The sequence below is a fragment of the Rhinoderma darwinii genome, chromosome 1, assembly GCF_050947455.1.
Source record: "Rhinoderma darwinii isolate aRhiDar2 chromosome 1, aRhiDar2.hap1, whole genome shotgun sequence".
Taxonomy (NCBI): domain Eukaryota; kingdom Metazoa; phylum Chordata; class Amphibia; order Anura; family Rhinodermatidae; genus Rhinoderma; species Rhinoderma darwinii.
The window spans coordinates 193,645,455-193,789,633 of record NC_134687.1 but is presented as its reverse complement, the minus strand read 5'-3'; the positions used below and the strand labels follow the sequence as shown (position 1 = coordinate 193,789,633).

The window sequence follows — 144,179 nt, the reverse complement described above, 5'->3', positions numbered from 1 at the left end:
AAACAAAGTAAAATTTAATTTATTGCGCACGGTGAACGCCGTAAGAAATAAAGAATTTAACCGGTTAAGGACTAGGCTGTTTTACAGCTAAATGACCAGAGCAAATTTCACAATTTTGCTATGCGCTTCTTTAGATGACTATAACTCTGCAGGTGAATAAAGATCGTCTTTGAATTTTACACTCTTTTTAAAGGACAGATAGGGCTTTGTTTTAGTGGCATTGGTCAGTATATATCATTTTTATTTTTTTCTCTAAAGTGGGCAAAATATGAAAAAAATGCAAGAATTTAGCAATTGCGTCAGTTTATGCTAGCATTTTTCCCACACAGTATGGACCACGGACAAAATTAATCTCCTTTCACATTCTTACACTTCTCCCGTGCATGGGGATACCAAATATGTGTGCCTTATTCACTGTGCGGGCATGTGCCAGGGCTTGGCATAAAAGGAGGCTTTTTGGCCTTTTCGGTCCAGGAATTTTGCATTTGATTTTATAGCCGCATACTGTTTTCTGGGGGACCTAATGCTGCTGAAAGATTAGAATCATCCCATAAATGACTTCATTCACACAAGTAGACCCCACAAGATTTCCTTCAAGGGGTTTATCATATTTTTAGCAAGTCCAGTTTTCTTCTGAAAGTTTCTTGAATAAGATGGAACAAAATAAAATTGGCTTTTTTTAGCAAATGTGTCAGTTTATGCTAGCATTTTTCCCACACAGTATGGACCACGGACAAAATTAATCTCCTTTCACATTCTTACACTTCTCCCGTGCATGGGGATACCAAATATGTGTGCCTTATTCACTGTGCGGGCATGTGCCAGGGCTTGGCATAAAAGGAGGCTTTTTGGCCTTTTCGGTCCAGGAATTTTGCATTTGATTTTATAGCCGCATACTGTTTTCTGGGGGACCTAATGCTGCTGAAAGATTAGAATCATCCCATAAATGACTTCATTCACACAAGTAGACCCCACAAGATTTCCTTCAAGGGGTTTATCATATTTTTAGCAAGTCCAGTTTTCTTCTGAAAGTTTCTTGAATAAGATGGAACAAAATAAAATTGGCTTTTTTTAGCAAATGTGTCAGTTTATGCTAGCATTTTTCACACACGGTATAGACCACGAACAAAATTCATCTCCTTTCACATTCTTCCACTTCTCCCGTGAATGGGGATACCAAATATGTGTGCCTTATTCACTGTGCAGGCATGTGCCAGGGCTTGGCATAAAAGGAGGCTTTTTGGCCTTTTCGGTCCAGGAATTTTGCATTTGATTTTATAGCCGCATACTGTTTTCTGGGGGGCCTAATGCTGCTGAAAGATTAGAATCATCCCATAAATGACTTCATTCACACAAGTAGACCCCACAAGATTTCCTTCAAGGGGTTTATCATATTTTTAGCAAGTCCAGTTTTCTTCTGAAAGTTTCTTGAATAAGATGGAACAAAATAAAATTAGCTTTTTTTTTAACAAATGCGTCAGTTTATGCTAGCTTTTTCACACACAGAATGGACCACGGACAAGATTCATCCCATTTCCCATTCTTCCACTTCTCCCGTGCATGGGGATACCAAATATGTGTGCTTTCTTCACGGGCATGTGCCAGGGCTTGGCATAAAATAAGGCTTTTTGGCCTTTTCGGTCCAGGAATTCTGCACTTGATTTTATAGCAGCATACTGTTTTCTGGGGGGCCTAATGCTGCTGAAAGATTAGAATCACCCCATAAATTACTTCATTCACGCAAGTAGACCCCACAAGGTTTTCATCAAGGGTTTTATCATTTTTAGACAGTCCAGTTTTCTTCTGAAAGTTTCTTGAATAAGATGGATCAAAATAAAAATTTTTAGCAAATGCGTCAGTTTATACCAGCATTTTTCACACATAGTATAGACCACGGCCAAAATTCATCTCCTTTTCATTCTGCCACTTCTCCTGTGCATGGGGATACCAAATATGTGGGCCTTATTATCACATAGAGATGTAGGAGGGCGGACGATAGAAGAAGCTTATTTCACAAATCGCTTTTTTTCAAAGCTGGTTTTACAAAACTCAACAGAGTTTCTATAACACTTCTAAAATATCTGCTCTTGAAGCAGAGATCCCAAAATATTCATCTAGGGGTATATTGGGAATTTATTTTTTGGGGTTTTCTAAAATAAGAAATTGCAGGTTTATGCAAATGGAGCTATTTAGCAGATGAACTTTAGAAAACATGCAAACATGACATCCACCCCCCACACATCCCCTCCCTGAGGAAGCACCTTGTCAGCGAAACGCGCGTTGGGGCTTATGTGCTGGAGCGAGCACTGACCATCATTATTTTGCAGCTATGGGTAAGCTGCTGCCATCTCTTCCATATACTATATGTATGCATTTGCACTTTACTAGAACCTCAGGCTTCCCTTTGCCTCTTTACCTTACTATTGACTGTCTATACTGTTCAATGGTTCTTTAATTTACTAAACAGGGGAGCCTCTCTGACGTGAATGTGTATATGGTTAGATATTTGGTAACACAGATACCTTATTATTTTGTATTACAAGTGTCAGCAATCGCTCCTATTTTTATACTAGGGTCTTGTCCTTTCATTTACTTTTAAACCTTGTTTGTTATATATGTTAATAAAAATTCTATTTTTTATATGTAATATTGGCTACAAGCTCTTTTCTTCTTTGTGGTTGTTATAGTAACTATTATGTGTGGAAAAGATGGGGGGTTTCTAACATATCGGCAGACCCCGGTCCGAAATCGCGGGATTTGCCGATAGTATGGCAAACGGAAGCCAAACAATGGCTTCCGTGTCTGCCATGGACGGAAGCCCATCAGGACCAACCTTCGGCTGGTCCTGATAGGCTTCCTGTCAGAGTGACAGGAAGTCAATGTGTCGTTCCCGATGCACACTATCAGCGACAAGGTGTGCATCGGGAACTTGGAGATCAGCTGTCCCCGACAGCTGACACTCCAGTGTTGCCGATCAGCGGCTCATCGCCGCTGATTTCGGCAATTAACCCGTTACACGCGGGGCTCGATTGCGATCTCCGCATGTAGGGGGTTTGTAGCACATCAGCAGCCTCCATGCAATTGTGGGGGCTGCTGATGCTTGTGATGGCACCTGGGGGCCAGACAACGGCCTCCGGGAATGCCATGTATGGAAGCCTATGAGGATCAGCCTCTGCTGATCCTCATAGGCTAACTGTCAGAGTGACTGTGACGTCACACTGACAGTTGGAATACGTTACACTTTCTAGCAGCGATCCAAGCTGCAGGTCAAAAAAATAAAGTGTAAAAAGTAAAATAAAAGTTAATAAACAAAAAAAATAAAGTGTAAAAAGTAAAAAAAGTTCATAAAAGTGTAAAAATAAAAGTTTTTGTTTTTCTATAAGTCATTTATTATAGGGAAAAAATGAAAACGTTAAAAAAAAGTACACATATTTGGTATCACCGGCTTCGTAACAACCCAAACTATGAAACTATAATGTTAATTTTTCCGCACGGTAAACGCCGCAAACAAAATAAACAGAAAACTATGTCAGCATCGCTATTTTTTGGTCAACACCGCTCCCAAGATATAGAATAAAAAGTGATCATAAAGTCGCATTTACCCCAAAATTGTACCAATAAAAACCACAACCCGTCCCGCAAAAAACAAGACCTCCCACAGCTATTTTGACGAAAAAATAAAAAAGTTACGGCTCAGAATAGCGTGTCTCAGAAAATAAATTATTTTTTAGAAACGTAATTTTATTGTGCAAACGCTGCAAAACTTAAAAAAAACTATACACATATGGTATCGGCGTAATCGTACCGACCCGCAGAATAAAGTAAAACGTAATTTATTGCGCACGGTAAACGCTGTAAGAAATAAAGAATTGAAAGCGCCAAAATCGCTGTTTTTTGGTCACCTTAGCTCTAAAAAAGATCCTGTGGGGTCAAAATGCTCACTATACCCCTATTCCTTGAGGGGTGTAGTTTCCAAAATAGGGTCACTTTTGGGGGGTTTCCACTGTTTTGGTCCCTCCGGGGCGTTGCAAACCCAACATGGCACTGAAAACCAATCGAGCAAAATCTGCGCTCCGAAATCCAAAAGGCGCTCCTTCCCTCCTGAGCCCTGCTATGGGTCCAAACATCAGTTTATGACCACATATAGGGTATTGCCGTAATTGGGAGAAATTGCTTTACAAATGTTAGGGTGCTTTTTCTCCTTTATGCCTTTTAAAAATGAAAAAATTCTATGTTTCCACAGAAAAATAGTTGATTTTCATCTTCACAGACTAATTCCACTAAATTCTGCAAAAAAATTGTGGGGTCAAAATGCTAACTATACCCCTATAAAAATGCCTTGAGGGGTGTTGTTTCCAAAATGGGGTCACTTTTGGGGGGTTTCGACTGTTTAGGTACCACAAGACCTCTTCAAACCTGACATATGCCTAATATATATTCCTAAAAAAAGGAGGCCCCAAAATCCATTGAGTGCTCCTTTGCTTCTAAGGCCTGTGCTTCAGTCCATTAGGACACTAGGGCCACATGTTGGATATTTCTAAAATCTGCAGAATCTGGGCAATAAATATTGAGTTGCATTTCTCTGGTAAAACCTTCTGTGTTACAGATTGTTTTTTATTACAAATGAATTTCGGCAAAAAAAATGAAATTTGTATTTGCCTTAATTCCTGTGAAACGCCTAAAGGGTTAAAATACTTTCTGAATGTGGTTTTGAATACCTTGAGGGGTGCAGTTTTCAGAATGGGGTGATTTATGGGGACTTTCTAATATAGAAGGCCCTCAAAGCCACTTCAGAACTGAACTGGTCCCTGAAAAAATGGCCTATTGAAATTTTCTTGAAAATATGAGAAATTGCTGCTAAAGTTCTAAGCCTTGTAACGACATACGGGGGATGTTAACTAGTAACTATTTTGGGTGGTATTACTATCTGTTTTACAAGCAAATACATTTAAATTTAGAAAAATTTTAATTTTTGCAAATTTTTGCTAAAATGTGAAGTTTTTCACAAATAAATATTGAATTTATCGACCAAATTTTTTCACCAACATAAAGTACAATATGTCATGAGAAAACAATCTCAGAATCGTTTGGATAGGTAAAAGCGCTCCGGAGTTAATACAACATAAATTGACACATGTCAGATTTTAAAAAATCATCTGTGTCCACAAGGCCAAAACAGGCTGTGTCCTAAAGGGGTTAAAGCGCTGCAAAATATGTTGGCAATATATACATATAAAGATTATTGTTGTGTATGGCTACCTTAACAGGAAGCATAAATTATTTTACCAGTATGCCACTGCCCTCTGCTGTCTGTTAAGGAATTGTACAAATGCTGGTTCCTTCATACAGAAAAGCATCAGCAACGCTGATATTTTTTTCTTGTTTTTTGCATTTGGGGGGTACATATAAAATAGTAGTAAACCGCTTCCCGACCTCCCAAAGTAAATTCACGTCGGCACTTGCTGGGCTCTGTGCAGCGCCAACGTGAATTGATGGTGGGTGTTAAAAGCGCGATCCAGGTGTCTCAGAGTAGTACTGATACCCGGATCGCGCGGTTATCCCCTGCCTCTGGTCCCGGAGACATGCTTGTGACCTAATTGGTTCAGGTCCCGGTCATGTAATCGCAGGGAAAGTTTGTTGTAGCAACGAACTGGAAAGTTTGTTACTATAACAAACTGGAAAGTTTGTTGCTACAACAAACTTTCCCGGGGACCGATTGCGGGTGCTGCAGTCGGTTATAAGGCAAAACCGGAGGCCATACAACAACCGCCGGGTCTGCCATGCACGGCCGCCTATGAGAACCAGCCGGAGGCCAGTACTCATAGTCTTCCTGTCAGTGTGCTCTCAGCGAATCCAGCAAAATCTGCGCTCCGAAATCCAAAAGGCGCTCCTTCCCTCCTGAGCCCTGCCGTGGGTCCAAACAGCAATTTAGTACCACATATGGGGTATTGCCGTAATCGGGAGAAGTAGCTTTACAAGTTTTGGGGTACTTTTTATTCTTTATTCCTTGCAAATATTATTTTTTTTAAATATTTTTTCAGAAAAAAAGTAGATTTTCAATTTCACAGACAAACTCCAATAAATATAGCAAAAGACCTGTGCGGTCAAGATGCTAATTGTACCCCTAGATAAATTCCTTGAGGTGTGTAGTTTCCAAAACCGTGTCACTTTTGGGGGATTTCCACTGTTTTGGCACTACAAGACCTCTTCAAACCGGACCGGTGCCTAAAATATATTCTAAAAAAAGGAGGCCCCAAAATCCACTAGGTGCTCCTTTGCTTCTGAGGCCAGTGTTTCAGTCCATTTGTCAGGTCCGTATTTCACACCGAATAACCACCTCTGTAAATTGAAAGCTGAAGGCATGCCTGGAAAGAAGTAAACCAGCCAGAGATGTTTGGTACACAGCTTTCCCTCGATCAAACAATGGCTTCCGTGTCTGCCATGGACGGAAGCCCATCAGGACCAACCTTCGGCTGGTCCTGATAGGCTTCCTGTCAGAGTGACAGGAAGTCAATGTGTCGTTCCCGATGCACACTATCAGCGACAAGGTGTGCATCGGGAACTTGGAGATCAGCTGTCCCCGACAGCTGACACTCCAGTGTTGCCGATCAGCGGCTCATCGCCGCTGATTTCGGCAATTAACCCGTTACACGCGGGGCTCGATTGCGATCTCCGCATGTAGGGGGTTTGTAGCACATCAGCAGCCTCCATGCAATTGTGGGGGCTGCTGATGCTTGTGATGGCACCTGGGGGCCAGACAACGGCCTCCGGGAATGCCATGTATGGAAGCCTATGAGGATCAGCCTCTGCTGATCCTCATAGGCTAACTGTCAGAGTGACTGTGACGTCACACTGACAGTTGGAATACGTTACACTTTCTAGCAGCGATCCAAGCTGCAGGTCAAAAAAATAAAGTGTAAAAAGTAAAATAAAAGTTAATAAACAAAAAAAATAAAGTCTAAAAAGTAAAAAAAGTTCATAAAAATGTTTTATAAAAGTGTAAAAATAAAAGTTTTTGTTTTTCTATAAGTCATTTATTATAGGGAAAAAATGAAAACGTTAAAAAAAAGTACACATATTTGGTATCACCGGCTTCGTAACAACCCAAACTATGAAACTATAATGTTAATTTTTCCGCACGGTAAACGCCGCAAACAAAATAAACAGAAAACTATGTCAGCATCGCTATTTTTTGGTCAACACCGCTCCCAAGATATAGAATAAAAAGTGATCATAAAGTCGCATTTACCCCAAAATTGTACCAATAAAAACTACAACCCGTCCCGCAAAAAACAAGACCTCCCACAGCTATTTTGACGAAAAAATAAAAAAGTTACGGCTCAGAATAGCGTGTCTCAGAAAATAAATTATTTTTTAGAAACGTAATTTTATTGTGCAAACGCTGCAAAACTTAAAAAAAACTATACACATATGGTATCGGCGTAATCGTACCGACCCGCAGAATAAAGTAAAACGTAATTTATTGCGCACGGTAAACGCTGTAAGACATAAAGAATTGAAAGCGCCAAAATCGCTGTTTTTTGGTCACCTTAGCTCTAAAAAAGATCCTGTGGGGTCAAAATGCTCACTATACCCCTATTCCTTGAGGGGTGTAGTTTCCAAAATAGGGTCACTTTTGGGGGGTTTCCACTGTTTTGGTCCCTCCGGGGCGTTGCAAACCCAACATGGCACTGAAAACCAATCGAGCAAAATCTGCGCTCCGAAATCCAAAAGGCGCTCCTTCCCTCCTGAGCCCTGCTATGGGTCCAAACATCAGTTTATGACCACATATAGGGTATTGCCGTAATTGGGAGAAATTGCTTTACAAATGTTAGGGTGCTTTTTCTCCTTTATGCCTTTTAAAAATGAAAAAATTCTATGTTTCCACAGAAAAATAGTTGATTTTCATCTTCACAGACTAATTCCACTAAATTCTGCAAAAAAATTGTGGGGTCAAAATGCTAACTATACCCCTATAAAAATGCCTTGAGGGGTGTTGTTTCCAAAATGGGGTCACTTTTGGGGGGTTTCGACTGTTTAGGTACCACAAGACCTCTTCAAACCTGACATATGCCTAATATATATTCCTAAAAAAAGGAGGCCCCAAAATCCATTGAGTGCTCCTTTGCTTCTAAGGCCTGTGCTTCAGTCCATTAGGACACTAGGGCCACATGTTGGATATTTCTAAAATCTGCAGAATCTGGGCAATAAATATTGAGTTGCATTTCTCTGGTAAAACCTTCTGTGTTACAGATTGTTTTTTATTACAAATGAATTTCGGCAAAAAAAATGAAATTTGTATTTGCCTTAATTCCTGTGAAACGCCTAAAGGGTTAAAATACTTTCTGAATGTGGTTTTGAATACCTTGAGGGGTGCAGTTTTCAGAATGGGGTGATTTATGGGGACTTTCTAATATAGAAGGCCCTCAAAGCCACTTCAGAACTGAACTGGTCCCTGAAAAAATGGCCTATTGAAATTTTCTTGAAAATATGAGAAATTGCTGCTAAAGTTCTAAGCCTTGTAACGACATACGGGGGATGTTAACTAGTAACTATTTTGGGTGGTATTACGATCTGTTTTACAAGCAAATACATTTAAATTTAGAAAAATTGTAATTTTTGCAAATTTTTGCTAAAATGTGAAGTTTTTCACAAATAAATATTGAATTTATCGACCAAATTTTTTCACCAACATAAAGTACAATATGTCATGAGAAAACAATCTCAGAATCGTTTGGATAGGTAAAAGCGCTCCGGAGTTAATACAACATAAATTGACACATGTCAGATTTTAAAAAATCATCTGTGTCCACAAGGCCAAAACAGGCTGTGTCCTAAAGGGGTTAAAGCGCTGCAAAATATGTTGGCAATATATACATATAAAGATTATTGTTGTGTATGGCTACCTTAACAGGAAGCATAAATTATTTTACCAGTATGCCACTGCCCTCTGCTGTCTGTTAAGGAATTGTACAAATGCTGGTTCCTTCATACAGAAAAGCATCAGCAACGCTGATATTTTTTTCTTGTTTTTTGCATTTGGGGGGTACATATAAAATAGTAGTAAACCGCTTCCCGACCTCCCACAGTAAATTCACGTCGGCACTTGCTGGGCTCTGTGCAGCGCCAACGTGAATTGATGGTGGGTGTTAAAAGCGCGATCCGGGTGTCTCAGAGTAGTACTGATACCCGGATCGCGCGGTTATCCCCTGCCTCTGGTCCCGGAGACATGCTTGTGACCTAATTGGTTCAGGTCCCGGTCATGTAATCGCAGGGAAAGTTTGTTGTAGCAACGAACTGGAAAGTTTGTTACTATAACAAACTGGAAAGTTTGTTGCTACAACAAACTTTCCCGGGGACCGATTGCGGGTGCTGCAGTCGGTTATAAGGCAAAACCGGAGGCCATACAACAACCGCCGGGTCTGCCATGCACGGCCGCCTATGAGAACCAGCCGGAGGCCAGTACTCATAGGCTTCCTGTCAGTGTGCTCTCAGCGAATCCAGCAAAATCTGCGCTCCGAAATCCAAAAGGCGCTCCTTCCCTCCTGAGCCCTGCCGTGGGTCCAAACAGCAATTTAGTACCACATATGGGGTATTGCCGTAATCGGGAGAAGTAGCTTTACAAGTTTTGGGGTACTTTTTATTCTTTATTCCTTGCAAATATTATTTTTTTTAAATATTTTTTCAGAAAAAAAGTAGATTTTCAATTTCACAGACAAACTCCAATAAATATAGCAAAAGACCTGTGCGGTCAAGATGCTAATTGTACCCCTAGATAAATTCCTTGAGGTGTGTAGTTTCCAAAACCGTGTCACTTTTGGGGGATTTCCACTGTTTTTGCACTACAAGACCTCTTCAAACCGGACCGGTGCCTAAAATATATTCTAAAAAAAGGAGGCCCCAAAATCCACTAGGTGCTCCTTTGCTTCTGAGGCCAGTGTTTCAGTCCATTTGTCAGGTCCGTATTTCACACCGAATAACCACCTCTGTAAATTGAAAGCTGAAGGCATGCCTGGAAAGAAGTAAACCAGCCAGAGATGTTTGGTACACAGCTTTCCCTCGATCAGACAAGAAGAGAACTGACCCATTATTCAGAACAAAGAAACACACAGAGAAAAGACACATGCCCCTCCCTAGAGATGTGGGACTTGTTGAAGTCCCATTGGCTCCTCAGCTGTAAGTTCTCCTGTACCTTCTTCTGCACACTCCTCTTTGCATTCCAGGGGGCGGTGTCTTCCATAGGCATGTTATGCAGGCTCTTTGTGTTCCATTAATCCAATCTCTTTGTGCAATATACTGAATATATATATGTAAGGATAATATTTTTCAAACAATATACATGGTAATGATCCCTGACAGTCCCCCCCTAAAAATATTATCATTCTATCCCTGAGTCTTGCCTAGCAACCTACCACTGACCACTCGAATCAGGCGGGTAGGGGTTTTGGATTTCTTCACCAGCTTGAGACGAGCTACTCCTTATAAGTAACCCCCCTTTGTACCTGGACCTCCAAGGTTTCAGAGTGGTCCTAACTTTCCCTATTCTCCTCAGGATACAGGATGGTTGTCTTGGTATAATCTACAAACCGCTGCTGGTTGTAATATATATATATAATTAATCCAGTCTACATTTTTATTAATGGTAATAATTGTCGCACTGTCACTTACTGTCCTAATAGGACTTTACCCCTGCAGATATAACAGGTCATGGGCAGCACGGTGACCTTCACCTCACACCTTCACATAAAACTCCTCAGATTGTAGTTTGCAGCACCGTGGCATATTTACACACATTATAATTATAAACCTCAGACATTATAAACAATAGGACCTCAACTAATAACATAATGCTATCAACAATCTCATGCTATCACCCTCAGGTTTCGGGTCCCATCAGTTCATTGCCAGTCCTGTACACCATCGTCCCCTTCTTCTCCTGTCTTCTGCTCTTCACTGAATGTCACCCTCAGGGCAACCCACACAATTGTGGAGTCCAACTACGTTGGTGTCCAGTGGGGGAGTTATTATTACCCCCTCCTAGCCACTTACTTATCAAAACACAGCTTTCCCTCGATCAGACAAGAAGAGAACTGACCCTTTATTCAGAACAAAGAAACACACAGAGAAAAGACACATGCCCCTCCCTAGAGATGGGGGACTTGCTTAAGTCCCATTGGCTCCTCAGCTGTAAGTTCTCCTGTACATTCTTCTGCACACTCCTCTTTGCATTCCAGGGGGCGGTGTCTTCCATGTTATGCAGGCTCTTTGTGCTCCATGAATCCAATCTCTTTGTGTAATATACTGAATATATATATATATATATGTAAGGATAATATTTTTCAAACAATATACATGGTAATGATCCCTAACACATTATCACACTAGGGCCACATGTGGGATATTTCTAAAAACTGCAGAATCTGGGCAATAAATATTGAGTTACATTTCTCTGGTAAAACCTTCTGTGTTACAGAATTTTTTTTATTACAAATAAATTTCAGCAAAAAATATACAATTTGTCAATTTCCCCTCTACTTTGCTTTAATTCCTGTGAAGCACCTAAAGGGTTAAGAAACTTTCTGAATGCTGTTTTAAATACTTTGAGGGGTGCAGTTTTTAATATGGGGTGATTTATGGAGTCTATCTAGTACTTAAGGCCCTCAAAGCCGCTTCACAACTGAACTTGTCCCTGTAAAAATAGCCTTTTGAAATTTTCTTGAAAATGTGGGAAATTGCTGCTAAAGTTCTAAGCCTTTTAACGTCCTAGAAAAATAAAATAATGTTCAAAAAACTATGCAAATATAAAGTAGACATATGGAATATGTGAAATAGTAACTATTTTGTGTGGTATTACTATATGTTTTACAAGCAGATACATTTAAAATTAGAAAAACCATAATTTTTGCAAATGTTCTCTCAATTTTGGTGTTTTTCACAAATAAGCAATGAATTTATTGACCAAATTTTTCCACTAACATAAAGTACAATATGTCACGAGAAAACAATCTCAGAATCGCTTGGATAGGCAAAAGCATTCCAGCGTTATTACCACATAAATTGAAACATGTCAGATTTGAAAAAATGGGGCTGGTTCTGAAGGCCAAAATGAGCTCGAGCCTGAAAGGGTTAAAAAGATTTTTTTTTAAAAATAAAATATATATATATATATATAAATTAGCAGAATGCTAGAAAAAAAATTGCAATAGTGCGTTCTTTACATCACTCATTTAACTCAATAAGGCTTTGTTCACATCTGCGTTGGGGTCCCGTTCTGACGTTCCGTCTGAGCTTTCTGTCAGAACGGGACCCTGAATAGACGCAAACTGACACAGACGGAAACCAGAGATTTCCGTTTCCATCACCATTGATTTCCCATGGTTTCCGTTTGTCTCTGTTGTGCACCGGACCTGTCGTTTTTCCGGAAGGACAGCAAGACCTTGGTATCTGGAAGAAACTGGGGAGGCTCTCTTCTCCTTGTGTTTGCCTTTCATTTCATGCGGTCAACCGCCAGCAGAATGGAGGATCAAGTTTGCTGCCAGATCTGCAGGGAGTCCCTGAAGGCAGAATCAGCTGTGGGCACCTCGGACGTAACGGACACCGGGAGAGGAATTCGTGGGTGTTTGCCGTAGACGATGAAGAATGGTGTGGTTCTTGTGGACTCGCTTGTATGGTTATTATAAGAGAACTCGGCCCAAGGAAGAAGATGCGCCCAGTCATCATGCTGTCTGGAGATGAAGTCTTGTAGGTAGTTCTCCATGATCTGATTGATCCTCTCGACTTGACCATTGGACTGAGTATGGTAGGCTGAGGAAAAGAGGAGTTTACAGAGGGCTCTCCAGAACTTTGAGGTGAACTGAACCCCCCGACCAGACACGATATACAGAGGTAAGCCGTGCAGGCGGAAGATGTGTTGGATGAAGAGGTTGGCCAGTCGAGAAGCAGAAGGTAGGCCGGTCAGCGGATAGAAATGAGCCATCTTCGAGGATCGGTCCACCACCACCCAGACCGTACTGCATCCAGCAGAGGGAGGCATGTCCGTGACAAAGTCCATTGCTATATGCTGCCAGTGAGCACTGGACACAGGCAGCGACTGGAGCAGGCCAGCAGGTTTTGAGTAGGCAATCTTGCTAGCCACGCACGCCGCGCAGGACGAGACAAAGTCCATGATGTCTTTGGGCAGCGTGGGCCACCAGAACTGATGGGCAATCAGGTCTCGGGTTTTACGGGCACCCGCGTGACCTGCGAGTTTGGAGCTGTTTCCCCAGCGGAGAATTCTCCCTCTGTCTGCCAGGCGCACAAAAGTCCTCCCCAGAGGGATGTCTCTAACTTGCAGAGGGTTGACAGAGACAATGCAGGACTGATTAATAATATTTTGTGGGGACTCCATGGTGTCCTATGTCTCGAACGACCTGGACAAGGCATCACATTCTTGTCGGCCGGGCGGTAGTGAAGCTCAAACAGGAATCGGGAGAAGAACAGCGACCACCTGGCTTGACGGGGGTTCAGCCGTTGGGCCATCTGGAGATAGGTGAGGTTCTTGTGGTCAGTAAATATCAGGATGGGATGAGTTGTGTCTAGTAGATGTCTCCACTCCTCCAGGGCCAACTTGATGGCCAGTAACTCCTGATCCCCAATCGAGTAGTTGTGCTCTGCGGAAGAGAAAAGTTTAGAGTAATAGCCACATACCACTGCCTTGCCTTTGGGACCTCTATGGAACAGAACTGTGCCAGCACCAACAGAGGAGGCGTCCACCTCCAACGAAAACTGTTGAGATACATCAGGATGATGGAGGGTTGAGGCTGACGTGAAGGCACTCTTCAGGCTTATAAATGCGGATTCTGCTTCTGGAGTCCACACCTTGGCGTTCATTCCTTTTTTGGCGAGGGTAGAGATGGGAGCTGTCAGCGAGGAGAAACTTGGCATGAACTGCCGCTAAAAATTGGCGAATACCAAGAAACTCTGTATGGACCTTAAACCTTGAGGACGCGGCCATTCCAGGACGGCCTTTACCTTCTCAGTATCCATCTTGAGACTTTGATCTGAGATGATGTAGCCCAGGAAGGGTAGAGAATTCCTCTCAAACATGCACTTCCCCAGTATGGCATACAGGCGATTCTCCCTCAATCGCAGCAGAACTTGACGGACATGTCTCTGATGAGTCGTCAGATCTGGGGAAAAAATTAAGATGTTATCGAGATAGACCACAACACAGACCTAGAGGAGATCCCGGAAGATGTCATTGACAAATTCTTGGAAGACCGCGGGAGCGTTACACAGGCCAAAGGGCATCAACAGGTATTCGTAGTGCCCGTCTCGGGTGTTAAAAGCCGTCTTCCATACGTCACCCCGCAAATCCGGATCAGGTTGTAAGCCCCACACAGGTCTAGTTTAGAAAAAATCTTGGCTCCTCATATGCGATCAAAAAAGTTCTGAAATCAGTGGCAATGGATATCTATTTTTGACCATGATCAGGTTGAGGCCCCGGTAGTCAACGCAGGGTTGCAGAGATCCGTCCTTCCTTTTGACGAAGAATAAACCGGCCTCAGCTGAGGAGGAGGATTTTCATATGAAACCCCTCTCCAAATTCTCCTTAATATAGGCTGACATAGACTGAGACTCTGGCAAGGAGAGAGGGTATACCCTACCACGGGGAAGGGACGCATCAGGAACCAATTCAATAGGGCAGTCATACGCCCGGTGTGGGGGCAGCGTCTCCGCCTCCCTTCTGCTGAAGACATTCGAGAACAGAGAATAGTGAGAAGGAAATCCTGCCAATGACTGAGGCAGAGGAGGCTGGACCGGATGGATCTGCCCCAGGCAGTGGTTGAGGCACTTGGGACCCCACTGGAAAACCTCTCCGGAATTCCAGTCCAGAACTGGGGCATGTAGTCAGAGCCAAGGCAGACCCAGCAGCACAGGGTTGACGTCCTTGGGCAGGAAAAGAAACTAGATGAGCTCAGAATGAAGGGCTCTCACATGGAGCTTCAGCAGTTTGGTCACAGCTACAATTGGGCCAGGCAGAGGCAGTCCATTCACTGAGGCAATGATCAACGGCCTCTCCAGGGGGGTTGTGAGCAACTGGAGAAGATCCACTAGGTCTCTCTGAATTAAGTTAGCTGGGGATCCAGAGTCCAGATAGGCAGAGTCCCGGTGTGTCTTTTCACCGGAGACTATGGTCACAGGGATGGACAATTTGGAAGAAAGTCCTTCTCCAACCAGAGTTGTCTCTCCAACCAACCCTAGGCTCTCAGACTTTTGGGGGCACAGACGCACAAGATGGCCTCCGAGGCCGCAATACACACAGAGTCCCGAAGTGCGTCTGCATTGTTTCTCCTGGATAGACAACTTGAGATGGTCTATTCTCATAGACTCCTCTGGTGGAACAGCTGATGAGGGCAGCAGGGGTTGCTGAAATGTAGGAGCCGACCTAGGTAGTCCTCCCTCCCGACGAACCTCTTGGGACCGTTCTCGGATTCTCATGTCAATCTGGGCGGCCAGAAGAATGAGGTCATCCAGGGTAAATGGCAGATCTCGGGCGACAAGCTCGTCCTTAATTTCAGGGGACAATCCCTGCCAGAATGTAGCCACCAAGGCCTCGTTGTTCCAGGTTAGTTCGGCAGCCAGGGTGCGGAACTGAATGGCGTACTCGCCCATGTACGAAGCGCTGTAACTCACGGATCTCTGGTCCCTGACGTTCCCAAATGGGGTTCGTCCACGTCAGGGCTTTGCCAGTCAGGAGAGAGATTATGAAGGCGATCTTTACGTCATCAGAAGGGAAGGCCTCTGCATACAATGTGAAGTGAATCTAACATTGGTTCAGAAATCCCCTGCAGGTCCTCATGTCGCCATCATAGCGATGAGGTAGTGGCAGAGAAAATCGGGAGTTAGCACTGCCATGAGGTGTAGTAGGAGGAACAACAGAGGTAAGAGGAGCAGGTGCCAGAAAGGCTGCAGCTTGCGTATCCAGCCCATGTGCAATGATGTTCATCGCCTGGAGGAGTTGGTGTTGTCGTGAACGGAGGTCTAGCATATCTGCCCGCATGACTTGGGACGTTGTCATGGTCTTGGGTTGACCAGTGGGGTCCATGGCCTGAGTGTACTGTCACGATGGGTGTGTTGACCTACTGGGCCGCACCGCCGTAGCAGGATAGCAGCTGGCCAACAGGATACCAAGTAAATGTCTATAGTTTGAATAAGGGTACCTGTGGTAATTCAGACAATAGTGATGGTTAAGCTTGGATGGGACCTTGCTAAACCTAAAGCAGAAATCAACCATAAATCCCCTCTACCATGATGGGAATAATCCATCCAATAAACTTATAACCAGTATGTAGTGGGAGGCATACATATCCCTGATATTATGAAAGAATAACAATGATGTCATTTAAGTCGAGAGAACAATAGCCTACAACGAAATAGAGTCTATGACACTCAAATATTTATAAAAGTATACATTTTTATTAGATCCAAAAATTAAAAAACACATATATCTCAGTATAAAATTCAGAGATGACTAACCACAGTGAGGTAATGGACACCAAATAGCAACAGTCACTAATGCACGAAGGTACAAAAACCTATCATATCACAACATGGGTACAAAAATAGAGTTTATGCCTTTAATTAAATATGTACCCAAGCACAGAGAGAGATGATGTCATCTCAATCTCCATGCATACTCCTACATCTAACTTGTTATTGTTAGGTGAGATTTAGATGACATTTAAATAGCATTTTTTAATGAACTGTAACAATGAGTGGATGGCATATATAGTTATATAGTAATACCTTTCCCATGAGATAAGTGATGGCTACCTGGCGTCATACCCCGACACGCGTTTCGGCTCCAGGCCTTCGTCTGGTGGTCGGATGGGACCTTGGCAGCAGGCAGACACCAGGCATGGTATAACAAAGCAGGCGTAGTATACGGCACAACACGACTCCAACTCTCTATGGCACAGGAACAAGGTAGCATGGGATACAGGTAGCAGGTATGGGAACACTGGGAACAGGAAAACACTAAGGGACCATTTGCAAAGACTAACACGGGTAAACACAACAACGCTCAGGCAATGAAGGAAGGGGCTAATTTGACATACAATTGAGGTGCGCGTGCTGGCCCTTTAAGACCGGGCACGTGCAGGCGCGTGCACCCTACGGGACACAGCGGACCGGAGCGGAAGTGAGAGCTAGGAAGGAGATGCGAGCCAGCGCTCACAGATCCATGGCTGCGGCCGTCGGGGGAGTAAAACCGACGGCCCGCGGCCATGGCCGCTACACAGACTGCTCACAGTAGCACGAGAAATATGCAGCCTGGTGTTGCCCTGTTAAAAATGGCTTCTGGGACACTTTGGAGAAATTATAGAGTTGGGCCCCTGTTTGCGGCTATAACAGCCTCTGCTTTTCTGGAAAGTATTTTTACAAGATTTTGGAGTGTGTCTGTGTAATACAGCTAAAAGAGAATTTTTTGCGGTCAGGCACGGATGTTGGACAAGAAGGTCTGGCGTGCAATCAAATTCATCCCAAAGGTGTTTGATGAGGTTAAGATCAGGACCATGTTCAGGATACTCCAGTTCCTCCACACCAAACTCACCCAACCATGTCTTTATGAACCTCGCGGTGTGCACTGGGGCACAGTCAAGCTGAAATAAGAAAGGGCCTTCCACAAATTGATCCTACAAAGTTGGAAGCATACAATTGTCTAAAATGTCTTTGTAGCATTAACATTACCCTATACTGGAACTAAGGGGCCTAGCCCAAACCCTAAAAAACAGCCTCTTAGCATTATCCCTCCTCTACCGAATTTTACAGTATGCACAATGCAGTCAGGCAGGTAACGTTCTCCTGGCATCAGACAATCGCAGATTTATCCATCAGGATTCCAGATGGTGAAACAAGTTTCATCACTCCAGAAAACACGTTTCTTCTGCTGAGTCCAGTGACGGAGTGCTTTACAACACTTCAGTTGATGCTTGGCATAGTGCATGGTGATCTTAAGCTTGTGTGCAGTTGCGTGACCATGGAAACCCATTTAATGAAGCTCCCGATGCACAGTTCTTGTGCTGATGTCATTTCCAGAGGCAGTTTGGAACTATGAGTGAGTGATGCAACAGAGGATAGGCGATTTTTTAAGGCCACACACTTAAGCACTCGGTGGCTTTGCTCCGTGAATTTGCAAGGTCTACTGCTTCATGACTGAGCTGTTGTCACACCTAGAGGCTTCCTCTTTACAACAATTGCACTAACAGTTGACTGCGGCAGATCGAGCAGACCAGAAATTTCCCAAACTGACTTGTGGCAAAGATGGCATCTTATGATATTGCCACATTTAAAATGTAACAAAACTTTTGACATGTCATAGTGACATATCAGAAGTTTTTATTGGTGGGGGTCCAAGCACTGAGACCCCCACCGATCATTAAACAAAGCAGCAGAAGCCCTCGGATGAGCGTTGTGCAGCTTAGTTTCTGATGGGCTTTCCTCGGAAAGCTGAGCGAGCGGTGTACGGTGTGATGGATGGACGGTGTGTATTAAATTAGATTATGAATTATCAAGCAGGATCCTGGATTATGCAGAGATGTCATTTCTATTCCACCTGGAATGACCTTCTTCCGCACTATTTCAGAAATACATAATCTCTGATTGTTTCTTCTGTAACCTTGTTGCAGTCTGATTAAAAACACAAAAAAGGCCATACTCACAAATTGGGCAGGTATAAGCCCAGCAGGACGCAAACGGGTCAAAAATGCTGCTGAAGGAGAGTGCTCAGGTGTGTTAAATAATAATAGCCACTCCCACTAGCCTTGAGGGGAGTGGTGTGTGGGGCATGGACATAAATGAGTAGTGCAAAAAATAAATAGAGGCAAATAAGCTATTGAATTCTTGCCAAGAGAATTTTCAGGAGTTAAGTAACGTAAGCAACTAGTGAAAAATTATAATGTTACATTTGAAATGTATTGTATGTCTGTGATTGGCTCAATAAGAAATATTCTCATTGTATGCTAGTGGCTGAATCAGAGTTATTGTTATATTGTAAATTATTGAAATAAAGCCTATTCCCCTTATGAAAGATATTATTGTAATTGTTTTGGGCAATAAACCTCAGAGGAGTATTTTTGAGCATACTAGCAATGTCTGTGTCTCTTACTTCTCTCTGACATATATATATCGATATAACCTATGATCTGGATCTGGATAAATTCCCGGAGTGAGTGTCTGTTAGAACACTCGTCTAAAATTTCAGTCTAATATATTTTGATCCATGACTTCCTCAACAACGGGCTCAATAAAAAGTCTATGAGTCGGTACAGCACTTGCGTGTACACGTCCGAAAGTAGGGCTTCATAGGAGTACAAAGATAGCAGACCTGGGGGCCTTCATCAGGCCCCCAGGCTGCCATGCCAACCATTGTCACCCTGTGATCATGTTGCAACGTTACAGGGGGCCACCCCTCTGTTTATAATCACTTAAAGGAACAGTGTCATCGCAAATAATTTTTTTATATGTTAAAGATGTTAGTGCTTTAATAAAAACGTTTATATTCATTTGTGTGTTTGTGTTTTACTGTTTCTTATTTTTACACTTTTTCTTCCCTATGGGGGCTGCCATTTTTTGTTCCATTTCTGTGTGTGTCGATTAACGACACACACAGACATGGAATACGGCATGCCACAGTCCCATAGGGACTGCGAACGGCTCCCGTCCCATTGACTGCCGTGTACGGCGTCTGTGTGGGAACTGCGCATGCGCCGCTCCCACACAGTCCTATTCGAAATTGGCGCCGTCCGGCGCCATTTTCCTGTGGACCGGAAGTCGCGGCCGGACAGTAATATTACTACTTCCGGTCGCGGCTTCCGGACTTGTGCACATGGAACAGCGGCAGCAAACGGAGCGGACGGGCCGGAGGGAGCCGCGGCGGCAGGAGCAGGTAAGAGATTTCAATGTATGTTAGTGTTTGTGTGTGTTTACTACTGTATGTAAACCTACTACACTGTGGGTTACCTCAAAAAATGGCGACACACAGTGTAGGAGGTTAAACCTTTCAAACCCCTCGTTTATCCCGGCACTAGCCAGGATAAAGGAGGGGGGGATGCTGAGAGCTCACTAGAGCGAGGGCTTTTAACCCAATGTTGCAATGCTGCAATTTGGGAACAGCCCCATCTAGTGGCCAAAAATGGGTAGTATTATAAATTAGAAATAATTTATAATATTTCCTGGCTCGTGCCAAAAAAAAATAAAAAATTTGAACAATGTTTAATCACCCACACACTAAATGTTTAATTTTTTTTAAAAAAACATGTTTTTCTGGCAACACATTCCCTTTAAATGCCACGGTCACTATTGACTGCGGCATTTAAGGGCTCAAAGTAGCAGGATTGCATTTGAGCAGGATCCCGCTACTTACACTGAAGTATCGGCTGTAAGATACAGCCAACACGCTCGTTCTATGGAGCGGGCTCAGCTCGTGTGCCTGCTCCATACTCCCCCACCCGATGTGCGCCATATAAATACGGCGGATGTCGGGAAGGTGTTAAAATATACAATGTAAAGAAAAGCAGAGCAGCAGCACTCACAACAGGATAATAAATGTCAGTGTGCAGAGAAAGCAGTCCTGATCCTTGGACTATATAAAGTATTCAAAATAAGAACTTGCAGCATGATGAAAAATTGTAGATTATTCAGGCAACATCAGACAGTGCAACGTTATGTCTTGAGAAAGGTCCTATTGCAGGACTGAAATGTTGCACTGTCTGATGTTGCCTGAATAAACGAAAAAATTTTATCACCTATTGGAGTGCTGCAAAATCTTCTTTTATACACTATAAATATATATATATATATATATATATATATATATATATATATATATATATATATATACACACACACACACACACAGTACTGTGCAGTGCAGAAGTTTCAAGCAGTTGTGGAAAAATGCTGCAAAGTAAGAAAATACCTTTCAAAAACTAGAAGTGCTGAGCAGAGTGAGACTAGTAATATTAAAAGGACATAACATCCCGAACCCTTCAGTCCTTACCGAGGTACACATCAAACAAATACAGTGACAATTAAGTATACATTGCCAAAGTAACATGGAGTACTCAGATAATCAATCCAACATTAATGGGAAAACAATAAATGAAGCCATAAACAATCAAGTATGAATCTGTAGTATACCAGTACCACGATGACCCTGAAACTCATCAGCCCCGATATGTAGGATAATATAAAGGTCCCGAGTAGAGGTAGAGTCACTGTCTGTGCCTCTTCGAGGGAGGCAGATGATTTTTCTGTCTTTCGGTGAGTCTCTCTCTAGCAGCGGTCCTCACACCTTCTGCATAACCTCCCAAACCCCACTCCATAATTTACACTATGACCCATCCTCACCAACTCTTAGGAATAGGATTGGTATTCAGGAGAAGAACAGAAATTTATCCAATCTTGCCAAACTTTATAAGTGGGTATAGATGTAAGGCTAGAAGGTTGCACTGTTTCTTCCATCCGTTGCAGAAGAAGTATCTCCCAAAACCATTCCGAAACGGAAGGAGTTTGGTCAGTTTTCCAAAGGCAAGGGATGACCATCCTGGCCGCTATCATGAGAACGCGAACGAGGTTCCGGTACATTTTTTAATGTGTCCAGGAAGCATGGAGAGTAGCAATGTCTCCGGTGTATTGGGAATTGTCCTACCCGTAAGGAACTGAATGAGATCCACCACTTTGACCCAAAATGTTTGGATCAAGGGACATCCCCACCATATATGTAACATGGTTCCTCTGTCACGGCCACAACGCTAACACTCTTCTGGTGGTGATGGGTATAGAGAGTGTAATTACTCAATACCAACGAGACATTATTATATAATTTGTTTTCTGCGCTTTACAAGGAAGAGAATTTATGGACAAACGCCCTATTCCAATCATCTGTGTTGGGTGCACCTGTCAATTTCCTTTCCCAACTTATTACATAAGAAGGAGGTATATCTTTACTTGTGTCTAGAAGTAAGTTGTATATGGACAAAATTGCTTTAGATGATGGCACGGGGGAAAAGCACATTTATTAAAAAAATGTCAAACCCCTATGTAGATTTAATTTCATTTTTGCACACAGTTTTGAAGGAATTCGACAGGAGGTTGTTCCAAACATCTTGGAGAACTAATCACAGATCTTCTGTGGATGTAGGCTTCCTCAAATCCTTCTGTCTATTCATGTAATCCCAAACAGACTCAATGATGTTGAGATCAGGGTTCTGTGGTGGCCAAATCATCACTTCTTAAATGGTATTGCATGATGGATAAGTATCTGCCTGTATTCCCCAGCATTGGGGACACCATTAATCCTGACCAAATCCCCAACTTCATTTGCTGAAATGCAGCCCCAAACTTGCAAGGAACCTCCACCATGCTTCACTGTGTCCTGCAGACACTAATTATTGTACCGCTCCCTAGCCCTTCGGTAAACAAACCGCCTTCTGTTACAGCTAAATATTTCACATTTTGACTCATCAGTCCAGAGCACCTGCTGCCATTTTTCTGCACACATTGCTATGTTTTCATGCATAGTAGAGTCGCTTGGCCTTGTTTCCACGTTGAAGGTATGTATTTTTGGCCGCACTTCTTTTATGAAGACCACTTCCTGGGTCCCACTGGTTTCTGCCAATTCTAAGCAGATGGCAGCGCTTGACATCTTCCGATTTAGAAGAAAGTAAGCATGATGTGTCTTTGATCTGCTGTACTAAGTTTCCATAGATGACCACTGTGTCTACGGTTCTAAACATTGCCTGTTTCTTTGTGCTTCTTCAAAAGAGCTTGAACAGCACATCTTAAAACACCAGTCTGCTTTAAAATCTTTGCCTGGGAGAGACCTTGCTGATACAGTTTAACTACCTTGTGTCTTGTTGCTGTGCTCAGTCTTGCCATGGTGGACCGCTGAGAAGAAATTGTCTTCCACAACCTCATCATTATCACCGGTTTGGTATAATTGGTTTATCATACACCTGATTATAATCCTACAAAATCCATGACTGTGTGCAAGTGTACCTAGAAGAATTGATGCTGCTTTGTAGGCAAAGGGTGGTCACACCAAATATAGATTTTATTTAGATTTATCTTCTGTCCATCCATTCACTTTGTATTTTGTTAATTGATAATAAAGAAAAACAACTATTAACACCTCTATTTTTGAAAGCATTCTTACTTTGCAGCATTTTTCCACAACTGCCTAAAATGTTTGCACAGTACTATATACATATATATATATATATATATATATATATATATATATATATATATATATATATACTACCGTTCAAAAGTTTAGGGTCACTTAGAAACTCTCTTATTTTTGCAAGAAAAGCACAGTTTTGTTTTTTTTTTCAATGAAGATAACATTACATTAATCAGAAATACACTCTAGACACTTGTACGATGAAGTTGATAGGGGGGGACTTTAATTCAGTACAATGCGCAGATGAAGATAGGAAACTAAATACCCATGCACCGACGCTAGCCACAGATGGCATATTGCCTGAATTTACACACGCTACACAACTAACTGATAGCTGGAGATGGAGCCATCCTGATGACAGGGAATACACCTACTTATCTCCATACCACAAATCCTGGTCTAGAAAAGACTACATTTTTTTAAGCCATCAGCTACTACAACGCGTAGAACAGGTAGACATCACTGACATGATCATATCAGACCACGCACCAATACGCCTAGTGCTGGCAGATGCAAATCCCAGGGGGGATTTCATCCCATGGAGATTTCCTTCAAATCTGACAGAAGATGGAGACTTTCAACAGTGGATAAGGGGATGGTGGTTGGAATATGCCAGTGATAATGCGGAACATGCTACTGACCAGGCGCTATTTTGGGAGACGGCTAAAGCTGTCTTACGAGGGAGGCTCATATCATACGTCACATTCAGGCAAAAACAGACACAACAGAAATACAGAGAAAGTAGTGACAGTCTTAGAGCGGCATATTCCTCCTTCCTAGCTGATCCTACCCCTGATAAAAAACATAAATGGATAGATGCTAGAAGGCAATTTGAAATATGGCTAGATAAAAAGGAGAAGTTTGGGAGGTCAATCTACGAAGCCAAGCTTTTTCGATTTGGCAACAAGGCAGGTAAGATGCTGGCGGGATTGTCTAGAGGGTTATGTCCACATACACATATCACCAAACTGAGAGATAGTGAAGGCCATATTCGAGCTAACCCCAGAGAAATGAACAGCATATTCCATGCCTTTTATCAACAGCTTTATGCGACATCTGGTGGGCCCGGAGATACACGGGGTAGTCAGTTCTTATCCAAGCTGACCCTGCCTACTTTGGACCAAGGACAGTTGGATGACCTGAATGCACCAATAACAGTAGAAGAATTACAGCTAACTATAAAATCATTACCAAATGGGAAAGCCCCGGGACCTGATGGGTACCCGGCAGAATTCTATAAAATCCTTCAAGAACAAATCACCCCGACGCTACTGTCCTACTTTAATTCCCTGATGAGGGGTGGATCCATCCCGACTGCAGCAAACACGGTCCACATCAAGGTCCTACCCAAACCGGGAAAAGACTTGCTACTACCGAGCTCATACAGGCCCATATCATTAATAAGACAACCTAAAAAAAATGAGATGGCGTGTATTGGGGTCCCTTATTGTAGGTAGACAACCTAAAAATGAACCATAAAGGGACATAGCCCTAAGAAAAATAGTATACTAAAATAATATACAAAGATGCAAACAAAATACTTTATTGAATATAATCGACAATAACATATAATGAAAAGAGAATGGGATACGTCATACACAGAAATACAAACAAGAGGGTCAGATGGAATAGACCATGACAGCAGAGTCAATCATCCAAAAATTTGTGTCTCCAATAGTGCATATAGCAGAATTATACACCTATAAATATAGGTAGAAAAGTCCACACATGATATAGTGCTACCAATTGATAATAGCGGTATACAGAAGTAGACAATGGGTAATACCCATGCCCACTATAGCCTGCAAGATATATATTTATGCATGAGAGAATGAAGTGTCCAGAAAACTCAAATAGTTTCAAGAAGATCGCCAGAGTATAAATTAAACACCGACTAGGACACAATCATATAAACAGCTAGCACATACCCTGGGACATGATGCAGAGCGCAGAAGGTCAGAAGAGATGAATGGCTGAGTGAACGCCTCGACGCGCGTTTCGCCCTGTGACCGGCTTCGTCAGGAGGCTAAATACATTAAAACTCTAGGGGTTTAAATAATAAAGGGACAAAGTTAGGCTCACCTGCGGCGAATGAAAGTCGGCGCCCGACACGCACGCATCACGGGACGCGCCGCGCGTCATGTGACATGAATCATCACCATGGCAACCCAAGACGCTAAGCGGCACTCCCGGATGCCTGCCCCACCACAGGCGCGCGATCGGGCGTCTGTGCAAACACCGCAGGAGAGACAACGGGAAATAGCAAAGACAAGGTAAAAAATTTAAAAAAATAGACAAAAGTAGTGATGGGGAATTCCTGCAGCAAAGGGACCGGCTAACAATAGTTACAGTGAAGGAAATAAGTATTTGATCCCTTGCTGATTTTTTAAGTTTGCCCACTGTCAAAGACATGAGCAGTCTAGAATTTTTAGGCTAGGTTAATTTTACCAGTGAGAGATAGATTTTATAAAAAAAAAAACAGAAAATCACATTGTCAAAATTATATATATTTATTTGCATTGTGCACAGGGAAATAAGTATTTGATCCCTTTGGCAAACAAGACTTAATACTTGGTGGCAAAACCCTTGTTGGCAAGCACAGCAGTCAGACGTTTTTAGTAGTTGATGATGAGGTTTGCACACAGGTTAGATGGAATTCTGGCCCACTCCTCTTTGCAGATCATCTGTAAATCATTAAGATTTCGAGGCTGTCGCTTGGTAACTCGGATCTTCAGCTCCCTCCATAAGTTTTCGATGGAATTAAGGTCTGGAGACTGGCTGGGCCACTCCATGACCTTAATGTGCTTCTTTTTGAGCCACTCCTTTGTTGCCTTGGCTGTATGTTTCGAGTCATTGTTGTGCTGAAAGACCCAGCCACGAGCCATTTTTAATGTCCTGGTGGAGGGAAGGAGGTTGTCACTCAGGATTTGACGGTACATGGCTCCATCCATTCTCCCATTAATGCGGTGAAGTAGTCCTATGCCCTTAGCAGAGAAACACCCCCAAAACATAATGTTTCCACCTCAATGCTTGACAGTGGGGACGGTGTTCTTTGGGTCATAGGCAGCATTTCTCTTCCTCCAAACACGGCGAGTTGAGTTAATGCCAAAGAGCTCAATTTTAGTCTCATCTGACCACAGCACCTTCTCCCAATCACTCTCAGAATCATCCAGATGTTCATTTGCAAACTTCAGACGGGCCTGTACATGTGCCTTCTTGAGCATGGGGACCTTGCGGGCACTGAAGGATTTTAATCCATTACGGCGTAATGTGTTACCAATGGTTTTCTTGGTGACTGTGGTCCCAGCTGCCTTGAGATCATTAACAAGTTCCCCCCGTTAGTTTTCGGCTGAGCTCTCACCTTCCTCAGGATCAAGGATACCCCACAAGGTGAGATTTTGCATGGAGCCCCAGATCGATGTCGATTGACAGTCATTTTATATGTCTTCCATTTTCTTACTATTGCACCAACAGTTGTCTCCTTCTCACCCAGCGTCTTACTTATGGTTTTGTAGCCCATTCCAGCCATGTGCAGGTCTATGATCTTGTCCCTGACATCCTTAGAAAGCCCTTTGGTCTTGCCCATGTTGTAGAGATTAGAGTCAGACTGATTAATTGAGTCTGTGGACAGGACCGGTTTTATTTGAATTCAGGATTGGAGAAGATAATAATGTGTAATAATGTTTATTATGAATTCTATATATATTTGTCTGTATATTTATTACTATTATCTGTACTGTGGAGTCATATATGTCTATTATTGTATTTTAAATGTATGTATTTGACTCTGTATATTGTATATTGTATCATCCAGTTTTTGTTTTCTATTTGCGAGACTGTATATAATTTTATATCAATTTATGTATGTATTATATGATGCTTTTGTTTTACATATATATGTGTATACTTATTTAAATTCTTTATATAATATATTTTTATATATATATCTATTTTTATATTTTAATTTATTCTGTATGGTTCACACATCACAACACTATTTCACTTTTTCACTTTAATATATATTAATATATTTATATCTATACTTTTAATATTTTTTTCACACTTATTCTGTTTATTGCACTATATTATCTTCATCCCCATCATTTTGGTGTATGTCTTCTTTCTCATCTTTGCATGTTTTTATTTTTCTCTAATTATTGTTCACTGTATTTTATTACCTTCATCACCATTATTTTGGTGCATGTCCTCTTTCTCATTTTTTGCACGTTTTTATTATTGTCATTAATAATTAATAAATCATTAATAATTGATAATTATTGCTTTATATTTCGTCTACACTGTACTTTTGTATATTTTTTAATATATGCATTTACTACTAATATTTGTATATTTGCTCCCTTTACATTTATTATACCTGTCTTGCCTATACATAACTATTGTTAGCCGGTCCCTTTGCTGCAGGAATTCCCCATCACTACTTTTGTCTATTTTAAAAAAAAAATTACCTTATCTTTGCTATTTCCCGTTGTCTCTCCTGCGGTGTTTGCACAGACGCCCGATCGCGCGCCTGTGGTGGGGCAGGCATCCGGGAGTGCCGCTTAGCGTCTAGGGTTGCCATGGTGATGATTCATCACGTGGCGCCTGTCACATGACGCGCGGAGCGTCCCGTAATGCGTGCGCCGCCCGGTGGGCGTGTCGGGCGCCGACTTTCATTCGCCGCAGGTGAGCCTAACTTTGTCCCTTTATTATTTAAACCCCTAGAGTTTTAATGTATTTAGCCTCCTGACAAAGCCGGTCACAGGGCGAAACGCGCGTCGAGGCGTTCACTCAGCCATTCATCTCTTCTGACCTTCTGCGCTCTGCATCATGTCCCAGGGTATGTGCTAGCTGTTTATATGATTGTGTCCTAGTCGGTGTTTAATTTATACTCTGGCGATCTTCTTGAAACTATTTGAGTTTTCTGGACACTTCATTCTCTCATGCATAAATATATATCTTGCAGGCTATAGTGGGCATGGGTATTACCCATTGTCTACTTCTGTATACCGCTATTATCAATTGGTAGCACTATATCATGTGTGGACTTTTCTACCTATATTTATAGGTGTATAATTCTGCTATATGCACTATTGGAGCGTGGTATGATCAAATTTTTGGATGATTGACTCTGCTGTCATGGTCTATTCCATCTGACCCTGTTGTTTGTATTTCTGTGTATGACGTATCCCATTCTCTTTTCATTATATGTTATTCTCGATTATATTCAATAAAGTATTTTGTTTGCATCTTTGTATATTATTTTAGTATACTATTTTTCTTAGGGCTATGTCCCTTTATGGTTCATTTTTAGGTTGTCTACCTACAATAAGGGACCCCAATACACGCCATCTCATTGGTGTGAGTTTTTTTTAGGTTGTCTGATTACTTTTGTCTGTGTTTACAGAAAATACCTCAATATATATGGATTTCAGGAAAAGAGATAAGGATTGGATTACACGATTGGGTACCATATTCGGAGAGAATTCAGCAGTGACTTCAGAGAGTAGTAACATTAAGGGCCTTAAACTGAAAATACGTGATCTTCTAAAAAAACGTACGAAGGTGTGGTGGAACAAGGCTGCGTTAGAGAATTATCTACAAAAAGATATCATACCTCGTGGCTTACGTTTGCAGGTGTTTCCAACCTTAGACACAGAAGATCCCACATTTGTCACAAAATGGGAAGATTCCCTTACAAAATGCTCACGCACGCTCATTGAGTTGCTCATTGGGGCAGATCGTAGACCCCTTGATTGCTTAGAAAAGGAAATTGATTCCCTCAAAGATAAAATTCAGCAGTCCCTTGGTAAAGAGGAGCTTGAAGCTTTTGATAAAGCATTGGAGGAGGAATTGACCAAGTGGGAAAGAGAAATACAAGATCTCAAAATTAGAAAGTTTCAGCGTGATCTGAGTGATTTTCAGTCCAATAAAATCTACCGCTGGCATACTAAAAGGGATAGAGCTCGTTCCCTGTCCCGTTCTGTCTCCTCTACCTCCCTTGTATCAGAAGAGGAATGTGGCGGTTTTTTAGACAAACCTCAGGCCGCAGGAGATGGAGACCCTATGTTCAATCTCAGAACACCGGCAGTCAAAAGAAAGACCAGGGGGGTGTTCAACAGGGACAAGAGAAACAGGAGGCTCTGAAGGTAATTAACCTCTCTCCCTATACCCTGTCATCTCCCCAGATTAATGTTTTAAAAAAGGGTTTGTCTTTTTCCCCTACTGGTAGATTTGACCTTTTTTCTACCATTAAAGATCTGGCTCTTTTTTCCAGGAAATTGATTTTTAAGAAACACTTTGGCAAAAGGGATTGTAGTGTCTTAATGTGTTCCCCGGCGGAGCAACAGGCATTTGATGCCCTTACTTCATTATTGGAGGAACAGGAGGTTAAGACTGACCCCAGACTTCCCATGCATCTGTGCCGTCGTTCTCAACATTTCCCCCCCTTCACATTATGCCCTTCTGTGGATATTTTTTTCAAACTAGTTAAAAAAGATCTGGAAGCTATTTCTGACTCCAGAACATCTTACAATCTTAACTATAAAGAAAGGCAGGCTATCTTGGAACTTAAAAAACTGAAGGATGTGATTATTAAACCAGCTAATAAGGGGGGTAATGTTGTATTATGGCCGGCACAGATGTATGAATGTGAGGCCTTTCGTCAACTCAATATGAGCCACTGTTATCGTAGATTACCATCTGATCCCATGGTAGCATTTAAAGGGGAATTAGACATATTGTTACAAAGGGGCGTGGATGCACAAATTATTAACTCTAAATTGAGGGAGGGTCTATCTGTTGATTTCCCTATAAAACCCACGTTCTATTTATTGCCAAAAGTGCATAAAAATGCATAAAAATGCCACAAACCCCCCCCCCCCCCCCCCGTCCAATAGTATCGGGGATTGGAGGTTTATGTGAGAACATCTGTAGATTCGTGGATTTCTATCTGCAGAAATGTGTAGAAACCTTGCCGTCATATATTAGGGATACCACAGACATGTTACAACGACTTGATGGATTACATCTTGAGGATGACATGTTTTTGGTTACATGCGATGTGGAGTCCCTATACAAGTCTATATGCCACGACCATGGGATACGAGCATCAAGACATTTCTTACAGATGACTAATCATGACCCGGATCTCATTGAATACATATTGTGTCTTCTTACTTTTGCATTGACGCATAATTTTTTTGTATTTAAGGACCGTCTCTTCCTACAGCTCCAGGGTACGGCAATGGGGGCGACTTGTGCGCCCTCATATGCTTTCCTTTTTTTGGGGCTGTGGGAGAGGGACACTGTCCAGTACATTCCGGGCCATGATTCGATTCTCCTATGGTCGAGGTATATAGACGATATTCTATTCATTTGGCAGGGCTCCACGTCTGACCTCGATTCCTTCCTTACCTCCCTTAATTCAAATGACATTAATGTGAAGCTTACGTGGCACTATAGCCAGACTCGTGTTGATTCCTTGGATATTTGTATTACCAAAGATGATAGTGGTTTTATTTCAACCGACATCTATAGGAAAAAAACCTCCACTAATGCCCTCCTCCATGCTACATCCGCTCATTATCCGAAGGTTACAACGTCTATACCGGTGGGTCAATTTTTAAGGGCTCGGCGTATCTGCTCCAATGACAGCAACTTTGAGCGCCAAGCACTGGATCTGACGACAAGGTTCAAAAATCGTGGCTATTGTAAAGGATCTGCCAGGCACAGCTTCGGGGTTAACTCCCATAGGTAATCAGTCTGCACCTTAATCTACGTCTCTGAGACTGACTCCATCTTCCACCACTCAGGATGGCAGGCTTAGGAGTGGGAGAGCCTATCGCAGCCTGGCCAGACGGAGCTAGCTCCCGCCCTCTGTCTATTTATACCTGCCTTTCCTGTTCCTCCTTTGCTTGTGATTCTTCTCGTGTGGTTTCCTGGCCCAGCTACAGCTCCTGACTATTTGATCCTGCTCCATACTGACCCTGGCTTTCTGACTACTCTCCTGCTCTGCGTTTGGTACCTCGTACACTCCTGGTTTGACTCGGCTCGTTCACCCTCTTGTTGCTCACGGTGTTGCCGTGGGCAACTGCCCCATTTCCCTTAGCTTTGTGTACCCTTGTCTGTTTGTCTCGTGCACTTACTGAGCGTAGGGACCGCCACCCAGTTGTACCCCGTCGCCTAGGGCGGGTCATTGCAAGTAGGCAGGGACAGTGTGGCGGGTAGATTAGGGCTCACTTGTCCGTTTCCCTACCCCTATCATTACAGCTATAGCCAAAGGGTTATCAAAAGAGGTTATCTTAGAGCTAAGAATTCAACTCGCGATGGACTTCTGGTGAGTAGACCGAACAAAAAGAACAGCTTTGATCAGAAGGTCAGATTTATTACCACTTTTAATCCTTATTGGTCAAGAATTCGTGATATTCTACAGACACATTGGAGTGTTCTTCTCACCGATCGTGACTTGGCAGGGATCTTACCCAGTTACCCCTCTATTACCTGGAGGAGATCCAAAAACTTGAGGGATCTTCTTACAGCTAGCCACTACATTCCTAGTGCTCCCCCAAATCCGTTTGGTAGTAGGGGACCTCCTTGGGGTTCATATAATTGTGGCAATTGTGCTGCATGTAAATATATTCCACGTGTCCTCAATTTCTACAGCTCTGACAGAGGCAAAGACTATAAAATTGTTTACAACATTACATGTAACACAGCATCTGTGGTATATTTTGCCACTTGCCCCTGTGACCTCATCTATATTGGCATGACCAGCAGGCATTTGAAGGTACGGGTGTTGGAACATGTCAGTAAAATTAAGTCAGCTTCCAGTGCTATAGATTTGGAAAAACTTCAGCCAGTTGCTCGCCATTTTCGCGAGTTTCACTCTTGTAATCCGAAGGATTTTATGGTACGTGGAATAGATAGAGTCTCTTTGGGATGTAGAGGTGGTGACGTTCGTTTGGCGTTATTGAGAAAAGAAATGAAATGGATTACTCTACTCAATACTGTGTCGCCATTTGGCCTCAATGAGGCCACCAGTTTTAGGCCCTTCTTGTAACTTTGCGTGAATTTTATTTTCTCTAGGGTTTTCTTCTTGTTTTTAATATTTATTTCTTATATTTCAGTGTGTTCTTTGCAGCGAGTGGATATATTCTCCTTATATATTGGAAAAGACCGGTTTTATTTGAATTCAGGATTGGAGAAGATAATAATGTGTAATAATGTTTATTATGAATTCTATATATATTTGTCTGTATATTTATAACTATTATCTGTACTGTGGAGTCTTATATGTCTATTATTGTATTTTAAATGTATGTATTTGACTCTGTATATTGTATATTGTATCATCCAGTTTCTGTTTTCTATTTGCGAGACTGTTGCATAGTTACATAGTTACATAGTTAGTACGGCTGAAAAAAGACACATGTCCATCAAGTTCAACCAAGGGACGGAAAAAGGGAAGGAAAAATTTCTACACATAGGAGCTAATATTTTTTTGTTCTAGGAAATTATCTAACCCTTTTTTAAAGCCATCTACTGTCCCTGCTGTGACCAGCTCCTGCGGTAGGCTATTCCATAGATTCACAGTTCTCACAGTAAAGAAGGCTTGTCGCCTCTGCAGCTTGAACCTTTTTTTCTCCAGACGGAGGGAGTGCACCCTTGTTTTTTTAGGGGGTTTTACAAGGAACAGGATTTCACCATATTTTTTGTATGTGCCATTAATATATTTATATAAGTTAATCATGTCCCCCCTTAGTCGTCTTTTTTCAAGGCTAAATAGGTTTAATTCTTTCAATCTTTCCTCATAACTTAAATTCTCCATGCCCCTTATTAGCTTCGTTGCTCTTCTTTGTATTTTTTCCAACTCCAGGGAATCCTTTCTATGAACTGGAGCCCAGAACTGAACTGCATATTCTAGATGAGGCCTCACTAATGCTTTGTAAAATGGCAATATTACATCCCTGTCCCGTGAGTCCATGCCTCTTTTAATACACGACAATATCCTGCTGGCCTGTATATAATTTTATATCAATTTATGTATGTATTATATGATGCTTTTGTTTTATATATATATATATATATATATATATATATATATCTATATATATATTTGTGTATACTTATATTCTTTATATAATATATTTTTATATACGGTATATATCTATTTTTATATTTTAATTTATTCTGTATGGTTCACACATCACAACACTATTTCACTTTTTCACTTTAATATATATTAATATATTTATATCTATACTTTTAATATTTTTTTCACACTTATTCTGTTTATTGCACTATATTATCTTCATCACCATCATTTTGGTGTATGTCTTCTTTCTCATCTTTGCACGTTTTTTATTTTTCTCTAATTATTGTTCACTGTATTTTATTACCTTCATCACCATTATTTTGGTGCATGTCCTCTTTCTCATTTTTTGCACGTTTTTATTATTGTCATTAATAATTAATAAATCATTAATAATTGATAATTATTGCTTTATATTTCGTCTACACTGTACTTTTGTATATTTTTTAATATATGCATTTACTACTAATATTTGTATATTTGCTCCCTTTTCATTTATTATACCTGTCTTGCCTATACATAACTATTGTTAGCCGGTCCCTTTGCTGCAGGAATTCCCCATCACTACTTTTGTCTATTTTTTAAAATTTTTTACCTTGTCTTTGCTATTTCCCGTTGTCTCTCCTGCGGTGTTTGCACAGATGCCTGATCGCGCGCCTGTGGTGGGGCAGGCATCCGGGAGTGCCGCTTAGCATCTAGGGTTGCCATGGTGATGATTCATCACGTGGCGCCTGTCACATGACGCGCAGCGCGTCCCGTGATGCGTGCGCCACCCGGTGGGCGTGTCGGGCGCCGACTTTCATTCGCCGCAGGTGAGCCTAACTTTGTCCCTTTATTATTTAAACCCCTAGAGTTTTAATGTATTTAGCCTCCTGACGAAGCCGGTCACAGGGTGAAACGCGCGTCGAGGCGTTCACTCAGCCATTCATCTCTTCTGACCTTCTGCGCTCTGCATCATGTCCCAGGGTATGTGCTAGCTGTTTATATGATTGTGTCCTAGTCGGTGTTTTATTTATACTCTGGCGATCTTCTTGAAACTATTTGAGTTTTCTGGACACTTCATTCTCTCATGCATAAATATATATCTTGCAGGCTATAGTGGGCATGGGTATTACCCATTGTCTACTTCTGTATACCGCTATTATCAATTGGTAGCACTATATCATGTGTGGACTTTTCTACCTATATTTATAGGTGTATAATTCTGCTATATGCACTATTGGAGCGTGGTATGGTCAAATTTTTGGATGATTGACTCTGCTGTCATGGTCTATTCCATCTGACCCTGTTGTTTGTATTTCTGTGTATGACGTATCCCATTCTCTATTCATTATATGTTATTGTCGATTATATTCAATAAAGTATTTTGTTTGCATCTTTGTATATTATTTTAGTATACTATTTTTCTTAGGGCTATGTCCCTTTATGGTTCATTTTTAGGTTGTCCATATCATTAATAAACCAAGATCACAAACTGATATCCAAGATTATGGCAGCCAGGCTAGCCCACTTAATGCCTCTATTGGTAGGTCCATCGCAAGTGGGATTTATTAATTGTAGATCAGCAGTCACTAACATCAGGAAAGTGTTGGGAGTCATGGACGGGACGGTGGCTTGGCCAACGTCGCACAACCAATCGGTGCTTGTGTTACTAGATGCTGAGAAGGCATTCGATAATGTTGAGTGGCGGTGGCTGGACATGGTCCTGGACAAATTTAACATACAAGAGGAATTTAGAGTCTATTTAAAAGCATTATACAATAATCCCATGGCGGCTGTTTGTACACGAGGATTCAGGTCGACAACGTTTAGATTACACAAAGGAACGCGGCAGGGCTGTCCCCTATCGCCGCTTTTATTTGACCTGGCATTGGAACCACTGATACATGTTTTAGAACATGGGCAGATATATGCTGGCATACAAGTGGGCAAGGTAGAAGTTAAATCTGCAGTTTTTGCAGATGATGTTCTGCTGTTTCTCTCTCAACCATCTAAGCATCTGGCAAAAATTTTTGAGGTGATACGGGAATATGGGTCATTTGCAGACTTCAAAATTAACCCAACCAAAAGCGAGCTTTTAGGATTAACACCACACAATCATACAACAGATACCAGTCTCCAACACCTGGGGATTAAGATTGCGAAAGCACAGATAAAATATTTGGGGATCCGGATTGGGCGAACCCCGGGAACCTTATACCACCTAAATTATGAACCCATCTTCCGCAAAATAAAGCTAGAACTGCAAAGGTGGAACGCATTACCGCTCTCCATGTTTGGCAGATGTCATCTGGTCAAGATGATATCATTTGCTAGACTATTGTACCCACTACAAACATTACCTATTCTTCTGAAACATAAAGATGTTAAAGACTTTAACTCCGCTATAACAAAATTTATATGGTCAAATAAGCGACCCAGAATACATTTACGCTTTTAACATTCCGCCTAGTGGTGGAGAACCAGACCGAATACATTCATGCCCGAAATGTGCCCAACCACATACTGATTTGTATCATGGCATTTGGTTATGCCCAGTTACACAAAGATACTGGACAGAGATACTAGCATATGTTGCGAAATTATGGGACAGATCCATGCCACTGACACCTACACTTCTTATATTTCAATCCACAACGTCAATACATGCTGAGGAGGAAGGGACCTTTACACATATACCCCCGCTAGTACACATAATACTACTTACTGCAAAAAGATGTATACTGAAAAACTGGCTGGAAGCTACTGCACCGACACTAGATCAACTGGTTCAGCAATTGAAAATATGTTTGAACTCAGACAGGATTGATACAATAACACACAAAGAAAGAAAAACTGCAGGCTTTTTCAAAAAAATGGAAACCGTTCTTGTTACAAATGTGTGATCTAGATATTGCGGCAGTGATGGCGGGGTTTCAACAAACAAAATGGTATCTCACAGAAGACCTTAAAGGGACCTTGGGCAAGCTAAAGGTCAGAGTAACGAGACACTAGGTAGAAAGACATAGAAAGTGGAGAAATACGATACGATAAGAGAGAATAATAAGAGGTTGAAAAACAAAAAAGACTGCCAAATGTTATTGTGTTACTTGTTAACAAAGTTTATTGGAAAACATGCATCAGAAACTAATATGTAAAAGTCATTGTAACGGGATGATATTTCAACAAATACAAAGTTATGTATATTACTGTACTTTCACCAAGATATGGGCAATGTCATACTTGGTTTCTTGTAATTGTAAAAGAAAGGAAAAAAATTAACAAATCTCAATAAAAACTGTTTTAAAAAAAAAAAAAAAGAAATACATTGTTAATGTGCTAAATGACTATTCTAGCGGCAAACGTCTGGTTTTTAATGCAATATCTACATAGGTGTATAGAGGCCCATTTCCAGCAACCATCACTCCAGTGTTCTAATGGTACATTGTGTTTGCTAACTGTGTTAGAAGGCTAATGGGTGATTAGAAAACACTTGAAAACCCTTGTGCAATTATGTTAGCACCGCTGTAAACAGTTTTGCTGTTTAGAGGAGCTATAAAAGTGACCTTCCTTTTAGCTAGTTGAGAAGCTGGAGCATTACATTTGTGGGTTCGAATAAACTCTCAAAATGGCTAGAAAAAGAGAGCTTTCATGTGAAACTCGACAGTCTATTCTTGTTCTTAGAAATGAAGGCTATTCCATGCGAGAAATTGCCAAGAAACTGAAGATTTCCTACAACGATATGTACTGCTCCCTTCAGAGGACAGCACAAACAGGCTCTAACCAGAGTAGAAAGAGAAGTGGGAGGCCCCGCTGCACGACTGAGCAACAAGACAAGTACATTAGAGTCTCTAGTTTGAGAAATAGACGCCTCACAGGTCCTCAACTGGCAGCTTCATAAAATAGTACCCGCAAAACGCCAGTGTCAACATCTACAGTGAAGAGGCGACTCCGGGATGCTGGCCTTCAGGGCAGAGTGGCAAAGAAAAAGCCATATCTGAGACTGGCTAATAAAAGGAATAGATTGATATGGGCAAAAGCACACAGACATTGGACAGAGGAAGATTGGAAAAAAGTGTTATGGACAGACGAATTGAAGTTTGAGGTGTTTGGATCACACAGAAGAACATTTGTGAGACGCAGAACAACTGAAAAGATGCTGGAAGCGTGCCCGACGCCATCTGTCAAGAATGGTGGAGGTAATGTGATGGTCTGGGGTTGCTTTGGTGCTGGTAAAGTGGGAGATTTGTACAAGGTAAAGGGCTTTTGAATAAGGAAGGCTATCACTCCATTTTGCAACGCCATGCCATATCCTGTGGACAGCGCTTGATTGGAGCCAATTTCATCCTACAACCGGACAATGACCCAAAGCACACCTCCAAATTATGCAAGAACTATTTAGGGAAGAAGCAGGCAGCTGGTATTCTATCTGTAATGGAGTGGCCAGCGCAGTCACCAGATCTCAACCCCATAGAGCTGTTGTGGGAGCAGCTTGACCGTATGGTACGCAAGAAGTGCCCATCAAGCCAATCCAACTTGTTGGAGGGGCTTCTGGAAGCATGGGGTGAAATTTCTCCCGATTACCTCAGCAAATTAACAGCTAGAATGCCAAAGGTCTGCAATGCTGCAATTGCTGCAAATGGAGCATTCTTTGACGAAAGCAAAGTTTGAAGGAGAAAATTATTATTTCAAATAAAAATCATTATTTCTAACCTTGTCAATGTCTTGACTATATTTTCTAGTCATTTTGCAAATCATTTGATAAATATAAGTGTGAGTTTTCATGGAAAACACAAAATTGTCTGGGTGACCCCAAACTTTTGAACGGTAGTGCATATTACATATACACACACACACATATATTTGGTATCTTAGAATACATGTATCACATTATTTATGATGCTCAGTAAACGGAGTAAAAAAAATGTAAACTATGACGGTATGATCCTAAAAATGATAAAAGTGATGGTCTCCAGAAAACATAGAGGACAAACACAAATTATTTTTCTAAATTCAAAATTGCCTGCATCCTCATACATTAAGAATAAGGGTCTATGCTCACGGTACGCTCAAATTGCGGTATCTTGCCTCAATTACCGCAAAATGATGACAAATAATGCGGTTTTCGTCAAATCGCAGCGAAACGACGCCATCTTGCTGCGATTTTGCGATAATCACAATAAATTGAGATTTGACCACACACCATATAAATAAAGCCGCTCAAATATAGACTGTTCAGTGTAAACATTAAAACCCCTGACAGGTGAAGTGAAGAACATTGATTATCTTGTTACAATGGTGCCTGTCAGGGGCGGGGATATAATAGGCAGCAAGTGACCAGTCAGTTCTTGAAGATGATGTATTAGAAGCAGGAAAAATAGGCAAGCGTAAGGATCTGAGCGACTATGACAATGACCAAATTGTGATGGCTAGTTGATATGGTTAGAGCATCTCCAAAAGTGCAGATCTTGTGGGGTGCTCCCGATATACAGGGGTTTACCACTTACCAAAAGTGGTCCAAGGAAGGAACACCAGGTAACCAACAACAGGGTCATGAGCACTCAAAGCTCATTAATTCACGTGGGAAGAAAAGGCTGGACCATCTGGTCCGATCCAAAAGAAGAGCTACTTTAGCACAAATTGCTGAAAAAGTTAATGCTGGCTATGATAGAAAGATGTCAGAACACACAGGGCATTGCACTGTAGCTTGCGTCGTTTGGAGCTGCATATCCGCAGACCGGTCAGAGTGCCCATGCTGACACCTGTCTACTGTCGAAAGAGCCTACAATGGGCACCTGAGCATAAGAACTTCATCATAGAGCAAGTGAAGAAGATGGCCAGATCTAATGAAGGTTTTTTTTCCCCATCATGTGGATGGCCAGGTGTTTGTCGCTTACCTGGGGAAGAGATGTCACCAGGAGGCACTATGGGAAGAAGGCAGGCAGACGGAGGCAGTGCGAAGCTCTGGGCAATATTCTGCTGGGAAACCTTGGGTCCTGGCATTCATGTGGATGTTACTTTGACACGTACCACGTACCTAAACATTGTTGCTGCCCTTGTATACCCCTTCATGGCAACGGTATTCCCGAATGGCAGTGGCATCTTTTAGTAGGATAATGCAATCTGACACACTGCAAAAACTGTCCAGGAATGGTTTGAGGAACATGACAAAGAGCTCAAGGTGTTGACTTGGCCTCCGAATTCCCATCAAAAAGTCTGATCCATGGAGGCTCCACCTAACAACTTACATGATTGTAATGTCATGATATGTCAGATACCTGGACCCCATCAATCACAACTTCTGATATGTCTCTATGACATATCAAAACTTTTATGAAGGTACAGTTATTTATAAAGAGACATATCAAAATGTTAGATTGTTGGGGTCCGGTTGCTCAGACCCCCACCGTTGTGGAAAAAGGGGCAGAAGTGCTGTGATCGGCGCTCCGTCAGGCTGAAGACGGCTCATGTAGACGTTCTATAGAGCCGTCTTTAGCCTGACGATCAGCGCAGATCAAAGCCAAAGGTGCTGAGCGCTTCTGCACCTTTGTTTCAGCAACGGTGGGGGTCTCAGCACCCGGACAGCAACCGATCTAAACTATTGTTATGTCCTTATGACTCATCAAAAGTTTGATGAAAGTGTAATCACTCTTTAAATAATCTTGATGCCACAGGAAACATTCAGAGGTCTTGAGGACGGGTCAGAGCTGTTTTGGGGCAGGAGGACCTAGACAATGTTGTGGCTGAACATTATATGTAGGGTTCCCAATGCTGGCATTAGGTCTTATGTATTGTCTGCAGTATGACGATATCAGCTCACGAAATAGTGGACAACACCTACACCACTACAGAGAACGAGAGATCGCTGTCGCCCCGCCCCCATACCGAGGGAGGGTGTACGCGCTATTGCTATTGGCTGCTGGTGGCTCTCAAGCGCCCACGCCCCCGTACTGTGGAAGAGTAAACTTGTTATTACTATTGGCTGGGCTCTTTGTCACTCAAAGAATAGAGTGGGCGGCGCTTGTGTGGGAGTCGTTGCCCAAACTTCCATGTTATTATATGACAGAGAAGCTGGGGAGGTCCGCGCCCGGGGTACAGGTAAGCCGCATTGTCTATCACAACACAGACTATATTGTCCTCTACGTTCTACTGGAATACCGCGCGGCTTCTTAATCTCTTGTGGCACGGTATCCAGCCGCGACTCGTACAGTGACTGACAAGACAGTAATGGCTGATTATCTAGGAAGTGAGCTGTATCATCGCTGCTAGTCATCTGGTGAACCTGGGAGGGGTTAATAACTCGTCAGGCCTTGTGTGGATGCTGACAGCGTTCTGTACTGGGTGAGGGTGAACGTCAGGGCAGGGGTGCCAGGATCAGTGGAGTTTCCAACCAGTGCATCTCCTTCCAGTTGAATACGATTTGGCAGCTGCTGCAGGAAGGGATTTGTGTGTTGTAATCTGTGATCAGGACTGTGAGTTCTTAGAAATCTGCTCATTCGCAGTCGTTACGACACGATGGTACGTGGCGAGCGACTTTAGGCTCCTGCGATGCCGGTATGGGAATGGGAACATATAAAGCGGAACAACGGCTGTCTGGTTCTCAAGATTTTCATATTAGAAAATCTCTTTTGCGGTTATTTAGGGCGCCCAAAGAAATTGGGGGACCCCTGACAAGGCAAAATGTTGGTACCCCTCCTTCTGCAGTCAGAAGCGCACCCATAAATGTAACCAATGCGGCACAGGCACGAAGAAAATACATTTTTGCAGCAGCGCAAATACTTTTTAACGCCACTTGAAAACCATGACAACAACCCCTAAATTCATGACCGCGTGGGAGAAAGTTGTTCCGACTTAAAGGGGTTTTCCCATCAGAGACATTTATGACATATCCACAGGATATGTCAGATAGATGCGGGCCCCACCTCTGGGACCTCCCACCTATCTGTAGAGCAGGGCCCCTAAACCTCGTTCTAACTTCTGTGTTCCGGCTGATTTCCGACTATGAAGAAGAAAACAGCGCAGCATGCGAGCTACGCTGTTTCCGTGAAAACTATTCCGTTCTATGGGATTTGCGGAAACTGCGTATCTCAGGGAGCTACGTTATTTTCTTCTTCATGGCTGGAAATAAAATGAGTCAGCCGGAACACACAGAGGTAGAACGGGGTTTAGGGGGCCCCGTTCTAGAGATAGGGGTGGGGCCTGCATCTATCTGACATTTATGACATATCCTGTGGCTCTATCATAAATGTCCTTGATGAAAAAAAAAACCATTAAGGCCTCATGCACACTAACGTATTTTTGTCCTCCCGTAAATACTGGCGTAAATACGGGTCCTTGGTCACACGTATTCGACCCGTATTGCACCAGTATTTACGGACCCGTGCCTGTAAATACGGGTCCGGTGTCACCAGTATTCCACCCGTATTTACGGGCACGTTTTGTCTGCAAAATTTCACTGCACTAATCGGCAGCCCCTTCTCTCTATCGGTGCAGGATAGAGAGAAGGGACAGCCCTTTCCGCAGTAAAAGAAATTCATACTTACCCGGCCGTTGTCATGGTGACGCGTCCCTCTCTTGACATCCAGTCTGACCTCCCTGGATGACACGACAGTCCATGTGACCGCTGCAGCCTGTGATTGGCCTGTGATCGGCTGCAGTGGTCAGATGGCATGAAACGTCATCCTGGGAGGCTGGACTGGAGGAAGAAGCAGGTAAGTTAACTTTTAATACTATTAACTCCAGCAGTAGTCACTGTCCCGGGTGCTAAACGAGTTACTGTCGATCAGTTAACTCTTTCAGCACCCTGGACAGTGACTATCCCTTTACGTCGCCTAGCAACGCTCCTCTAATTACGTGTGCACACACGTAGCCACCAGTAATTACGGGAGTCCCATAGACATCTATGGGCCTGCCCATGCCGTAATTACGGCCTGAAATAGGACATGTTCTATATTTTTCAACAGCACGGGCATCTTCCCGTAAGCATACGGGGAGGTACCCGTGGCCAATAGAAGTCTATGGGCCCGTAATTACGGCTCGTAATTACGGACGTTTTTACGGTCGTGTGCATGGGGCCTAAGGCTTCATGCACCCGACCCTGCTCGTAATTACGAGCACGGGCAGCCGGCCGCTTTTGCGAGCTGTGCTGCCATTATAAAGTATAGCAGCACGGCCCGTAAAATAGAAAAATAGAACATGTTCTATTTTTTTAACGGCACGGGCACCTTCCCGTGAGAAAACGGGAAGGTACCCGTGGCTAACAGAAGTATATGAGCCCGTTATTGCGGGTCGTAATTACGTCCCGCAATAACGGGTGTTTTTACGGTCGTGTGCATGAGGCCTAAGTCATCTGACCTCACTTCATGCTTTTAGGACAGGTCCTATCCTATGTCCACAATACAGCTAAATTTCTACATTTAGGCCTTAGGGTATGTTCACACGCAGTGGGCAAAAACGTCTGAAAATACAGCGCTATTTTCAGGCGAAAACAGCTCCTCATTTTCAGACGTTTTTTTAACAACTCGCGTTTTTCGCTGTGCTTTTTTACGGCCGTTTTTCAATGAAGACAATGAAAAACACCTCCAAAAACGTCCCAAGAAGTGTCCTGCACTTCTTTTGACGAGCCATCATTTTAAGCGCCGTATTTTTACAGCGACGCTTAAAATAAAGGCTCGTGGGAACAGAACATCATAATTCCCATTGAAAGCAATGGGCAGATTTTTGTAGGCGCATTAGGGGCGTTTTTTCAGGCGTAATTCAATGCGTAAAATGCCCGCATTACTTCTGAAAACAGTGCATGTGAACATACCCTTAGGTAAGTTTCTAAATTTTATGTCAGGAGGAGGGCAGATGGAGCCTAGTACTGTCATTCACTGCGGTCTGAGTGAGGAGGTCAGTGCGTGCCGGCTCGGGAGTGGACCAGTCCAGGCACCTGACCTCACTTCAGGTGACTCAGGTCAGGTGACTGGACTGGTCCACTCCCGGGCCGTCACGCATCGGCCTCACTCAGACCTCCACCATACTTTACTCAGAACGCTGCCCTCCTCCTCAATGTGAGTGAGTATGGCAGACGGAGCCAAGGAGGGAATGACATGGCGGCGGTCAGAGTGAGGTCGTAGCGTGCTGTGACGGGAGTGGACCAGTCCAGTCACCTGAAGTCACGTCACTGACGTGAGATCAGGTGACTCGACTGTGATGGCCCGGGAGTGGACCGATCCGTTCACCTGACCTCACGTCACTGACTCAGGTCAGGTGACCGGACTGTTCCACTCTTGGGCTGGCACGCACCGACTTCACTCAGACCGCCGCCATACTTGGTTCCGTCTGCCCTTCTCCTGCTCCTAAATGTGAGTGAGTAGGGCTGACGGAGCCAAGTAGCGAATGACGCGGCCTGAGTGAGGTCGGGCTGGACGTTCCCCACCCGTGCTCTAGATTATAGTGACTCCTACGCTCACATCCTGGACACAGCCATGGTTGCCCCTTCAACAGTGTTCCATTTAATTCAATGAGTGACATGTAATATTACATTTCCCATTAAATGTACAGCCGGCCACAAGTTCCCTTGGCAATGTCGGCTGAATGCCGGGGGTTTCAGAAGCAGAACCTGCAGCGATTATCTGATCATTGTGGCAGCTTTCTAAAGAGAAGGGATTGTCTTGTTGAGGCTTCCCCCTGTAAAATCAGCCCCGGCGGCTTTGAACTGGCTTTTATGCCAGTATCACATGTGGTCTTGTGTAGTGGGATAGTTAATGCCAGTGTCATTAAGGGTATGTTCACACGCTAGACTAAAAACGGCTGCATAATACAGAGCTGTTTTCAAGGGAAAACAGCCTCTGATTTTCAGCCGTTTTTGGATGCATTTTTTACAGCCGTTTTTGGAGCTGGTTTTTCTATTGAGCTGATGAAAAACGGCTCAAGACGTGACATGCACTTCCTTTTTTTTTACGCACCGGTTTTACAAACGGCCGCGTAAAAACCGCCACATTGGAACGCAACGCTGTTTTTCCCATTGAAATCAATGGGCAGATGTTTGAGGCGTTCAGCCCCCGTATTTTTAGCCGTTTTTTCGAGGCATTTACAGCCCTGAAAATAAGCCTTGTGAACATACCCTAAAGATCTAATATTGTCAGCATATCTTGTGCTCCAGGGCAGTGGAGGGGTTTACGCCAGCATCCATGGTGGTCTAGAGTAGTGGAGGGGTTATCTTATACCATGTGTCCAGTGTGTTACCCACCCCCTCCAGGCTCCAGCTTCTCTCTACAGCCTCTGACAGGAAGCTGCTGATCGCATTCAGCTTCCACTTCCTGCCCCACACTGATCATAGAAAGGGGCGGAGTAAGTAGACCATAGACCCTGGGCTTATATACACCATCTTTCTGGCCTAGCATTGACAACTGGTTGTTACCATTCGCCTTGTCAATAGGCTATGTCCTGATCATCGCTGACAGTAGCTAACTGTTTTGGGACACATCCTTCTGACAAGGGGAATGGTTACAGTCAGTTGTCTATTGTTCCTGCTCTACACAGAGACTTTTTGTGGAATTCAAGAATTTCCTATAAAAGACATGTTCGGAGAGGTGACAGCTCCTCTATAAATTTAGTGACTCACAGGTGACGTTGTCTCTTGATTCATTGTAGACGTTCTTATTCATTTTCTTGTCCATCCAGTCCAGACTGCGATGGCGACTTCTTCTGACAACTGCAGTTTCCTGCCGAGACATCTTTGGCCCCTCCCTTCCTAAGTTATCCCCAGCCTCTATAAGAACACAAATAAATTCAGACCCCTGACTGGACCCCTAAATAAAGTCAGAACACAGACTAGACCCTAGAATTAATACAGACCCAGGAATAATTACAGACTCCAGACCAGACCCCTTAAATACAGACCCATATGAGACGCCCTAAACTAATATAGTCCCCAGACCAGGACCCCTAAATACATACCCCAGACACTTACACAGCAGATCTCCCCCTGAGGAGCCTTTCTGCTCTGCGCTTCTGGCTTCAGGACCTGCAGATATGGTCATGTGACCTTATATGTGCAATTTCTACACTAAGCAGTTTTGTAGCGTTTTTTTATTGTCGCGATTTGTAACTAAAACTTCGACAAAATCTGCATGTCCTTTAAACCTTCGGGCGGCACCTAAACTGCCCATATGTAAGTCCGCCACTGACCATAGAGTTCAGTGCAGGGAATGGAGATGATCACGTGGCTGTGATTTGACATGATCTCCATAAGCTATCTGCCCCACCATTAGTATTTGGGTGGTTAGTATCCTGTGCCCCTGTGGAATGGGCATCCCTGGATTACAGTAGAGGTCTGTAAACAAAGAGATGTCACCCGTTGTGACACATTTTAGTGTATGGATAGATTCGGGGGTGTATTTGCACAACACTATATTGCAATATTTAGTGTAAAAATGACTAATAATCAATAATTCCTAGGTGTAGATTGATGATATTTTCCATGGGGGTGGCTTTGGAAAAGTGGAACAGATTTCAATTGTTTTCTATCAATCAGATTGTCACCATAATTGTGAAAATTGCCTTCTCTAATAAATAGCTGAAATTACAAAATAAAGCTTGTCAAAGGCACATACTGCCTTTGTCCATCTTTTAAAACCCATTTTGGTATACCCTACTAGGGAATGAATAGAGGGGGTCCTCTGTTCAGGATTCTTATCTCTCGGCCAGAGTGGAGAGCGGTTGCAAAGAGCAGCTCTCGCTCTGGCGAACCTGTTCTGTCCTTCATTAAATTGACAACTCATTTACGTGAATGGGCACTGTGTAATGCTTTATTTCTCCTGTGGTGGCGCTGCAGGGAAATTGAACATTTACTGCCTGTATTCCCCACAGATAACAGCTGATTTCAAGGGGACACTTTATGATCTGCTTATTTTTTAAGAGACACTTCTAAGGGCGGATTTACACGAGCCTGTGCGTTTTGCACGCGCAAAAAACGCAGCGTTTTGCGCGCGCAAAAGGCACTTAACAGCTCCGTGTATCATCACCATATGATGCGCGGCTGTGTGATTTTCACGCAGCCGCCATCATTATGACACTCTGTTTGTAAACCGAAAAGCACGTGGTGCTTTTCTGTTTTCAATCATACTTCTTACTGCTGTTGCGCGAATCACGCGCGTCACACGGAAGTGCTTCCGTGTGGTGCGCGTGATTTTCACGCACCCATTGCCTTCAAGCAGCTGCGTGAAAATCACGGACTGTGTGCACGGCCCCATAGACTAATATAGGTCCGTGCGACGCGCGTGAAAATCACGCGCGTTGCACGGACGTATTACACGTTCATGTAAATCCGCCCTAACAAGTAGGGATTGTCCAAAATGGAAAACCCCTTTAACCAATTCTACCAATGATGTATCTTTTTTTACAGTGACCTATTAAAAATAAATAAATGTCCTTTTTTTTTTATTGGGGAGGGGAGTTTTTTTTCTTCTAAAATGTCTTATGAAACTTTCCACGCCTTAATCCCCGTGAAATTTGCTAACGTTCTGAAATTCCAATGCAAGTGAATGGGGTATTTTATAAAAAATTGCTAGACCATGGAACTAATTCTCATGCGGATCTGCCAGCACATCCACGGCAGAAATCAGAGTCTCCGCCTCTGATTTCTGCCACAGATTGTTTTGGCATACAAGCCAGGATTTGCCATAGGTAAATGCTGAACGTGTGAACACAGTCTTAAAGGGAATGTGTCGCTAGAATTATTTTATTTTTTTTCCAGTTAAACAATTAGTATTTGAGTGATTACACATTGTTTTAATTTTTTCATAAGTCAGGAAATATTATAAATTAGATTCTAATTTATAACATTTCGATGTGCTGGTCACTAGAGGGAGCAGTTCCCAAAATTGCAGCATGGTCAATGTGGTAAAGTAACCTCAATGATTTATGCTGCAAATTTGGGGTGGACACACTCGCTCTAGTGTCCTCACACAATCCCCCCTCCTTTATCCTGGCTAGTGCCAGAAGAAGGAAGCGTTTGAATCTTCAAACCTCCTACACTGTGTGCCGCCATTTTCTGAGCGAGTGTACAGTGTAGGAGGAATAGATACAGGGCTCAGCAGACAGTATAACACAAACATAATACACACATCACATACACAAAATAAATTACCTGCTCCTGCCTCCGCTGGTCTACGCTCCTTGCACCTTCGAAGCATATGGCCGTCATCTTACTGTCCGGCAGCAGCTTCCGGTCCACATGAAAATGGCGCCGGATTTCGCTCTACGAACTAGCTCCGTGCTGGTCTGTGTGGGAGCGGCGCATGCGCCGTTCCCACACAGACGGCGTCGCTTCTGTGAATGGAACGGCTCCCGTTCACATTCTCTATGGGGTTGGATGTGCCATATAGCATCTCTGTGTGTGTCATTAATCTAATAAATAAAAATTTTGTTTATATTTTATTAAAAGCAATATAATAATAAAAAAAAATATTTCATGACACCTTCCCTTTAAAAGGAACCCGTCACCAGCATTTTACCTATCAAACCAGCAATACCTAGTGGTAGTGGGTGAAAAATCCGTGTTATTTAACCTATAATTGTTTTCTAAGTAGGCTCTGTAGCTTTAGTATTCCGATTTTGAGTGTTTCATGGCCATATGCAAATGAGTATAAAAGTCATATTTTCATTCCTCCGGCGTTTCTGAGTTAACTCTGCCTCCATGTTCTTGATTGACTTCTGCTCTCCTCCCTCCACCGGACACAAAATCTCACTCTTGCGCGTTGGGAGATTCTTCTGCGGAAAGCCGAAATGATGTGCACTATGACGCTGAAAGGGTGTGTGTACTATCAGCGGCGCATGCGCAGTAAATAGTTTCAAGGAACAACGAAGCAGGGAAGGGTAGCATAACCTAGATGAAGCGAGCATGCACAATATTTTATACGAAGATTTTGCCATTTCAGGGCAGGACAGGTGGCGGCGGTGGGCAGGAATAAGAAGCAACGTAATAGAGTAAATATTACCATAAAAGGCGCGATAATTATGCAGACCGATATTTACGGACAGAAGAGGACTATAGGAGAGGGGATAACGGAAATTAACTTTGGTCATCTGCGGCCGTTGCGGGGTAAGGAGAGTTCAACAGGTAAAATGCTGAACTAAACTTTCAGAAAACTTCTGACTTGTCAGAGATTTTGATCGGTGGGGGTCTGAGCACTAAGATGCCCGCGATCTCTAAAACGATGAGCGCTGAGCCGCTTTGTTTCTGATGAGCTTTTCTTGGTAGTTGCTGTATGGGCTCAATAGAAAGTCTGAGCCCGTACGCCAATTGCTCGGCTTTCTGAGAAAAGCTGATCAGAAACCAAACCGCTCAGCGCTCACCTGTGCGCTTCTGCTGCTTCGTTTAAGCGATCGGTGGGGGTCTCTGTGCTCATACCCCCATCGATTAAAGCTTCTGACATGTCACTATGACATGTCAGAAGTTTTCTGAAAGTTTAGTTACCCTTTAAAGTATCAAAGGACATAAAAGCCAGGGTTATAAGAAACAGGGTTTTGTCATTTTAAAAGGGAAAGTGAAAATCTTGCATAGCTACAGCCTGGTGTGAAGTCTGGTAATTTTTAATTTTTTTTATGTTTCCTCTAAAATGCTGTTTCCTTCTGGGGATTTCCAGAGATGTGGTGGAGCAGATCCCATTACATCTGTATAGCATTGTAAAGCTTACTGCTCAGGAGAATTCCTAGCTATGATCTGTATGAAAATCGCTAAACAAGGTGTAGCGTACGTCCAGGTTAGCCACCTACGAATAGACCCAAATAAAATCTGTCAATCCTTTGGAACTACCTGTATTTCTGCATTAATTATTAATATAATGTGGTCTGATTTTATTATCAACGTCACAACTATAGACAAACACAATCTAAGTAAACTAGCGGTAATAACACACAGAGAGTTGTACTGTCCTTGTCTTTTATTTATCCCATTGAGTAAACATCCACAGTGCAGGGAGAAAAACTAAGTGAACCTCTGTGTCATTGTCTGGTCGAAGTTCAAATTTGCGAAAGGTGTTTTAATTAAAGAAGAACTCCCATGAAAAATGTTCCTCTCCCAATTAGAGGTGGAGATCCATCCTCATGTGGTGCTGTCATGGAGGGTCTCTTAGAAACCGAATTACCGGTAAGTCTAATTCTATTTTCCCATTGACTTCAAAGGGCAGATGTTTGTAGGCATTCAGCTACCGATTTTTTTCAGGCGTATTTTGAGGCTTTTATGCCCCGGAATACGCCTGAAAACCCTTAGGCTAAAACTAGGCCACGTCCATAACAGGTTATTCACTTTACGCTTGCCATTGCTTCAAAGAAATGTGTGTTGTGTAATAAAATCATCCATGACACATTTTCTAACCTGCATGTCAGTTTTCACTGTTCATTCTCTAATAAGCAAGCAATTCTTCACAGCGAAACCTCTGGACGCTTATAAAGGTATTGACTAGAAAATAAATTGATATCATCTAAAATACTTTAAGTGTAAATCTAGCATAAAGCTTGGGTTTGTATTCAAAGTGTATTGCCTACCAGTTATTTGCAGTAAATACCTGGTTCATGATTTTAGTTTTTTGTAGTGTAGTAGACCAGAATTCACATTACCAGTAACAGATGAGGAATATGATAGTCAATAGATTCTCCTAGCGGCCAATCAGATATGGTTTAAAGGTGATTTAAACGCGGAGTCTCCCAAAAGAAACAAAAATACATGTATTTTGTGTGTGCATTATACAAGTGCCCAGATTGTAAATAAATACGCTCTTGCTCTCTCTCCCAGAAGGAAGTGTCAGCACAACCTGACGCATGAATCATCAGGCTGAAATACCACATGTCTCAGTCTCTCAAGTGAATCGGAGCAGAGCTGCAGTTCTGCAGAACGGCCACTATGCAGTTGTTGGAGTCATCTGCTTCCGGCTCCAACTACTGCATACCAGTCAAAATATCTTGCGCCCGGAGGAAGCCGGAGCAGCTGATCGGTGCAGGGTCCGGGTGTCATCAGTTATCCGTTTGTGTACAAACCCTTTAAGCACTGAGGCAGGTCTTAACAGAGGCAGAAAGAAAGCAGACCTGGGGGGCCTTCATTCGGCCCCCGGGCTATCATGAGAAACATCGGGACCCTGCGGCGATGGCCTGTCCGAGGGGGCTGCCCCCTCTTTCTAATGGCTTAGATGCTATTGACCACGGCATCTAAGTGGTTAAACGGCCAGGAACCGCGCGAGCAGAGCTGTAATACGCTTCTGAGACCCGCAGCATATGGTGGGAGTAAATCAATTTGTGGGTTCCCACACTAAATGGGGTTGTACAATTTCAGGGGCTGCACTTTGAATAGACGTTGTGGCAACTCCCGCCGCCTCCCATATCACTGGTACTGGGTCTCATTTCAATAGAATCACTTGAAGTGACACTTTCGCTGTCGCTCTCATGTAAAAGGTCAACTTCAGATGCTGAATCAGTATCTGAACATAGCATCTGATAGGCTTCCTCAACGCTGTATCTTCTGGCAGACATAATGATAATACAGTCTAAACCGCAAATAATAAATGGAACTAGCGGTTTAAATCATTTTTTATTTATTTTTTTATAAATTCTGTTTTTATTTATCACAAGTAGGTAGTAGAGGCATATACAGATTCATAACTTGATGATATACAATTTTGACAAGTGAACACATAAAACAATAGAAACAGGATGAGAGGCCACACCAATCAACCTAAGAGTCCAACCAAGGACCCGTATTTACGCCAGTATTTACGGGTGGACAAAAATCCGGTCGTGTTCATGGGGCCTAACACAAACAATAAAACCAAGCCCAGACCAGCATCCTACGCCGATTAAGGCTTCATGCACACAAACTTATTTTTTCCTGTCCGTAAATACTGGCGTAAATACGAGTCCTTGGTCACACGTATTCGACCCGTATTGCACCCGTATTTACGGGCACGTTTTCGATGCAAAATTGCACTGCACTAATCGGCAGCCCTTCTCTCCATCAGTGCAGGATAGAGAGAAGGGACAGCACTTTCCGCAGTAAAAGAATTTCATACTTACCCGGCCGTTGTCTTGGTGACGCGTCCCCGGCCCGACCTCCCTGGATGGCGCGGCAGTCCATGTGACCGCTGCAGCCTGTGATTGGCTGCAGCGGTCACATGGGCTGTAACGTCATCCCAGGAGGCCGGACTGGAGGAAGAAGCAGGGAGTTCTCGGTAAGTATGAACTTCTATTTTTTTTACAGGTTGATCTACATTGTGATCGGTAGTTACTGCCGATCGTTTAACTCTTTCAGCACCCTGGACAGTGACTATCCACTGACGTCGCCTAGCAACGCTCCCGTAATTAAGGGTGCACACACGTAGTCACCTGTAATTACGGGAGCCCCATAGACTTCTATGGGCCTGCCCGTGCCGTAATTACGGTCTGAAATAGGACATGTTCTATATTTTTCAACGGCACGGGCACCTTCCCGTAAGCATACGGGGAGGTACCCGTGGCCAATAGAAGTCTATGGGTCCGTGATTACGGGTGTTTTTACGTTCGTGTGCATGGGGCCTAACAGCATACCCTAAAATTAATATATTTTACAGTACTATCCTAAGTATACTAGTCCTTCTCAATGAATTAGAATATCATCAAAAAGTTTATTTCGGTAATTCAATTCAAAAAGTGTCTCTCATATATTCTATAGATTCATTACACACAGAGTGATCTATTTCCAGCGTTTTTTTCTTTTAATGTTGATGATTATGGCTAACAATTAGTATCTCAGAAAATTAGAATATTACATAAGCCCAATTTCAAAAATGATTTTTAATACTGAAACGTTGTCCTACAGAAAAGTATGTACAGTATATGCACTCAATACTTGGTTGGGGCTCCTTTTGCATGAATTACTGCATCAATGCAGCGTGGCATGGAGGCGATCAGCCTGTGGCACTGCTGAGGTGTTATCAATGCGGTGTGGCATGGAGGCGATCAGCCTGTGGCACTGCTGAGGTGTTATCAATGCGGTGTGGCATGGATGCGATCAGCCTGTGGCACTGATGAGGTGTTATGGAAGCCCAGGTTGCTATAATAGCGGCCTTCATCTCGTCTGCATTGTTGGGTCTGGTGTCTCTCACCTTCCTCTTGACAATACCCCATAGATTCTCTATGGGGGTTTAGGTCAGGCGAGTTTTCTGGCCAATCAAGCACAGTGATACTGTGGTTATTAAACCAGGTATTGGTACTTTTGGCAGTGTGGGCAGGTGCCAAGTCCTGCTGGAAAATGAAATCAGCATCTCCATAACGCTTGTCAGCATAGGGAAGCATGAAGTGCCCTAAAATTTCCTGGTATACGGCTGCGCTGACTCTGGACTTGATATAACACAGTGGACCAACACCAGCATATGACATGGCCCCAAACCATCACTGACTGTGGAAACTTCACACTGGACCCTGAACAGACACAAAACAAAAACAGAGACAAACGGAAACCACAGGCACCGGATCTGTCACCATTGAAATCAATGGTGATGAAAACAGAAACCCCTGGTTTCCGTTCGTGTCAGTTTTTTGTCTCTTCAGGGTCCCATTCTGACGGAAAGCCAGAACAGGACCCCAACGCAGATGGCGGTGTGCCAGAAAGGGACATTTATATTTCTGCTAGAATTTATGCCAAGCGGCAGGGGTATCTTAAAACGATAAGTCACAAATATGGCGCAAATATTTCAAGCTCTATAACGTGCAGCTTTTCTTATGCCATACTACTGGCGTATAGCCATTAATTGTCTAACCTGCATATGTTGGGTCTTTTTCCCTCCCTCTGTATCATTTTTATTGTTACGTCTCGGATTTCTGCACGGATCCTCTAGTAAATATGTGCCATGTGCGGAGTGTGTGGGTTCTATCTAGTGTGTGAGCCGTGGAGAGCTGTGCTGTGTGCTCGGACTGCTCAGATGTTTCTTTGTTGCTGCAACTCCTACCATCTCTCAGCATGAGTCTAAGGCCGGATTCACACGAGCGTGTGCGTTTTGCGCGCGCATAAGGCACTTAACAGCTCCGTGTGTCTTCACCATATGATGCGCGGCTGCATGATTTTCGCGCAGCCGCCATCATTATGACACTCTGTTTGTATGCTGGTCATTCACAATTTGATCTTGCGAGATCACGCTGTGCCGTGAGTAAGTCATAGCCCCCAGGCCGTTTTTTCCTCCCCGCCTTCCAAAAGCCATAACTTTTTTTTTATTTTTTATTTCTTCGTCTACATAGCCATATGAGGGCTTGTTTTTTGCAGGACAAGTTGAAGGTTTTCATGGCACCATTTATTGTAATGTACAATGTTTAGAAATCTGGAAAAAAAAATATTCGTGGGGTGAAATGGGCAAAAACAGCGATTACACTATGTTTTGGGGGTTTTGTTTTTACAGCATCCATCAGGTGGCAAAAACTACACATTCACCTTATTTTACAGGTTGATACGGCGATACCAAATTTATGTTTTGTTTTATGTTTTACCACTTTAAAAATAAAAGTATTTGCTAAAAAAACAAAACGTTTTGTGTCGCCAAATTCTGAGAGCTATAACTTTATTTTTATTTTTTTTTCCATCAATTTAGAGGTGTGATGGCTTAAATTTTGTGGGGCGAGCTGTCGTTTTCACCGATACCATTTTGGGGTACATGCGACTTTTTGATCACTTTTTATTAATTTTTTTTTCGAGAGTGAATGTGACCAAAAAACAGCAATTTGCATGTTTTATATATTTTTTTATTTCGTTCACTGAGCGGGTTAAATAACCATATTGTGATATTTCAGACTTTTACGGACGCGGCGATACGAGTTGTGTTAACTTTTTTTTATATTTTTTAACATTGCTTTAGGGAAAAACTGTGAAAAGGGGGCTTTTTGGAACTTTTAAGTTTTTATTTTTTTTGGAACATTATAAAAATCTTTATTTAACAGTTTTTTTACTTCTTTTATTATCCCCCTAGGTGACTTGAAGCAGCGATCCTTGGATCGCTTGCATGATATACTTCAATACTAATGTATTGCGGTAGATTGTCATTCTGACAGTCTCCTTTGAAGCCCTGCCGGATGAAGGGTTTCAAAGGAGTACAAAGATGGCAGACCTGAGGGTCTTTATTAGGCCCCCCAGGCTGCCATAACAACCTCTGTAAACGGCCGATCATGCCGCGGGGGGGGGGGCACGATGGTGTGTTTGAGGGGGCTCCCCCTGATTCTAACAATTTAAATGCCGCAGTCGCGATTGACAACAGCATTTAAGGTGTAAAACGGGTGGAATCAAAGTGATCTTTGATTCCGCCTGCTGCACTGAGGTGTCGGCTGCGTAACACAGCCGTCACCTGCTGTGTATGGAGCGCGCTAAGCCCGTGAGTCCACTCCATACTTTCCCTTAACGGCTGTCACGTACCAGTACGTGACGTGTCGTAAAGGGGTTAAATTAAAACGTGGTTGAAATGAGCACATTAATTTAGCTTACGTTGCTGCTCTGATATTGTAGATTTGTTTTATGGTTTTCTCTCAATTGCCTAGAAGAGCTGCCATGTGAAATTATCTGTCCTTATGACGTTGTATGTGGTGATTTATAAGTAACCATGGCTACCTGCATGATTGATTGATTTAGGGTTTCTCATAATGTCGCGCGTTAGTGTAAACTTTTTCTTTATGGTGACTTACTGTTTGGCTGGACTTTTACAAAATCCATATCTGCACCTTTCCTTAAGTTTGTCTTAACGGAGATTTCTCACTGGTGTGCACAACTGTCAACTGCCCTATGGCAACAACGAAAGTTGCTGCTTTACCTCCAAATATGGAGAAGAGCACCATCAACTCTGCTTTATCTGGGTGAGTAGCTGCCAGCTGACACATTCTTTGTCGGGTTTCCCCTCTCAGCCACTGATCACCTCATATAGCACATTAGTCGTCTTGCTATTTATCGTGTAGATTACAATACTAATATGTCCCTTTTGTAGTCTTGTGGGAGAGGAACCACATATATGCATCCTGGGGCCCTGCAGAGGCCGGGGCCCAGTCCTGTCCTAAAGGAAGACTAAACATATAAAATGCACAAAAAAATAAATTTCCCAGCAATTCCTTCCTTAACTGCGTAACGCTACATGATGTACATGCACATCGTGGAATGACTTACGTTTTGGTTACATGACGTAGATATGTGTCATGGTGATTGCACAGGCACAGAAGCTGTTCCTGTGAGATCCACAGCTGGGATCGGACCATAGCTATTTAACCCCTTAAGGACGCAGCCTAGTTTTGGCCTTAAGGCTCAGAGCCCATTTTTCAAATCTGACATATTTCACTTTATGTGGTAATAACGTCGGAATGCTTAAACCTATCCAAGCGATTCTGAGATTGTTTTCTCGTGACACTTTGGGCTTCATGTTCGTGGTAAAATTTGGTCGATATATTCAGTCTTTATTTGTGAAAAATTGCAAAATTTAGAGAAAATTTAGAAAAAATAGTATTTTTCAGAATTTAAATGCATCTGCTTGAAAAACAGACGGTTATACCACCCAAAATAGTTACTAGTTCACATTTCCCATAAGTCTACTTTAGATTGGCATTGTTTTTTGAACATTCTTTTATTTTTCTTGAACGTTACAAGGTTTAGAACATAAACAGCAATTTCTCATATTTTTAAGAAAATTTCAAATGCCTTTTTTTTAAGGTACCTCTTGAGTTCTGAAGTGGCTTTGTGGGGCCTATGTATTAGAAACCCTGATAAAACACCCCATTTTAAAAACTAGACCCCTCAAAGTATTCAAAACATTTTTTAACCCTTCAGGCATTTCACAGGAATTAAAGCAAAGTGGAGGTGAAATTTGCCAATTTCATTTTTCTTGCTGAATTTCAATTTTATTCATTTTTTTTCTGTAACACAGAAGGTTTTACCAGAGAAACACTACTAAATATGTATTGTCCAGATTCTGCCGTTTTTAGAAATGTCCCACATGTGGCCCTACTGCGCTCGTGGACTAAAACACAAGCCCTAGAAGCAAAGAAGCACCTAGTGCATTTTGAGTCCTCTTTTTTTATTAGAATATATTTTAGGCAGCATGCCAGGTTTGAAGAGGTGTTGAGGTGCCAAAACAGTAGGAATCCCCCAATAGTGACCCCATTTTGGAAACTACACCCCTCAAGGAATTCATTTATGGTTGTTGTTACCATTTAGACCCCATAGTTTCTTCACAGAACTTATTTGAATTGGGCTGGGAATTAAAAAAATATATATTTTTTCCAATAATATGTCATTTTAACTCAAAAATTCTTATTTTCACAAGAAATAAAATACTCCATTTTGTTGCCCAATTTGTCCTGAATGCGGCAATGCCCCATTTGTGGTGATAAACTGCTGTTTGGGCCCATGGGAGGGCTCAGAAGGAAAGGAGCGCTGTGTGTTCTTTGGAGTCCAGATTTTGCTGGATTGGTTTTCGGGTGCCATGTCGCATTTGCAGAGCCCCAGAGGTATCAAAGCAATAGAAACCAACCACAAATGACCCCATTTTGGAAACTACACCCCTCAAGGAATTCATTTATGGGTGTTGTGACCATTTTGACCCCATAGTTTTTTCACAGAACTTATTTGAATTGGGCTGGGAATGAAAACAAAATTATTTTTTTCAAATAATATGTAGTTTTGGCTGAAAATTTCTTATTTTCACAAGAAACAAAATACCCCATTCTGTTGCGCAATTTGTTCTGAGTGCCGCAATACCCCATTTGTTGTGATAAACTGCCGTTTGGGCCCATGGGAGGGCTCAGAAGGAAAGGACCACCATTTGGCCTACTGGGGATTTTCTAGTGCGAAGTCATGTATGCAGAAGCACCTGAGGTACCAGTACAGTTGAAACCCGCAAGAAGTGACCCCGTTTTAAAAACTACACCCTTAAGGCATTCATCTAGAGGTGTAGTGAGCATTTTGACCGGAGACCTACACCCCATAAACTGTAATGTGGGTTCTCCCGGGTATGGCAATACCCTCAATGTGGCTGTTATCAGCTGCCTGGGCACACAGCAGGGCTCAGAGGGGAAAGACGAGGGGGGATAAGCTGTGCCGAGTGCATCAGGGTAAGTAAAATTGGGGTAAATTATAAACCAAGGGATGTATGATAAATTTTAAAACACTCTTTCATACAGAGCTCTGGTTATTCGGGACACATGTCACATTGATATATTGAGTCATCCCTTATCGCCCTCTTATAGCAGACTTTGCTCCTCTTTTGACTTTTTCCCTTCTTGCCAGTTTGGGGAACTTCTCCTGGAAAGTGTTGCCGCCCTGGTACGATGCGTGTGGCCCCGCTTCCAGAAGTACTGGGTGCCCCCCCCTTCCTGGTCCCTAAAGATTAGGTTCTTGATAATCACCTCTTGAAATTCCAGGAAAGTTCCCGTCTGGCCTGCACATCGACGTAGCATGTACGCATTGTACAAAGTCATCTGTATGATGTGCACGGCCAGCTTCTTATACCACACCGCATGGTGCTGTAGGGCTTCAGGATTTGATCTTACAAGTCCATCCCTCCCATGTACCTATTGTAGTCCAGGATGCAGTCTGGTTTGGGGGTGGCCTTTCCTTCATATATCCTAAACCTGTAGGTATACCCTGATGCACTCTCGCACAGCTTATACATCTTCACGCCATACCTTGCCCTCTTACCCGGCAGGTACTCGCGGAATTGAACCCTCCCTTTAAAATGTACCAAGGACTCATCAATAGAAATACACTTCTCGGGGGTGCATGCTTGGGAAAACCGGGCACTGGAACGGTCTAATAGGGGTCTCCGTTTTTACAAACGGTCAAAACTGGGGTCATCTCGGGGTGGGCACGGCTCATTATCAGTATAATGTAAGAAGCAAAGTATTGCCTAATTTATTTATTTTTTTAGTTTCCAGTTCAGTTCTGAAGTTGCTTTGAGGGGCCCATATATTAGAAACCCCTATCAAACACCCCATTTTAGAAACTAGACCCCTCAAAGTATTCACAACAGCATTTAGAAAGTTTATGAACCCTTTAGGTGTTTCACAGAAATTTAGAGCAAAGTAGAGGTGAAATTTAAATTATTTTTTTTGTCAGAAAATCCTCTTTATACCATTTTTTTAATAACACAAAAGGATTTATTAGAGAAACGCAACTTAATACGTATTGCCCAGATTCTGCAGTTTTTAGAAATATCCCACATGTGGCCCTAGTGCGGTAATCGACTGAAGGAGCGGCCTTCGAAGCAAAGGAGCACCTAGTGGATTTTGAGGCCTCTTTTTTATTAGGCACCATGTCCGGTTTGAAGAGGTCTTGTGGTGCCAAAACATTGGGAACCCCCCAAAAGTGACCCCAATTTGGAAACTAGACCCCTTGAGGAATCCATTGTAGTTTTCTTGGGGTGCATGCAGCTTTTTGATCAGTTTTTATTCTATTTTTAGGTGGCGTGGTGACTAAAAAACAGCAATTCTACTATTGTTTTTTTATTCTTTTTTTTTACAGCGTTCACCGTGCGCTATAAATGACATATTCAATTTATTCTGCAGGGCGATACGATTACGTCGATGCCAGATGTTCATAGTTTTTTTAATGTCTTATGGCGTTTGCACAATAAAATACGTTTTGTAAACAATCATTCACTTTTTGTGTTACCATATTCTAAGCGCCAGAACTTTTTTATTTTTGAATCAATAAAGCCGTGCGAGGACTTATTTTTTGCGTAACGAACTGTAGTTTCGATCAGTACCATTTTTAGGTACATGCGACTTTTTGATCTCTTTTTATTCCATTTTTTGGGAGGTGAAGTGACCAAACAATTGTGATTGTGGTACGGTTTGTTATTATTTTCTTTTACGGCGTTCACCGTGCGGGATAAATAACGAAATAATTTTGTAGTTCAGGCCGTTACGGACGCGGCGATACCAATTATGTATAGTTTATTTGTTTGTTTATATATTTTTATTAATAATAAATGACTGATAAGGGAAAAAGGGGGATTTTTACTTTTAATACTTTTAAAACTTTTATTTTCTTATTTTTACACATCTTTTTTTAACTTTTTTTTTTAACTTTATTACTTTGTCCCACTAGGGGACTTGAGGGCAGGAGGCCCTGATCGCAATTCTAATACACTGCACTACATGCGTAGTGCAGTGTATTAGAACTGTCAGCTACTCACTGACAGCAAGCATAGTGGGTCCTGACGTTGTCAGGGCCCACTAGGCTTCCGTCTATGGCATAGCCGGACGCCATTGTTTGGTGTCCGGCTGCCATAGTCACCATCGCCGGCCGCTATCGCGTAGCAGGCTGTCGATGGCAGCTTAACCCCTAAAAAGCCGCGATCTCTTTAGAACGCGGCTTTTAAGGGGTTAATCAGCGGGGACACAGCGATCGGTCCCCGCTGTAGGAGCTGTGACAGCTGCTGAACAAGACAGCAGCTGTCACAGCTCCTGTATGTGTCGGGAGGACGGCCGAAACGGCCGTTACTCCCGAGACGTACTATTAGGTCATGGAGCGCGAACGCTACAGCTGCCATTACCTAATAGTACGTCCAGGAGCGGGAAGGGGTTAAAGAGGCTCTGTCACCAGATTTTCAAACCCCTATCTCCTATTGCAGCAGATCGGCGCTGCAATGTAGATAAGAGTAAAGTTTTGTTTTTTTCAAAAACAAGCATTTTTGGCCAAGTTATGACCATTTTTATATTTATGCAAATGAGCCTTTCTTAAGTACAACTGGGCGTGTTTAAAGTTATGTCCAAGTGGGCGTGTATTGTGTGTGTACATCTGGGCGTTTTTACTTCTTTTACTAGCTGGGCGTTGTGAATAGAAGTGTATGATGCTGATGAATCAGCATCATCCACTACTCTTCGTTACCACCCAGCTTCTGGCAGTGCACAGACACACAGCGTGTCCTCGCGAGATCACGCTGTGACGTCACTCACTTCCTCCCACAGGAACTTCATCGAGTCGGATCAGCGAGGACACGCTGTGTGTCTGTGAACTGCCAGAAGCTGGGTGGTAACGAAGAGAAGTGGATGATGCTGATTCGTCAGCATCATACACTTCTATTCACAATGCCCAGCTAGTAAAACAAGTAAAAACACCCAGATGTACACACACAATACACGCCCACTTGGACATAACTTTAAACACGCCCAGTTGTACATAAGAAAGGCTCATTTGCATAAATATAAAAATGGTCATAACTAGGCCAAAAATGCTCGTTTTTGAAAAAAAAAACGTTACTGTTATTTACATTGCAGCGCCGATCTGCTGCAATAGGAGATAGGGGTTTGAAAATCTGGTGACAGAGCCTCTTTAACTCCTTAGGTACTTGACCTCTGAGGTGATTGACTGAGAGAGGGGACTCCCTCTTTCAGCCCAATGCTAACGTGGGACACCGATGCGTTACCATGGCATCCGGTGCCTAACAAAGGCCCACTAATTGGATTTATAATTTGATGTAGTGTGAGCTCCCCCTCCTATGCACCAGATTAGCAAGAACCTCTTAGTATAAAGTTGTATCGCAATATAATACATATACATAGCCGATACAGCTAATCCTCATCTATCGGATGGAGCCTTCAAGGTGTTTCTGGAAAACCTTGGGGCTTGGCCACCTCACAAAAAGGGAATAAGGAATGTTTTTTTGGCAGTAGTCTTGAAGACGCCCTATAGAGATACATTAAGGAAGGAGGACCATTTAAAAAATATTAATGCGACCTACCAACAAGAGAGTTAAAGTCTCCCAGGCCTTAAATTTGCGTGTCACATAATCCAATGTGGTAACAATATTGAGTCTCCGGAACTGGTGAACATCCTTATGAATGACAATTCCCAAGTACTTAAAGGGAAGGTGTCGTGAAATATTTTTTTTTTCTCATCTGCCAGCAAAAGTCTAAAATTCAAGAAGATCACATTTCTCGCTACATCATCAACCAAATACAATACGGGTTTAGTCCAATTAATTTGCAAACCCGAAAACTTGCCGTAGCTGTCCACCACATCCAGAAGGGCATCTAGGGATGATCCTGGATTGGCCAAGTAAACCAACATGTCGGCGCATAAGGATAGTTTTTCAGTAATATCTGCCACACCCCCCCCCCTCAATAGTAAATAATGGCTCTATCACAAGAGCAAATAAGAGAGGTGTAAGTGGGCATCCCTGCCCCTGCATAAAGGGGAAGAGGTCTGAAATATGGCCATGGACTTCAGATACAATAGACGTAGCCACGTCAAAAAATTATTTGTTATTCCAATATCGAGTAATGCATCCCACATTAAGACCCATTTTACCGAATCAAAGCCCTTTTCATAATCTAATGCTGCTATGGTCCTCCTTCCAGCATTATCATGACCTATCTAAAAATTAGTAATCCGTCTTCTCAAATTAATATCAGTTGTTTTGCCCAGCATAAAACCGGATTCATTAGATCCCACGATGGACCAGATCACTTCCCCCAATCTCATAGCCAGAAGCTTTGACAAAATCTTAGCATTTAAGTAAATGAGCGAGATTGGGCAGTATGCGCTACATTTAACATGTGGTTTCCCAGGTTTGTGAATCCTCACAATTGTGGGCTTTTAAAAGGAAGAAGGTCAAGATTGTGATCCAAGAGCATATTGACAGAGTTTGAGTAAACGAGGATTATGCTCTTCAATAAATAGCTTTTACCATTCGGCCGGGAACCTGTCTGGGCCTGGGAATTTACAGTTCGCTATTGATCTGATAGCTCTTTGAATCTCTATTTCAGTGATCCGGGAATCTACTATCTGTTTCTCGGTCAGAGACAGGGAGGGGAGGGCAATCTTGTCCAAATACACAGTCAAGTCCTCTGCAGAGTAGAGAACCCCAGAAGAATATAAATTAGTATAGTAAGTCACAAACTGGGAGCATATACCCCCTTCACCCGTTACAACCCCCCCCCCATCCAGGGCATGTCCGTAGTCATGCCCGCCACCACTGTTTGTGGAGTCTCCGTTCTGGCAAGAAAAGCCAAAGCTCTACCATTTTTACATCTCCCTCCGGGAAAATGACTGGTTACTGAGCTAGCAACAACTTCTGAATATATTCTGTAAATGTAACACATATTCCATTTGAGCAGCCAACCACTGCTCCTGATTTTCCCCACTAGGGTCCGCAATCGAAGTCTGTTTTTTATCACTAAAGTCTACTTCTAAATCGTTACATTTTTCTAACAAGCTCGCCCTATCAGTCGCTATAGCATAACCACTTTAACGTCATCCCACATCATCTAAGGACTGACAGTACCTTCATTCACTCGTTAATATCCTCCACCTCCATTTTACATGTATTAATGATTGGCACATCAAGCCACTTAGCATTGAGTCTCCGTTGACTATGAGGACGTTCCACTGCTTGTGTTTTCACCACCAGGAGTGGAGAATCATCTGAGATACCTCTGGAGATAGTCGACTGCTGAGGTTTGGGGAAGGAGATCAAAGCTAGGTCTATTCTTGACAGAGAGTTAACAGAAGCGACAGGAAAAAATTAAGAAGGTCAAGGAGGGACTACCTCTGTGCTGAGCCCAATATAAGAAAGCCTTCACATGCGCCGGGGGTGGATGTTACCTATTTTTCAGATCTAGAGTGGCATTAAAATCACCTATCAGGGGAAAAGGCATATTATAGAAAAGGGCTACTTTTGTCAATACTTCATCCAAGACCCCTCTTGGGAACATATATCCCTACTATCACATAATCTTTCCATCTAGTAGCCACGTGTAACAGAACGTATCTCCCTGATTGGTCCATTTGGACTGTTTGTAACTGAAAGGAGAGGGACTTACCAACTATAACAGAGACTCCCCTTGCATAGCTAGAGTGAATAGCATGATAAGCCTGACCTATCCATTGGAGTTTAAGGGACAACATTTTCCGTCCTCTTAAATGTGTCCCTTGTAAAATAACAATGCCTCTTCAAAAAACTTCTAAATTAAAGGGGTTGTCCGAGATATATTTTTATTTTAAATTTAAACACACAATGCACACATTAAATATTCCATAATATACTTACCTGTGCAATCTTGCTTCTGTTCTCCGTTCTGGCAGCTCTTTTCTGCCGATCACATGTCTTCTGACGTCACGTTTTCTTCCTCCTCCACTGTCGTGTCGTATCCCGATCACATGGTCTCGCCCCAGCGAGACCTCGGATGGGACACGACACGTCACTGGAGACGTGACGTTTCTGCGCGTGCCCGCCCGCCCAGCCTATGCATCTTTTCACTGTGAGCGCGCCTATGCGTGTTCACAGTGAAAAAAGTGAAGAGGGACGGCACCCGCGGACTAGAGAGGTACAGTGACCTCTGTACTTTTTAGTTCTTCCCCTATCAAAGCCTACACATAGTAGGCTTTGATAGGGAATTATACAATACGATGCATCACACGGGTCGCATGCAGCCCTTGAGGCTGTTATCTGCGGCCCGCGGGACACCGTACACTGTTTAACAACTGGTTCCCGACCGCTGGCTGTATTTTTACGGCCAGCGGTCAGGGACGGGTCCTTAAAACCCGAGCCATAGACTTTCTACGGCTCGGGTTTTAACTTGCTGCCCGCGCGATCGGGCAGCTGAATGTCGGGTCTCCGGCTGTCAGTGACTGCCGGGGACCCTGAGGAGAGGATAGAAGCAGCTTTAGCTGCTTCTGTCTTCTCTGATCACTTGTACACAGCGCTGAATGCGCGCTGTGTACAGGAATAGAGACAGCAGCAGCGGCGCTGTCTCTATTCCTCCCGGTGATCATGTGACTGGTCACATGATCGCCGGGTGCCGTTAGTGACAGACTGCTGCTGGGTCTTACTAGACCCAGCACAGCCTTATTAGTGGCAATCGTCACTATGAGAGGGCTGATTTCCCCTGTAACTGGGGCTGCTGTGCAGCCCCAGTTACAGTGGAAAAACATGGTGTAAAAGAAAGAAAAAAATATATATAAAGTTCCCCAAAGGTCTTTTCTGACCTTTGAGGAACAGACCACAGTAATAAAAAAATAATAAAGTAAAGTGCAAAAAAAAATGAAATAATAAATACACATAAAATACCCACCCCAAAAAAATACTGTTCCCCCCGCCAATCATTGTTGTAACGCTAGCGCTGACCCAATTACCCTAATATAGACATGTAATATATTAAAATTTACGGTAGACAATGACGATCACAAATAAAAGGTCTATTTTAGGGTAAAACTATGTTATTACCAAAAAAAAAAATAGCTGAAACGTAAAAAAAGCTTTTTTTTTTACTATTATTTTCAAACTTTATGAAAGAAAATTCTAAAATGGCAAAAAAGGTGTGTATAAAAACGAAACCTGCATTGTCTACGGAAAAAACTTCGCAAAAATCATGTCGTTAGCCCAACAAATAAAAAAGTTATAGCCATTAAACGAACACGTGCTAAAAATGGCTAAACGGTGTCTGGTCCTGAAGGCGCAAAATAGCCCGGTCCTGAACTGGATAAGATCTTCTGGGGTCCTGTATCTAAGCCTAAATTGTTAGGGTATGTTCACACGAGGGCGTCCATAACGGCTGAAATTACGGGGATTATGCGTACCATTGATTTCAATGGGAGGTGTCGGCGTCTTTTTCCCGCGAGCAGTAAAACTGCCTCGTGGGAAAAAGAAGCGACATGCTCCATCTTCGGGCGTTTACGCCTCTGACCTCCCATTGACTTCAATGGGAGGCAGAGAAAGCGTATTTCCGTTGTTTTATGCCCGCGGCGCTCAATTGCCGTGGGCGAAAAACACCACGGAAAACGACGCGAAAAAGGCAGCAAAAAAAGCCGCAAAAACAACGCCAAAAAGGCTACGATAAACGCAGCGAAAAACATTGCAAATAAAGCCGCCAAAAAAGAGGCAAAGAACGCCACGAAAAGCGATAGGAAAAACGCCACGAAAGACGCAACGAAAAACGCAGAAAAAAAACCGCAAACAACGACGCAAAAAAAGAAACCATAAACGATGCGAAAAAGGCTATGATAAACGCAACGGAAAACACAGCAAAAAAAGACGCAAACAATCAAGCAAAAAACGGCAAGATAAACGAAGCGAAAAACGGCCCGAACAAAGCGGCAAACAAAACCGCAAACAGCGCACAAAAAACTCCGTGAAAAATTACGCAAAAATCAACGTGCAGGGAGAGGTAAATCTGCCGCAAACTTCAAGACGGAATTTTGAGGCAGATATTCCTACGGCAAAAAAACTCTGTGTGAACATGGCCTTAGTGGAGAGAGACATGAGATAGAAGAGGGTGGACGAGGGTTCGGGTAGACACGAAGAGGTTTATAGACCTGAAAAGAGAAAGAAAACATAAATGTGAAAAACATAATGGGGGGAGAGAACATTTGCTCATCATCCTTCAAGAATGTCAGCAAGGAGACAAGTGCAGTGAAGGAGGTCAGCGGGGAGGAGCAAGGACAGCTCACGTGAACTCTTGGAAGGTACGTGCACGCTCATTGCAGCCTGCAATGAGCGTGCACGGGAAAAAAGTTTCATAACAAGGAAAGATCAACAAACCAGAGCTGAACTGCATGTAAACAAGCTGTACTAAACTCAAAGCAGAAATGTGCTAAGTAGAATTTTTTTAAAAAATAATGCTTTATTTAGGTTGTCTGTATAAGGGGTAATGTATGACAGAGTTTTTGAAAAAATTTTGGTATCTCGGACAACCCCTTTAAGGATCGTTTGATTTTGTCATTGTGACACCGCACATTCCACCAGATGATTTTACAAGTAGCCATCTATTCTACCAAATTGTATCTGTAAGCCTATAGTGAAAAACACACACACACACACACACACACACACACACACACACACACACACACACACACACACACACACACACACACAATCTCACACAATCTCCTACTAATACTCCACCCTTACCCTGCCACACACACACACACTAAAACCCATAATCTCCTACTAAAACCCCACCCCCAACCCTTACGCCTGCCTAAACCTACCTAACTTGTCTGAGCTCAAATTCCCGGACGAAGAACAATAGCATTTCAAATCATGTAGGGTTAACTGAAATAGCGATGAGTAAAGCTCCATAACGTGACCATCTAGTACAAGTAGCTAAAAAGCATTAATGACTAGCAAAATGTCCTTAGCAACCTGAAAGAGAATATAGGGTAAAATATCAGACTATGGAAATGCGTAGAATCTCCCTCTTGTACCCCAAGCCTTGTAGGATATAGCATGGCATATTTAAAGAGGCTCTGTCACCAGATTTTGCAACCCCTATCTGCTATTGCAGCAGATAGGCGCTGCAATGTAGATAAGAGTAACGTTTTTATTTTTAAAAAACGAGCATTTTTGGCCAAGTTATGACCATTTTTGTAGTTATGCAAATGAGGCTTGCAAAAGTCCAAGTGGGTGTGTATTATGTGCGTACATCGGGGCGTTTTTACTAATTTTACTAGCTGGGCGTTCTGATGAGAAGTAACATCCTCTTCTCTTCAGAACGCCCAGCTTCTGGCAGTGCAGATCTGTGACGTCACTCACAGGTCCTGCATCGTGTCGGCCACATCGGCACCAGAGGCTACAGTTGATTCTGCAGCAGCATCAGCGTTTGCAGGTAAGTAGCTACATCGATTTACCTGCAAACGCCGATGCTGCTGCAGAATCATCTGTAGCCTCTGGTGCCGATGTGTCCTCGCTCGTCCGACACGATGCAGGACCTGTGATCTGGCAGAAGCTGGGCGTTCTGAAGAGAAGTGGATGATACTTCTCGTCAGAGCGCCCAGCTAGTAAAAGTATTAAAAACGCCCCGATGTACGCACATAATACACGCCCACTTGGACTTTTACTTTTAAACACACCCACTTGGACTTTTGCAAGCCTCATTTGCATAACTACAAAAATGGTCATAACTTGGCCAAAAATGCTCGTTTTTTAAAAATAAAAACGTTACTCTTATCTACATTGCAGCGCCTATCTGCTGCAATAGCAGATAGGGGTTGCAAAATCTGGTGACAGAGCCTCTTTAAGGCCTTCGTTCTCATAGGCGAGTGCACACCTGGGTGAATTGTTGTCTCTTTTGTATCTCTCCTGCGTAATCTGGATAGGAGAGCCTTGTGTTCTCATATTTGACATTACCCGCTTTGCGGGCGGCAGCTAAAATAGAATTTAGATCCCTGAAATTCAACACCGTTAGCATAAATGACCGAGGGGGCGCATCTGGGGGCAGTGGACACATTGGAATCCTGTGAGCCCTCTCAATAACGAAACTTGGGATTTATGGGAGAAAGGAAATCAAATCAGTTGTTCCGGATTCTGCCCTATTTTTAAAAGTAAGTGAGGTGGAGGGAGACTCACTGCATGTAATGGAGGTGCGCCCTCAGAGGATCTCTTGGGCAGCCAGATGGTAAATTTGAGGAGAGGGGGAAAAACTGCTGTGTCAGGAGCGGTCCCCGTTGTCCGGTCGGCAGCTCTAAACCACCCCGCAAGGCAGGAACTCTGAGCCACACTTCTATCCCGGAAGCATGTTCTGTCAGCAGCTAGGCTGCAACGTATTTTTCGGCTGCGGCTCCTCCACACACCAAGTCAAAGTGGGAAAACGTCACCCATAAGTGTCAACATGTGCCCCCGATGTTTCTCCTAGACTAGATGGTCAGGATATGACGAGACATTTGCCAGAGCTCGCTACAAACACGTCCTCATCCCATGCGCCTCAGGCCACAACCCCTGACACAATTTTTAGGATTCATGGGGTGGTATTGGTGTGGCAGAGAGCTGCATCATTACAGCCCAATGGCAAAATTGCATGTAAACATGCAAATTTAAGGTTTTATGGCCATTGTGGGCTATGGCGGTAAAACTGCACCAAAAAAACCCCCACTTATTTACAGTGAGGTTTCCATTTCCTTGGTTTCTGTGCGGACCCAGCCCCCAGTTATTGCTGCACCCTAGACCTAGCTAAGATTCGCCACATGTCACGTGTTTCTCTAATCCTGGACGATGTAGTTAAGTAATAGGTGATTTGTAGCATCTTGTGGATAATTTTGACATATTCTTACTTGCTCTGGTTATTGACGTGGTCACCCTGCTCGTGGTCACACCCTGTTGTGTCATTTTATTGCTAATGTTAAACCTGCCATTTCAGGATGACTTTATTATACCACAGCATACAAGGTGAAGAACAAACAAGGGAGTGTAATAAGCTTTTTACTTTTACAGAATCGTACATTACACACTTAGGGTTTGAAAGAATATTGCAGAAGTGAAAATGTGTAGTAATCCATAGTTATTCCCCCCCAAGAGCGGCACTAAGATGCATGTTTAGGTCAGCCATATGTATTCCTAGCAAGGCAGGAGGAGTGAGCTGCTGCTCGACTTATCTGGTCCGCTTATCTTGGATTAGGGAGGGGCTAACCGGAAAAACATAGGTTGCCATTCCTTTACAGCTGTTAGATTTCAGAGGATCCAATCAAAAAACGTAGCATTAAAGGCTAAAAGCGAACATCCTCTTTTATATTACAGTTTGTGTACGTTGTATTTTTGTTACATCATTTTAATTGGCTTTTAAAATAGCTTATTTTAAGGGCTTTTCCATCACAATACTATGGCAGGAATTTATTATCTTTATGCCACTTTTCTGGTCTAAAAATATTGCACATTTTAGCACACAACATATTTACGCTAAAATTGCGACTTATGTTTCTTATCACCACTTTTGAAAAGTTGTATTAATAGTGGGCAGGGTTTACGGAGAGGGCGGAGTCATCACATTTCCAACGGATTTCTGTCTTTAGAACTGGCAGAGATGCACCAAATTTATTAAGAGGCCCTCCTCTTAATAAATGTAGCGCACTTCACTGCAGTTGAACACTGGCACATGGCCACTCCTAATGAATTCCCCCTTCATGTGAATCAGGTGTTGCGGCCGCTGAAACCCCCACTGATCTCGATTCATGAGGTGATCCCATTCCCCATTCTCAACTGGTCACTCTTTATTAATGAAAACTCCTGACATCAATTAAATATTATATTCATTATTACTGTAGCCTCTTGATTTCCAAGGCCAGAGAACAGCTAATGGGGAGAAAAGAAAAAGTTAATGCCCATACATTTATATACTGTTCTGTATGCCACACTTATATTTCTGTATGGTAATGGTGTTAGCGTGCATGAATTTTATCATAACTCTGTGTTCTATATAAGATAGAGAGCGGGTGACTACTTTTATGTGGTCCTGTATTAGATCTTGTATTGCATTTAACTCCTGTGTTTTTGTCTATTTTTCAGGTATCCAAAACTTTTATGACTAGCCATGTTATGTTGGGGGCACTCGGCTTACGGACAACTTGGATTTAATCATGGATCTTTAACTATTTCCTCGGAGCCCAGAATATTTAACTTCCCCCTGTCTAATTTTATCAAGCAAGTGGCCTGTGGAGAGAATCATTCTGTGTTCCTGCTAGAAGATGGTCAAGTGTATAGCTGTGGTTGCAACAGCGCGTGGCAGCTTGGTCATGATCATGCGGACGTCACACCAGGTATTATTAGTTCATAGTCTTATTCTCTTCTAGGAAAGCAATGAAGACATTATAACTGGATACATGTTTTGTTTTATCGAGTTAAAGCGACTCTTCGTTTAAAAAAATAAACAAAAAATGTGACAATACATTGGAAATGTATAATAAACTTACCTGCTGTCCTGCTCTTGAATGACCCGTTTTCCATATCAAACTTGCTATGGAGAGTTTATTTGGAAGTCTGAGACGCTGCCACCTCGTCAGATGGACTAACACTGATGATATCGACGCTTTCAGATACAGCGCCAACACATGGGCCTGCACCATCAGTGGAGGGGGTGGGACGTGTCTTTGACTTCCAAAGAAGCTATCCACAGCAAAGTCTGAGACAGCGACAGCCATCTTGGAGAGTGGAAAACGGGACCGCAACCGGGGATGGATCATTCAGGAAAGGGGCAGCAGGTAAGTTGACTATACATTTCCAATGTTTAATCAAAATTGTTATTTTGGGACTGGAGGGTTGCTTTAAGAAAGTTTTCTCCCCTGGTTTTTTAGATGTAATTATTGTTTGTGTGTGTTTTTTGTTTTTCTCATATACATTGTATTAAAGCGCACAGCAGTCACAGTCTTTGTAATATTTTTTGCAGGATATGTCAATGCTTTGGCAAATGAACATATAATTCATGTAGCATGCGGACAGGCACATAGTGTTGCACTAAATAGCCAAGGTCAACTCTTCTCATGGGGTGCTGGGAGTGAAGGACAGCTCGGTCATTCCACTACAGAGCATTCTGTTCCAGTTCCAAGGTATGAAGGTTCAGATAGATATCCTCACTCAATATACTTCCACTGCCATACTATTGGGAGGTAGGTACCATTTCTTTAATCTCTGAGGACTGCATCTCCCCTCTCGTGTTCTTAACTGGAAGGCTTTGGGGTAACGCTGCAGCAGAGAAGGTATATGGGAAACGATGGAAGTTGTTTTGGTAATTTTATCCGTTACAATTCCTCATAATATAGTTACATTTATTTTCTGAGTGGTTATCACTGATAATAATGAAATGCCTTTTGAGGGTGTGGTTTTAGAATCGGCTCTGTCATCATAATCTGACAAAAAGCATATTATAGAGACACGAAAGGGTTGTCACAAAACCAGAATTTGGACTTCGATACCGATACTTTATATAGTATTGCGATTCTTGATAACAGAACGATAATTTGGCAATAATAATAAAGAAAAAAGTTCTTCCATTTTCTGATGTGAGGCACGTGTTGTGATGAATTTTGAACCTCCATGTTCCTCACATTTAAGGGCGGATTTACACGACCGTGATATACGTCCGTGCAACGCGTGTGCGTTTCACACGCGTCGCACGGACCTATGTTAGTCTATGGGGCCGTGCAGACAGTCCGTGGGACGCGCATGATTCTCGCAACAGAAGTAAAAAGTATGAATGTAAACAGAAAAGCACCACGTGCTTTTCTGTTTACAAACATACAAACAGAGTGTCATAATGGTGGCGGCTGCGCGAAAATCACGCAGCCACGCATCATATGGTGATGACACACGGAGCTGTTAAGTACCTTTTGCGCGCGCAAAACACAGACGCTCGTGTAAATCCGCCCTTATAGTAATTAAACCCATCATGTTTCTCAGTCATAATGGACAACATTGGGTTAATTTGTGAGGTACATGATGGCGTTAAAGGGGTTTTCCAGCTTCATCAGTACATGATCTGCGGGGGTCCGTGCACCGGACGTACAAGCCAGAAGTAGTGGGCTCCGGCCACGGAATAGCGGCCAAGCTGCAGTACTGCTCTTATACAAGTGAATAGGAGCAGACCTGCAGTTCTGCAGCACGGCCGCTATGCTATGTACGGAGCCAACTGCTTCCGGGCTCCGTACATAGCATTATGTGCCACAACATCCGGTGCCCACAGGCCACTGGAGCGGCTTATCGGTGCGGGGTCTGGGTGTAGGACCCGCACCGATGACATACTGATGACCTATCCGGTGGATAGGTCACCAGTTGTCAGAAGTTGGACAACCCCTTTAATGACTATTAATGTGAGGCACATTGAGGTACTAAATTAATAATACTTCGTGCCTCACATTAATAAGTGAAAGGAAAGCAGTTTTTACATCATTTTTTTTACAGCATACACATTATACATTTATTGTGCGGGTTATTACGGTCACTACAATACGAATATCTGTGTATTTTACGTATTGAGACTTATTTTAATGTTTATTGTAAAAAATTTGTTTTTTTACATTTTTTTAATTTTATTTAACATTACTTTATTTATTTTTTATTTTTACATTTTAATGTACTGGCATATATCTATATGGCAGTAAATTAGCCTGTGTACTGATGGTACAGGCAGTTATTTGGACATATCTAAGTATGCCCTAGCAACAGGAAATATGGTCAGACAGCCCTGGGGTCCTTCAATGGACCCTGGGCTGTGTGCCCATATAAGGTATGTCCCTCGATTTGCATCACATGGATTCCCTGTGATGCGATCCAAGGGGCATCCCCTTCCTTATATTATTCTTGAATACTGCAGCCAACTTTGATCGCAGCATTCAAGGGAATAGCGGCGGAGATGAGAGGTTTCTCTGATCTCCACCATTAGAGTGGGGCTGCAACTGTGTAATACAGCCATTGCCCCGCTCCTGACAACAAGTGCGCACGTGCGATCCGCTAATGAGCAGCGATGGCCCTGAAGACAGAGAATATGGGGGTGCTTTGCAGTGCGCCCGCCATGTTCCCTGTCTTCAGTGTCGGCGCTCAATAGTACAGCGCCGGCCACATCACATCATGCTGACCGCATGCGCACACTTGTCAGGAGCGGAGCAATGGCTGTATCCATGAGTTTAATTGAAAAACGAATAATTAAATGTTTATGACACTTAAATCCAATGTGTATAATAATTTGGAATACGGTGTAGAGACAGCTCCGCAGTACTGTTAGCCTAAACAGCACAAAAATTATTGTACGGTTTTGGTTCATAGCAGCTTACACAAAATACACCATGCCCTCACCGTTGACTGATGGCTGCATCTGCCTGAATACATGGAGGCTGTCAGTCAAAAAAGAGGGGGAGGTGGTGGGAGTTGACTGTTTTCCATTGTCGGCGCTACTTACCAAATGGTACAATTTGTGTTTTGTACCGTTTGGGCTGTTAGTACTGCGGACCTGTCCCTATAATATGCTATCTGGCAGCATATCCTGGTATCTGATCCACTTTAATAAACATTTCGACATGTAATAAAAAAAAAAGTCACCTGTAAAAATGAAAAAAGATAAAGTTTTTTTTACAATTCTGTATACCGTTTCTTAGTCATAAACGAATCCTGTTCCTTCGGTGCTTTCCAAAAGTGACATCAGGGAATGGCAGCCGTTACAGGCTCCTGAATGGCAAATCTGTCAAGTAATGCATCAATATGGGGCCAGAAAAGTATCAATTCATAACTAGGCAGATCTATCCTTCCAGGAATCGGGACAAATAGGTGACAACCCCAATAGGTGCTGTAGGTCAACACCCTGTCTTGTATTGTCTCACCCTGTTGGCGAGGAGAATGCCAGGGTCCGGCTTCTGGCACCCACCGCAATCCGCTGTAATTGCTAGGGAAAGCTGTGGGCATGTTCACATTATGTTTATGTCAAGGCGCAATTATATAATATATGGTTGCACCGAGTTCCCCAGAGGGATAGCGGCTCTTTGCAGCGGCTTTCTGCTCTGGCTAATAGAGGGTATTATCTTGACGGTTTTATCACATTGACGTCGTCCAGTTCTTAGCTCACTTGCCCTGTCTCGTCCCGCTGCCTCGGCATCTACTACGAGCGGTGTGAGCGTGGAGCAGGAGAGCAGCGCTCTATTTACATTGCCAGGAGCGGACCACGTGGTCTGGAGCGGCTCTGCGGCCAGCATCGCATGTATGTCATATCATCCCTGGCTATGTACTATGCCCCTCGAATCAACGCTAGGTGCCATTATTGATACATGTGACAGATCTCCATACAATCTGCAACAATAATGCGAAATATCGAACAACATCGTAATCCTCATGTGACAGTAGTTAGGTAAAATTTGTTTATAAGGGCTAATGTTTGACCCATTAAAGTCCACTTATAATACTTACACATACATTAGATATTTTTAATATTTCTGTGTATTGAGACAATTTAATTAAGTTTTTATAATTTTTTAAATATGTTATTGTCAATAAAACCAAACACTATTCCTCCTTTCCCCTTCCTATTGCTATTTACAGTCTCCCAAAATGGATTGTTGCCTGCCCAATGCTTTTTTTTTCTCCCCCAGAAATAAGCATCACCTTATGTGTTTGGCATCCACTTCTCTCCCTACATTTATAGAAATATATCTCTTGTCTGGGCCAAACGGACATGTTAATGGGGTAGTCAAGGAAGGTAGCTGTTGGCTTAACGGATGACTTAAAGAGATCTATTTTAGGGCTCCAACCACATCTTTTTCTCACATTAGTAATCCATTAAACCGAGTACACACAGGGTTTTAAAACATATGTAAAAAAACACCAGCTGTATTAAGCGTTTTTAGTCTGGATTTACATGCAGCCGTTTTTAGTAAACTGACACAATTTTAGTGCCGATTTTTGGTGAAATATAAACATGGCGTTTTTTAAGTAGTGTTTTATAATTTTTTTTAATCTTAGCTAGTCTGGATTTAGCGTTTTTTTGCATCATTTAGCAGCCTCTTTGTCATTTAGACCCCCATAGGTTTTTTTTTTTTATGGTCGTTTTGGTGGTGGTTTTTTTCATGAAAAAGCGTGTTACAAGGTTTGGTTTTTTTGTGTTGTTTTTTTAATTCGTGTAATTTTGTACAAGAGTTTTTCTAATGCCTGAAAAATGCCATACCTAGAGCAATGCTTAATTTTGATAAAAACGCTACTGACCCCAAAACGCCACTAAAACGGAAAAAAAAAACGTCTATGTAGACTTTTTTTTTTATCATTTACTATAGACCTTTAAATAACATCCTGGCCGCTGTGTTTCAGCACAAAGAAAAAAAAATCCCCTACAACAGTCAACTCGTCGCCGAATCCCTCTTTCAGGAGCTGCTGCAGCTTCTTTTGAAGCTTAAACACAATCACTGAGAGATCATTTTCCAAAGTGCTTAGTTTACTGGTAAATATCTCATATCTATGTTTCCGCAGTGATGGGTTGACCCCTTTATGAATTCCGGCTTGTTGATTCATCTTGTCTCATATGATATATCATCTACTAATAGATGTATCATACTTTTAGGGTATATTCACATGGTTCTGCCATATTGCAGTTATTGCCACGATTTCACAAAAATCACGGCAAAAACAAGATTTTACCTATAGCAGGTGAATAGGCTTAGAATTAAGGGTATGGCCACAGTTCAGATAAGATAGCTTTAAGTTCCACATCTCTGCACTTTGTATTCCTAAACTTTCCATTGCTTTTAGGCTTCGTTCACATCTGCGCCAGAGTCCCGTTCTGTCGGAGCTTTCCGTCGGAATGGGACCCTGACTGACACAAATGGAAACCATAGGTTTCCATCACCATTGATTTCAATGGTAACGGATCCGCTGTCAATGCTTTCCGTTTGTCTCCATTGTGCAAGGGTTCCGTCATTTTGACGGGATGAATACCGTAGTCGACTGCGCTATTGATTCCGTCAAATCGACGGAACCCTCGCACAACAGAGACAAACAGAAAACCATTGGCACCGGATCCGTCACCATTGAAATTAATGGTGATGGAAACGGAAACCTATGGTTTCCGTTTGTGTCTGTCAGGGCTCCGTTCCGAGGGAACATCGGGACGGAGCCCTAGCACAGATGTGAACAAAGCCTTAGATGTTAGAATTTTCCAGATAAGACAACCCCTTTAAATCCTATTTCTAAAGGAGATCCGGCTGGCAGGCAGCTGCAACTACTTGCGATCGACTGTTATCCACAAATTTCTCTTCTTTTTCAATATTTTAGGAAATAGGTTGGTTTTGTTTTTTTGGCCTACCTTTCAAAATCTGAACAACAATTTTTCCAGTAGGTGCCAAGATTTCCAGCAGTTGTTTGACTTGTCTGTTTTTAAGAGATGCTTATTTTCTTAGAACTCTGCATTGTGATAGTCCTTTGTTATTCCTCCTGGAAATAACCTGTTAGGACTAAACTGACTACTGGGCGAAACCGTTCCCCCCCCTTGTATGGGGAATACACATATTTACTAAAATTGCCAGGTCCTCTTAACTCTTTTTAGATGCTTAGAATGTTGTAGAAGCGTACTTCTATTACTAAATACTGCTTTGTATACTTTCTCTAGGTTAATTAAGAAATTAAATCAGCAGAAGATACTGCAGGTCTCATGTGGAAATCAGCACTGTTTGGCGCTTTCAGATGGTATGACGTTGCTCACCAACTTCATTATAAATTTCGATTATTCAGTTTGCCAAAAAATAAAGTTTGGTTTGATTTTATCCTCTGGGTACTATATTATTTGAATTTTCCCATACGTGTGATAAAGTTGTAACAGTAATACTTTCTCAGCCAGACTTCTGGTATAGTAATCTCAACGACCTGTCATAAGATGTTTTAAAATTACATACACCCTTTGCATGAGCACGTAAATTATATATATATATATATATATATATATATATATATATATATATATATACACACACACACACTACCGTTCAAAAGTTTGGGGTCACCCAGACAATTTTGTGTTTTCCATGAAAACTCACACTTATATTCATCAAATGAGTTGCAAAATGACTAGAAAATATAGTCAAGACATTGACAAGGTTAGAAATAATGATTTTTATTTGAAATAATAATTTTCTCCTTCAAACTTTTCTTTCGTCAAAGAATGCTCCATTTGCATCAATTACAGCATTGCAGACCTTTGGCATTCTAGCTGTTAATTTGCTGAGGTAATCGGGAGAAATTTCACCCCATGCTTCCAGAAGCCCCTCCCACAAGTTGGATTGGCTTGATGGGCACTTCTTGCGTACCATACGGTCAAGCTGCTCCCACAACAGCTCTATGGGGTTGAGATCTGGTGACTGCGCTGGCCACTCCATTACAGATAGAATACCAGCTGCCTGCTTCTTCCCTAAATAGTTCTTGCATAATTTGGAGGTGTGCTTTGGGTCATTGTCCTGTTGTAGGATGAAATTGGCTCCAATCAAGCGCTGTTCACAGGGTATGGCATGGCGTTGCAAAATGGAGTGATAGCCTTCCTTATTCAAAATCCCTTTTACCTTGTACAAATCTCCGACTTTACCAGCACCAAAGCAACCCCAGACCATCACATTACCTCCACCATGCTTGACAGATGGCGTCAGGCACTCTTCCAGCATCTTTTCAGTTGTTCTGCATCTCACAAATGTTCTTCTGTGTGATCCAAACACCTCAACCTTCGATTCGTCTGTCCATAACATTTTTTTCCAATCTTCCTCTGTCCAATGTCTGTGTGCTTTTGCCCATATTAATCTTTTCCTTTTAGTAGCCAGTCTCAGATATGGCTTTTTCTTTGCCAATCTGCCCTGAAGGCCAGCATCCCGGAGTCGCCTCTTCACTGTAGACGTTGACACTGGCGTTTTGCAGGGGTACTATTTAATGAAGCTGCCAGTTGAGGACCTGTGAGGCGTCTATTTCTCAAACTAGAGACTCTAATGTACTTGTCTTGTTGCTCAGTTGTGCAGCGGGGCCTCCCACTTCTCTTTCTACTCTGGTTAGAGCCTGTGTGTGCTGTCCTCTGAAGGGAGTAGTACAGACCGTTGTAGGAAATCTTCAGTTTCTTGGCAATTTCTCGCATGGAATAGCCTTCATTTCTAAGAACAAGAATAGACTGTCGAGTTTCACATGAAAGCTCTCTTTTTCTAGCCATTTTGAGAGTTTAATCGAACCCAGAAATGTAATTCTCCAGATTCTCAACTAGCTCAAAGGAAGGTCAGTTTTATAGCTCCTCTAAACAGCAAAACTGTTTACAGCGGTGCTAACATAATTGCACAAGGGGTTTTCAAGTGTTTTGTAATCACCTATTAGCCTTCTAACACAGTTAGCAAACACAATGTACCATTAGAACACTGGAGTGATGGTTGCTGGAAATGGGCCTCTATACGCCTATGTAGATATTGCATTAAAAACCAGACGTTTGCAGCTAGAATAGTCATTTAGCACATTAACAATGTATAGAGTGTATTTCTGATTAATTTAATTTTATCTTCATTGAAAAAAACAGCTTTTCTTGCAAAAATAAGGAAATTTCTAAGTGACCCTAAACTTTTGAACGGTAGTGTATATAATTATAATATATTTGATGTTATTTTTTTATTTTTATTTTAAATATTGCTCCTTTTTAGTGGATTCAGAAAGGTTGGGGCAGAGAGAAACTGAATAGACTCTATAGCTGTATACCTATGTGCAATTCTCCGGATAGAGCTCTGTATATATATTTCTATGTAAGGAGCTCTGTGCGTAGAGCCATGCTCAAGGACGCTGCTGCAGAGAGGCCGAGCTTCCTCTGCCTATTACCACTTCCCTGCACTTCCAGAGTTTCTAAATACGGCAATATTTTTACCTAGTGTATATTGAAAGTGAGCACTTTGTGTTGCTGAACTGTTTAATGGCGTTTTATAGTTGCTTACTGCGACTTTAAATTAGTTGTGGCGCTCTGAGTAAGAAGATTAGCGGTATATCAAGGCATGGGATGCAATCTCGTCACATGGCAACAGCATAATATATCCACAACTATAGGATTGATTCACATCCATCTGCAAACAGGTGAGATGCAACATGGCTTAAAGGGAATGTGTTGCCAGGAAAACATGTTTGGTTTTTTTTAATTAAACATTTAGTGTGTAGGTGATTAAACATTGTTCAAATTTTTTTTATTTTTTTCACGAGTCAGGAAATATTATAAATTAGATTCTAATTTATAATATTTCCCATTGCTGGTCACTAGATGGAGCCATTCCCAAAATTGCAGCATTGCATGTGGTAAAGCAACCACATTGCTTTTTGCTGCAAAATTGGGAAAAAAGCACTCGCTCTAGTGAGCTCTGAGAATCCCCCCCTCCTTTATCCTGGCTAGTGCCGGGATAAACGAGGGGTTTGAACGGTCTAACCTCCTACACTGTGTGTCGCCAGTTTTTGAGCTAACACACAGTGTAGTAGGTTTACATACAGTAGTAAACACACACAAACACGAACATACATAGAAATCTCTTACCTGCTCCTGCCGCCGCGTCTCCCTCCGGCCCGTCCGCTCCGTCTGCTGCCGCTGGTCCAAGTGCACAAGTCCGGAAACCGCGACCGGAAGTAGTAATGTTACTGCCCGGCCGCGACTTCCGGTCCACAGGAAAATGGCGCCGGACGGCGCGCATTTCAAATTGGACTGTGTGGGAGCGGCGCATGCGCAGTTCCCACACAGACGGCGTACACAGAAGTGGATGGGACGGGACCCGTTCGCAGTCCCTATGGGACTGTGGCTGCCGTATTCCATGTCTGTATGTGTCGTTAATCGACACATACAGAAATTGAAAAAAAAATGGCAGCCCCCATAGGGAAGAAAAAGTTTAAAAATAAGAAAAAGTAACACACAAACACACAAATTAATCCAAACGTTTTTAATAAAGCACTAACATCTTTAACATATTAAAAAAAAAATTGTGATGACACTGTTCCTTTAAACACAATAGGTCACTGTAGTTCTGATTCAATGCACTACGGTCATTTCCCTATCTTAGGCAAACAAACAACAAGCCGTCTGGACTACAAGGGACATTCCTCACTTATGTAGCCACAATGTAAATGCCACTGGTGTGGGTTTTGGCACCAAGATGGGCGACCTCTTTGTCCGTCGTGTGAGGTGTAAGAGATTAGTAAAATAGGACTACCCTTACTCGATATGTTGGAGAAATGTGCTGCTTTCCATGTTTGTTCTCAACTCAAATTCTCTTTTTTTACTATTTCAGATGTACAACTATTTACTTGGGGACAGAATAACCAAGGACAACTAGGTCTTGGTGATGGATTTAACCAACAGTCCAGTCCACAACGTGTGAAATCCTTGGAGGGGATACCACTAGCTCAGGTCACAGCAGGGGGTTATCACAGTTTTGCCTTGTCCCTGTCTGGGGCTGTGTTTGGCTGGGGAAAGAACAGTTCGGGGCAACTTGGCTTGAACGATGAACAAGGTAGAGTATAATGTTTTACATGAAAATTCACATGGACGATCATTTTAATGACATTTATGTTGCTCTGCCAATTCTTTAACATAAGGTATTTTTCTGGGAACTTGTATATGTATATAATATATAAATCGTTACATGTCCGAAACTGGTTGTAGCAGGGATAAGCTATGCATCTATGGTGTGAATGACTGCCTCCAATTACACGATCAAGGAATTATGTGAGGCCATAGAGAGTTAAATACCCGCAATAGTACAACTACAGTCTGATTTTTATTGTTTTGTATTTCCCTTTACGGGTATGTTTTTTATGCTTTTAATATATTTGAGATGCTGCAACTATGAGAACTATATAGAACAATTGTGCACTCTCTTTACTTGCAGTCCTCATAACCTTATGATCTTTTTATTTGCTTTTGCAGTCCGGGTATCGCCATGTCATGTAAAATCTTTGCGCTCCCAGAAAGTTGTGTATATCAGTTGTGGGGAAGAGCACACGGCAGTCCTAACAAAGGTAATTGTGGTAATGAAATAAGTAGCTATCCAGCTTGTTCTGAGGGAGGTTAATGTATCTGCTTCTTGTTCTAGACTGGTGGACTCTTTACGTTTGGAGCTGGGGACCACGGTCAACTAGGACATGACTCGGTTCACAATGAGATCAATCCAAGACGTGTACTAGAACTAATGGGAAGTGAGGTTTCCCAGATTGCATGTGGAAGGTGAGCTTACAAGATCAGTTACTCCAAACACAATCCTTTTTTCATTGCGGGCACCAGACCCTTTCTGTACCACGCCTGCACAGTAGCTCCATCCCTTAAAGAGGCTCTGTCACCAGATTATAAGTGTCCTATGTCCTACATAATCTGATCGGCGCTGTAATGTAGATAACAACAGTGGTTTTTATTTTGAAAAATTATCCTTTTTGAGCAAGTTATGAGCAATTTTAGATTTATGCTAATTAGTTTCTTAATAGACAACTGGGCGTGTTTTTACTTTTTACCAACTGGGCGTTGTAAAGAGAAGTATATGATGCTGACCAATCAGTGACCAATCAGCCTCAAACACTTGTCATTGTTCCAGCCCAGTGTGATTGTGCAGTGAAAGAAGCTGGGCTGGAACAATGAGAAGTGTATGACACTGATTGGTCACTAATTGGTCAGCGCCATACACTTCTCTCCACAACGCCCAGTTGGTAAAAAGTAAAAACACACCCAGTTGTCCATTAACCCCTTTAGGACGCAGCCTGTTTTGGCCTTGTGGCACAGCCCATTTTTTCAAATCTGACGTGTTACTTTATGTGGTAATAACTCCAGAATGCTTTTACCTATCCAAGCGATTCTGAGATTGTTTTCTCGTGACATATTGTACTTTATGATAGTGAAAAAACTTGGTCGACAAATTTAATATTTATTTGTGAAAAACACCAAAATTTAGAGAAAATTTGCAAAAAATAGCATTTTTTAACATTTGAGTGTATCTGCTTGTATCTGCTTGTAAAACAGACCGTAATACCACACAAAATAGTTACTAGTTAACATTTCCCATATGTCTACTTTATTTTTTGCATCATTTTTTTAATATACTTTTAATTTTTTAGGACGTTACAGCGATTAGAACTTTAGCAGCAATTTCTCACATTTTCAAGAAAATTACAAAAGGCTATTTTTTCAGGGACTAGTTCAGTTCTGAAGTGACTTTGAGGGCCTTATATATTAGAAAGTCACCATAAATCACCCCATTTTAAAAACTGCACCCCTCAAAGTATTCAAAACCGCATTCTCAAAGTCTCTTAACCCTTTAGGCATTTCACAGGAATTAAAACAATGTAGAGGTGAAATTTTAGAATTTTTTTGGGCTGAAATACATTTCTAATAAAAAAAATTCTGTAAAACATAAGGTTTTACCAGAGAAACGCATCTCAATATTTATTGCCCAGATTCTGCATTTTTATAAATATCCCACATGTGGCCCTAGTTTGCTAATAGACTGAAGCACAGGCATCAGAAGCAAATGAGCACCTAGTGGATTTTGGGGCCTTCTTTTTTTTTAATTATATTTTAGGCACCATGTCCGGTTTGAAGAGATCTTGTGGTGCCAAAGCAGTGGAAACCCCCCAAAAGTGACCCAATTTTGGAAACTACACCCCTCAAGGAATTTTTCTAGTGGTATAGTGAGCATTTTGACCACCACAGTTTTTTTGCAGAATTTAGTGGAAATAGACTGAAGATGAAAATCTACTTTTTTTTCTGAAAAAACGTAGAATTTTTTAATTTTTACAAGGAATGACGGAGAAAAAGCACCCCAACATTTGTAAAGCAATTTCTTCCGATTACGGCAATGCCCCATGTGTGATTATAAACTGCTGTTTGGACCCACGGCAGGGCTCAGAAACGAAGGAGCGCAATTTGTAGCACAGATTTTGCTGGAATGGTCTTCAGGTGCCATGTTGCGTTTGCAGAGCTCCTGAGGTACCAGTACATTGAAGTGACCCCATTTTGGAAACTGCACCCCTCAAAAAATCTATGTAGGGGTGTGATCACTTTTATGACCCCCATAGTTTTTCTGGCTTGAAAAATAAAATGTTAAATTTTTACAAATGCGCCATTTTTTTGGGCAGATTTTTCAGACACAACATATAAGTGAAGTAAAGGGCCTCAATATTTATTGGGGTATTTCTTCTGACTTTAGAAATACCCCCAAAGTGGTCTAAATATGTTGTCTGGACACATAGCAGTCCCTGGAAGTGAAGAAGCACCACAAGGATTTTGAGGCCTTATTTTTACTTGGATGATTTTTAGCCACAAGCATAGGCCTAAAAAATTGTGCAGATCATACACATATGTTCTAGTATTAGGTATTCATCGAGGGGTATAATGAGGGTTTTTAGTTTTGTTACACGTTTTTTTTTTTTAGAGTGTCCAATTTTAAAAATGGATTAAAAACCAGAATGATAAAGGGAGGTGTGGGGGTTTCAAGAGTATAATTTTTTTTAATCCAGGGAGGTGTGGAAGATGCGGAAGCAGTTCTTCATGCAGAGCCGTGTTTTGATGGACAGGTGTCGCACTGATATATGGTTTTCTTATGGATACCCCTTTTTTGCACAGACACGGCACCTTTTTTGTGCCCGTCGTTTTTTTGGTTTTGCAGGCACTTCACTTGGAAAGTGCTGCCCAGGAACGATACGGCAAGAACTACTTGAAGCAGAAGATGTTTCCCCCACCTCGTCTCCAAGCAATAGAAATTTTATAATATTTTCAGGGAAGTCCAAGTAGGTACCTGGGTGGCCAGCTTTACGGAAAATTAAAAATGAATTGTACAGTGCCATCTGCACAAGGTACACTGACAATTTTTTGTACCAAATTTTGCTTTTCCGCATGGCGCTATTCGGTTTTAACACCTGGTCATTCAGGTCATTCCCCCCCCCCTCCCCCCATGAATTTATTATATTCCTGAATGCACTCAGGCTTCATTGTGGACATTGTGAATCCACTTGTGGGGACAGGGGTGCAGCTGGCATCATGCATAGATGTCAGCATGCATACATCTTTTTTATCCCGGTATTTCAAACTCAGGACCCCATCCTGCAGCAATGCCCCTCTTTCTCCAATTTGCAGGGATTGGCCGATGACGGTCTTGGGAAGGTGCCGCTGTTTTTTTCGGACCGTCCCACATGCCACAGTTTTTTGTTTTTTTGTCTTTTAGACATTTGAATGGGTACACATGTGTACCAGTTGTCCAAGTACAAGTTGTACCCCTGCACACTAACAGTGGGTGTAGGAGGTCCCACACTATCTTCCCTGTTGTGGACAGTACGGGGGGACAATTTGGGGGCTGTATTGTCCTGTCCTTCCCCTCCTAGATTCGGAAAGCATGTGTGTATCCGGTCTCAGACTCACACCGCTTGTAGACCTTGATCCCGTACCTGGCGCGCTTATTGGGCAAATATTGGCGAAACTTCAGCCTACCCTTGAAGTGCACCAGGGATTCATCAACTGAAAGCTCTTTGTTGGGGTTGTAGATTTCGGGAAACTTTTGGGAAAAAAAGTTTGAGGGGCTTAATTTTAAAAAGTCTGTCGAAATTGGGGTCATCCTGGGGGGGGGGGCATAGGGAGTTGTCACTAAAGTGCAGAAATTTTTGGATTGCCTCAAAGCGGGGTCTGGTCATTGTATTGCGGTACAATGGACAATGATAAAGATTGTCCGTGGACCAGTAGGATCTCCCTTTGGGCTTTTTAGTGAGAGCCATGTTGAGGACTAACCCCCAATATTTTTGCATTTCTGCACAATTAGTTGGTTGCCAACGATTGGGCTGGGCATAAAACGAGTTTGTGTGTTCGGCTATAAATTGGTGGGCGTAGAGTTTGGTTTGGTCCACCATAAGCTCTATCAAATTGTCGGTAAAGAACAATTTGAAATATCCAATTACAGGCAGTCCTTCCGTCTGCACATGAATTCCTGCCGCAGCAGTAAATTCTGGTATTTGGGGGGTGTAATTGGTTGGGGGTGACCAATTACTGCTGGCAGTACCAGGGTCAGGCAGAACGGCAGGGTCAGGAAGAACCTGGACACTAACCCTCCTGCGACTTGGAGGAGGTTCCTCGCTGTCACTAGAGGAGGAGGACGAGAGAAAGAACTCTGGTTCCTCACCACTCGCTGAGTCCCTATCGGATGCGATCATGGCATACGCCTCTATAGCGGTGTAACGCTTCACAGCCATTTTATTAATTTGTGTGTAAATATATATGTAGTTTATACACACGTAGCTGTAACAAAGTTACGTTGTATAACAAAGATTTTTTTCGTTTTTTCACACTAAAACACTAAACACTAACTAACGCTAACACTGACACACTACGTTTTTCTCTTTAAAAAATCACAGAAAACACCAAACACAAATAATTATTATTATTTTTTTTTTATAACACTTAGTACCACTTACTAACTGACACGAACGCTGACTAACTGACAAGTGACGGGACTGACAGTGACGGATTGACACTAACTAACAAGTGACGAGACTGACACTACGGATTGACGCTAACTGACGCTACGGATTGACACCAACTGACAACTAACGCTATAACGCTACGGATACAAATTGGGTGAAAAAAAATAAAGTAAATCTCCCTTATATACTGGGAGGTGTGTGGGGTCACACACTAGGAACAGGGGAGAGAGAAATTAGGGGTTGATTCTGATTTTCACTTTGTGTGGGGCACACAACACGACACAGGCTCTGATCTCTCCAACTTCTCTTCACCAACTAAGAGATCAGAGCCTGTGTCCGGTATTTTTCACCCACCCTGGGTGAAAAACGCACTGTGATTGGTGGGTCTGAACAGACTCACCAATCACCACTGCTATTGGTCCATTGCTGTTGGTCCATATTAACTGTTGGTCCATTGCTATTGGTCCATATTAACTGTTTCCGGACTAATTTCAAGTCCAGAAACTTTATTTGCAGAAGCGATGTAATCGGTGGATCAGATCCGCCGATTTACATCGATCGCCGGCATTGGACCGCTTTTATGGGTCCAATGCCAGTGACTGGGGCGTGTTAGCTGTCCGGGGAAGGGGGTTTTACCCGCCCCTTTACCCGCCCCCGGCTGAGAATGAACTATGATAGGTGGGTCTGTTCAGACCCACCCATCAAGGCAATGGCCACTGCTATTGGTCCATTGCCGGTCACATGGGGCATCGGGCAGGGAGGGGGGTTTCTATAGTAACCGTTTCGGGACTAATTACAAGTCCCGGAATGCTTTTTTACACTTTATCTGCAGAAATGATGTAATCTGTACAGATCCACCGGTTACATCGATCGCCGGCATTGGACCGCATTTACGGGTCCAATGCCGGTGACTGGGGAGTGTCAGCTGTTGGGGACAGCTGTCCTCCCCGTTCCCGGTGCACACTGCCACCGACAGTGTGCACCGGGAACCACTCAGTAACTGTACGTCCTTGTGCGCTAAGACACTGGCCGCTGGGACGTACAGTTGAGTCGTGGTGCGCCTAGGGGTTAAGAAACTAATTAGCATAAATCTAATATTGCTCATAATTTGCTAAAAAATGACAGTTTTTCAAAATAAAAACCACTGCTGTTATCTACATTACAGCGCCGATCAGATTATGTAGGAGATAGGGCATTTATAATCTGGTGACAGAGCCTCTTTAAGTACAGGGCAGGCAGTACTGCGCAATAACTCCTCCTGTGTCCTTCTGCATTGATTGGCTGTGCATAGCAGAGCGCTACTGGGAAATATAATTTTCGAGAGAAATCGGGAACTCACGTGGGAGATTGTCCTGAATAAAATGTGATGAATTAACTTCACACTTAACCCCTTCCCGCTCCTGGACGTACTATTAGGTCATGGCAGCTGTATCGTTCGCGCTCCATGACCTAATAGTACGTCTCGGGAGTAACGGCCGTTTCGGCCGTCCTCCCGACACATACAGGAGCTGTGACAGCTGCTGTCTCGTACAGCAGCTGTCACAGCTCCTACAGCGGGGACCGATCGCTGTGTCCCCGCTGATTAACCCCTTAAAAGCCGCGTTCTATAGAGATTGCGGCTTTTTAGGGGTTAAGCTACCATCGCCGGCCTGCTACACGATAGCGGCCAGCGATGGTGACTATGGCAACCGGACACCAAACAATGGCGTCCGGCTATGCCATAGACGGAAGCCTAGTGGGTCCTGACAACGTCAGGACCCACTATGCTTGCTGTCAGTGAGTAGCTGACAGCTCTGATACACTGCACTACGCATGTAGTGCAGTGTATTAGAATTGCGATCAGGGCCTCCTGCCCTCAAGTCCCCTAGTGGGACAAAGTAATAAAGTTAAAAAAAAGTTAAAAAAAGATGTGTAAAAATAAGAAAATAAAAGTATTAAAAGTAAAAATCCCCCTTTTTCCCTTATCAGTCCTTTATTATTAATAAAAATATATAAACAAACAAATAAACTATACATAATTGGTATCGCCGCGTCCGTAACGGCCTGAACTACAAAACTATTTCGTTATTTATCCCGCACGGTGAACGCCGTAAAAGAAAATAATAATAAACCGTACCACAATCACAATTGTTTGGTCACTTCACCTCCCAAAAAATGGAATAAAAAGAGATCAAAAAGTCGCATGTACCGAAAAATGGTACTGATCGAAACTACAGTTCGTTACGCAAAAAATAAGTCCTCGCACGGCTTTATTGATTGAAAAATAAAAAACGTTACGGCTCTTAGAATAAGGTAACACAAAAAGTGAATGATTTTTTTACAAAACTTATTTTATTGTGCAAACGCCATGATACATAAAAAAATACTATAAACATCTGGTATCGCCGTAATCGTATCGCCCCGCAGAATAAAGTGAATATGTCATTTGTAGCGCACGCTGTAAAAAAAAAAAGAATAAAAAAAAATGGTAGAATTGCTGTTTTTTAGTCACCACGCCACCTAAAAATAGAATAAAAACTGATCAAAAAGTCGCAGGCACCCCAAGAAAACTACAATGGATTCATCAAGGGGTCTAGTTTCCAAAATGGGGTCACTTTTGGGGGGTTCCCAATGTTTTGGCACCACAAGACCTCTTCAAACCGGACATGGTGCCTAATAAAAAAAGAGGCCTCAAAATCCACTAGGTGCTCCTTTGCTTCGGAGGCCGGTGCTTCAGTCCATTACCGCCCGAGGGCCACATGTGGGATATTTCTCAAAACTGCAGAATCTGGGCAATACGTATTAAGTTGCGTTTCTCTGATAAATCCTTTTGTGTTATAAAAAAAATGGTATAAAGGGGAGTTTCTGACAAAAAAAATATGTAAATTTCACCTCTACTTTGCTCTAAATTTCTGTGAAACACCTAAAGGGTTCATAAACTTTCTAAATGCTGTTGTGGATACTTTGAGGGGTCTAGTTTCTAAAATGGGGTATTTGATATGGGTTTCTAATATATGGGCTCCTCAAAGCAACTTCAGAACTGAACTGGAACCTAAAAAAATAAATAAATGTGGCAATACTTCGCTTCTTACATTATACTGATAATGAGCCGTGCCCACCCCGAGATGACCCCAGTTTTGACCGTTTGTATAAACAGAGACCCCTATTAGACCGTTCCAGTGCCCGGTTTTCCCAAGCATACACCCCCGAGTCCCTGGTACATTTTAAAGGGAGGGTTCAATTCCGCGAGTACCTGCCGGGTAAGAGGGCAAGGTATGGCGTGAAGATGTATAAGCTGCGAGAGTGCATCCGGGTATACCTACAGGTTTAGGATATATGAAGGAAAGGCCACCCCCAAACCAGACTGCATCCTGGACTACAATAGGTACATGGGAGGGATGGACTTGTAAGATCAAATCCTGAAGCCCTACAGCGCCATGCGGTGTGGTATAAGAAGTTGGCCGTGCACATCATACAGATGGCTTTGTACAATGCGTATGTGAGACGTCGATGTGCAGGCCAGACGGGAACTTTCCTGGAATTTCAAGAGGTGATTATCAAGAACCTAATCTTTAGGGACCAAGAAGGGGGGGCACCCAGTACTTCTGGAAGCGGGGCCACACGCATCGTACAAGGGCTACACTTTCCAGGAGAAGTTCCCCAAACTGGCAAGAAGGGAAAAAGTCAAAAGAGGTGCAAAGTCTGCTATAAGAGGGCGATAAGGGATGACACAATATATCAATGTGACACGTGTCCCGAATAACCAGAGCTCTGTATGAAAGAGTGTTTTAAAATTAATCATACATCCCTTGGTTTATAATTTACCCCAATTTTACTTACCCTGATGCACTCCGCACAGCTTATCCCCCCTCGTCTTTCCCCTCTGAGCCCTGCTGTGTGCCCAGGCAGCTGATAACAGCCACATGTAGGGTATTGCCATACCCGGGAGAACCCACATTACAGCTTATGGTGTGTAGGTCTCCGGTCAAAATGCTCACTACACCTCTAGATGAATGCCTTAAGGCTGTAGTTTTTAAAACGGGGTCACTTCTTGCGGGTTTCAACTGTACTGGTACCTCAGGTGCTTCTGCATACATGACTTCGCACTAGAAAATCCCCAGTAGGCCAAATGGTGGTCCTTTCCTTCTGAGCCCTCCCATGGGCCCAAACGGCAGTTTATCACAACAAATGGGGTATTGCGGCACTCAGAACAAATTGCGCAACAGAATGGGGTATTTTATTTCTTGTGAAAATAAGAAATTTTCAGCCAAAACTACATATTATTTGAAAAAAATACTTTTGATTTCATTCACAGCCCAATTCAAATAAGTTATGTGAAAAAACGATGGGGTCAAAATGGTCACAACACCCATAAATGAATTCCTTGAGGGGTGTAGTTTCCAAAATGGGGTCATTTGTGGTTGGTTTCTATTGCTTTGATACATCTGGGGCTCTGCAAATGCGACATGGCACCTGAAAACCAATCCAGCAAAATCTGGACTCCAAAGAACACACAGCGCTCCTTTCCTTCTGAGCCCTCCCATGGGCCCAAACGGCAGTTTATCACCACAAATGGGGTATTGCCGCACTCAGGACAAATTGGGCAACAAAATTGTGTATTTTATTTCTTGTGAAAATAAGATTTTTTGAGCTAAAATGACATATTATTGGAAAAAATATATATTTTTTAAATTCCCAGCCCAATTCAAATAAGTTCTGTGAAGAAACTATGGGGTCTAAATGGTCACATTACCCATAAATTAATTCCTTGAGGGGTGTAGTTTCCAAAATGGGGTCACTTCTGGTGGGTTTCCATTGCTTTGATACCTCTGGGGCTCTGCAAATGCGACATGGCACCCGAAAACCAAACCAGCAAAATCTGTACTCCAAAGAACACACAGCGCTCCTTCCCTTCTGAGGCCTCCCATGGGCCCAAACGGCAGTTTATTGCCACAAAGTGGGGTATTGATGCACTCAGGAGAAATTGGGCAACAAAATGGAGTATTTTGTTCCCTGTGAAAATAAGAAATTTTGATAAAAAATTACATCTTATTGGAAAAAATGTCATTTTTTTAATGTCACAGCCCAATTGAAATAGGTGCTGTGAATAAACTGTGTGGTCAAAAATAGGTGCTGTGAATAAACTGTGTGGTCAAAATGCTAACAGCAACCATAAATGAATTCCTTGAGGGTTGTAGTTTCCAAAATGGGGTCACTATTGGGGGATTCCTACTGTTTTGGCACCTCAAGACCTCTTCAAACCTGGCATGCTGCCTAAAATATATTCTAATAAAAAAGAGGACTCAAAATGCACTAGGTGCTTCTTTGCTTCTAGGGCTTGTGAATCTGGACAATACATATTTAGTAGTGTTTCTCTGGTAAAACCTTCTGTGTTACAGAAAAAAACATGAATAAAATTGAAATTCAGCAAGAAAAATGAAATTTGCAAATTTCACCTCCACTTTGCTTTAATTCCTGTGAAATGCCTGAAGGGTTAAAAAAACTTTCTAAATGCTGTTTTGAATACTTTGAGGGATCTAGTTTTTAAAACGGGGTGTTTTATCAGGGTTTCTAATACATAGGCCCCACAAAGCCACTTCAGAACTCAAGAGGTATCTTAAAAAATAGGCTTTTGAAATTTTCTTAAAAATATGAGAAATTGCTGTTTATGTTCTAAGCCTAGTAACGTCCAAGAAAAACAAAAGAATGTTCAAAAAACGATGCCAATCTAAAGTAGACATATGGGAAATGTGAACTAGTAACTATTTTGGGTGGTATAACCGTCTGTTTTACAAGCAGATGCATTTAAATTCTGCAAAATGCAATTTTTTCAAAATTTTCTCTACATTTTGCAATTTTTCACCAATAAACACTGAATATATCGAACAAATTTTACCACGAACATGACGCCCAATGTGTCACGAGAAAACAATCTCAGAATCGCTTGGGTAGGTTTAAGCATTTCGACGTTATTACCACATAAAGTGAAATATGTCAGATTTGAAAAATGGGCTCTGAGCCTTAAGGCTAAAACTAGGCTGCGTCCTTAAGGGGTTAAGGCCCTTTTACACAGGCCGATTATCGGGCAAACGAGCATTCATTTGAGCGCTCGTTCCAGATCATTGCCCTGTGTAAATAGGGCAACGATCAGCCAATGTGTGTTGCCGACATGATGGAAATATATGGGGACAAGCGATCGTAGTTACAATCGTTTGTCCTTATAAATAACCATTGCTCCTTATGAAAGGAGCGCTGCACAACGATGATCGTTGATCGGCGCTCGTTTACATGGCCCATGTCAGGACATGTAATAGGATCCTAAGTATCTGCTAGCATTAAAGTGTTTGTTAATCTAAGTTATAAGGGTTGCTAGTGTTTGAAGAAAGTTTCCCATGCTGGAAAAACTCTTCTACATCTGTACCTACAGACTTAAATGTGTGTAGTTATACAAAGATAACGTTGTTTGATCTTTCCACTATGTGTGATTGTAGAAGTATCGCTCATATATTATTGTGTATCAAGATTGTATATATTTCTTAAGAGCTGAATGAGGACATCAAGGATAGCACAATTCTTCTCCCAGTCTTCAAAGTCGTTTTCTGGTTTTATAATAAAGCATAACCAAGGTAATAAAAGCATAAGGTAATAAAATCAGCAAACATACAAAATGAAAGGCAGGTGGCCAAGGATAGTAAAACAAATTCCAAGTATATAAATGCAAAAAAGCCAAGGTCTGAACATGTAGGACCCCTAGATAGTGGTAATGGGGAGTTGGTAACAGGGGATCAAGAGAAGACAGAGTTACTAAATGGGTTTCTGTATATACAACAGAGGAAAGAGCAGCTGATGTTGCCAGTGCTGTTAATATATCAGTTGATCTACTGAATTGGATGAATGTAGATCTGGTCCAAGCTAAATTAAATAAAATAAATGTTCACAAGGTCCCGGGACCAGATGGGTTACACCCTAGAGTTCTTAAGGAGCTTAGTTCAGTTATTTCAGTCCCCCTCTTCATAATATTTAGAGATTCTTTAGTGACTGGTATAGTGCCAAGGGACTGGCGCAGGGCAAATGTGGTTCCTCTTTTCAAAAAGGGCTCTAGGTCTTCCCCGGGTAATTATAGACCAGTAAGCTTAACATCCATCGTGGAGAAAATGTTTGAGGGACTATATACAGGATTATGTGACAAAAAATAGTATTATAAGTGACAGCCAGCACGGTTTTACTAAGGACAGAAGTTGTCAAACCAACCTGATTTGTTTTTATGTAGAGGTGAGCAGAAGCCTAGACAGAGGGGCCGCTGTGGATATAGTGTTTTTGGACTTTGCAAAGGCATTTGACACTGTCTCTCATAGACGTCTAATGGGTAAATGAAGGACTATAGGTTTAGAAAGTATAGTTTGTAATTGGATTGAGAATTGGCTCAAGGACCGTATCTAATATAATATTACCACTTTACAAAGCATTAGTGAGGCCTCATCTAGAATATGCAGTTCAGTTCTGGGCTCCAGTTCATAGAAAGGATGCCCTGGAGTTAGAAAAAATACAAAGAGCAACGATGCTAATAAGGGGCATGGAGAATCTAAGTTATGAGGAAAAATTAAACCTATTTAGCTTTGAAAAGAGACGACTAAGGGGGGGACATGATTAATTTATATAAATATATTAATGGCACATACAAAACATTTGGTGAAATCCTGTTCTATGTAAAACCCCCTCAAAAAACAAGGGGGCACTCCCTCCGTCTGGAGAAAAAAAGGTTCAACCTGCAGAGGCGACAAGGCTTCTTTACCGTGAGAACTGTGAATCTATGGAATAGCCTACCGCAGGAGCTGGTCACAGCAGGGACAGTAGATGGCTTTAACCTGTTAAGGACTAGGCTGTTTTACAGCTAAATGACCAGAGAAAATGTCACAATTTTGCTATGCGCTTCTTTAGATGACTATAACTCAGCAGGTGAATAAAGTTCATCTTTGAATTTTACACTCTTTTTAAAGGACAGATAGGGCTTTGTTTTAGTGGCATTTGTCAGTATATATCATTTTTATTTTTCTCTCTAAAGTGGGCAAAATTGGAAAAAAATGCAAGAATTTAGCAATTTCGTCAGTTTATGCTAGCATTTTTCACACACAGTATAGACCACGAACAAATTTCATCTCCTTTCACATTCTTCCACTTCTCCCGTGCATGGGGATACCAAATATGTGTGCCTTATTCACTATGCGGGCATGTGCCAGGGCTTGGCATAAAAGGAGGCTTTTTGGCCTTTTTCGGTCCAGGAATTGTGCACTTGATTTTATAGCAGCATACTGTTTTCTGGGGGGCGTAATGCTGCTGAAACATTAGAAACACCCCATAAATAACTTCATTCACACAAGTAGACCCCACAAGGATTTCTTCAAGGGGTTTATGATTGGCCCCTGACACTCTGCCCAGTGCCCAGGGCTGTTAGCAATAGCCAGGGCACTGGGCTGTGTGCACGCGTTCGCGCGTGCACACTCTCTGAACTGCCGTTGTTATTGGTCTGTACGGCGGACTTTTGAGACCCTGACCGCTGGCCGTAAAAACACAGCCAGCGGTCGGGAACCTGTTAAAAAAGGCTTAGATAATTTCCTAGGACAAAAAAAATATTAGCTCCTATGTGTAGACATTTTTCCTTCCCTTTCCCATCCCTTGGTTGAACTTGATGGACATGTCTTTTTTCAACCATACTAACTATGTAACTATGTAACCACTGTATAAATGAAAAGTTCTCCAACTTTCTAATATGGCTTGCTTGGGCATATTGTTTCAATTCCTCACCATTTTTACAATGGTGAATGAAAACACTCTTGTTTATGTTCACAATCTGCAAACCTGTACATATCTAGCCCTGCTCTCAGTTGAGAAGTGCATACAATGGTATCCAGTCTAGGCAATGCTCCGTGAGCTTAATACATCATCAGTAGTAGATGCACACATTTTTCTGGTAGGTTGCTGCAATGTGTCAGTCTTGAGACCAAGCTGTTTAAGGGTACTTTTACAGGGCCCGACTTGGGCCGTTTAAATGAGCGCCGATCAACGTGACAACTCTTTGATCGGCACTCGTTTGTTTCTTTCACAAGGAGCTAGTATGGGTTTGAGCGCTCGTTACTCCGATTGCTCGTCCCCATACATTTCTATCATGTCGGCAGCGCGTCTCCCTGTTTACACAGGGAGATGTGCTGCCGACAACGATAATATTTTGGCCATTTAAAATGATACAATCAGTCGATGAACGAGCGTTTGCTCGGTCAGCTGATCGTTGCCCTGTTTACACAGGGCAATTATCGGGAACGAGTGTTCTGTGAACGCTCGTGTGCCCGATAATTGCCCGGTGTAAAAGGGCCTACTCTCTCAGAGCATTGGCTGGAGTGATAACCGTTGTATTAACTTAGCTTAGAGCATGACTAGGTGTGTACAGTTTTGCAGCCTGTGAATGTAAATAAGAATATTCTTCACAAACCGCAAACAAATATCTCAATGGTGACGAATTGAAACAGAAGGTGTATTATAAAGCTGTAGAACTTTACATTTACCCAGTGAATAAGCTTTAGTAATCTAAGACTGGAAAGACCCTTTAAGGTGCATTGAACTATTACTCAATCCCATTAAGGCTACATTCACACGTGCATGTCCGATTTACGTGCGTAAAAAACGCCGCGTATTTCTGGCATTTCATGTCCGTGTGCCATCGGTGGGCATTGCATATGGCATCAGTGTGCTTTGCGTGTGGCATGCAATTTTCACCTCCGTGCAAGCACTTTTTTTTACTTTTTTTTAAAAAAACGGACAGCACACGGATGCGGAACACGCTCGTCTGAATGAGCCCTAAGGCTCACTGATTTAGAAAATCTTAGCTAGACTTATTTACAATGTCTGTTATTTTCCATGTACTTTGTATTCCCAGTTGACGCGCTGCAGATTATATTGGTGCCATATACAAACATAATAAGTGATAGATATTACCGTTTAGGAGGCAAACCTGGATCTTGATAAAAAGGCTTCACTTGATCTACATGTATTTCAAAGCTCTCCTTTTAAGTTTTTCCTCTAAGAACTCTAAGGTCATATAAATAAAGTACAGTTTAATCTTAAAATAGGTCTTATTCCATAATCTGATTTTAGCCCAAATCCTAACTTTGAATCTAACCTACGATTGACAGATAAACCAGTCAATTGCTGATCTTGTGAGGAAAGTTCAGTATTTGAATCCATTCTATAACCTCACCAGTGTTAGGAAGCTGCTATGTAGTGAAACTTTATTTTGAGTCATATTTTGTATGCAGAACTATTGCTAAAATGTTACAATAGGCAAATGCAGGTGATTGTCCCCGGCCAGCCGTGCCCGTAGTAACGGACCGTGATTACAGCTACAGCCGTGTGCAGGGGGCCTTAGTCAGTAGTTTAGAACAACTTTAAGAGCCATTTCACACGTTGCGTAAATACTTCGGATTTTCCGCAACGGAATTAGTTGCGGATAATCTGCAGCAAATACAGCAGCAGCAAAGTGGATGAGGTAAAACAATTCTCATCCACACGCTGCGTAAATACTGAGCGGAAATACCGCTCCGATATTAACCTGCGGTGCGGAGATTCATTCCGCAGCATGTCAATTGTCTTTACTTAAACGCTTCTTATATCTTGCGGGATTTCCCCATTGAATTCAATGGGGATGTAAATCCCGCATCGAATGGCAGTTCCGTTTTTTTGCGGTGGATTCGCGGCGATCCCGACGCAAAAAACCTAACTCAGAGAAGAAATTTTTTTTTTAACTTATCTAGGAGTCTGTGTTTCATTTTCCTGGGATGACTCTTCATCCCATGTGACTGTCACTGCAGCCAATCACAGGCTGTAGTGGTGGTCACGTGTATGAAACGTCATCCCAGGAGGCCGGCCTGGATGACGTCAGAGGGCCGGCCTCCTGCAATGACGCTTCATCCCATGTGACCACCGCTGCAGCCAATCAGAGGCTGCAGCCGTCTCCTGGGATGAGACGCTATCCCCGCAGCCCCTCCTGCTAGCTTGCCGGCTAAGTGCTGCAGTTTTTCGCAGTGGACAGTTTGGTGCGCTATTTCACCCGGAATACCCTTTGGTGCACAGGGTGGATGCGCTGCGTGCTATTACGCAGTGTATGCGCCCCGTGTAAACTCAGGCTAAAAGAACTGTCCTTGACGTTTGTGAATTCTAGTGTCGCCTGGAAATCTTTCCATTCTCAAGGTTAAACTTGAGGGCAATAGCATTTTGTATGTTTATTTGAATGATACAATTTGTATCTTTTCTGCATGGTTCAACCTTGATAATTGAATATTTTGCTGCTTTTTCATTTGTTTTTACACAAAAAAACGTTTGCTGGTATTAATTTGCCACCGTTGACTATTGATTTATATTTTTTAGTAAATCCCCCCCCCCCCACATTGTATAATTTGTAAAAGAAAAAGTTACTAGAATAGAACTGAACTCCTCAAAATGAAAGGCTTTTTTCAGGATTTAACATTGATGGCGGGCCTTTCAATACAGTACTTGACACAGCACCACTCTTGTTCATTAGGGTGTGTCTGGTACTGCAGCTCAGCCAAAGTTCAGCCCCATGCAGATGAATAAGGCAGAGTTGCAGTACCAGACACAGATGTATACACATGGACAGTGCTGTGTTGTCAGATGCTGCAGTGAAGGTGCTGGTGTGTCCCAGCAAGATTCTGCAGCTGCTTTATTGTGCCCTTCAGGGTAGGTGCGTGGGTGTTAAAGCCTTGAGCACCCCTTTAAATTTGTTTAATATCTTGAAATGTTGATAAATATAAATTAAATAATAGTTTTTGGGAACCTTTAGTTTCCAAAATGTTCTTTTTCTCCTTTTTATGTAAGAGAATATACTTTTATGTTTTCAGCACATCAGCATTATTTATTCTTATTTTTATATTATTTTTTTCTCCTCCAGACAGCACACTATCGCCTTTGTGCCTTCTTCAGGTGTCCTTTATGCATTTGGATGCGGAGAACACGGCCAGCTTGGCACTGGATACACGAGTAATGTGATTTGTCCTACAGCAGTAAAAGGGAGGTGGTCCCCTCACAATGCACAGATCCCACCTTTAGTTGGTTAGTACATATTGTGAACTGTTCTTCTTATGTATACTATAATTGAGGCTTATACATTGGTACACGTTCTTTACACGTATGTCTGTATTTCCAGGGGGTGCATCTCTCTCTCACACAGCAGTACCGCAGAGATGTTAGATTTTGTTTTTGGTCTAAATAAACCAGCTCCCGTGCCAATCGATGTATCAAAAAGCACTTTCCTCCCTCAAAATAGGAAAATAGTAGATGGTGTTCTTAGAGTTGTAAGTAATAAGTAAAGGTCAATATAGTGTAGACCTTTTAGAACAAAGGTTTTTTTTTTTTATTATTCTACTCGCAAACGTGCTTAAAAAATGCTTAAAGGGAATGTGTTGCCAGAAAAACATGTTTTTTTTTTTAAAAATTAAACATTTAGTGTGTGGGTGATTAAACATTGTTCAAATTTTTTTTATTTTTTTGCACGAGTCCATGTAATATTATAAATTATTTCTAATTTATAATACTACCCATTTTTGGTCACTAGATGGAGCTGTTCCCAAAATTGCAGCATTGCAACATTGGGTTAAAAGCCCTCGCTCTAGTGAGCTCTCAGCATCCCCCCCTCCTTTATCCTGGCTAGTGCCGGGATAAACGAGGGGTTTGAAAGGTTTAACCTCCTACACTGTGTGTCGCCATTTTTTGAGGTAACCCACAGTGTAGTAGGTTTACATACAGTAGTAAACACACACAAACACTAACATACATTGAAATCTCTTACCTGCTCCTGCCGCCGCGGCTCCCTCCGGCCCGTCCGCTCCCTTTGCTGCCGCTGTTCCATGTGCACAAGTCCGGAAGCCGCGACCGGAAGTAGTAATATTACTGTCCGGCCGCGACTTCCGGTCCACAGGAAAATGGCGCCGGACGGCGCCAATTTCGAATAGGACTGTGTGGGAGCGGCGCATGCGCAGTTCCCACACAGACGCCGTACACGGCAGTCAATGGGACGGGAGCCGTTCGCAGTCCCTATGGGACTGTGGCTGCCGTGTTCCATGTCTGTGTGTGTCGTTAATCGACACACACAGAAATGGAACAAAAAATGGCAGCCCCCATAGGGAAGAAAAAGTGTAAAAAATAAGAAACAGTAAAACACAAACACACAAATGAAAATAAACGTTTTTATTAAAGCACTAACATCTTTAACATATAAAAAAATTATTTGTGATGACACTGTTCCTTTAAAGGGGTTGTCCACTACCGGACAACTGGTGACCTATCCACCAGACCCCGCACCGATCAGCTGCTCCGGCTGCCTGTGGGAACCAGATGTCATTGAACAGTATGCAATGTACGGAGTCGGAAGCAGTTGGCTCCATACGTTGCATAGTGGCTGTGCTTGTGAACTGCAGTCCTTCTCTTATTCACTTGAATTGGAGCAGAGTTGCAGTACTGCAGCTCGGACGCTATTCAGTGACTGGAGCCATCTGCTTCCGGCATGGATGTCCAGTGCCCAGAGGCAGCCGGAGCAGCTGATCGGTGCAGGGTCCGGGTGTCGGACCCCCACCGATCATATACTGATGACATATCCTGTGAATAGGTCATCAGTTGTCCGGTAGTGGGCAACTTCTTTAAAAATATAACGCGGGGAAATGGCATGCTATGCATCTGCCCAAACATGATTTTCGCTCTGCCTGCTTTTTTCGGGACATGTGGGAGTTTCCAACACAATACAATCGGTAACCAGCAGAAACAGGTTACATGTGACTAAATATAAAAACTTATTAGAGTAAAAACATTTTTGCCTCCAAACAAACATAAATTCTCATATTGGTACATGCTCAAAACAAATAAGGCCCTGCTCACACTGAGTTTTTTGACACATTGTTTGCTGTGAAAACCACGGCAAATTCTGCGGCAAAAAACGGCCGAAATTGCCTCCCATTGTTTTCAATGGGAGGTAGAGGCGTCCTTTTCCCGCGAGCAGAAAAAAATGCTCGCAGGAAAAAGAAGCAACATGCCCTATCTTGAGGCGTTTTATGCCTCAAAAACTCCATTGAACTTAATAGGAGATGGAAAAAACGCTGCGAATGTCTGACACGTTTTTTGACGCGTTTTATGTCAAGTAGCAGTTCCTTTGCCTGTTGAAAAAATAGGTAAAAAACGCGTCAAACGCCCGTGGTGGTGTATGAAAATAATATATTTCTGTCTTTCGAACAAATGCAAGAAAAATGTCCGCTTCCTCGACAACACTTCTTCAGATATCTACAGTTGCGTCACCTCCTTGCTACACAGTTTCCGGGACAGCGTCAACCCATCTCCTCCTATCCGCTCATTGGGGTGGTCCGGTCGCAGGGCCCCAGAGGTCTGATATCTACTATTTACGCTCATCTGCTTGAACAGAAGGCTAATGCGGCTCCGCTGCCGATTTGTTTCCAGGTGGACTCAGCTAATTCCATCTCTGACGGAGGACACTATTATATCCACCAGGCGTATCTGACACCTCAGCGTTTATTTAAAATGAAATACATATCGGAACCTGCATGCCCGAAATGTTGTCATGCACCAGCTGACTTCTGGCATATGGTATGGATGTGCCCACACATCCGGTCCTACTGGTCAGAGATCATCGGATTCCTCAACTTAATGCTGCCATTTCCTATTGTGGGGTCTCCAGAACTGTGTCTATTCGGAATACTGGACGATGATATATGGTCCTGTCATACTAGAATCTTTTTGCAGGAGACCCTATTTTTGGCCCGTAAAGGCATATCTATGAGATGGATGGATCGCTGACCTCCTAAGGTTGCAGTATGGAAACAGATGGTTAATTCTACTATATCGTATGAGCGTATCATTTTTAAACATAGAGATCGGCCAGACAAATTCCATAAGATATGGGACCTGTGGTGCAGCAACTCCGATACCACATACTCCCCTGGGGAGCTGGATATAGCAGTAGACGCGGCGAGGGGAGGGAGGGGAAGGTAGAGGGGATCTAGTCTGTCTGATTAAGTAGTGGATCTCCCGGACCTCTCACATATAAACACATTTGTATGAGCCTTATGATGTATATGATCTATTTGATAAATATATCCTCCGAGATGTTTTATGCCTCGTGGGTAGCGGAGAAAACAGTGTGGTAATGTTGTTGAGATTTGTACAGCACCTGCGAGTGCTCTGTTGTATTGACAGGGACACTGTTGTCCTTTAGCTTTTTTTATGCCTCATGTTGTGATGAAACAAACTTACTTTTCAATAAAACGACTTTAAAAAAAAAAAAGCCCGTGGTGCAAAACCACTCCAAAGAAACCGGAGCTGATTTTTCCAGGGAGAATTTTCTGCCTGCAAAAAAACTCAGTGTGAACAGGGCCTAATGAACCATTTTCAAATATTTTTAACGCTCTCTCTGACTGGATTTTTTATTTTTTTTTCACAAAGTCTTCCCTCTCCAATGAGCTTTAACTATTTTAATGGTGTTGAATTTCATCCCCTTAGGATATTTATTATGTCGGATCACCAATTGCGTAGATACAGTGTTATCCATTTTTCCTTTTTTGATATAATAAGCGTACTTTACATGAAAGCTTGGTTAGATAAGTCTCTCCTGTATCCACTGTATTAACCCTACAGAAACCCAGTGCTTTCTCTCAGAATTTGTGCACATTGTAGACCGTTTGCACACCAAATCTCTATTAAACTAGACTGAACGAGTTCTGTAATTTGTACTTTGTTTGATGCCCCCTGCCATGCCCAAGCAAATTGAGTTTGTGACTGATGTATTTCTATACTGTACTTTGCACTTGTCTGGCATTAGCCTCCCTTTTACACTTTTGAGCGCTGCTTTTATGACCTGCTTTATGTTCTGTTTTCTCTAAACAGATCCATCTTCATACAGCATCATCAAACATATTTTTTCTGGATGGAGTAAAACGTTTGTGATTTGCTCGAGATCAGAGGTGAGTTATTATTTTCATCCTGCGCTCCTTTCCTGGAGTTGTGCCAAGTTTTTGGTGACTATGATACATAAATCGTGGCTAGCTGTTTGCGGCATAACTTCTTAGCCGTATATAAATGAAGGATGTGATTTTAAGAATATTCCACTTTTACCAGAATTGGCTAAATTGTGATCATATCCTATTATACAACAGGGTTAGGGATTGAATTTTCGTCATTGTATTACATATTATATTTCTTAGAAAAAACTTTATTGACTTAAAGAGGCTCTGTCACCAGATTTTGCAACCCCTATCTGCTATTGCAGCAGATAGGCGCTGCAATGTAGATTACCGTAACATTTTTTTTTTTTTTTTAAACGAGCATTTTTATATTTATGTAAATGAGGCTTTCTAAAGTACAACTGGGCGTGTTTAAAGTTATGTACAAGTGGGCGTGTATTGTGTATGTACATCAGGGCGTTTTTTCTTCTTTTACTAGCTGGGCATTGTGAATAGAAGTGTATGATGCTGACGAATCAGCATCATCCACTTCTCTTCAGAACGCCCAGCTTCTGGCAGTGCAGACACACAGCGTGTTCTCGAGAGATCACGCTGTGACGTCACTCACTTCCTGCCCCAGGTCCTGCATCGTGTCGGCCACATCGGCACCAGAGGCTACAGTTGATTCTGCAGCAGCATCAGCGTTTGCAGGTAAGTAGCTACATCGACTTACCTGCAAACGCCGATGCTGCTGCAGAATCAACTGTAGCCTCTGGTGCCGATGTGTCCTCGCTCGTCCGACACGATGCAGGACCTGGGGCAGGAAGTGACGTCACAGCGTGATCTCTCGAGAACACGCTGTGTGTCTGCACTGCCAGAAGCTATTCACAACGCCCAGCTAGTAAAAGAAGTAAAAACGCCCAGATGTACATACACAATACACGCCCACTTGTACATAACTTTAAACACGGCCAGTTGTACTTTAGAAAGCCTCATTTACATAAATATAAAAATGGTCATAACTTGGCCAAAAATGCTCGTTTAAAAAAAAACAAAACGTTACTCTTATCTACATTGCAGCGCCGATCTGCTGCAATAGGAGATAGGGGTTGCAAAATCTGGTGACAGAGCCTCTTTAAAGGGGTTTTCCCATCAGAGACATTTGACAAATCCACAGGATATGTCATAAATGTCAGATAGATGCGGGTCCCACCTCTGGGACCCGCACCTATCTCTAGAACAGGGTCCCCTAAACCCTGTTCTACTGCTCTGTTGTGGCTGAATCGTGTGATTTCCGACCATGAATTACGGAAACAGCATAGCGGTCGCGTGCTCTCATTCTATCTTCAGCTCTCGGCAGACAAGGACGACAAGACTGTTTGATCTCGCGAGAGAGCTCACACGTCACAAGCCGCTCTGATACTGTCCGTAGCTGACTGGACGCTGTCGGAGCACTAAGTATCACGCCCCACTGCCATTGACCGTTCAGGTAGTTATTTACAACTCGAGGGTCAAATATAACGGCACCGATATCTAAATAACAGAGGAGGCTAGAAACCTAGTTTAAAGTGACACAAGGTTTGTGCAGCAGAGCCTATTACATGGTGCAGTCAGCTGAACATGTATGGGTTGGTGAAAGGTTCTTTTTAAGTGGATGGTGCTGAATTCCAAAACCGGGGATGGTCATGGACAAGAGTGTTTCTGTTTCTAGAACAAAGCAGCCATATTTTTCTAATCCTAAAGCAACTCCTCGGAATGAGAACAATAAAAGTAATAATTTCCATAACTTGCCCGTATGAGGATTAGCAAAATGAAAATGGCTATTTGCAAAATGGAGTTAATGGCTCTTTTGCTTATAGTGAGTTTCCACCTTTTATCAGTGTATGGTTTTAGATCGCACAATCAAAGATCACAGTGTCGTCCTGTCTGCATTGCCAGTAATCAACGTCCATGTGGTTGCTTTGCGACCTGCAAGTTGCCGCAACGCCACAGTCACAAAGGAATTTAAACCAACTAGACTTCTTGCGATTGCGGTGTCACGGTAACTAAGTAGGCAGATGGCGCAGCACAGTAGCAAGAAACCAAAAGGCTGGTGCAAGGCTTCACAGGAGTGACCTCGCCTGATAGATACCACAAGCAAACGACGAGGAAGCGGCACTCCAAATAATAAAACCTGTTTATTTCACCAAAGGTTCACAGCAAAGTTTCACCCTCTCAATGATGCCAGTATCAAGCAAAGTGTCTCCGTGGCAACTCCGTATATATAGAGATCGAAGCGCAATTAACAAATGTGCAGATTACAATGTTGATTATCGAATAATGTGCAATCAATTACATTCCATATCAATAGAGTGCAATAGTGACAGCAGTAATACTTATTGCAAAAGTTTTATAAATAATCATACAAAATTTCATTTAAAGTTTAAATACATAGTCATGATCAGTGTATATAATCCTAATTAGAAACCTATCATTCCCATCAATCTAATTAAAAACACGCAAGCACTCACCTAACCATAAGGAATAATTTGATACAATTCCATTCATAAATCTTACTTTTCGGGCGTTCATGCCGACATACTGCGCATGCCCTCCTCTGACACCGTTTATTGGGCAAAGTGCTGTCACATGGCCATAGACTAATGGAATGCAATCTACTAGCTTGATTAACTCCTTCATGACTGCCATACGGCTATATACGTTCCAACTGCCGATGCCCCGTGCAGTTGTCACGTATATAAACGTTGGCAGCCTGGAATGGGGTTTAAGGAGTTCAGTGCTGCTTCATTGTAAGCAGCACTGCACTTTCATGTCTGCCGGGGCTTTGAGAGCCCCGTATTACACTCCCCCCCCCCCCCCCCCCCTGTAGATAGTGCCACCTAATCCCCGGCCAGAGCAGGGGAGGTGTATTCCAGGGCTCTCAAAGCCCCGGCAGACATGAGTGCAGCACTGCTTACAATGAAGCAGCACTGCACTCCTTAAACCCTGTTCCAGGCTGCCAACGTTTATATACGTGACAACTGCATGGCCTAATAGGTGCCTGTCCATTTTATTTCTGTGTATTATAAAAGCGATCAGATGATCGCACAGTAAAGTCAGGGGACTAGAAAACAAAGTTAAAAAAAAGTAATAAAGTTTATAATAAACAAAAATCCCAAGTAAAAAAAAAAATAATTTAAAACCCACTTACTTACAAAGTGCTTTATTATGGAAAAAAAGTAAGAGAATTATATGTATTTGGAATCACCGCATCCGTAACGTCCCCACCTATAAAGCTATTACATTATTTAACCCGCAGTCAGTCAGGTTTTTAAAGACTAGGATGTATTTTGTGCGAAGTGAATTGTAGAGCATGGTCAAGGCACTCGTGGAGTCAACAAAGGGGATGTATATAGGGGGAGGTCCACCTGTTGTGCAACTTTATTTTATTTTTTTTAAACGTTGGTGTTCCGGAAAAACAGCCTAGATTACTGTGCTACCCTGTTTCTGGAGCTCCCCTTCACTTTTATGGCAGTTACCAAAGCAGCGTAGCTCAGCTGTTTCCCTAATCCTGGCTTCCTTGTCAGTGAGTCTCCTACAGAATGTGGCAGCCAGTGGGCATCTCACTGGATGTGACCGGGGACCCCCGATCTTGAGATAGATGCGGGTTCTATAGCAGCTATCAGATATTTATGGCATATCCATAGGATTGCCATACATATCTGAGATGGGAATACCTCTAATATTGGGTTTGTTTTAGAAAAATATTCCTTAAAATATGTGCAAGAGCACATATTCCTGCTTATTGTCCTAATCGTTATTAGATGTAGCAGACAACTTTGTGCTACCTGTACATAATGTTTCATATTTTGTTGATGTCATTGTCTTCTTGTAGAGACCTGAACCTCCAGATGATTTCCGCTCCTGCAAAAACGGGAATTGCACCAGTCGAATAAACAGCGAGACCATTGATGCGTGGAGGCAGAAAGTAATTGAGAATAGTAATTCAAACACTATTAAGTATGTATTTTACAAACAATATTTGTATTAATTATTAACAATAAAAATATATTATTTCTATGCAGATACAATAGGATAACGTGCTCCTCCTGGAAAAATATGCAGTAATTGACAACTGGGTGTTTACTATTCCCCTACACAGTGCTGACCGTTTCAGTTTGTGTAGTGGCATACCATACTTACCAGGGGAATGGTAACGTCCAGTTGTCAATTTATTCATCCATTTCCAGGCGGAATAACAGAGAAACATCATAAAGCAGAGTTCTAAGAAAAGATCCTCCGGCGTTGTAATTTTATAGGGAAGACTAGTATTTACTAAAACGGACTTGTCAGTAGAGCTGATAGGTCCTCTTTAGCTTAGTTACCTACAGACATAGAGAAAATCACTCTTATCTCATACACCAGTATACAGGGAGTGAGAACTGGAGCTTTAGCCCATCGATCTAGCCAGGGAGACCACAATTAAATAGAATAGAAAACTTTATTGCCACATATTATTATATAACTATTGATTATGGCTAGGTCAAGGCAAGTAGTATAGAATAAAGGATATACTGTGTATTCGCTGCATTCTTATTATGTTCGCATATGGAAGACAAACGTGTCACTTATTGAAATAACCCCTGTTAAAGGCTATGGACCGCTTTGTAGGCATCATTTTTTTTTTTTCTAATTAAATGTATGTTTTAGGTTTATTTTAACGTTTTTTAAATTGACTTTTATAAAAAATTTGCAATCGTTTTTCAAATTTAGCTTCTATGTATCCTCTATACATAGAAGCTGTATCGTTCGCTATTAGCTGAATTTGTCAGTGAACTGAATTGACGGCTCGGCTGAGATTCGGATCTTTGTGTCTCTAACACATAGGGTCACATCTAAGTTGATGAACTTAGATGTGATTGATATTATGGTGATCCTGTGTGTTAGAGACACACAGGACCGGATCTCAGCCGAGCCGTCAGTTCAGTTCGCTGACTGAATAAGCTGATGGCGAACAATGCAGCTTCTATGTACAGAGGACCACTTAGAAGCTGTTTCTGAAAAACAATTGGACATTTTTAATAAAAGTACATTTAAAGATCGGTTAATAACCCCTAAAATATACATTTAATAAAAAGCCTACAAAGCTGTCCATAGCGGTCTATAATCTTCGAGTGGTGCTCGCACACACTTGCTTATCTGTACATAATTTGGCGAGTGTTGTGGAAACGGTTTTGCATATAGAAGATGGTATATATTCTAGTCTACGCTAATATCTATGCATTACCCAGTGATCTTTAGTTCTATAGCAGTGTTCAACATATGCAGAAATAAAGAGCAGTATCCTATTGTTATACGTTCATTGTTGTGCGGTCCATTCTAACATCCTACAGGTGGCGTTTTGTGTTTGTTCAACTTTCCAACAGTTTCATGGCCATTTTCTAATATTGCATAGAAAGGTTGTATGACGGAAGCTCATTGACTAATCTCTATTCCCCTTATATATGTGACAGCGGCATTGTTCAAACACTGTCCTCTTCAGCTTGCTGGAATGGGAGTTTCCTGGATAAAAAGTAAGTACTCATTCACCTGCCACTGTCTTGTGATATTGATTGATATTCTGTTTCACAGCAACTCCTTACATAATGCTATTTCATAATTCTCCAATTAATAGTATTCCTCTTTATATGTATAAACGTGTATAGTGTTGCCAGAGTGATATAGTGAAGAGTAGAAGGATAATAAGTTCAATCAGACCTTCCTACTCATGTATGTAAGTATGTGTGTATATATATATATACACACACACACACACACACATACACATACACATACACATACACCCATACACCTTAAATAAAAACAATGAAAAATTCCTATAAACTGACATCATTGGGGCCTAATAGGTTCCAGATTATCAGGTGTTCTGTCATGGAACAGTGTATAAAATCGATTTGTAAAGGCAGGGAAGACAGTCCAACAAAATGCTAACATAAAATCTGCCGCTATCATTCATTCATTTTTTTATTTTTTTAAACAGAGGAGTCTCCTATCTCGATTTCTCTGCTCAGTCTTCTGCCTCTGGTCTCGCGATAGTCCAGATTATTTTGCAGTTCTGTGACAGATAATTGGAATTTCTAAACAATGTGATGCTGGATTAAAGGGGTTGTCCAGGAAAAAAAAAAATTCAAAAAAATATCCCCCAGCCTTGATTTGCCTTTCCTAATACCCCCTATTAAACTTCTAACCAGTTTCTGTTTGATTTCCATCGTCACTGCTGCTTTTTCTGTTTGTTTACATCCCTTGCTGTTTGTTTACATCCCTTACTGGCTGTTTCCTGTCTTGTAACCCACTATACCCATGATCCCCGGCTGCATCTGAGGAGACAGTTGCATCCTCCCCCTTCCTCCAAAGCACCTCAGCTATTTGCATAATGCCACGCCCCTCTATGGTCACATGGTCCTTCCCTGCTCTAATTACAGATAGCAGGCAGACGGCTCCCTCCCTGCACACTGTCTGAGGCCGGATTACACCAGCGTGTGCCTTTTGCTTGCGCAAAAAACGCGTCATTTTGTGCGCGCAAAAGGTACATAACAGCTCCGTGTGGCAGCCGCGTATGATGCGTGGCTGTGTGATTTTCGCGCAGCCGCCATCATTATGACACTGTTTGTATGTTTGTAGCACGTGGTGCTTTTCTGTTTTCATTCATACTTTTTACTGCTGTTGCGCGAATCACGCAAGTGCTTCCTTGTGCTGCGATTGATTTTCACGCACCCATTGACTTCAATGGGTGCGTGATGCGCAAACACACAAATATCGGACATGTCGTGAGTTTTACGCAGCGGACACACGCTGCATGAAACTCACAGACAGTCTGCACGGCCCCATAGACTAATATAGGTCCGTGCGAAGCGCGTGAAAATCACGCGCGTTGCACGGACGTATTACACGTTCGTCTAAATAAGCCCTTACAAAGTAATAATCATCATTATCCTTTGTGTCTCCATCTATCCCTGATCTAAGTCCAGGCACCCATCTCCCTCCCCCGCCCCTTCCACAGCCTGATAAATGTCAGGGGATGTTCACAGGCAAAGACGTCTCAAAATACGGAGCCGTTTTCAAGAGAAAACAGCTCCTGATTTTCAGAAGTTTTTTGTGCAAATCGCGATTTTCGCTGCGTTTTTTACGCCCGTTTTTGGAGCTTTTTTCACTACAGTCTATGGAAAACGGCTCCAAAAACGTCTCAAGAGGTTTCCTGCACTTCCTTTTCGCGGTCGTTTTTTTATGTGTAAAAAACACATCAAAAAACGCTCCCTCGGAACAGAACGCCGTTTTCCCATTGAAATCAATGGGCAGATGTTTGTAGGCGTTCTGCTTTGGATTTTTCGGTCGTTTTTCGGGAGTTTACGGCCCGAAAAACGGACGAAAATAGGCCGTGTGAACATGCCCTAAGTCTGCCCACTCCACCTAAGTCCGACATCTTGGTACACACAATCCAGTCAGCACATTTACCTCACCTGCTGCTGGATCTGTTCCAATAGATCCTGTATTAGGCCCTGTTCACACTGAGTTTTTTTTGCTGGCAGAAAATTCTGCATCAAGAATCTGTCTTGAATTTGGAGGCAGATTTTGACCTGCCTGCACGCCGTTTGCCACGTTTTTTGCCCGCGGCCATTGAGGGAAAAAGAAGCGACATGCCCTATCTTCGGGCGTTTACTCCTCTGACCTCCCTCTGACATCTATGGGAGACAGAGAAAGCGTTTTTCGCAGCGTTTTTGCCCGTTGCGCTCAATGCCCGCGGGCGAAAATCGTGGCAAACGGCGTGGAGGCAGATCAAAATCTGCCTGAAAATTCAAGCGAAATTTTGAGGCAGAATTTTCTGCCTGCAAATAACTGTGTGAACAGGGCCTTACGGTGAAACACCAAACACTACTCCAAACAATGGTAAAACGTTTCTTTTTTTTTTACATCATTTACTATAAATGTATGTAAGGCCCCATACACACTAACGTGCTTTTGTGGGCGCAATTCCGCCGAAAATCCACGAGAGAATTGCGGCCCCATTCACTTCTATGGGCCCATGCAAAAGACCGTGGTTTCCAAGGTCTGTGCATGGCCCAGGAGCCCGGACCGCGGAAAGAACGGACATGTCTTATTACGGCCGTGTTCTGCGGTCCAGGCTCATAGAAAATAATGGATTTGCGGGTGACACTCTGCCGGTCGACCCAAAGATCACGGCCGTGCACATGGCTACGGTCGTGTGCATGAGGCCTTAGTGTGTCTCACTATTTATATATATTTTTACATATAAAATTTTGTGTATGTGTGTGTATATATATATATAAAATGTGTGTGTGTGTGTGTATATATATATATATATATATATATATATATATATATACACACACATACAAATTATATATATACACACACACAAAATTATAGATTTATATGGATATATATATACACACATATATACACACACAGTGCGGGAACTACAAGTGTGAAGAAGGATGAGAAGGTGTGGACGACGAGATTGTCAGAGGAGGGGGCGTGTTCTGTGATTGATGACGCTCCGTGTCTTTGCTAAGACAGCACTTTCGACTGTGTAAAGACACGGCGCGTCATCAACTACCTTTAGGCTCTATTCACACGAGAGGGTCTGAGTGTCGGCCTATAAAAAACGGCGGTTTTGGTCAGTTTTCTCGGCCGTTTTGCATCTGTTCCGTTCCGGGCCATGCTTTCGCTTTTAACCCGTTTTGTACCCATTTTTTTCCTTGTCCGTTTTAAAAACGGATGAATTTCATTTGTCAATTTCCTGCCACACACTGCCCCCTGTAGATAATGCCACACACTACCTTCTATAGATACTGCCACAGCCCCCTGTAGGTAATGCCACACAGCCCCCCTGTAGGTAATGCCACACATCCCCGCTGTAGGTAATGCCACACATCCCCGCTGTAGGTAATGCCACACAGCCCCCCTGTAGGTAATGCCACACAGCCCCCTGTAGGTAATGCCACACAGCCCCCCTGTAGGTAATGCCACACAGCCGCCCTGTAGGTAATGCCACACAGCCGCCCTGTAGGTAATGCCACACAGCCCCCCTGTAGGTAATGCCACACAGCCCCCCTGTAGGTAATGCCACACAGCCCCCCTGTAGGTAATGCCACACAGCCCCCCTGTAGGTAATGCCACACAGCCCCCCTGTAGGCAATGCCACACATCCCCCTTGTAGGCAGTGCCACACAGCCCCCTGTAAGTAATGCCACACAGCCCCCTGTAAGTAATGCCACACAGCCCCCTGTAAGTAATGCCACATAGCCCCCCCTGTAGGTAATGCCACATAGCCCCCCCTGTAGGCAATGCCACATAGCCCCCCCCCCCTGTAGGTAATGCCACATAGCCCCCCTGTAGGCAATGCCACCCCCCCTCCACTTTCCTGTAGGGGACGGCTCTGGAGAAATCCCTCACTTCACTGTCCATATATGAACAGTGAAGTGAGGTACTTCTCCTGGAACGGAATCCCCGGCCACATCGGCGGGGATTCCGCTTCAGAAGTCACTGACGTCACTGTCCATATATGGACACAGTGAAGTCAGTGACTTCTCCTGGAGCGGAATCCCCGGCCACATCGGTGGGGATTCCGCTTCAGAAGTCCCTGACGTCACTATCCATATATGGACACAGTGAAGTCAGTGACTTTTCCTGGAGCGGAATCCCCGGCCAATTCGCCGGTGATTCCGCTTCAGAAGTCACTGTGTCCATATATGGACACAGTGAAGTCTGTGACTTCTCCTGGAGCGGAATCCCCAAACCCGGGCTTGGGGATTACGCTCCTACAGTGACCAAATAAACACCCTCCTCCTCCTCCTCACATGCGCTTCGGACTGTGAGGAGGAGAAGGAGAGAGCGAGCTACAGTAGACACGGCCGTCACAGTGCACACCGATACCACATACTAAAACTTGCGCATGCGCAATGAAACTGCTGCTGAAGACGCAGCCATACCATTTAACAGAGCATGCGTGGTAGACACAACCACGCATGCTCTAAGCAGATGGGGAAAACACGTGGTACAGTTATGACGTAACCGTACACTGTGAAAACCGGAAACCGCAAACCGGAAGTTAGGCGCGAATGGACGGGTATGCACAGGAAGTGCAAATTTTACATGGACAAGCGGTCACGTGACGGAAGAGGGGATACGACGATACATCCAGCAAATCAAACGTAAGTACATTACAAAGTTAAATGTTTTTTATTGTTTAGTTTAATTAAAAGTAATTTTTTACTTCTGGAAAACCCCTTTAAAGGAATATTTCTGTACCTTTTTAAATATGCTGTGTCTAACGATCGCTGGTTCAAGTCCCCTAGGGGGACTAATAAATAGTGTGAAAAAAGTTACAAGTTATTAGTAGTGAAAAAAAAATATATATATTAAAAGTTCACAAAACGCCCCTTTTCCCATTTTTCCTCTAAAGTATTGTAAAAAATAAACAAAATTGGTTTCGGTGCGTCCGTAAAAGTCCGAACTATTACAATATACCATTATTTAACTCGCACAGTGAACGCAATAAAAAACAAAAAAGTTAAATCGCAAAATCGCGTGATTTTGGTCACCTTAGCTCGCAAAAAAAAATATAGTAAATATAGTAAAAAGTGATCAAAAAGTTGTACGTACCAATAACCTCTACAGCTCGTCCCGCAGAAAATAAGCCCTCACACCGCTCAATTCACTGAAAAATAAAAAAGTTATGGCTCTCAGAATGTGGTGAAACAAAGGTTTTCTTTTTTAAAGTAATATATAAAAAACCTATATAAATTTGGTAATACTGTAATCGCATTGAGCTGCAGAATAATGTTAAATTGTCATTTTTACTGCAATATGAAAGCCGTAAAAAAAAAAACAATGTAGGAATCGCAGATTTTTATATTTTTTTCAGTTTCCCATTACATTATATGGTACTTTTAAATGGTGCCATTAGAAACTACAACTCTTCCCTCAAACAATAAGCCCTCACACCGCTCCATTGACGGAAAAATAAAAAAGTTATGGCTCTTGGAACGCGGGGAGTGAAAAATGGCTCGGTCCTTAAGGGATTAAAGTACTGTTTGCCGGATGAACGCCGGGTGCTGCCACAGTCACCTTCCGCCAGCACCCGGTGTGGTTGAATAAACAACAAAATCCCGGTGTGGTGTAGTAGGAGATGCGGGGTTGGATTGGATCACTGTAAAGGCGTAAAAAATGAGCTCATCTTTGAAATTAGGGCTAGTGTTTGGCGCCTTTGCAGGTCGCATGCAGGGCTCTGCTCCCTCTCTCACGATAACCAAACAAAGCTGATCAGAGAGGTTTTTGACACTTTGTTTTACTGATTGTTGAGAGTACCAGCCCCTGGACCCCAACAAAAAAAACTTCTGACATGCCAGGATCACGTCCGAATTAGACTAGACTACGTTTTTGGTGGACCATTGTAGAAACTGATTACAGCTAATAACAACTGATGGTTTTGTAATAAAAAAAAATGGTGAACTATTTGGTCTTGAAGCTCCTACCTTACCATTTAAAACACTATTTCTATAGTTCATACTGTGCGAATTCACTAATATCTATGTAGAAATTATTAAATTGTATACATCTTTCTAAGTACTGTCTCAATTTCTACTTTGTGAAGCAACGTGTGCTGTTCAATACTTACAGAAATGATGAGCATTATAAGACAAGCCCCAAGATCCCAGGACTTGACATGCTATCAATCAAAGTACTGTTTGAGAAGCTGATGAATGCCCATCATTCCAGATTATTAGAGCAGGTAAAATCCGATTTCTTCCGGTGCAGGTATACAGTAAACATTTCAGCCACTATTACATTAGCATGTGGTTTTGCATACCTTTTAAAGCTGAGCAGTTGATAATTATATCCTGACATTTAGATTGTTAACCCCTTAACGTCCTGTGACGTACTATTACGTCACGGGCGATGGCCTGTTAACGCGAACTGACATAATAGTACGTCATAGCGTTAACAGGCTACTGTGTCTGCAGACACCGTTTTAAAGCAGTGATAAATTAATGCTATCACTGGTTCAAGGCCAGGACCGGAGCTAGCCTCTGATCCGGCTGATTAACCCCTTAGATGCAGCGCTCAAAAGCGAGCGCTGCATCTATGGTGTTTACAAGCAGATTGGAACCCTGCAATGGCCTAACAATCGCCTCCTGTCTGCCAAGTACGGAAGTCTGCTAGGTCCGCCCAGAGGCGTGGCCTAAAAGGCGTCCAGCCGCAGTAACAAGATGGCCCAGAAGGTGAGCCTGTGACATCAGCCGCTGGTGTCAGTTGTATGTTACAGCTGACACCGTGCTGTAATGGCAGGGAACTGAGCTAGCTCCGAACCCTCCCATTAACCCCTTAGATGCCGCGGTCAAAATCAATCGCGGCATCTTAGTGATTTGTAGCGATCGACATGGACACGATGTGATCACGACTATGCCGATCGTTGCTATGGCAACCGGAGGCCTATTAATGGCCTCCTGGATAGCCTATTAGGCCATGCCCACAGATGGGACCTAATAGGCTTGCTGTCAGTAAATGACTGACAGATCTAATGCATTGCACTACGTGGGTAGTGCAATGCATTAGAGTAAAGATCAGAGGTGCAGGACCTCAAGTCCCCTAGTGGGACAAAGAAAAACGTTGAATATAAGTGTAAAAAGAAAAGTTTAAAGTTAATAAAAACAAACACTGCCTTTTTCCTATAATAAGCATTTTTATATAGGAAAAAGTACACGTATTTGGTATCGCCGTGTCCGTAACGACCCAAACGATAAAACTATAATGTTATTTTTCCCACACGGTGAACACCGCAAAAAAAACAATGCCACAATTGATGATCATAAAGTCCCATGTACCCCAAAATAGTAGCAATAAAAACTACAACCCGTCCCGTAAAAAAGAAGCCAAAATGTGCAGCGTGTCCAAAAGCGGATAAGATCGGGCACCATTTATCGGTGCGGCCATATATCTCTGAAATATTATTTATTTACCGCATTATTATACCCTCGTATTATGCCCTGATGTACTTGCCCGCACAGCTTTACATATTCCCCCACATTATAAACTGAAATACCAGCAAAACTCCAAACAGAATAACTACCAAGCTAAATCTATACTCCAAAAGCCAAATGGCGCTCCCTCCCTTCTGAACCCTACAGCGCGGCCAAACAGCAGTTTACATCCACATATATGGCATCCCCATACCCGGGAGAACCAGCTTAGCAGTTTACGAGGTGTGTGTCTTAGGTGGCACAAACTGGGCACAACATATTGTGCGCTTAAATGGCATATCAGCGGAAAATTGCAACTTTCACTTTGCACCATCCGCTGCGGATTATTTACTAATGGAAAAACACCTGTGGGGCAAAATGCTCACTACACCCCTTAAAATGCCTCAAGGGGTGTAGTTCCCAAAATAGGGGTCACTACTTGGGGGTTTGTTTTACTATTTGGCCTCAGAGCCCAGCAACTGTGGGTCAATGCTGTGAAAATCACCAAAATAGACCTCAAATGCACATGTTGTTCTTCACTTCTGAGCTCTGTCATATGTCCAGGCAAATGTTAAATGCACTGAGGGGTGTAGTTTCCAAAATACAGTCACTTCTTGGGGGCTTCCACTGTACTCTGGTACCTTTAGGGTTTTGCAAATGCGACATGGCGCCCAAAAACCAATCCAGCAAAATCTGCATGCCAAATAGCGCTCCTGCCTTTCTGAACCCTGCCATGTGTCCAAACAGCAGTTTATGACCAGATGAGGGGTATTTCCGTACTCTGGAGAAATTGCTTTACAAATGCTATCCCTGAGGAAAGAAAAATATTCAACTTTTTAGTGGACAAAATTTTGATATTAATTTTTACGGCCTAATTCCAATAAATTCTGCAAATGCATCACTTTTGGGGGTTCCTACTGTTTTGGTCCCGCAGGCACTTTGCAAATGTGACATGGCACCCGAAAACGAAATTTGAGCTCCAAATGGTAATCCTTCCCTTTTGACCCCTGCCGTGTGTCCAAACAGCAGTTTATCACCACTTATGGGGTATTGCCGTAATCAGGAGAAATTGGTTTTCAAATGTTGTAGTGCTTTTTCTCCTTTATGCCTTGTAAAAATTAAAAATGTCGACATTTTATTAGAAAATTTGTTGATTTTCATTTTCACGGCCTAATTCCACTAAAGTCCGCAAAAAAACCTGTGGGGTCGAAATGCTCACTATACCCCTTGATAAATTCCTTGAGGGTGTAGTTTGCCAAATGGTGTATTTTTGGGGGTGTTTCCACTGTTTTGCCACCACAAGACTTCTTCAAATGGACATGGTGCCTAAAATATATTGGAATAAAAAGAAGACCCCAAAATCATCTAGGTGCTCCTTTGCCTCAGTGGTCTGTGTTCCAGTGAATTCGCACACTTGGGCCACATGTGGGATATTTCTAAAAACGTCAGAATCCGGGCAATAAATATTGAGCTGTGCTTCTCTGGTAAAACCTTCTGTGTTACAGAAAAAATCGATTAAAAATGAATTTCTGCAAAAAAAAATTAATTTGTACATTTCATCCCTACTTTGCGGTAATTTTTGTGAATTGCCCAAAGGGTTAATAAACTTTCTAAATGCTGTTTTGAATACTTTGAGGGTTTCAGTTTTTAAAATGGGGTGATTTATGGGGGTTTGTATTGTATGGGCCCCTCAAAACCATTTCACAACTGAACTCGTCCCTAAAAATGGCATTTTGAGATTTTCTTGAAAATGTGAGAAATTTCTGCTAAAGTTCTAAGCCTTGTAACGTCCTAGAAAAATAAAAGGATGTTCAAAGAACGATGCCAATCTAAAGTAGACATATGGGGATGTTAATTAGCATTTATTTTGTGTGGTATTACCATCTGTCTCACAAGCAGATACATTTACATTTAGAAACATGCAAATTTTTGCTTTTTTTTTTTTGCAAAACTTTGGTGTCTTTCACAATAAAATACTGACTGTATCGACAAAATTTTACCACTAACTTAAAGTATAATGTGTCACAAGAAAACAATCTCAGAATCGCTTGGATAGGTAAAAGCGTTCCAAAGTTATTACCACATAAAGTGACTCGTCAGATTTGAAAAATGGGGCTGCGTCCTGAACGTGCCAACTAGTCCATGTCCTTAAGGGGTTAACCACCCATTGCCAGGGCAGAGGGACCTGCAGCGCCATAGGAATCTTTGTCCTGTCTGTCGGGTTAGGGTTCTAGCTCATGGACCCCTATCCTGCTGCATTCTCAGGTGTCCCAATGACAGATCAGATAATTTAAAATAGAATTTATGTTTTACAGAGCTATTTGTTGTAAAAAACAAACAAACTGAAATCTAGAGTTTATTGCTGACTATTAGAATTATTGCAGAACTATTTTTTTAAAAGAAAAACAAGCATTTGCTATGTGTGTCCACTGACCTCTCTCCTTAGGCTCTGTTCATACTAGTATCATGGCTTCCATTTATAACCATGGACATCTATGGCAGATCCGTTTCTAAACTGATACCAGCGAACCATGACAGACTCCATTGACTTTAGTCTGTAAGGCCTCATTCCCACGACAGGGTTTCCCGGCCGGGTGCCTGCCGTTCATAAATCGGCCGGCACCCGGCTGCATTAGGAATAATAGACCCCTAAGGCCTCATTCACACGGCAGGGTTTCCCGGCCGGGTGCCGGCCGTTCATAAATCGGTCGACACCCGGCTGCATTAGGAATAATAGACCCCTAATGGGGCTATTCACACGACCGATTTTTTGACGGCCGGGAAAACCGTCCGTCAAAAAATAGGACATGCTCTATCTTCGCCCGGGTACCCGGCCGCCCGGCTCCCATAGAAGTCTATGGGGCCGGGTAATACACGGCCATCACCGGGATGTGTCCCGAGTGATGGCCGGGTTTTCCGGCGCTTGCGCTCGATCTCCTCCTCACAGCGCAGAGTGCATGTGAGGAGGAGGAGTTGATGCCATTCTGACGAATGGCATCGCTGTACACTGTGTGGCAGGGCCGGGGTGTACAGCAGGTGGAAGGGAGCGCTGCGCTGGCTCCCTTCCCCTGCTTGTTTTAAAAGCGCCCTGGCCCGGCGACACCTTCGATGGCGCCGCTAGCAGCTGCTGCGGCTGCTACTACTGCAGCGACGCCTCTATAGCAGAGCAGGGAGGTATCTCCCCGCTCTGCTATGTGCTAGCCGCACTTTAGCTCCTTGAAGGAGCGGAATCCCCGTGTTTTCGGGGATTCCGGTCCTGGACAGAGCGCTTGATGTCTCTGTCCATATCTGGGCAGTGACATCAGGGGAAACTCCTGAAGCGGAATCCCCGAACACATGGGGATTCCCCTTCAGGAGTTGCCGCTGATGTCACTGTCCAGATCTGCCCGGCCCGGCACGGATGCAAACCGGCCGGGCAGAATGGCCGATTTTACCGGCCGGCACTCGGGCTCGGGCGGGACCCTGTCATGTGAATCCCGCCTCAAGGTTTCGTTATTCATGATGGCAAGAATTACACTGTAGACGGAGGCTGAAATTACCGTTGTTGTTTTTAAATCTTTTAAACTGTAATAAGATGAAGGAAACTTTTTTTTTTCTTTTGTCAGATCCTTAAGAGCTTCGAAAGTTTTCTGATACCGCAGTTGCCAAGCTCTCCCCCAGATGTAGAAGCAATGCGGATTTACCTCATTCTCCCAGAATTCCCTCTGCTCCAGGACTCCAAGTACTATATAACGCTGACTCTCCCGCTAGCCATGGCTATTTTACGGCTGGACACCAATCCAAGCAAAGTGCTAGGTAAAATGATAGAAACATAAAATACTGTATCTTACTGTACACTATATGTCCAGGGTTTTCCAGTTCTAATAATTATTGCAAGTTATGTCCTCATTGTCCACTGTAAAGACCTATGTCAATAAAATATTTTTTCTTCAGATAATTGGTGGTCTCGGATCTGCCCAAACTACTTCTTCAAATTAATTGACCTGTATAAAGGAGCAGTGATATATCTGCTAAATGGACGCAAGAACTTGCTGATCCCGGTGCTGTTTACCAGCTACATCACTGCTGCTCTCCGACTCCTGGAAAAGCTGCACAAGGTGAATATACAATACCTGATGGAGTACAGAGGAATTATTGATGTAATGCATACCTCACTGTAACATTGTGGATGTTGCCTATCCGGTGTGAGAAGGTCCAAATATAGATATGTCACCTGGATCTCTATCTATAATGGTGTTATACCTCACATTTACAAGATTTTCATATACATAATCTACCAGTCAAATTCATGGCCACGGTACAACGTCTTATTTTTCTAAATTGTAATGGTTTTATTTAACCCTAGGTGAATGTGAAGGTCCAGCATGTGGAGCATGTTAAATTCTATATTCCTGAGATATCCAGCTTGGTGGACATACAAGAAGATTATCTCATGTGGTTTCTCAACCAGGCAGGACTGGTATGTGTGACCATTTTTGGCCTATTTAACTTTTAAACGATACGTTTACCTTTTGAACACAGAAAAACACACAGAAAATATATAAATTGGTACCATCAAAGAATAGGTCAGGTTTGGTTTTTTCACTTAAAGAGGCTCTGTCACCAGATTTTGCAACCCCTATCTGCTATTGCAGCAGATAGGCGCTGCAATGTAGATTACAGTAACGTTTTTATTTTTAAAAAACGAGCATTTTTGGCCAAGTTATGACCATTTTTGTAATTATGCAAATGAGGCTTGCAAAAGTCCAAGTGGGTGTGTTTAAAAGTAAAAGTCCAAGTGGGCGTGTATTAGGTGCGTACATCGGGGCGTTTTTAATACTTTTACTAGCTGGGCGCTGTGAAGAGAAGTGAAGATCGACTTACCTGCAAACGCTGATGCTGCTGCAGAATCAACTGTAGCCTCTGGTGCCGATGTGGCCGTCACGATGCAGGACCTGTGAGTGACGTCACAGATCTGCACTGTCACAAGCTGGGCGTTCTGAAGAGAAGAGGATGTTACTTCTCATCAGAGCGCCCAGCTAGTGAAAGTATTAAAAACGCCCCGATGTACACACATAATACACGCCCACTTGGACTTTTACTTTTAAACACGCCCACTTGGACTTTTGCAGGCCTCATTTGCATAACTACAAAAATGGTCATAACTTGGCCAAAAATGCTCGTTTTTTTAAAATAAAAACGTTACTGTAACTATCTGCTGCAATAGCAGATAGGGGTTGCAAAATCTGGTGACAGAGCCTCTTTAAGTGTGAACTTGGCCTTGGTCATTTGATGGTCACATTACAAGTACATCTAAAATCTGTAACCGTGACGGTTAGTAGTTGTTGAATGATTCTGTGCCGATAATGCATGGACGGTGTTTTAGCAGGCAGGTCATATAGGATGGTTGATCACATTTAATATTACTATGGACCAGCATCCGGCTGATATATTCTTGTTTTATCATACCAACGTATGTCATGATCAGTCCGTGTATTCTGCATATTGACTAATCTATCCATGCGTCATTTGCTTTAGATGATCCCAAATCACTTTGTTCCTTCACATTCCAAAATTAAATATATAAAATATACATAAATCTATAGGAAAAGAAATGACATTAGCGTTTTCTGCTTTCTCTTTTTGTAGAAAGTTCGTCCTTCAATTATGCAGGTAATTATTATTTTTTGTTTTTATATTTTTTCATTTTATATAATGTGTGTGTGTGTGTGTGTGTGATTAATTCATTTTTCTTTTCTCTTGTATAATTTTCTGTTTGTTTTTATGAAAGGTTTAAGGAGGCTTCAATTTACCGTATTTTTCGGACTATAAGACGCACCCAGGTTTTAGACAACAGAAAATAGGAAAAAATGTCATATTTTACAAAGAAAAAACTATTGGTTAACAAAAAAAATAGTTTGTTCAGTTTCACCACATTCTGAAAGCCCTAAGTTATATTTTTCCATCATTTGAGCGGTGTGAGGGCTTAGTTTTTGCGGGACGAGTTGTAGTTTTTATTAGCACCATTTTTTTGGTACATAACGATTTTTTTTGGTCACTTTTTATTTCATTTTTTTAGCGCTATGGTGACCAAAAGACAACTATTCTGGGGTTTAAATTTTTTTTTTTTTTAAACCGTTCACTGTGTGGGTCAAATAATGCTATATTGTAATAGTTTCAGACTTTTACGGATGCAGCGATACCACATTTTTTTATTTTTACATTGTGCTTGGGGAAAAAAGTGAAAAGGTTTTTTTTTGTTTTACTTTTACATTTTTTTTCGACTCCTGAAAATGTATCTAACTTTTTTTTTCTTTAACACATTTTATTAGTTCCTCTAGGGGACTTGAACCAGCGATCATTAGATCGCTGGTACAATACACTGCAATACATGGATGAGTTACGGAAACAGCGTAACTCGCTGAGCTACGCTGTTTCTGTAACTCCCATAGTAGTGAATGGCAGTTACAAAAGCATCATAGCATGCTACGCTGTTTCCGTAACTACTATTCAGTTCTATGGGAGTTACGGAAACTGCGTAGCTCAGCGAGTTACGCTGTTTCCGTAACTTGACCATGTAAGCAGGAAGTGCCGGGTAAGATAGAACGATGTTTAGGGGGCCCCGATCTAGAGATCCTGTGGATATGTCATAAATGTCATTCATGGGAAAACCCCTATAAATGCCCCGGTCGCTATTGACTGCGGCATTTAGCTAGTTAAATGGCCAGGAACAGCGCCATCACTGTTTCTAGCCGTTAGTGCAGTGTGTCAGAAGCTGACACCTGCAGTGTATTATACATACATCATCCCCTCCCCGCTCCATGATTTTCCGGCACATCATGGGTCGGGAAGGGGTTAAATAAGGAGCGGTCAGGGGGCCCGGCACTGCTGGGTCCCCTGACTGCCGACTATAAGACGCAGGGACTTTTTAGCAAGATTTATTCTTGCTAAAAACTGCGTCTTATAGTCCTAATAATACGGTACATAAAATCGAAAGAGTATAATTTAGCCGTATCAGTACTTCTATTAGTATTTTTACCAAGAAAATGATTTACGGTAAAATTTGTTTAATCAGGCATCCAATAATTCAGAAGTCTGATAAATTCAGCACTTGTTTTAGGACAGAGCTGCAATATAATGTGTCGTTTTAAAAGGTGTATAAGCAAAAGACTGAGAAGAGATAACTAAATGGGAAATTGCTTGGGTTAAAAAAGGTTATCATCAATAAACAGCAGATTTGTGTTTCATGTACTTTTCTATGACGGTCCAATAGTCCAGAACATCTCATAATCCCATCAATGCCGGATTAAAGGAATTTTACTGTATTTACTTGATTTAACAATGTTTAGGAAACTAGCATCATGAAAACGTATGTACTGTCATTAACATTCTGCTGCTTTTAAGTTTAAGTTTAGAATTTTGCCATTCCCATTTTTTCCATGAAATGAACGCAGATTCTGTTGACATTGTCCTGGTAAGACTGTTCTCACTCTTCGTTACGTTTTTACAGGATCCATAATAGACATTACAGATCCGTTATGATTTGTTTGAATCTGTTGTGATACTTTTTTTGCCTCCATTGGCTTATAATGTGTCAGCCAGGTTCTTTTTATTTATTTTTTTACTGGATAGATTATCGCAGCATTTGTTACTATTCTGTCTGTCAAAAAAAACAGAAACCTGAGGGAAAAGAACACAAGTGTGAGCAGAGCCTAAGCCATTTAAGTTTGCTGTATTGTAAGGGTGGGGCTACCAAAAAAATCACTGTCCATAGAAATGCATTAGGCTAGGGCTTTACACACCGTATTTATCTCACTACAAAACAAGCGACTAGTTTTAGCCCCAGCCTTCAACTAGTACAAGCCCCTTATATGCGCTTTGCTGATATGAGTACTAATTGTAAATCTGCCTGTTGTACTATGTATTTTACACATAAACCAGTGATAAGGGGTTTGTTCCTTTCTGTTTATTCTGTCTTTAGGATTCAGTGACGCTCTGCTCTTACCCTTTTGTGTTTGATGCTCAAGCCAAGACCAAAATGTTACAAACAGACGCCGAGCTACAGATGCAGGTATATAATGGACCAATTTACTGTGCAATAGAAAAACCATGTTTACTTAGTACAGCATTCTGACTAGGCCAGGTTTGTTCATTTGGTTACATGCTAGGTACACAATTGCTATTATCTGTTATATTGAATCAATAATTAATCCGGCTTTAAACACTTAATAGAAATCTGCACACACTGGCCTGGGTTAAAGAGTCTCTCACTTAAAAAAAAAAAAAAGCAGCTACTTGATTGGATACCAGGGATAATTTCTCTACCTTTCCCTTGAACTAGGTTTGATAAATCTCTCCCAGCGTACCCAAGTGTGTCTTTCTTTGTGCACATAGGTGGCAATAAATGGAGCTAACCTGCAAAATGTCTTCATGCTACTGTCTCTGGATCCTATGCTGGCCAAAAATCCTTACCTGGTCCTGCACGTGAGGAGAACAAGCCTGGTGTCTGATGCTTTGAGAGAGCTCAGTATTCACTCTGATATAGACTTGAAAAAGCCTCTTAAGGTATGCCAAGCTGGAAGTGAGAATTATTGAAGATCTATGTGGGGTAGGATTTGACGTCACATACACAGTTAATCAGATTCTAGCGCTTGGAAGCCTGTACACACTTTGAATGGGTTTTTTAGTCCTTGCAAGTGACCGCATATTGCATGGGATATGTCCTTGATTGTTGTTAGGTTGGGGTCGAATTGCTAAAATTAAGGGGTTTGTTTCGAGATAAGCCGCTCCTTCTGATTTTTCACTACACAACGTCACTTTCTTGGGGGTGGATGCAGTTCTCAGCAGAGCACCTGCACAGGACTGGCGCAGAGCAGAGAAAATGCCAAAGGGGTCTCGGCACCTTTGCTCTTGTGATCGCTGGGGCTGGGGGTGTCTGCCGTTAGACCCCCGCTAATCAACAAGTGATGGCATATTCTAGCGATGAGCCATCACTTACTAAGACTGGAATATCCCTTTAAGGGTAAGTTCACACATAGCGTAAATACTGCAGATTTTCCGCATAGGTTTTCATTGCGGAAAATCCGCAGCATAATACAGTAGCAGCAAAGTGGATGAGATTTCAATAAATTCATTCACACGCTGCATAAATACTGAGCGGAAAAAGCGCTCAGAAATTGACCTGCGGTGCGTTTTTTTAATACACAGCATGTCCATTTGTGTTGCAGGTTTTCCCCATTTAATTCAATGGGGAGGTAAAACACACTACAAATAGCAGATATTGCGTTTTTTGCAGCAGAAAAGCTGCGATTCCGCTGCAAAAAAACACAACTCTGAAAAAAAAGTCTTATATTTACCCGGAATTCTACGTCCAGGGCTGACGTTTAATCCCATGTGACCGCTACATTCAGTCACAGGCTGCAGCGGTCACATGTGATTGTCATCCCAGGCTGCAGCGGTCACATGTGATTGTCATCCCAGGCTGCAGTGGTCACATGTGATTGTCACCCCAGGAGGCCGGTCTGCAGGACATCAGAGGTTAAGTATGTGGGGTGTTTTTTAACGTGCAGTTTTCTGCAGCGGACATTCCGGCCGAAAAACTGCATTACAATTTGGTACGGTTTTTCGGCGTATCCGCCCTGTGTGAACATAGATATTCCATTATGCTTGATCACACATTTGGATGTTTTTCTTATGTACAGTATCTATTGTGAATTATTTAACCCCTTAAAAAGAGGAATTTATCCAAAAACGTATGTTTTGGACATACCATAGAGACGTTTTAACCGTGTCACATCATGGTGTCTGTAAGCTGATTTTCAAACTTTACAGCACCCCAACCACATTGGCACCATTCAGAGATGTACACAATGTATACAGATATATCTTATTCTAAAAGTTTACTTATTTCATTTTACGCCATTTGGAATGAGTAAGGCATGAGTACATCTGCTCTACACATAAGCAACAGCACATGAAGTAAGAGAGTAAACATTGGTAAGGGAGCATATAATAAAATACAAGAGAAAAGCCTTGCACGGTGGCAGTAACGAAAAGAAAGCGTAGCAGCGGGCATTCTAGATGAGCCGGAGTAGCTATTGGTCCCATTGAGTCCAGGTAGCTTGAAACTTATCAAGGTCTCCGTTTTGTAACTGCTGTGAGCCCCAATTAAATGCTTGTCCTATTCCTATACAGAATGTAGTGAGTTTGTACTGACTGAGAGACCTTGCTCATATTTTCTGAAATGAAAACAAATTATTACATTCCTTTTTTCAGGTGATATTCGATGGGGAAGAGGCTGTGGATGACGGTGGAGTCACTAAAGAATTCTTTCTCTTGCTTCTTAAAGAACTTCTGAACCCCATCTATGGGATGTTCACTGTCTATCCTGATTCCAACTTGATCTGGTTCTCCGATATTGTAAGTGACAAAACAGTACACGGTATTAGACCTAAATCCTATGCATTGAAGAATAAATCAGATTTTTAATTAATTTTTTTTGTGTTAGGGGTGATGGGGTAGGTTTTTCAACCCAGATCCATAATACATGAAAATTCTGCAATCTTTACAACTTTACAATTTATTTTAGATAATGAGTACAGTATCTGCACTTTCACAAAACATTAGGTATGTCATAGAGACATTTCAGAAGTTTTGATGGGTGGGGGTCCGGGTACTGAGACAGCAACCATCGCTAAAACAAAGATGCAAAAACATTCAGCTCTGCACCTTCTGCGGTGATGGGCGTTACTTGTCAGGCTAAAGACCGGATCACATAGAATTGACATTTAGTTAAGCAAGTATATGAGTATAACTTTCTAAATGATAAAGTCGTGAACATGTATTTTTTTTTATCTATAGGTATTTACTAAGCTGTTATGTTCTTTAGTGTTTTGTAGAGCACAACTGGTTCCATCTGATTGGCATTATGTGTGGTTTAGCCATCTATAACTTTACAGTGGTCGACCTCCATTTCCCTTTGGTGCTATATAAGAAGCTTCTGAATGTGCCAGCCACTTTGGAAGATCTTAAGGAGCTGTCACCTACAGAAGGAAGGTGCGTGCATCAAATCTGTTCATATTTACATACATTCTATATGCGTTTGTGTGGGTTTCCTCTGGTATTTTTCTCATTCTAACCTGACCCCACTTTCAAAATAAAGACTGTGTTGTGCACATTTCATGTGTGGACGTCATTATCTATTGGTCTCTTAAATAAACGCTTGTTCTAATTTCATTCTCCAGATTTTCACTAAAATCTACATGGACACATGTTCCTTTGCTCCGGTCTATGCCATGCTTTCTTTTTTGACTTTTTGTAAATGAAACAATGCCCTCTACAGGCTCGCTTGGCCAACTACTCACAGGTCGGGTGAATCCTGCAGAATGCTTTCACAGGAATAAATACTTGCAATGTACAAACCTTCATTTGAAAACAGACAACTTTCAGCTATAAGTATTTGCAAAATGAAAGCATGCAGAACTTAGTAAGAGTTAGGCACTGTTCACACTAGCGTGATGGCTTCCGATTTATATAGGAGTCACAAATGCTGTGACGGGTCCACTTCGCATGGACCGTGACGCCATTGTGAACAGAGGTGTAGATAATGAAGGTCTTAAAAGGAAATGATTTAATGGGCTATGCCAAGTAAATCCGTTTTGGTAACCCACATCAAAATTTATATACATAATGTTTGTGGGACTAATAATTTTATGTATTTTTTTTTAACCTCTAGGAGCCTTCAAGAACTCTTAGATTACCCTGGAGAAGATGTTGAGGACATGTTCTGCCTTAATTTCACAGTAAGGTGACACTAGATTGTAGAGCCCCCACCATATATCTGCATCGCTGTCATGTGATGGGTTCATGTTACAAGCTCAGATGCCTTGTATTTTTAATCTGATAGGCTGGATATTAGAGATATTAATGTCATTTACCGTTGTAATACTACTTTTATATTCCTATGTTTTTTGACAGACCTTAATATACACTACGTGGCCATAAGTACATGGACGTCTCTTCTAATTAGTGTTTTCGTTAGGGCTGGGCGGTTATGACCAAAATCACAATTAATTGAAGATGTAACCCTGATTACGATTAATGAACGATTATTTAAACCACACCCCTTTTTGCATGCCATGTCCCTATCTGCATGCTACGCCATTGAATAAATATCCCAAGCCTACTGTATATAATATACACCCTGACACTTCCCCCCACACAGTATATTGCCCTGCACACAGTATAATGCCCACATAGCTGCCCCCACCAAATAGTGGCTAATAAAAATAATGATCGACATACTCCATTCCAATGACGAGTGGAGATTCTCCTTCTCCTCTGGTCTGTGCAGCTCAGCGCAGAGGGCGCGATGACGACACTGCCTCACATCTGATGATACATATAGAATGGTAGAGCGTGGACCTTGCGAGACACTTCTCTACCATTGGTTTCCGATGTATGTGCGTCCTGAAGATACAGATCTAGTTTAAACTGGACAAAAATAATTTGAACAAACTGAAATGCGCAAGATGACGTGCTCTTTTGGTTTTTTTGTTGTTTTTTTTTTCGATAAATTGCCCAGTCCTAGGTTTCGTCCATTCCAGCATAAAATTCTAGCATTAGTCATGCAGTTTTATTAGAGACGCATTAACAGTAGGATGGGTTACACTGAAGAGCTCAGTGATTTTTCAACGTGGCACTATAATTGAATGGATTTCCATGGCCAAGCAGGCGCACATAACTCAGAGATCATCATACACAATGCCCAAGTCTGCTGGAGCAATGTGAATGCACTCTCAGGTGTGGTGAGCCATTCTTATAGGGGTGTTCCCATAATGTTATGGCATATCGCTGGAATATGCCATGACCTTAAGATTAGTTGGGGTCTGGCCTCTGGGACCCCATCTGATTCTGAAAACTAAGGAGCAGAAGCCCCTTCTGCATTTTCCCTATGTGCTCCTGGCCACCTTACAACACCGCTCTATTCAAGTATAAACTAGCGCTGCAGATGCTGGCACATCATAGCGACATCACTGGTAATAGTGGGAAAACCCTATTAGCTGTGTGGCGGTCTGACATGCCAGGAGAATCCTCCCCATCGAATGCATAGTGTCAATTGTGAGGAACGATTGCCGGGAGCTGTTTTTGATGGGCTGGACTTTTCAGTGAAGCAAAATCTTAATGCTATAACATAGAGAATTGTCTGCTTCTAAATTTGTGGCAATAGGAAAGGCAGATCAGGATCTTTCACATCAAACACCTTTCGGATACTTTTTCAGGCCAGTGAGTTTTGACCTCACTAACGCTTTTTCTGCTGCATGGACACCCTTTTCTCCAGCCATGTTCCAAAATGTATTTTCTTCCCTTCCTAAAAGTGTGGTTGGTGACCGTTATAAGAGCAAAGGCGGGATCAACTGAATTTGGTGATGGGGTGCCAGCACACTTTTGGCCATGTAGTATATGTCACGTTGTGTTAATGTTTGCCATGAAGCTAAAAGAAAAGTTTTCTTGGTAGCAGCTATTTCATATAGGGCAGAGGCTGAATGCAGAGTCCGTAAAAAGGTTTGAAATGAACAAAGACTACTCTTATTACATCTTTACTATAAGTATTTTCAGTTCTAATAAACTACTGTGTCAATGTCACTGTTGACTAACATGTTCTTGGAAGTCTCCTTGTAAGTCAGTAAATGTCTGTGTTTGCAGATCTGTAGGGAAAGTTATGGGCTGACTGAAATGAAACCCTTGGTGCCCGGAGGAGACCAGATAACTGTGAATAAAGAGAACAGGTGTGTCTTCTGTCCTGTGCTTGGTCTTACCACACTTTAGATGTAGTGGTCCCCAGAAAACACAATTACTGATCACATTCCAATTCAAAATGAGCAAATCTATGTCAAAAATAGCTTTTATCAGGATGTTTTTTTACTACTTGCCAAGTCCAACATAAATCTTGGCAATCCAGCCAATAAGGGAGCATAGGTTTGTGCAGGCAACTTTAAGGATCCTAGTTGTGCTTATAGTGAACTGCAATCTGTTGGAATAGATTGGGAAGAGCTGACAAATACTTTGAAGGAAAATACTTTCCCCTGGTGGTCGTTGAAAGACTCTATAGATCCAGAAATATTTGTTAATAGTTTAGTGGTTTTGATGACCATTGAAGAAGCCACCACATGTGGCTGCGTCTGTTTCCTAACATTGGAAGAGACCCAGCCAGGTCACACGACATGTTTTCATAGGTATACTCTGGATTGTTCAAGATGCATCCACAAATTACCCATAGTACATTTCATTGTTACAGATTTGTCCATCCTTACCTATGCTTGAGTTTGGTTAAGGACTCCCAATTTATCTTGAAACTACTTAAATATAATATCGCAACATGCTAGCAAAACCCATGACAGGCTGCAGTTGACATCACAACCACTGGGTGGCCTCATATATACACATATAGCACAGACGTCGTGTGACCGTATCGCAAAATCATGTTTTTTTTCCAAGCTGGTCATCTCGCGCCAAACCTCTCAGGATATGTTGAGCTATGGGGAAAGGTTAGGAAGGACACATCTGTATGCCTGTAGGAAACCCTTTGCTATCAGGTAAATATAGGGGTTGGATGTTAAAATATTTAACAAGATCAGTTGGAGGGCAGAGTAAAGTGAACCACAGAGAAGACTTTTTAGATATAAGATGGTATTTATGGAATGACTGTATGTTTTTATTTCTATATAATATTTAACTTTTAAACTTGTAGGAAAGAATTCGTCGATGCTTACGTTGACTATGTCTTCAACCAGTCAGTACACGAATGGTATGAAGCATTCTCCACAGGATTTCTAAAAGTTTGTGGTGGGAAAGTGTTGGAGCTCTTTCAGCCATCTGAGCTCAGAGCCATGGTTGTTGGCAGTAGTAACTATAACTGGCAGGAGCTGGAAGAGGTGAGGACTGAGACAGGAATGATGATGTAGACAGACCACATGTCCAGATTTCAAAACAAATAGGTTAATTTAAACCGTTAGTGACCGGCCCATAGTCTTTTTACGTTGGTCACTAACGGGCCTTATTGCGATGCCATAGACTTTTTACGTTGCGGCATCGGAATACGTTTACAGAGCAGGGAGCTGTCAGATCTCCCTGCTCTCACCTGCTAGAGGCAGCTGAGGGCTGGGAGCGTCCCTGCTCTGCCGGGTGAGATCGATATTAGTATCGATCTCACCCGTTTAACCCCTCAGATGCGGTGCTCAATAGCGAGCACCGCATCGGAGTGGTTTTGGAGAGAGGAAGAGAGCTCCCTCTCATCCCACTGACACCCGGCGATAAGATCGCCGAGTGTCTGTGTCTCCGATGGCAGCCGGGGGCCTAATAAAGGCCCCCAGGTCTGCCTGTAATGAATGCCTGCTAGATCATGCCGCAGGCATGACCTAGCAGATGCCTGTCCGTTTTAAACGGACAGGCAGTAATACACTGCAATACAGAAGTATTGCAGTGTATTATAATAGCGATCGGAGGATCGCATAGTGAAGTCCCCTAGTGGGACTAGTAAAAAAGTGAAAAAAAAGTTTATTAAAGTTAAATTAAAAAAAATAATGAAAAACCCACTTTTTCCCCTTACAAACTGCTTCACTATTAAAAACCCAAATAAAGTTAAAAAGTTACACATATTTGGTATCGCCGCGTCCGTAACGACCCCGACTATAAAGCTATTACATTACTTAACCTGCACGGTGAACGCCGTAAAAAATTAAATTAAAAAACTACGGAAAAATTGCTGTTTTCTGTGAATCCTGACTTGAAAAAAATGTGATTAAAAAGTGATCAAAAAGTCGCATCTACTCCAAAATGGTACCAATAAAAACGACAAGTCTTCCCGCAAAAAAAAAAAGCCCTCATACAACCGCATCGGCGAAAAAATAAAAACGTTACGGCTCTTCAAATATGGAGACACAAAAGCAAATAATTTTGAAAAAAGAGGGTTTTTACTGTGTAAAAGTAGTAAAACATAAAAAAAACTATACAAATTTGGTATCGTTGCAATCGTAACAACCCGCTGAATAAAGTTATTGTGTTATTTATATCACACGGTAAACGGCGTAGATTTAGGCAAAATTTCAGATTTTTTTCTATCCCCCCCCAAAAAAAGTTAATAAAAGTTAATCAATAAATAATATGTACCTCAAAATGGTGCTATTAGAAAATACAACTTGTCCCGCAAAAAACAAGACCTTATACAGCTATGTCAACGCAAAAATAAAAAAGTTATAGCTCTTGGAATGCGACGATTGAAAAACTTAAAAAATAGCCTGGTCATTAAGGTCTAAAATAGGCTGGTCATTAAGGGGTTAAGGATATGTTGGTAAGTGCAGTCACAAGATGACCATGTTTATTAGGCGGCAACACAATTTCTATCCAAAGATGTAGCACAATGGACATAAACTATGTTGTTTATAGTAGACAATAAAGATGAGCAGTCAAATCAAATTTGTCTGTTTATGGTTGTTACTCATAAAACTGCAGCTAGCATACCTGACTAACAACAAGACTTTATTTGGATCTTTTATAGAGTGCGGTCTACAAAGGTGAATACTCTGCTGTGCACCCTACTGTAAGGATGTTCTGGGAGACGTTCCATGAATTCCCGCTGGAAAAGAAGAAGAGGTTTCTACGTAAGTTCCTGTTGTGTATTTTTATGTTTTGCACATTCAATTGAAAGGGTTAAAACTGATCATAAGTGATAGCGATCAGTGGTTCTAGCCTTGTTCCACATAGAAACCTTTTGAGTGGAATTGGACGCTTCGCAGTAGCGGTATCTTTTAATGTCTAGTATATCTAATAAAAGTGAAATATTATAATTATCCACTAGTGATTTTATCCAGCAATGTAGTAAGCAAGAAAACCGCTTGATGGGTTATTGGCACGGTAAACGTAGGGCATACCTTCTCAGTACCCCTGAATTCCCATGTAGTAACGGTGTGAATTACTTAAGGAGGCTCTGTCACCAGATTTTGCAACCCCTATCTGCTATTGCAGCAGATCGGCGCTGCAATGTAGATAAGAGTAACGTTTTTATTTTTTAAAAACGAGCATTTTTGGCCAAGTTATGACCATTTTTGTATTTATGCAAATGAGGCTTGCAAAAGTACAACTGGGCGTGTTTAAAAGTACAACTGGGCGTGTATTCTTTTACTAGCTGGGCGTTTTGACGAGAAGTATCATCCACTTCTCTTCAGAACGCCCAGCTTCTGGCAGTGCACAGACACACAGCGTGTTCTCGAGAGATCACGCTGTGACGTCACTCACAGGTCCTGCGTCGTGTCGGACGAGCGAGGACACATCGGCACCAGAGGCTACAGTTGATTCTGCAGCAGCATCGGCGTTTGCAGGTAAGTCGATGTAGCTACTTACCCGCAAACGCTGATGCTGCTGCAGAATCAACTGTAGCCTCTGGTGCCGATGTGTCCTCGCTCGTCTGACACGATGCAGGACCTGTGAGTGACGTCACAGCGTGATCTCTCGAGAACACGCTGTGTCTGCACTGCCAGAAGCTGGGCGTTGTGAAGAGAAGTGGATGATACTTCTCGTCAGAACGCCCAGCTAGTAAAAGAAGTAAAAACGCCCCGATGTACGCACATAATACACGCCCAGTTGTACTTTTACTTTTAAACACGCCCAGTTGTACTTTTGCAAGCCTCATTTGCATAAATACAAAAATGGTCATAACTTGGCCAAAAATGCTCGTTTTTTAAAAATAAAAACGTTACTGTAATCTACATTGCAGCGCCTATCTGCTGCAATAGCAGATAGGGGTTGCAAAATCTGGTGACAGAGCCTCTTTAAGGGTATGTTCACACGGCCTATTTACGGACGTAATTCGGGCGTTTTTGCCCCGAATTACGCCCGAAAATAGCGCCTCAATAGCGCTGACAAACATCTGCCCATTGAAAGCAATGGGCAGACGTTTGTCTGTTCACACGAGGCGTATATTTACGCGCCGCTGTCAAATGACGGCGCGTAAATAGACGCCCGCGTCAAAGAAGTGACCTGTCACTTCTTTGGCCGTAATTGGAGCCGCTATTCATTGACTCCAATGAATAGCAGCGCTAATTACGGCCGTAATTGACGCGGCGTTCAAGCGCCTGCACATGCCGGTACGGCTGAATTTACGGGGATGTTTTCAGGCTGAAACATCCCCGTAATTTCAGCCGTTACGGACCCCCGCCGTGTGAACATACCCTAAGTCTGTATAGTAAACAGATGAGCTTTGAACTAGTCTCCTAATTCAGAAAATTGGTGTCGGTCCCTCAGTCTCATAACCTGAAAATACATGTTTCGCTGCATCTATCACCAATTCCTCTTAGTCTTTATTCAGATGTAGTATTGCAGCTCTGGGTGTGCAGCATAAATTTAGCTTCAAATACAGGAGATCAATTGAGGGAATGTAAGGAAACCTTTTCACAATGTGTGCACCAGTATTATTATATAACATCAGTCCCCTGAATATTTTTTTTTAAAATAATTAGTGTGATAACTTTTTAAATACTTTTTATTAAAAATTATTTTTACTTCTTGAGATACAGCTGCTTTGTAGTCTCTATACAGAGCAGCTGTATCGTGCGGAAAGACCTAAATCTGTCAGATCCGCGGGACTGACTGGTTCAGTGAAAGCGGATCCTGGGTGTCTCCGACATGTGATTAATAGCAGATCGATCACACGCAGGACCTGCTAACACTGAACCCGTCAGTCCCGCAAACCTGACCGATACAGGTTTAAGCGCTAGATACAGCTGCTCTGTATACAGTATACAAAGTAGCTGTATCTCAAAAATAAAAATAATTTTTAATAAAAAGTATTTTGAAAGTCGCACCACTCACACTGATTATTAAAAAAATATATATAAAAAAAAAAAAAAAGGATTTCAAAAGGTGTACATAACCTTTAATAAAACATATCATCCTGTGGTCTCACACATGCTGTTTTGGGCGTGTGCAGTCCTGGCCTAATGGAAGTAAAAAATAGCTGACCAAAATTCAATAGCCTGAAAACCCTATAAACAATAAAAGAATGACTTCTCAAATTATTTTCATTATTATTATTTTGGTTCGGTCAAAAAAAGCACAACATCTAATGAATGCTATGAACTGCTGTCATTTCAGTGTTTCTCACCGGCAGTGACCGTATTCCTATCTACGGCATGTCCAGCTTGCACATAATCATCCAGTCTATATCCAGTGGGGAGGACCACCTGCCTGTAGCTCACACATGCTACAACCTTTTGGACTTGCCCAAATACAGCAGCAAAGAAATCCTCAGGAATCGACTCACCCAAGCCATAGACTATTACGAGGGCTTTAGCTTGGTATGAGACATAGCCTGAGTTTCCATGCTTCCCTCCTTCTACTTGCACTTTATCTCTAATGGGCTTATTTAATATTAATGTAAATTACACTCAAATTGTATACATAAAAATACTTCAGTTTCTATTTTTGTAAAGGTACCAAATAAAAACAAAAAAAGGTTATAAATCATTCCTATGTGGACCTCATAATATATATTGCTTTTTGTATGTTATGATTTCTGCTGTTTTATTTGTAATTTTTATTCTTTTCATTTATCTCACTTATGTTATATGTAGATATATGTCTTGGTGTAGTTAGAGTAGTGTGATCAAGAAAAGGAATTTCTCAGGCTGACGCTCAATTGGTCGTCTGACAGAATTACTCCAAAGCTCCAGAATTCGCTTTAGGCCATTGAAGGCTACAGGTATGTTTTATTTTAGCTGATCAAATGTATGCCCAGTTCTGCCCATGAACCCTGGGCCTCTGTATATATGTTACTTCCACAAGTCTGACCTAACATGTTGCAATATTGTGTCGCAAAGTAAAAAACCGTGTGGCAAAAACGCACGTGTTTTCCCACGAATTGCCGCGGTTTTGCAATGTGGTTATTTTCATGTTTTTAATGTGTTTCACCGGTAAACGCGTGGCCAATAACCGTATCACAAAACTGCTGTATAAGGAATGCGGTTTTGCTGCACGTTGTTTGGCCTTGCAGCAAAGTACTGCAACGTGTTTCTACCTGGCCTAGTGGTCTTTTATTTCTAGCTGTGTGAGATCAATACAATGCAATGATTTCATTTTTAATTCTGTATATCCTGTAATTAAGTTTTTAGTGCAAAAATAAAACAACGATATGTAAAGTGAGAAGGGAAAACGGCCTCTTCTGTGCTGCCACCTATTATCTGGGCTTATGCCAAGTCTCTATTAATCATGGCCGGACTTATATTAGTCAGCATATTCTTCATTCTAATCCTGTAGAGACTCTACTCCTTGCATAGGTGGAAGAGTATATATCTGCAATAATGCTTTTCATCTTAAATTTTCCAACCTGGTAAAAATGATTCCCTAAGATCTTGAGAAGCCAAATGAAAAAAACCCCATTATCATTGTTTTGTATAGTTTTTCTAATAAAGAAAAAAAAATCTTATTAAAATTGGAGTGATCGTTTGATTTTTACAATAGCCAGTCGTCTACACGACATGTGCCTACATATATGGAATCGTTAATCTAAAGAGTGGTCTGTGTGACAGGCGGCGTGAAAACACCACTTCAGTGTGGAAGCAGTTCACTCCCAATCTCTTTCTTACCTGCCCCATGTCCTACTCTGAGGCATTAAGGAAGCCAACATATGTGGTGACTAACAAAGTAGTGGCTTTGTCAAACTTTTTTTTTTTTCGGGATCCAAATCTACCAGTTACCACAATCTTCCGTATATGGCGGTTCTTCAGGCACAATCATAGCTATAGTTGTACTCTAAGTGGAGGACCCTACCAAAAACAGGCCAGTGTGTACTGATCCTAAGGGAATAGGGTTTTCTGCCCTTTTTCACAAAAATACTGATTTCACAGGGGTAGGAAAAGCCTGTTTTGTTTGTAATTTGTATTGCTATTCCACCCAGACTGTTTTAGTCTGGGTGGAATAGCAATACAAATTACAAACAAAACTGATTGATAAAGGGAAACAACGTTTTTCAGTCGATATGTAAAAGGTGAGTAACTTTTTAAATAATTTGCCTAACTGTAATATTGTTTTTCCCATTCATATAAATGGTTATTTTCAATACTTCTTCAAAATTCTGCTGGTTTTCAGGGAGCGGTTAAGTTTCCACAGTGAACTGCAGCAATCCAGCAGAATTCCGAAATTACCTTTTTTCTGAACAATCAATAATATATGTAATTAACAAATGGTATAAACAAGTAAAAAAAAAATTACAGTGACTCAACATTTTATGTAGATTTCAACTTAGAATATTGTAAAGTGTTTATTTCAAAGGCGGATTTTTCCCTTTTTATATTCTTGATATTATTTCCCTGAAAAAGAATCACATTTGGAACCTCATTATGGAATTTAAAACTCAAAATAAAGTACTTAAATATCCATGCTGGATCCCTCAAAGAATCATTACAATGGGGAATGTCATATTTATTCTTTGGCTACTTTCCCTTTAAGGCTTCGTTCACATCTGCGTCGGGACTCCGTTCATGGGTTCCATCGGAGCTTTCCTTCAGGGGAACCCATGAACAAGAATCCAAACAAAAACCATAGGTTTCCGTTTGCATTACCATTGATTTCAATGGTGACAGATCCAGTGCAAATGGTTTCCGCTTGTCACCGTTGTGTAAAGGTTCCGTTGTGTTGATGGAATGAATAGTGCAGTCGACTACGTATTGATTACGTCAAAACGACGGAAACTTTACACAACGGATAGGTATTGCCGTAATTGTACTGACCCACAGAATAAAGTTAAGATCTCATTTCTCGTTAATCAATGGGTGTCAAAGCACCATGGGTATATTCTGCCACTAGGAGACGACACTAGGTAGGAAAGCGTCTTGGTTCCGCCCAGGCAGGCCGTACCCTCTGCACAGACACTGGCTCATTCGGTATTTAGCCTAGTGTCACATGAGGGAGACATGACCTTATGCTCAGGTCTGCTTCTAGTTTTCAATTTAATTGTATTTATTTTATTTTTCTCCTTCGTTACAGATGGGTTTTTAGCCTGTTTACAGCCTGTCAACCACTTGTGGGCATCTGGAAACCAGGCAGTCCTCCGTTCTGTTTCTCCCTCCTATTGTTCACCTAACTTATATTTTCTGCTTATGCAGATGGAGTGCCAGTACCCCACTGTATGTACAATGTAACTGAGGAGGTGACTCTGCGTACACCCAAAGAAAAGTCTGAGGGTAAGAATTTTCAGATCCACCCTCTATTTCTACTGCTGTCCTGGGAAGTGCAGTTGGTGCACAGGATGTGTCCGATCCCCTGAGGCCTTGCATGTCCACAGGTTGGCGTGGTGATATAACACCGCTCCAATCTGTGTGAGTTGCGTACAGGCACTAGTGCAACTGCGCTTATCTCGATTCAGGAGCGCATTCCCTGGGTTTAAGTAACTCAGCGCCAGTGCGCTCCTCAGTCAAGCTCCTCACCACCAGTGAAGCTACTCACCAATCCACAAACGATGCGATCCCCTTTAGCTGACTGCCAGCCCCTTCCAGAGTCAGCTCACCAGCACCAACAAAGATACCAGCATCGCTCTGCCTCTAGCTGACCGCTCTCCACCACTGCTGACCACGCTACAGCACTGGAACGAGCTTCCCTGGCAATGAGCAGAGTCTAAGTATCACTATCCCTTGGCAACGAGCTGTAGATTCACTGCCCACAGCTACCCCACAGCCCTAGATAGCCTGCTACCCTCTGACCCTAACAGTACCCCTGATCCTGCACTCCCTAAAGCCCATACTGCCATCTACTTTCTTTCATAACCCTTTCACTGCTGGCATGAACTCTAGCCTCCTCTCCTGAGGGAATACCCACTCTCTGAGTTAACCTCTTCACGGCCATCCCACACTTTCCTAATATAGCTGCAACACCGCCCCCTTTACAACTATCCAGCCCTAACCCCTTGCTCTGCGGTTATGCACACAGCAAACTTGTTTGCCCTACAGCCCCGTATAGTGTAACTAAGGAGTTACACAGGTAAAGGGACAGTTAGAGCCAGGTGGAGGGTCACATTAGTAAGTGTTAGTGTATTTTGTTTGTGTGTTAGTACGTGAGTGGGTAATAGTAGTGTAGAATATTGTACCGGGATTGTTGATGTATTGTTATTATATTGTGCTATGCGTAGTATTAGTATACTTTTTACAAATTGATAGTAGTTATACACCGTGTTCCAAATTATTATGCACATTGGATTTAAGTGTTATAAACACTTAATTATTAGTTTTTCAATTAAACTCATGGATGGTATTGTGTCTAAGGGTATGTTCACACGATGAGAGGCATTTACGTGTGAAAAGACAGACTGTTAACAGCTGCCTCGTTTCACACGTAAATGCTCCTCGTAATTTACGAGGCGTCTGTGACGCTCGTAAATCTTGAGCTGTGCTTCATTGAGTTCAATGAAGAACAGCTCAAATTACGTGGCAAAGAAGTGCCCTGCACTTCTTTGCCGAGGCAGTCAATTTACGCGTCGTCGTTTGACAGCTGTCAAACGACGACGCGTAAATTACAGGTCGTCTGCACAATACTTCGGCAAACCCATTCAAATGAATGGGCAGATGTTTGCCGATGTATTGTAGCACTATTTTCAGGCGTAAAACGAGGCATAATACGCCTCGTTTACGCCTGAAAATAGGTCGTGTGAACCCAGCCTTAGGGCTCTTTGGATCATTGTAATCAATCTCAAACACCTGTGATAATTAGTTTGCCAGGTGTGCCCAATCAAAGGAAAACTACTTAAGGACGACGTTCCACATTATTAAGCAGGCCACAGGTTTCAAGCAATACGGGAAAGAAAAAGGATCTCTCTGCTGCCGAAAAGCGTGAAATAGTGCAATACCTTGGACAAGGTGTGAAAACATTGGATATTTCAAGAAAACTTAAGCGTGATCATCGTACTGTGAAAAGATTTGTGGCTGATTCAGAGCACAGAAGGGTTCGTTCAGATAAAGGCATAATGAGGAAGATTTCTGCCAGACAATTTAATAGGATTAGGAGAGCAGCTGCTAAAATGCTATTGCAAAGCAGCAAACAGGTATTTGAAGCCGCTGGTGCCTCTGGAGTCCCGCGAACCTCAAGGTGTAGGATCCTCCAGAGGTTTGCAAGTGTGCATAAAGCTATTATTCGGCCACCCCTAAACAACGCTCAAAAGCAGAAACGGTTGCAGTGGGCTCAGAAATACATGAAGACTATTTTTCAAACCGTGCTGTTTACTGATGAGTGCCGTGCAACCCTGGATGGAGTAGTGAATGGTTGGTGAATGGCCACCATGTCCCAACAAGGCTGCGACGTCAGCAAGGAGGTGGCGGAGTCATGTTTTGGGCTGGAATCATGGGGAGAGAGCTGGTAGGTCCCTTTAGGGTCCCTGACGGTGTGAAAATGACCTCTGCAAAGTACGTAGAGTTTGACAGGCCACTTTCTTCCGTGGTACAAAAAGAAGAACCGTGCCTTCCGTAGCAAAATTATCTTCATGCATGGCAATGCACCATCTCATGCTGCAAAGAATACCTCTGTGTCATTGGCTGCTATGGGCATAAAAGGAGAGAATCTCATGGTATGGCCCCCATGTTCCCCTGACCTCAACCCTATTGAGAACCTTTGGAGCATCCTCAAGCAAAATATCTATGAGGGTGGGAGGCAGTTCACATCAAAACGGAAGCTCTGGGAGGTTAATCTGACATCCTGCAAAGATATTCAAGCAGAAACTGTCCAAATACTCACAAATTCAATGGATGCAAGAACTGTGAAGGTGATATCAAAGAAGGGGTCCTATGTTAACATGTAACTTGGCCTGCTAAGTTTTTTTTGATTGAAAGAGCTTTCGATTTCTGTAAATATGACCTCCTGATGCTGCAAATTCAACAAATTACCATTTTAGTTCTCTTTACAACCTTTAAAATGTTTTGATCTCTGTTGTGCATAATAATTTGAAACAGTGCATTTTGAGTTTTTTACCTCTAAAACAAATCTGTTATCATTAGGAGATTTGTTCAATAAAATTCGCATTATACTCCAACGGTTGATGGCTTGAAGATTATACTGACTGTCATTTGCATCCACTATTTAGGAAAATCAGCGAAAATTAACATTTACATAATAATTTGGAACGCGGTGTACGTATCAAAGTATGCTGAAACATTACGTTTTTACACATTCTGCAACGTACTGATATATATATATATATATATATATATACACATACACACATATATACACTGTTAAAGGGGGTGGGGTAATAGCGGGATTCACTGGTTAGTGGCACCCACTATTACTACCGCCTTTATAAACAGGGTCACTAGGGTTATGCCTAGTTCCCCTACCTTTTCCTTATACGAACGTCGATCTAATTGCTTTAGCGGCTACTCAAGGGAATAAGACCGTATAATAAATAAAGGTAATATTTATTAACATACAGTAATCACTCTCATAGTGTATAATACAGTAACTAATCACAGTACAGTATAAACACGGTATCACAATATTATACCGCCACCCACTTACCTAAACATACACAAAATACAGAATACAGTTACGTTACAACACAATACACATAAGTTACTTGTGATTCTCACACGCTCTCTATCTCTATCCCACTCCCTCCTAATATAACTTTCCCTATACACTAAGGGTTAATACGGGATAAGGAGGAACAAGGGGAATGGGTTACTGTGTAAAACAGACAGCAAGGGTTAACTCAGGGACTCTGGGACAGCAAGGGTTAACTCAGGGACTCTGGGACAGCAAGGGTTAACTCAGGGACTCTGGGACAACAAGGGTTAACTCAGGGACTCTGGGACAGCAAGGGTTAACTCAGGGACTTTGGGACAACAAGGGTTAACTCAGGGAAGCAGGGGTTAACTCTGGGACAGTAGGGACTCAGTGAGAGCAAGGGGTTAACTCAGGGAAGCAAGGGTTAACTCAGGGACAGTAGGGACTCAGTGAGAGCAAGGGGTTAACTCAGGGAAGCAAGGGTTAACTCAGGGACAGTACTCAGGGAGATCAAGGGGTTAACTCAGGGAAGCAAGGGTTACAGCAGGAAGAGACAGGGTTAAGTGTAGCTGCTGCTACACTTGATACTTAGACTTTGTGGAGCAGCGAGTTCGAGGTCTTTGGAGGAGAGAGAGAGGTGTGTGTGTGAGGCAGGCAGGCAGCTCTCAGCTGATCGTCTTCAGCTGGCTTCGGCTCCTGAGCTCGGCTTCTGAGCGTACCGATGCAGGACTATTTAACCCTGTCGGTACGCTCGCAGCGGGGAGTGTGGCGCTTGCCCCAGGCTAGCATGGGTCGGCATGGTGATAATGTATCACCAGCCGACTCATGAGAGCCCGCACGAGACAGTCCGTGCGCGCGGGAGACTTGAAATGGAGACAGGGGATAACTATCCCTTGTCTCCATGGTTTCCTAACAAAGCAAGGACATGCTAATTGTCCTGCTCTGCTTCCAACCGTATTCATGACCAGGGCTGTTGTTACAGCCCTGGCTCATGATACATTATATGTACTATACATACACATATATATTATATATATGTGTATGTATATATATATATATATATACATATATACACACACATACACACACACATATATATTGTATATATATATATATATATATATATACACATACACTGTATACATTTATATATATATATATATATATATATATAGACACTTCCCTTTACAATCCCCCTGTTGTCGGGGACTCGACAATGCAATTTGGGGAAGTGTTTGTGGGGTTCTATTTACCCCCTCAACCACCCCGGTTACTGGTAATGGTCTGAGATGGAAGGAGGTATACTATTAGGCCTAGATATTCGACATCAGCTATCTCCTCAAGGACACCTTCCCGCCAGTCCTCTGACTCTGGAGTCTAGTGTCCAAAGAAACGAAACCTCAAAGTTCACAGAATGAAGATGAAATTAAATCTCCTAGTCCATAGAACAAAGTTGAGATAAAACTCACAGTCCATAGAACGAAGCCTCGAAGCTCATCAGACGAAGTTGAAATGAAACCTTCATAGTCCATAGAACGAAGAATCCTTCATAGTCCATAGAACAGGGTTGAAATATACTCACAGTCCATAGAACGAAACCTCAAAGCTCATCAAACAAACAAGGCTCATTTGAAAACCTCAAAGTCCATGAACCGCAGATTTCTTGTTCTTTCTTGCTTGGAGTTTCTTCCTCTTAAGTGGCGTCAGCAGGTCTTTCCAGTGGCCGATCCAATTTTAGCATGCCGACCCGTGTAAGGCTACTTGTGCCCTCAAATGATCAGCCTTGGAATGGCTTTGCCCGCCTTTCAACAACCTTTTGTATGTGATCCATTACTTTTCCAACTTTTCCCAGCATCTTGATTGAAGACGAAACAATCTTTGTGGGCCGATATCCAGGTCTTCATCATGGCAGGTTATCATCCCCGAGGAGGAGGTGAGGTCTTAGTACCCAGGAATCTACTGTGGGGTGGAGCATCGCCTTCCATTTCCCCTCTGACATTCAATCCATCATCATATTGACCATACCAGTTCTCAGGTTGAGGTGGCAAATACCTACAAGGGTGTGTGAATACCTTACCTGTCCCTAAGGGTGCCTACACACTACCCAATCATACAAACAAAGTGAAAAATAACCAAACATACAAAAATATTCCCCCACCAACCATAGGTATATGTACATATAGAGATTCATGCTCAAACAGCATCTCACACTACTCCATAAACACGTGCAAGGTACACATGCAAATGGGGTGACTACAGGCTGTAAATATATGCCCGCCTTCATGTACATACTCACTCGCTGTGGGACGGGCACGTCCTCACTGAGTATGCCTATGTTGCGGACACATATCAACACCTAGAATGTCTATATGTACACCTTGAAAATTTTGTACGACCCATTGATTAAGATTTACACTTTACAAATATATATACACATACAATAATAAACAATTCTGGGTCGCAGGACTGTATCACTATCTCCTTAGACCCCGTCTACGAATGTATTCGTGGCTTTCTGCTTGACCTCGTTGTCATTCGTCGGTACACGCAGAACAGTCCAACGTACATAATCGCCACAAGAGTGAGAAGGATTATCACTGGGTGGATGAGCAAGTTGAAGAAGGAAGTGGCCTTGGGACTATATCCGAACAAGCTCCGCCTCAAGGTTGTTCACAATTCCTGTGATCTTTTTAGTGGCATGTTCCAACTGAATAGTGTCTCGGTGTTGGGAATCTTTCAGTTTCTCCACGACATGCTCTTCCTCATTGAAGTCTAGCAGGAGATTTCTTAGTTCGATGCCAAACCCAAGAGGAATCGTCTGAAGTCTCACAGGGGTGTCTGGACGGATGTCGAGCCTTTTTTCAGGTGTCACCGGAGTTCTTCCCTTTTGATCCGCCACATCAACGCCTAATACGGGATTAAGGGTACAGTATGCTCCGGGGAGGAGTATGCCTCTTTCAGAACAGTTAGTCGCGTGGCATTCTGCATTAGATACCAGCACCAATATCCTTGACCCATGTCTTGAGGAGGGCATTGGATTAGCCTTCATATCACAGGACCCCTCGGTATCCCAACACTGGTGTAGGTCAGGATATCTGAGGGGTGCTGTGGATGAAGCACTGTTTTTGTGGTTCCTCACAATTCTCAGGGTTTGTAGAACTATATCCCTGTCTTACCAAACCCATTATCTTAAAATCAAGATATGGGTGTAATGCCAGGGTTACCTCCTCCTGTCCAAAGTTTCCTAACTCCAGTTAAACACAAAAGAATCAGCCATACTGTTATTCGCTGTTTTTAATTGCACTCGCATTAGGCCTCAGATGGAGTTGTTTTATCTGTCTGATGATAACAACTTCAACGTTATCCTAATAGAGAGCAACCAAAACATTGGGTGCAAATACACCACTATCCAATGGTTGATTCTCCAGTTGTTTTCCTGGAGTGGTTTTCTAATTATGCATTATAAATACAGGCAGCACCCATATAGTATAAATACATTTTACTGATAACCAGGGATATACCACAATAGAATATGTGAGAGAACCACAAAATCAAAACACAAATGAAAACAAACTGACAACTGGGGACAAACACAACAGACCATAAACAACCATTACAGACGTAACACCAGACTGAACATGCAATTTATGGCCAACTTCCTAAACTCCTCCCTATTTGTGGTCGGTCATTTAGACCCTTAAGTACGTGGCGGAGCACATAAGGCTGTAAGGAGACTCTTGTGCAGCCATTTTGTCTAAACCCACATTTTGTTGTGACGTGGCCATTTTCTATTGCCATTTCACTGGGCTTTCCATGGTTGCTTATGCTGTGGCAGTTCCTCGCAATATGTCCCATCTGACCACATTTAAAGCATTTAACAGGACCACATTTCTTAGTACTCAAAGACTCGCAGTACTTCGCAATATGGCCTGATTCGGCACATGCAAAACATTTAACAGTACATGCTCTGCTGGACTTAGGGCAGTCAGCAGTGCATGATCTCTTAAAGTTCTGCATGGCTAGGGACGCACTTCTAAATATCGTACGCTTACATCTGTGTAACACTTTCGTAACAATGTTACCTTCAGGTTTCTGGATGGGATCATGATTTGTGACATCTGATCCATCTACTCCCCCCTTTTTGCCCTGTAGAGGGCAAACTTACAGCGGAATCAGGCCTTGAAAAATACACGGCCGGTAACATTTTTGAGAAATCTTTTATGATGTTTTGCATACTGGCAACCAATTGTGACCTAGCAGCAAGCTCATCATTCAACTTGGCAATGATCGCATCCGTAGATGCTGCCTTAACCTCAAACGCATTGATCACAGCATAAGACCCAGTCAGCCGTGCATCAATATCATCACCATGATTTCTCAAATCTATCACCTGCGATTCCAGCATGCAAATTTGCTGATCTCTACATTGGGCATTCTCTGCCAGTTGTTGTAATGGCAGGAAGGAGGTGAAGGGAAAGTGAGCCCTAATCTACCCACCGCCCTGTCCCTGCCTACTTGCAACGACCCGCCCTAGGCGACGAGGTACAACTGGGCGGCGGTCCCTACGCTGGCTAAGTGCACTGGAAGACAAACGGGGAACACGCAAGGGAAGGGGCAGTAGCCACGGAACGCCACGAGGAAACGGGGCGGCGAACGAACAGTCAGTACCAGGACGAAGTGAGTACACCCGAGCGGGCACGGAGACAGAAGCAAGCC

General features: G+C 42.3%; 1 protein-coding gene across 5 annotated transcripts; it reads left to right on the top strand.

The window, feature by feature from the left end:
• Positions 1–40,311: 40,311 nt before the first annotated feature.
• Positions 40,312–134,409, top strand: HERC3 (HECT and RLD domain containing E3 ubiquitin protein ligase 3). 5 transcript variants are annotated; one of them, XM_075860677.1, is made up of 26 exons: positions 40,312–40,394; positions 69,551–69,801; positions 70,078–70,242; positions 70,428–70,587; positions 76,119–76,195; positions 79,780–80,001; positions 80,418–80,509; positions 80,584–80,714; positions 96,879–97,039; positions 100,874–100,950; positions 104,804–104,928; positions 106,422–106,481; positions 112,609–112,720; positions 117,554–117,743; positions 117,882–118,045; positions 118,294–118,407; positions 119,577–119,600; positions 121,909–121,998; positions 122,322–122,492; positions 124,203–124,346; positions 124,816–124,982; positions 125,662–125,728; positions 127,632–127,714; positions 128,677–128,860; positions 130,483–130,585; positions 133,074–134,409. In XM_075860677.1, the coding sequence occupies exons 2-26, from the start codon at positions 69,576–69,578 to the stop codon at positions 133,280–133,282; spliced, it is 3,318 nt and encodes a 1,105-aa protein (XP_075716792.1). In that variant the 5' UTR covers positions 40,312–40,394; positions 69,551–69,575; the 3' UTR covers positions 133,283–134,409. The 5 variants fall into 5 exon arrangements, with proteins under 5 accessions (XP_075716792.1, XP_075716790.1, XP_075716794.1 ...); XM_075860675.1 differs by having other exon boundaries at positions 106,413–106,481; XM_075860676.1 differs by lacking the exon at positions 40,312–40,394 and adding an exon at positions 49,395–49,431 and having other exon boundaries at positions 106,413–106,481.
• The last annotated feature ends 9,770 nt before the right edge of the window (positions 134,410–144,179 follow it).

Bases quoted from the DNA above. Each gene is read 5' to 3' on its own strand.
- HERC3 (XM_075860675.1), top strand. From the start codon at position 69,576: ATGTTATGTTGGGGGCACTCGGCTTACGGACAACTTGGATTTAATCAT. The intron at 70,243-70,427 runs GTAAGTTGACTA...TATTTTTTGCAG, and splicing joins ATTCAGGAAAGGGGCAGCAG to GATATGTCAATGCTTTGGCA. The intron at 118,046-118,293 runs GTGAATATACAA...ATTTAACCCTAG, and splicing joins TCCTGGAAAAGCTGCACAAG to GTGAATGTGAAGGTCCAGCA.